At 37.3% G+C, this 144106-nt stretch overlaps 8 protein-coding genes and 2 non-coding genes across 11 annotated transcripts; 6 read left to right on the top strand and 4 right to left on the bottom strand.

The window, feature by feature from the left end:
- Window positions 1-11563: 11563 nt before the first annotated feature.
- Window positions 11564-16497, top strand: LOC146133509 (uncharacterized). Its single transcript, XM_083397370.1, has 8 exons — window positions 11564-11849; window positions 12566-12694; window positions 12970-13079; window positions 13486-13648; window positions 13857-14007; window positions 14135-14216; window positions 15084-15251; window positions 16091-16497. Exons 1-8 carry the CDS (start codon window positions 11616-11618, stop codon window positions 16224-16226), a joined length of 1173 nt encoding a protein of 390 aa, XP_083253496.1. The 5' UTR covers window positions 11564-11615; the 3' UTR covers window positions 16227-16497.
- Window positions 16498-26582: 10085 nt separating this feature from the next.
- Window positions 26583-27113, bottom strand: LOC146133508 (uncharacterized). The gene has a single exon (XM_083397771.1). It carries the CDS (start codon window positions 27111-27113, stop codon window positions 26583-26585), a length of 531 nt encoding a protein of 176 aa, XP_083253897.1.
- Window positions 27114-30892: 3779 nt separating this feature from the next.
- On the top strand, window positions 30893-31009 carry LOC146133507 (U5 spliceosomal RNA). The gene has a single exon (XR_014501715.1). It is a non-coding gene; the product is annotated as a U5 spliceosomal RNA (small nuclear RNA).
- A 2289-nt stretch (window positions 31010-33298) lies between these two features.
- LOC146133506 (uncharacterized) lies at window positions 33299-42050 on the top strand. Its single transcript, XM_083396756.1, has 9 exons — window positions 33299-33749; window positions 34386-34487; window positions 35827-35955; window positions 36268-36377; window positions 36912-37074; window positions 38593-38743; window positions 39078-39159; window positions 40035-40202; window positions 41649-42050. The coding sequence occupies exons 1-9, from the start codon at window positions 33462-33464 to the stop codon at window positions 41782-41784; spliced, it is 1329 nt and encodes a 442-aa protein (XP_083252882.1). The 5' UTR covers window positions 33299-33461; the 3' UTR covers window positions 41785-42050.
- A 2305-nt stretch (window positions 42051-44355) lies between these two features.
- On the top strand, window positions 44356-52222 carry LOC146133505 (uncharacterized). The gene is made up of 8 exons (XM_083397769.1): window positions 44356-44993; window positions 46027-46161; window positions 47049-47158; window positions 47682-47844; window positions 48728-48878; window positions 50975-51056; window positions 51263-51430; window positions 52081-52222. Exons 1-8 carry the CDS (start codon window positions 44445-44447, stop codon window positions 52220-52222), a joined length of 1500 nt encoding a protein of 499 aa, XP_083253895.1. The 5' UTR covers window positions 44356-44444.
- An 846-nt stretch (window positions 52223-53068) lies between these two features.
- On the top strand, window positions 53069-90112 carry LOC146133504 (phospholipid-transporting ATPase ABCA3-like). Its single transcript, XM_083397400.1, has 37 exons — window positions 53069-54124; window positions 54647-54816; window positions 54896-55000; window positions 55222-55356; window positions 55568-55763; window positions 56052-56155; window positions 56469-56597; window positions 56902-57005; window positions 57671-57787; window positions 58849-58966; window positions 61326-61499; window positions 62092-62159; window positions 62860-62973; window positions 64198-64389; window positions 67484-67613; window positions 69522-69676; window positions 71874-72029; window positions 72746-72926; window positions 73765-73847; window positions 74457-74653; window positions 75648-75790; window positions 76757-76863; window positions 77281-77377; window positions 77948-78052; window positions 79892-80020; window positions 80986-81172; window positions 81559-81763; window positions 82609-82822; window positions 84050-84202; window positions 84416-84609; window positions 84730-84861; window positions 85496-85696; window positions 86271-86458; window positions 87113-87283; window positions 88440-88624; window positions 88949-89037; window positions 89222-90112. Exons 1-37 carry the CDS (start codon window positions 53949-53951, stop codon window positions 89360-89362), a joined length of 5445 nt encoding a protein of 1814 aa, XP_083253526.1. The 5' UTR covers window positions 53069-53948; the 3' UTR covers window positions 89363-90112.
- A 4400-nt stretch (window positions 90113-94512) lies between these two features.
- Window positions 94513-111960, bottom strand: LOC146133502 (uncharacterized). Its single transcript, XM_083396921.1, has 22 exons — window positions 111794-111960; window positions 110712-110832; window positions 110515-110630; window positions 109668-109938; window positions 108714-108922; window positions 108256-108360; window positions 107846-107956; window positions 106703-106853; window positions 106104-106198; window positions 105637-105725; window positions 105487-105562; window positions 104731-104836; window positions 103259-103502; window positions 102237-102349; window positions 101035-101130; window positions 100103-100387; window positions 99854-99928; window positions 99336-99410; window positions 98788-98943; window positions 96384-97155; window positions 96171-96270; window positions 94513-94797 (listed from the first exon to the last, which is right to left on the bottom strand). Exons 1-22 carry the CDS (start codon window positions 111893-111895, stop codon window positions 94513-94515), a joined length of 3753 nt encoding a protein of 1250 aa, XP_083253047.1. The 5' UTR covers window positions 111896-111960.
- Trnap-agg (transfer RNA proline (anticodon AGG)) lies at window positions 95386-95460 on the bottom strand. The gene has a single exon. It is a non-coding gene; the product is annotated as a tRNA-Pro (tRNA).
- Window positions 111961-113920: 1960 nt separating the features above from the next.
- On the top strand, window positions 113921-114815 carry LOC146133501 (uncharacterized). Its single transcript, XM_083397362.1, has one exon. It carries the CDS (start codon window positions 113957-113959, stop codon window positions 114755-114757), a length of 801 nt encoding a protein of 266 aa, XP_083253488.1. The 5' UTR covers window positions 113921-113956; the 3' UTR covers window positions 114758-114815.
- Window positions 114816-115303: 488 nt separating this feature from the next.
- Window positions 115304-124957, bottom strand: LOC146133500 (uncharacterized). Of its 2 annotated transcripts, none has more exons than XM_083397086.1 (6): window positions 124532-124670; window positions 122230-122387; window positions 120124-120197; window positions 118744-118926; window positions 117251-117451; window positions 115304-116148 (listed from the first exon to the last, which is right to left on the bottom strand). In XM_083397086.1, exons 1-6 carry the CDS (start codon window positions 124628-124630, stop codon window positions 115946-115948), a joined length of 918 nt encoding a protein of 305 aa, XP_083253212.1. In that variant the 5' UTR covers window positions 124631-124670; the 3' UTR covers window positions 115304-115945. The 2 variants fall into 2 exon arrangements, with proteins under 2 accessions (XP_083253212.1, XP_083253211.1); XM_083397085.1 differs by lacking the exon at window positions 124532-124670 and adding an exon at window positions 124719-124957 and having other exon boundaries at window positions 115305-116148.
- Window positions 124958-144106: the final 19149 nt, after the last annotated feature.

The following is a 144106-nucleotide window of genomic DNA, read 5'->3' as shown; positions in this document are numbered from 1 at the left end:
TTAATTAAAAATAAAATCCGAATAACGTTTTAGATTATATACCTTTATTAATTATTAAACTAATTTTTGCATACTAACTTGGTGTGATGCTAAAATCCAATTTTTTTTGTTAAAAAATGGGTAATTTGTTTGCTCTACAGGAAAATTTATATCATATTTTCATACTAAAATATCGGCCAAAGTATCGGCTCACATTTACCGATACCGATATATCGGTAGAAGCCAAATATCGGCCATTATTATCGGTAAACCGATATATAGCGGTCAATCTCTAATTGAGAAACACTGATCTAGCCCTTCGAAAATTGCAATGAACAACAACGATACATCACACGTAAAATGGTACACCATATGCCTTCAAAAATACTTTTAGCAATATCAATTAGCCCAATAAGGATAGTGTGCAAATGAGGCAAGCAAAGATGGTTGAAAAACAACCATAGTAAAGATTTTTTGTCCTTACCAGGGTTTTCTTGCCCTGCTTGCCAGTAAATCCTAATTGTCCAAGTTATTTTAAACAATGTCAAAAAGTATCAGTTTAAAGGTGTATTGACATTTTTATTTTAGATAATTACTTTTTGTTTTTACTTCTGTGAATTTTTGGTAATAATACATTCACTTATCTTTGAAGTTTATATGCAAAACAAAGTAAAGTAACAAACATACAAGTCACTTTCGGTGTCAAGGACATATATCCAAGCATATCAGAGATTTGAGTTTCTGTCATTTCGCTATTTCCTCCCGTATTGGAATTATTGCTAGGTAAAATTGGTCCACCCATTGCAGCCATGAAACAACCTGAAAATAAACACATTACCTTTTATTAACTTGATACATGTATTAACTTACACCATAACACAGAAGGGTGAAAATAAAAGAACAAAGATAAATAAGAGTTGAACATACTGCCATGGCAACTAAATCATTCCGTGCATTTTTTCTTTCTATATAATTAAAATATTTAGTTTATGCACTATCATCATTTATAGCACAAAAGTAATTTTAATAAACAGGAGAATCATGTTGCACCAATAGTCAGTATTGTATGACTTGGGTCACTGTTTTTAAATGACTTGGCTTTTGATAATCATTGTGTCAAATAACTTGGTCTAAAATTAGGTATTTTTACTCAATACTTTCAATGAAATTTAAACAGTTTTACTTACAAACTGGATTATATTATTTTTTGGCAATAAATGGTTTATAACACTGTGAATAGTTAACACATTTGATGTTTACGTTTTGATAAAAAAAAACACTTACAACATACTTATTAGCTAACAAAGTGGCCTTACACTAAAACAAGCTTAGTGGTTATTTGATTCAGCAGTGGGGGCCTAAAGGCTGGCAGAATCTTATCAGCCTTATGGTGACATTTTGCGAATGATTTTAGTTTTTCTGCTGATTCTTCGACCGACATAGTCGCCAGCATTCTGCCCTACCAGGGACCTATCTAGTACTGGAGGCACATGAATTGCACTCAACCAAATAAAGAAACACAGGCTAATAAAACCCAGTTTTCTTAAGTTTCAGTTACAATTGTGATAGTTCTGGCTGCAAACTACACATTTAGGTTGCAGTGGTGTCGATTTTTGTGCCAATCTAAGTTAACATTGGGAAAAAGCTAACGCGCCAAAAAACGAACTATAAAAAAGGGTTGAGGCCACAATAATAAGGCAGAAAGGGTTACTTCTCCAACACTGATCTTGTTAGTCAGTGCCGTTATACATACCAATGGAGCTATTGGCGTAAACTTGAAACAGATTGGATGTAAAGCTTGCCATAGTGCCTGTTGCAAGTGCCACAGAAACTAGCTCCACTCCTGTTTTACCACTTTTTGCTGCCATTCCATCAAGAACTCTCCGAACCGGTGGAGGAAATGCTTGATATGCAGCTGGAGCTGGTGAAAATGGTATACACAGATTTAATTAAAAACATGTTTTTAAAATAAATGTTGCACGCAATAAAATTACAAATATAATATTTAACTGAAAGTTGCTTTAATTTATGGTAATGTTATGAAAAAAACACAAAGTTTAAGTGAGAAAGCAAACTTGGACCATGAATGTCTTACATCGAAGATTTTATTTTTGTGTAACTTAAGTTGTAACATGTACAGTCTGACCTTACTCCACTAGATTAAAATTCATGCTATCAAAAGAAAAAAAAATGCCCTATTGGATTTCATTTGATGAATTTGCAAAGTCAATTTTCCCAAGATACAGTGTTTAGAAGAAAACCAAGTTCATAAAAACCGCAAAATAATGTGTGAGTTTAACTCTTTAAAATTCAGCAACATTGTTGTAATTTAAAATGTTTTTTGAGAACATGGTGCTGCATTTGTAGGATTGATTCTATATTCCTGATATTTTCCAAAGGGAACACACAATAAGACCTAAAAAGCAACACAAACTAAAGCAGAAAAATCTATAAAGCCACAGTATTAACACCAACAACATAATACAGCCAAATACGCAGTAATATCCAGTACAGCATAAGATCAAAATCGTCTGAATAAGACCTAAATCTTTCAGAATAAGGTCGAAATTCATCGGAATAAGACCTAAGTATATAGGAATAAGGCCCAAATTCATCGGAATAAGTTCTAAATTCATCGGAATAAGGCCTAAACTCAATGGAATAAGGCCTAAATCCATCGGAATAAGTCCTAAATTCATCGGAAGAAGGCAAAAATGGCCAAAATAACGCCCCAACCGGTGGGTAGATGTTATGGGCCGATCGGGGGCCATCGGTCTGCCATCGGCCGTTTTGGTAACCAAGTTTGGATACCATTAGGTATTAGTCCTATTTTCACCTTATTCCGAATTGTGTTTTATTCTGACGTTGGTGTTGTTCTTATCTCGGTCTTATCCTATCCAAAACCAGGGGTTAGCAAACTTTTTCTATTCACGGGCCAAAACCAATTCAGAAAGTTCCGTGCGGGCCGTTAAATTTTAACTGTGTAGACTTTACGCATCCCGTTATAACAACCCCAGCGACTGTTAATCAAGGATAAAATTTTGGCAATTAAAAAGGGGTCCAACTACATTAAACTCGATTCAGGAACAAGATTTGCACAAAACGCAAACATATTTTGCTTTTACGTAATGTAAGGAATGGGCTCATGCCCAGTTTGTAAAATAGATCGCAAGACACATGATTTGCATTGACAGGCCGGACTGCCTTGCAGGAGGGGCAACCCCACCCCTGACGTAAATCAACATTTTGTCAAATAAATTTGCCTGAATTACCACGGTTGGAATGTGTATAAAATTAATTGGGTCATTGTCACCTTCACCGATATAACTTATAAACGAAACATCAATACCTGCAGTTGACAGAGAACCTGGTGGAACAGGGCTATTCCCAACACTTGACATTCCTACAAAAACAAATTTAGTTTAAAAAATATAGAGTTGAAAATTTGAGATAACCAGAGTTTTGGGCAATAATTATCACAAGCCAACAAACATGGCAGACAATCTGGTGAAAATTGGTTGTTTGGCACATTTAGTATCATTTTTAACATTTTTATTGGTTTGGTATCAATCACAAAGTTTAAATTTATTCGATAATGATGTATTATGTATTTAAGTTAAATTACGCCTATAGAATACCCAGCTAGGTTGTCATAATAAACTTTACTCAACATATAAAAATAATTTATCACCTTCCAGATCAAATGAACTTGCTATTATCTCGGCCGAGTTTTCTATTAACAAAAACACATCATTAGTGTACCCGTAGTATTTATATAACAATATGTGTTTTACTGCATACCTGGTTTGCGAATGATTTGAACCACTGTGCTAACAGCTGAAATGTAATAGAACAAATAGTTCGTACAAATAAATTTAAGCATTAAACAAGAATAGCAGGCAACATCTTGATTGTTTGAGGGTAAAATTAAGTTGATTTTAGTCATATATTTATCAAAAAGGCAGAAAAATACATACACATTTAATTATCATTGAAATATATATATTTATATATATATTTGCATTCCATGTAACTACAGATTAACCCATTAACAGTTTAAAACCTTACATATTCCACAACGTTTTTCCATAAATGAGGGTTGCAAGCGATTTAAATTTTCCTGTGCATTTTGCATAACCTTATCAACGATAGGTAAATTGTCGGGAGCATATGCAATGGTCCAATCAAGATCAGGAGGCAAAGTTGAAACTGAAAATGGTGGCAAGTTGTCAACAGGCAATTCCCTGCAATAGTAATAAAAAAATGCAAACTGTTTTATTGCAATTAGATTATTCAGCAGTCATCTAGAATCCCGTCACAGTATCGTCCAGGGTTTATATTGCTAACATTATGTGGGTTAGGGTGCAAGCTAGCATTTTGGTTAGGGTGGGTTAAGTAATATTATTGCATTTATTCTCCTATATTTATTTCTTCCTGGTTTCAGTTTCATTTTTGACAACTTGTTCCATTGCTGTAAAAAAAGAGGTGGGATTCTAGACCAGCGCCGTTTATTAGCATAAATATCGAACTATAACATCTAACTGTTACTTAACCAACCCTAAAAAATAAAGGTAATATGCCTATGGTAAACTATAATAAAGAAACGTAACCAACCTCCATGATGTTACATCTGAATACTCAGTTATGCTGATTTCATTTCGCAAAATAACAAGAATCGCAGAAAAAATAATCGGTAACAGCAGTTCGAAGATTGTTGCAATAGGTCTACGTTTTTGGAGTAGAAAATTTTTCCAGAGCAACAATTTTAGTTGATTTCTGGCCCCCATTTGGGGTGGAGTATGAACAAAACTGCTTCAAATGTATTTCTAATATTTCAATCTAAGGAATTAAAGTAAAGAAGAAATCCCTGTATATTAAAATTGGCAAATTAGTTTTAACTTTATTTAATTTAACCAAGATGTTATTCTAATTTTTTTTTTTTAAATTACTTTACATTGATACATAAACGTACATTACTTACTTAGATATATATACATATATGCATACACTACTAATGCGTTTTTGGAGAAATTAATAATTGGCGGTCGTTTACCAGAGTAGGGTTTTTATAATTTAAATCTCCCATTAGCATTACCTAAATCTATCAAAACAATTTAATAGTTTTGATAAAGGATGAACTTTCGGCTGTACTGTTTTTATTACAGGCCATTCTAATTCGGACAATAGTTACCAGAGTCAAAAACTGCTTCTTATAATAAAGTAAATAATCTCAGCCCACAGGCTACAATATAGCGCGTACATTCCTAAATTACGTAAAGACGAAAGTAGCACTAGGCATTCCTTCAAGGAAACTTTAGCAAATCGATTTCAAAATTACAAACGATTCTGCCTGGTAACAATCAACAAAGCCTATTTTAAATTCGTGAATCACCTCTCACCTACATTTTTTGGCATTGTTTTATGTTTGCATTGTTATCACCATTGTTGTAAATTGGATTCATTAAGGCGTGGAAAAAACAGAAGATTTCTAAAAATTTTTTTTCAAAAAGGTGATATGAATAACCTGCTTGGGCTATCCGGTAATCAACCCATTTTTATTCCTAAAAATGCCTCAAAATTAAGAACGGCTACATTTTTCGGCGCTGGTCCAGAATCCTACCGCGACGCATATTATTTGAGTTAGGGTGCGGGTTGGCGTTTGGGTTAGGTTGGGTCAAGTAATATTATTGAATACGGTACTGAATAGAATAATACTTGACCCACGCACACCCAAACGCTAACTCGCACCAAAACCCAAATATTGTGCGTTGATTTATTAATTGTGGTAGGATTCTAGACCAGCTCCCATTTTTCTTTAAAAAAAATAGAAGCCGAACCCGGGGAGAGCAGGCTATTAACAGTGGAAGGAGCAAGAGCAACTGACAATCTCACATCGGTATTTATAGAATTTACTTCAGTGAACTATATTGTATTAATCACGCCGTGACGCTTTCTTTTAATCAATGGCCGAATATTACGTCAAATAGTCTTTGTCTAACTTTTATAATTGTAAAATTGCCATCCAGCTCGTACAGGACATTTGATGCGGACATGTTTGCCATCGATAGCACCAATGCAATTCGGGAAATTCCAAAGCTCCAAATATCGACGGGCATTCTCCAACCAGATTCCTTCGGTCACTTCTGGCATTTATAATGGCTGCAAAACGTTCCAAATTGCGTTGCATACCTCCGGAATAATACGGGCAATTGTAGAATGTCCAATGTTGAATTGATAATGAAGACTTTTGCAGCTGTCTCCAGTTGCCAAATATCTATAGCAGAGACATATTTTTAAAAAATCTGCAATCATCATTTAACTACAGCCAAAAAAATTCTTACCTCAAAGTTAGCATAACTCTTTCAGTTGGTGATATCGCCGCCCGATAGTTCGTATCTTTTTTTTCTATGTCTGATTTTACCAGCTTAACCAGTTCAAAAAACAATTTTGAAGACATCCTTGCGTAGTTTTGAAATTTATCTTCATGTTTCAATAAAGTGCGAAAAAGTGTATGGAAAGAACCCTCTGTATACCTTTTTTCACAAATAGGGTGAACCCAGTACTTGTTTGTCGTATAAACTGCTGGTTACGTTTCCAAATCCATATTACTGCCAAAATTTCTATTTCATTTGCCTCCGCCATGATCACAACTGAATTATCTAGCCTATAGCTTTGACCAGTTCAAGTTTCGCGCGCTTTGTCGGTGGGGATTAGACATAGTCGCTTTCAGGCACGACGCGACAAGTCATTAGTCAGACATGTTTCGTCGCGTCGTGTCTGAAGCCCGGTAGGGATCCAGCCTAATAGGAACAGTGGCAATTTTAACCGCCAAAGACCAACATTTCTTACTAAAATAAGTTATAATAACAGCATAATATTAATACAGTACATAAATAATTTAGTTCTATAAAATAGCTTCTTTATCTATATAAAAACTGGCCGGATTAACACAGTAGCAGAAGTACCTTCCTAATTATTGTAAACTTTAAAAAAACAGTAATTTTCGCTGGAGGCAAATGCCTTGATCGAGTGCTGTCACAAACACAATAATGTGCCCGCTACTTGCTTCGACGCTTTTCAGCCTGTATAGTGTATACCCAGAAGTGTTAACTATTAGTTTCGCTTTTAGCTTGGTTTTCCAGTCGCACAAAAAACACTTGTGTTCACCTCGAAGGTTTTTCTATCACTCTGATTTAGTCATCATTATTCCGATTTATGCTGCAGTCAATTTTTTTATAACCTATAGTCTATACCAGTGGTTCTCAAAGTTTTTTTCATATTCCTTCCCTAAAGACTCAAACACTGTTAATTCCTCCCAAAAAAATTGCAAAAAGGAATATTGCCAAAATTTCATAGTATATGGATATGATGTGCAACTGCAAGGTTTGTTTTTATGATTTATCTCAGAGATAACAGCGAACATGACAAAAGTAGGGTACAATTAAAAAACAATTACAAAAATGCAAAGAACAATTTTACCGAGTAAAATAACGTATTTACAAAGCGTTATTCATTGCTAATGTGAACCATGAGCTTCATGTTTAAATAAAAACAATGAAATTGAGGAGAAAAAGTATGTCGGTTTTGCCCGAAAATCTCCGCGCTTGCTCATGTCAAGAGTCAAGAATCAAGTGTTCTTCTTTTTTGGTCAAAATATCTGTAATGGCACTAAATCCTCATTCAAATAAATATTTAGTCGGAAATGGAAGAAGTGTTTACTTTACAACCGTTAATTTGGAATACTCACAAACTTGTGGTTCTAACCACATTAGCTATTTTTTTAAATGAATGAACTGGTAAAAGTCGCTGCCCAGCATTGGCTTTGGCCTTTTGCAGAATTTAAAATATATACTGGACCAACACTGAACTTTAGCACTACTAAGACCAAGTCTACCAAATATTCAACTAAAACTTATCTGCAATAAATATTAGGTGATTAGAAGGATTAGCCTACCAAAATAAAACATTGTCCAGGTAACCAGGACATGATTATTGGCAGAAATATAAATCGGTACTGTCCAGTTTTGCCAAATTTTCTGTTTAACTTTGAAAGATTAGCTAGCAGTATTTTTCCTCAGTTTATACAAGTAGCTGCAGCTATAAGAAGTTGAAACTGGACAACCTTATGTTGCACCCTTTCTTTATTTTATTTTATTTTAACGTACTCATAACCATGCTAAAACAAACAAACAGTATAACAGATGGTGTGCTCACTGGAACAAACTTCCTCGCCTAAATTTTAAACTCCCCCCAAAGTGAGCCAAGTGGCTTCCTTTGAGAACCACTGGTCTATACCTATTGTTGTTTTATCGCTCAACTTGATTTGCCCAACACCATTTAAAACAATTACAACATCACGCCACTTTTAAGGCATTGTGATGTAATACGAAAGTGTAGCATCACAAACTTTATCGTATTGCGTAACTTGAGATATGTTGCTGTTTTTGCTTTGGCGCTGTTTAATATGACATAACGGAAAATTTCTAGAAAATTTTTAGCATCACAAACTTTATCGTATTGCGTAACTTCAGATGTGAGAAGCACAACAAATAACAAACATTTTGTCTACAGGGGTGTATAATATTTTACACCCACGGGCCATGGACGTATCCGGATTTAGACAATGTGTTTTTCAAATTTGCATTCCTTATCTACTATATATTGGTGTCCTGTACACGAAAAGAAAACAATTTAGTTTGCCGTGAAATAACATCCAAGCTTTTTTGCCCGAAAAAACTTTAAATGGCTTGTTTTTAAATTAAGATTTGATAACATAACATATGTCGTTCTCCAGGCTTTTATTATATCAGTATAGGACCTATAGTATCGACTATACTTGAACTGAGATTTCATGAACTATTTTTGGATAATTACACACCTAAGTTAAACCAATGCAAAAAACCTACTTATCATTTTTTGTGCAGTAGCGGTTGCAATATCATTAATTTACTGTTTAGGTTATCGAAACATCGGTTCATTTCATAAGAAATTATTGTCGGAAGAACAATTTGACAATTGATACAAACCCCGGCAGCAGCAGTATATTTATAATAAAACTTGCAAGAATCAAAGAAAAATACGGAAATAACCAAAATAATTCGCTTGCTTAGAGGTGAGACACCACGTTTTTATAGGTCTAGAGGTGCGACATAACATTAACAAGAAGAATATATACTTCCGTTGGGAAGGCATAGGGCCCGCAAAAGTCCATGAAGTCATTTTTTTAAGGTGCTCGTCTGTCCATGAATCAAAGTATAAAAGTGTTTTCAGCACCTAGGCGACAGTTTGTAAGAATAGGTTAAAATAAATTTAAAATTTACAATAAAGTCAAAATTTGTCAAGTTATGGCTTTTGACAAAGTTTTTGTTTCTTGAGAGTAGTTTTTGTAAAAATCGTCGTGGAAACATTGTAAATCAAGAACTGTGACACAATTAAACCATATTAACCAATAAAAGCAGGAAATATGTCACAATGCCCACTTGGATCAGCAGTAACTTTTATCGCAAATTGTCCATTTTTTTTTATTCATAGTTACGCATTTAAATAATTCTTCTAAGACACTTCCTCTTTATAAACGTGGTCTTTTCGAAGATCAACAGTTTGGATCTTAGGAATAGCCTACTGACATTCTGTAATACAAAAATGCCTAAGCAAGCTAAATCTAAATCCATAAAACACCTTGATTTTTCGACAAAATATTACATTTGGGTCTGAAATCGACAAAATATTATGTTTGGGTAACTGTCATCAATTCAAGGAAGAACTGTAGCCTCTACAAATAAGCAATTCCGTTAGGTTAAAATAAAGGTAAAATTTGATAAAAATAAAGTTTAAAAGATTTGTTTTAGGTTAAAATAAAAATGGCCCTATACTTATAACCAATTGGCCAACCCAGGCATACAAGTATTTTTGTTTTCATCGGCGGAAGCATACGGTAGCGAAAAACATTTGATAAATAAGACAAAGGGCGGCATTCATTTATATCCTGTGTACGAGATTGTTTGCATTTGCGTTTATCTGAAAACATCTAAGCAGTAAAGAGAGCAACTAAGGCATGCAGAGACCATGTGCCAAGTTAATGCAGACTTCGCGAAAGAAGAACGTACACCAAGCGATAGTTTTCAACAGGTTTGTTGACTGAACTTTAGTCACTGTATTAAATGACTTTGACTTAACATATGTCTTTTGGGCAAGTTAATTGACTTGACTTAAGTCTTTTGGGCAAATTAATTGACTTGACTTAAGTCTTTTGGACAAATGACTTGTATTGACTTAAGTCTTTTCGACAAATGACTTGACCTGACTTAAGTCTTTTATCCAAATGGCTCGGGTTTAAATACCGTGATTTCATTGAGCATTTTTCGTTCTAAAACTGAGTTATTTAGCTAAAGTTTTACACTTGCTTGCAGTATGTTAGGTTTTTGTTATTTTTAGTAGAGGGTTTGGTCATAATCGGACTAATATACCAATTTTAATAGATGAACATTTAATTTTTATGACTTTTTTAGGGGACGACTTAAAATTGACTTGCTATAATTATGACCTGCTGGGACTTATTTTTCTCAGGATAAAATTCCTGCTATAATTAAAAGTCTTGCGTATAAAAGCAACAGAAAAAAGTCCGTCTGTCACGATGTTGCAGTTTTTCTTTACTTCCTGAATGTGCAATTGTGCATGTTCGTCAAATGCTTTGGCACGCTTCGATATACTTTGTGAACCATATTAGCTGGTTTTTAAGCAGTCAAAAAATAATCAAGCCAAAAAACAATCGCTTTAGTCATGAGATAATGTGTACGAAAGGCGACAAATAATTGCATTATAGGAAAATAGTGAAGAAAAGCGACGGATGTTTTATTCGTAGTTATATGTTTAATATTATTTTGCTTAGGCCAGCATTTGTAAAGTGCTTCATAGTATAGCTTTTTTTACATGCAATTTTTGACATGTATGGAACTTTTTTGCGTTTTGTATTTATGTTACGTGTGTCTTTCTTGAAGAGCGAAAGCGAAACAGTTGGATATAGAATACCATGACAGCAAAGGCGATTTTTAACTGGTTTTGGTTCACGTGTCAACAAAACTGACGTTTTTTCACTCAAAGTTTATTGCCGACTGAATCGTAGGAATTTAGGCAATTACCTACAAACATCTTGCCTAAACCAGTGGTTCCCAATTGGTTTTTGGCGATCCTTTTCTTTCAGTTTGGTTTGGGTTTAACAATAAATTAAATTTGTTGCAGTAAACACTAAACTGTTGCTGTCTTCGTTTGCAGGCATCCTGTTAATTATTCGTCTTTTTTTTTCGGACATTCCATTTAAATATTTTACAGGAATACAATTAATATAGTATAACAGGTTGGTGAAAGCCGCATACTTTCGCCCTTTCAAACTCGTTGTTTACCCAAACAGTTTGGTATTGTTTTACACTGTTTTGTAAACATACGAGCGAGTTTTTTATTGTTGTACGTTACAAAGTCACTTGTAACACGATCGCTAGCAGGTTATCGACGACGACCTATATTGTACCTTGAATCATTTTCTGTCCAACACAGATCGTGTGCTTTAAAAATCGACAGGTAACGCGATGCTAAAGCGACGTATATTAGAACTAGGCGGCCCTGCTATCTTTTTTGGAATTATGCTGCTGAATTGCTTTCAACTGCTTTTTGCCGAGAGTGACGCCCATTTGAAGGCTGTTGACAGGGCACCGGTCAAAATACTAACGGACCCCAACTCCTCGCGCAATATGACTGGAATGGCTACAACAATGTCCGAGTACGATCGCAAAAAGGATGAAGCCAAAAAGTTTATTGAGTTTTACGCCAATCCGGCCGAGAAGAGTAAATATCCAGTGAAACTCACGCCTTTTCCGGTACGTTTAGTTTTCGGTGGCCGGCATTGACTAAAACAAAAGAGGTTATGTTGTTTGGTCCAACTTTTATTGGCGGGTTGTTCGGTTTGCTACCGGGGACGGATCCAGGATTTTTGTTTGGCGGGGGGCTTATATTATTTTTTCAAATATTACGTCGCAATTTACGCATACTGTGACGTCATAATTAAAGTAATATTAAGAAGGGTGTTGTTCTCCAGGTTATTTTGCGCGTTCGTGCAAATGAATTTAATATAATCGCAAAAATCAAAATAAAGCATACATTGCGTTATACAGATTTGCTTTTTGTAGAGAGTTTTTGTTGATATAGCGCTAGCTGGTAGTAGGGACACATATAGATAAGGTGTAAACATTACATGGCCCATATAAGTGAAAATAGTTTGTTGAAATGAAAAACAATACCACAACATCGAGTGTTTGTTCAAGTCATTTAGATAGTAAATTAATCAAAACAAATATTGTTTGGAGACATCACCCCATGACTGGAAATTTGAAGAGCATAATCAGCGAATAAAATTTTGCTAATGCCAAGCGCACACCATTATATCGGGTGACTTCAACAAGTGGAATTTGTGATCAAGTTGTGTATTTTCAGTATCACACTGAAAGCCAATATAGGCTGTATACTATACTTAACGTGTCGTCTATTTTAGTATGCCATTTGGCGTCGGCGTAATGTTTTTACTTATTTTTCTTAGACGAAAAAGCCAGACCCGCTGCGGCTGGTCCATGACACGTCGAAATCGGTCGACAGAGAAGCAGTTAAAAAGGAATGGATGAACGAGAAAGCACGCAGACTAGCGCTCGGAGATGACGACATTTTGCTGGTAGTTACTTCGTGACAATTACGACTGTTGCAACATTCATCGGTCTGCAAAGCCCCTGTAAAGGGTCACGTTTAAAAGTTATACAGAAGCTTTTATACAGTTTATGCATTTCTAAAGCAACACAAGCGTTTTCATTTTGTAATGTGCAAAGAGATATACCTTTTAGGCGGGAGACTCAAAAGATAATACCTTCAGACGTAGCTCAAATTGCCCTAATTGCGTTGTGTTAGGCCTAGAAATACTTTACCGAATATCAAATTCTATGTTCATTACAGATTCCCGAAGTTCAGCGCGCACTTTCAAACAGCAGGGGAAACCCCATACCGAATATAATCCACATTATTTGGTTTGGCTGTCGCGAATATATCATGCATCACTATGTCAGGTAAATTCTCGTTATTTTATACTTCGTTTACACCAGAAGAGCGATTTCTATCTATTGATATGTTGCCTGGTGGAGCTAACTCTATTTTTAAAGTCTCGTTATTGTGTAGCACTGCTGCGAAAAATTACTTATGACCCCAACGTATATAACAAAGCAAGAAAACCAACAAAGGAAAATAGTGCTTATTGAGCACATGTATTTTGCTTTCATTAGATATATATCAACCAGGTTATAGGCTTAAATCTTTGAAATAATCAAGAGTATACGTACAAGAAAAGTTCGAAAAACATACTTAACGTCGTTGTGTCGATATTTTCCCATCAATCTTGACATGTCGAAAGTATTCATTATTGGTTAGATTTCGACACCAAAGTTTAAGTTCATACTGTACGTTCATATTTTACAGCATGCTAAGCGCCGTTAAAATACAAAAGCCAGACTTGATTCTGTTTCACACCGATTGTGAGCCCGTCGGTTTCCTATGGGATTCATTGAAATACTACGCTGGAAACGTACTGAAAATTGTTAGAAGAAGCCCGACAAAAACTGTTTGGACAAAATCAGCTAACGTGAGTTCAAGTCACTAATGATATTCTTGAGCTCAAAAAGCCGGCATTTTTCAACGATGTGTGAATATTTACTTCGGGAAGATTTTTTAAACGCGTTTTCGACAGTTTTGTAAATATTTGGACACGTTGATGTTCTAAAATCTAGATAAATGGCAATTCTTGCAAAACTGCACCAATTTTGCTGAAACTATTCATACTTTTCTTTCAGGTAGTCGAGCATCAGGCGGACATTGCAAGAATGCATATTATGCTTGAGGTCGGTGGAATATACATCGATAACGATGTTATCATCCTAAAATCGTTGGACAAGTTGCGGGAAAATACGATGGTGTTGGGAGAGGAGAGTTATCATAAACTTGGTAAACGAAAATCTGGACAGAAAAATTTGTTCATCTTCAGTATAGAATTTTGTCCTATTTTTCATGCCTGAAGTTTTCATTTGTGCTTTTCATGCGCTTTGAAACTAAAACAAACATTTTTTGTCAGCTAACAGCATCATCATGGCAAACAAGGACTCCTGGTTTTTGAACAGATGGTACCAAGAATACAAGAACTTTAACAATTCAGAGTAAGTTTGCTTATACCACAGATAAATATATTGAGATTGGAAGTAAAGTGTATGAGAAGGTTGAAGGTATTTTTGCCTTTTTATTGGAAAGTATGGAAAGAAGTTTTTCGTGCTTAGTGGCAAAAATGGTTATGATTTAACGGAAATTTTGGAAAAAACCCAAGATGCAAAAATAAAACGAAAAATAAATATGGGCGTCAATATTCTAAATCCGTTTTCGTTGGTTTGAAATGAAAATGATAGCATAAACAGCGCAAACATTTTATATAACGATAGCGAGCTTTATAAGTACAATTATAAAAGTCAGTCTATTTTTGGTTTGTCTTGGTGTCATTTGCGCATTCATTTTGTATCGGATCGTATCGCGATACATTTTGTCCAAAATATCGGATATCGGAATCAATTGTTCAGTGTTGAACATCCCTTCGGTTTTAGTTCTTCTAAATACGAGTGCATCACTATATAAACAATAAAACACTTTCTTTATTTAAAAGAAACCCGTTTTTTTGTTTCTAGTATTGGAACATCATAGAACAATAAGGGTTTTAATAATGTCTTTAGGGTGCGGTTGACTCGATGTACCTTACCGCCTTTCGCTGCATCCTGGAACAAACAACTGTAATTTTCTTTTTAACTTTGTTCTGCGTTCTACTTGTTTCGGTACCAAAAAAAAAAAAACTATCTATTTTTAATTGTAACTCCCTTCATGAGAGTACATAACTATATGAACAAAAAACACTTTCTTTTTATAAAAGAACTCCGGGTTTAGTCTATAGTCAAAGAACTGAATAGGGTCATCGTTTACGGTTTTGTTTGTGAGGTGTCGACTGTCGTGCGGCCGTAATTTAATTTTTAGTCATCCGCTAGGTGGGCCGAGAGTTCCGGTGAAGTTCCTTGGTGCATGTGGCAGCTCTTTCCCGACACGATTCACGTTGTCATAGAGAAAATGCTGCGTCCAACTTGGGAAGAGAAAGACCTGATGTACTACGAACTGTGGAACTGGAGAGACAGTTACACTATGCATCTTTACGCAAGGTTTGGGCCGCAAATCTTCCTGAATTTAACGAAATGATGTGCATTTTTTTATTATACCTAGGATACGCAAGAAAAAATTAGTTAGGAATCCCTGTTGAATATTTTACTCTATTTACTTGACGAAGTGTTCTTCGCAATAATTTAATAGAGAGTGGAGTCCTAAACAAAACTGTGGCACGAATTAACATCTTAAATATTTTATTCAGTGTTGTAAACAAGTAATTTTGATTTCACTTAGGTCCCAGTGAAGTCATTCGTAAAATAACTTAAGTCCAAGTCAAGCCTTTTCGAATAAATAACAAGTCACGTCCCAGTTGAAGCCATCGGTTACTCAAGTCGAGTCATAATTAGAGCAATTGAACTCCAAATCAAGTCCTTGTAATAAAAATAAAACGTTAAACTATTAAAACTGATGAATTCGTCTGAATATTTATGAGCAATAACTACAGTAAAAACAATAAATACATCATATGGCAAGTAAATTGTTTTATGTGCGAAAATTATGATAAATACCCAATTTTACAACAAAACAAATTGCTTAATGAAAACACCTTTTTTCAACCCAAGTCGTTGATCCAAAAGACATAAGTCAAGTCAAATCATTTAAAAACAGAGATTATTTTACGCGAAGCTAAATGAATATTTAGCAAAACAACATTTGTTATCAATTATTTTCGATTTTCGTTTACAAATGTGATTAAAATAAGTCGTTTTAACCCCAATTTATCCATCATTATAGCAACAAGCCGTAAAACCCTAACATTTCGCTAAGCCTATGTAAAACTAAAACAAATAGATAATTACATGAGCGCAATAAACCAGTGAGAAAACTGTTTCAGACACATGCCGTTCATAAACGGCAGAATAGAACGGACATTCAAAGAGCTTGCCATTCTGAACACGACTTATGGCGAAGTGTCTCGCCACGTGATTTGGGACGACGATAAACCCCGCGATATAACTGGATGGAGTTAACCCGTGTTCATTTTTTGTTTAAAGTTTGAATAAAGTATATATTTGGATAAATGACTTTGTGTAATGTATATTAATATTTTGTATTATTTTTTTAATCAGTGATACTTGAAGTGTGTGTGTTTTGTTTTATTGCGCCCCCAAACAGTAGATATATACTTCCGCTATTCATTGACGGGCTTTAAAAGCAAATTTATGCAGATGTTTCATTCAATAGAATTTTTTTCGTTGTTCGTTGATATTTCGTGGCTTATAGTTGTTGAATAAATCACCCTAATCAAATTAAACGCTTTTACAGTAATGTTTTTATAGTTACACCATCAGAAGTCGTGTTTTAAAGTGATTGGAGCGTTCATTATATGGGCCGAAAACTTTTTTGAGACAAATCTTGTTTTTGCCCGAATTATATGGGCCGAAAATTTATTTTCGGGACATATCTTGTTTTTGCCCGAATTGTTTTATGTTTTTTTTTGGTTTGTTTCAGACCGTTTTTTGGCAGAGTTTTATAGTAAAAATATTATTCGTAGTGACTTCAAATATCCAGACACGATGAAGGCCTGTATGTAGATGACGTTTTAAGAATTTAGAAGTCTATTTACCTAGGGGCCTTCAGCTGGGGGTAGAAATTGCAAACAAAATATGACGTCATCGTAAAATTATTTTTTAGCTCTGTACTCCTACCTAGCGGTAGCAATATTTCCTGAAAAGGATATGATTAAAATGACCCCGATTATACAGACTGTCTCGCGTTAATGCACGACAAAGGGGCACTGTTAAAGCAGCGAAACAGATTCCACCAAAGGAGTACATTCTGCTTTGAAGCGCCGGACAAAAGTATTTCAATACTTACAGCCGAAACCTAAACATCTTTCCATCGGCTGTTATACAATTATGAAAACTGTCCATTACGTTTTTACACAAACTTGCACAAATCTATAAAATTTACAAAGTTCAACATTGTATCTCATGCGGCCCTTTGTAACAAACTTGTCCATTCTGGTTTACATGTTTAATTAAGACAATAAGTGGAAAATGATTTTCAAATGTAAAATCATTTTTTCATATGTAATATCAGCATATTATGTTGCATATTATGTGAAAATGTTTTGTGGAAAACGAATTTGTTTAAGTAAAAGATGTTTTCAAGTGGAAATGAATTTGCCTATTGAAATTCAAGTAAAAACATCTTTAAAGTAAAAACATAATTCATCAGCGTCATTCATCCATTATGTCACAGTCGGGCGCACAACCGCTCGACTTCAAAGCCGCAGCTGGAGTCTGGGGTAGTTTCTACTGCTCTGTTGCGGGCTAAAATGCTCTTTGGTTGGCTGCCTTTTGGTAAAACTGATGCCTGACCGAGTAGGGCGGCCAGAAAAACACCGCGTGACGTAATCTGATTTATGTTTGTAGTCGCGTACAAACTGCAGTTGATGCGATTCTATAGGGACCTCTAACGCAGACTGACAGGGGAACATGGCATCGCCAAAACAGAGCAAACCATTATTATTTATTGCCCCGTTTAAATGTCTTTTTCGCTCGCCCTTTAAAATATAATTGCCAAACAACAGGACCATGATGAGCCCAAACCAAAGGGGGGTTTAGCAAATTGCCAACCCCACCACCCTTTGAAAAAGATATGTAAAGAATAGTGTAACCATACTAAACGAAATGAAATACGCTTAATGGGAGCAGCAAGCTTCGACGTGCTTGCGATTACACAACAACACTTGTTTATTGCTACACTACCATGAAAACGTATTCGCAAGGATTAGGAACAATCAAAATTTTGAATTTTAACTGGAAAAAATCATTACACAAAAACTACAAAACGTTTCGCTTGCGATGGTAAAACAAGATGGACGATTATAAAGGAATTTAGTCTTTGAAAATATTGCCACAATATTTTGTAGTACCGGACATTTCGTTAAGCACCAACAGATTTAACGACAAAACCTGGTCGATGTCAGACCCTGTAATGAACAAGTCAAACGAAACAGAACCTACTAAACGGGTTGGGCCTGTCTTCTTGTTTTGAAAGAACTAAACCACTTTGCTGCTATCACACAAGTGGAGCTTGAAATGCAGCCAAGCACAGCCGAACCCCTGACAAAAAAGAACCTGATGTCTCGCTTGACGAATATGTTTGGCGCTTGGTCGACGATCAAATAGTTTGTTCGCTTCTGCAGAGAATGAAATGAGGAACTTTTCTGTTGAGGACAAACTTTATACTTGTAAGCCCTAACTCGCCTGTATGTTGATTCAATCTAGGTTATTTGGGTTTCGTACTTTTAACTATGACAGCATAACTATTTACGACGTGCTAAAAACTCAGTTTAAATATACCGAATGTAGTTTGCTGTAGAATACGTTTTGTTTCTCCTTATTATTTATATTCGAAGTTAGAACCAGTGGTTCCCAAATGGGTTGGGTCCGTACAGCAGTTTCAGAGGGTCCGCAAGGAGAATTAGTATTTAAGTTTTTCAACATTAGGCTGTATAGCGAATATTTTTAAACATTAGTCTACGTTTTAAACATTACCTGTAGGGCGATTATTTTTTGACCTAAAAAATAAGAAATTTTCACCTGAAAAATTAAAATTTTCGCCACGTTTTACCTAAATATAATTTATTTTGACAAAATTTTGACCAGGTTAGAAATAAGTTGATTTAAATGGCTTATTGTGATTTCCATAACAAAATCAGTTATTTTTTCGGGTTTATGCAAAACTTAAGAAAATACTTAGTTGATATTTTTGTCATTTCAAAACGACAATCAACTATAATAAGGCCAAAGAAAACAAGACGATGGTTATTTTGGAATAATCTGGTGTAAACAGTTGAAACTTAAAATTCAACGTAAAAATAATTGCAGAAAAAACAAAGGCCCAGTTATTGAAATAGGAAATAGAACAATTGCAAATTACAAGCGAAAAAAAACAACAAAACTTCAATACTTTTCTTCAAATCAGAGAGGCCTGGGTGGTTAATTTTTCCGGCTAGCGTATACCGTATATTGCTCTATTAAGGATATAATACAGTTAAAATGTCATTGAATATAAATAAAAACTAATTATTTTGATAAAATTGAACAACATATTAAAAAAAAAACTGAATGACAATTTCAAAAAGTCGACTATAGTTTTTTTTTAATTTTGTAAACGATTTATGTGCATTTTTACTCGATTTTGACAAAATTTTGACTTTTTTTGATTTTGTTTTTTCAAAAAATAATCGCCCTAATTATATGTCATCATTATTGTCTTTAGTTATGCTTTATTATTCGATCATATAGCGTGTTTCATGGTGTCTCTTGTGACATCATGAAGCATCTATTATGCTGTACTACCTGTTATCAGCGAATCGTTCAGTTGACGATATATTTAAATCGGCGAGGTTATGTGTAACCTTAAATCAGCTAGGCTAGACGTTGTTTGGATGAAGCTACGCTTGAATGAGGTTGTTGTGTAGCATAGTGCTTTTCATTCGGGTATTGTACACCCCCGGGTGTACCAGAATTATTAAAGATGTAGTACCACATTGATGGGGTGTACTGGGGTGTACAAAATACCACATAACAATAAGCCTATGGTTAGGTATCACAATAAATTACCAGGTTTATTACCACGATGACAGGTAACCAAAATATTTCTCTTGATATTCGTTATTGTGAGATACTTTACTACATTTCGTACTCTGGGGTGTACAAGTTCTGTAGTAAACGTAAAAGTGTGTACTGCTCCAAAAAAGGTTGCACTGGTGAAGCAGCTGAGCACAGTCGAACGTGAACTTTACTCTAACCACGAGGAATAGGATATTTTGTATGGGCTTGTCGAGGGATGTATTTTCCTCTCGCTCGACCTCGTGATGTTTTGTTTCGCTCCGGCAGAGAATGAAAAGCGGAAATGCTCTGTGGAAGACAAGCTTTATATTTGCCAGCCCTAACCCGCCTGTATGTTGGTATAGTTGTAGTTAAATTACGTCCCGTAATTTCAGCTCAGAAATGAATATATTTACGATTTGCTGTAAACTCGGTTTAAATATACCGAATGTGGGAGACGGGGATGCAAACGTTTTTTTGTGCAATGTGCGCAAAAAAGTGCACGCGAAAATCTACAAAAAAAAAGTGTGCACTTTTTTTACCACATTTTTGACGCATTTTTGAAAATAAATATGTGAACATGTGCGCACATTTTGAGATAGGTAATCCGGGCACAATTTGATGCATCTTCTTCTAATTGTTTCCCTCTTACTCTTCATCCTTAACTCTAACTCTTTCTCCACTAAAAAATGATTTCTGCATAATCTTTACAAAAAAACATAACAGAAAATGTATCTTTTGGCTAACTTCCCTCTTTGCATCACTATAGGAGAAGGCAGGAACTTTTCGGCCCCTATCTGTTTCTGCTTGCAGAAACAAGTCAAGAGAAAGTACAACTTAATACAAACCGTAAAACGAATAAACCAAAGTGCAATATATAATATTACAAAAAAAAACTGGTAAATAACCCTACATATAATGACCCAATTATTAAACCACCCATGAAAATAGGGCCCTGAAAAATAACCCCTGACAAAATGTACAACAACTGCATACCCGTCTGGTTCTTTTTTGCAATGGTTTACACAAAACATGTTCGACAATGACTATGTTGTAATATAACTCGTTATGACATTAATTAATAGTGCGACTATTTTAAGATGACAAATTGACAGAGCGTAATGTTCAATTTCACGTAATTATAATCTATCAGGCATACCGTCTTAGGCATCTCTTAGCATTGCCGGCTATACGGGTTGTACGGTGTGCTTGTTTGGAGTCCAGCCATAAGACAAAGATAAAAACAATATCAACGTCTGAAAAAAACACAGTTCGCAATAAGACCAAAGTAGGACTAATACCTAGTGGTCGTAGTACAGTCTAAATAGGAATAAGTCCAAAACCCGTCGTAATAAGACCTAAATTGTCAGAATTGTGCCTATACAACACTTTACCTAACCATAACCCCCACCCTAAGTAGGCCTACATCACTAACTCCTGCCTTAAGGGCGCCGGACAAACTAGGTTGTCCGAACGTCGGCACCAAAACGGCCCATGCCGGCCCCCAAACGTCTAATACCCTCTACCTATACAGTTTCAGGCGATCTTTTGGCCATATATGCCCTATATTCGGAATAAGTTAGGACGTATTCCGGCAGATTTAGATCTTATTCAGACTATGTCGATCTTATTCTCTACTGGATATTTACGTCGAGATGACTGTTCTGACCTTGTCGATAGACCAGGGCGACCTCTCTCGAAGCAAGGAGATACTAAGCACCCGATTCCTCGGCAAATTCGGCTCAGCCATGCCACAGTATAACGCATTTGCTTTCCATGGCAAAGCAAAATAAACGAGCTTTCCTGATTCCGCCACGCTTGTTCGCATAGAAAGAGAAATGTGTGATTCCCGCAAAATGATGGAGACTTCCTGTTACGTTTTTGCGAGTGAAACGAAAGGAAACTCGAATCCAGGCTGGAAAGTTTTTTTTAATAAGTTAAATTTTATTAACTAAGAACAAAGTAATAGCATGGTTAGGTAATTTTTTTAGAATAATACTGCATAAATTAAAGCCTACGTCGTTTAGGAAGCGAAGCAGCCATCAGTATAGAAACATCGCGTGGGTTAAATGCGGCAGCTTTCCTTCCGCGTTTTGTAGTTAAATTTTCAGTACGCGCACTAAGAAAGTCGAAAGAAAGTTTTGTATTAGAGCGCGGTGTAGACAAGTGTTAAATGGATGGCACTAAAATGGAGTTGAACTGTAACTTGAGGCAGGTTTTACAGCAAGCCAACGTAGAAATAGCGTGCTAATACTAGTTTAGGGTTGCCACGTCAGGATTCCCCCCTAAAAAAGATTATAAATATTGTACTCTTAATAATTTGTTTTGTAACATTCATGAGCAGTGCCACAACAGTCGATCACAGGCATGCCACACCTTCAATTGTGACAGAGTGTTACGTCACAACGATGTAGTTAACTAGTCATCATTACGTTTGCTATACTTAAATGCAGTTTTACTAGGTTTTAGTCATTTGTTTTTGCTCTATGAATGGTTTTTGAATGTTGCGTTAAAACTTAGTCAGTTGCTGTTGGAAACTGTTTGCTAGCATATTTATTTCTATTCCATACGGCAGTTAATACAATGGCAAAAGCTAAAACGAATCAAAGTTTAAACTTTTTGCCCCCCCCCAAAAAAAAAAATTTTTTTTGGTTGGCTACGCCACTGATGGCAAAATCTGCTTATATGTCCGGGATTTGACCATATTGTGTGAATTGAAGTATATCGCCATTACATTCACAATATCGAAAACGATAATTGTAACTACGAAAATTAGTTCAGATATTTGTTCTGCTACCTTACCTTTGTATTTACAATTGTGCGTGCAATGTTATTTATTGTTACGTCACACACGACCATGATCACTACCTTTTAATCATTTTGATTTTGCTTTAGAAAAGAGTTTTTGTGTATTGCCTTCTATTTTAGTCAGTTTTAGTTAGAAAGGTTTAGCCATAGAATACTAATTACATAATTAGTACTATGGTTTAACCAGTAGTAAGTTTATTTATCTTTATACTGTAAATCAAGTAATGACAAAACCTAAACAACCAAGATTATATCGTTTTTTTTTACCAATTATGGAACTGCATATAAACACGATACGGACGGCTACACGTACTGTTAAAAGTAAAACACACTTCCTTTCAATAAGATGTGTCCGAAACTAAGTCTTAGCCCGTTTTGCTTTCGGATTAGCCCGATTGCGCCGGTGTCTCATCGCCCCCTTGAAAATGCAATTTTGGCCAACTTAAACAGTGGTGTAGCCAGCCGAAAAAATTTGGAGGGGTCCAAAATGTTTTGAACGTATTTTGTTTAGCTTTTGCCATTGTATTGTAGGAGCCAGAGCAGTGCACACGTCAGCTTGTATTTTCGAATGACCGAGCGAGTGACCGCTCGGAAAGAGCACGATAGAAAGACGTGTCGCGTGTAGCATGTCGCGTAACACATATAATAAAAGGATACGCTACAAAACCCCCCACCAGTGCGTTAGTCACGTTCGGTAACGAGCAGGCACAGTAATAACACGACCACGTCGAGTTAACCTCGGTCGAATGGGAAAAGAGGGTTGCGGTGGTATGCATGGAATATCGGGACGTTGCGGTAAACATTGGGTAAAAGTGGGGCGAGTATTTTCCATGTTTAATAAATCATTATCAGTGTAAGCCGGTTTAAGTCGGTCAATCGAAACAGTATCTACACGGCCATTAGCATTAATTTTGAAAAATTTACTGTTTCTTTCTATAACGTTAAACGGGCCGTCGTAAGGACACTGTAAGGGCGATCTATGACAGTCACGACGCACGAAAACAAATTTACACGTTTGAAGTATACGCGGTACACTACTATGCGATTGTCTGTGTCGTGATGTCGCAATGGCGCGAACGTTCTCCATTGATTTCCGGAAGTTGGACAGGAATGTTGTTACCTCCGCTGTGGTTGTAGTGGTGCCGTGTGACGGTGGTGAGAAAAACTCCCCTGGTAACCGCAGTGTCGTGCCGTACACCAGCTCTGCGGCAGAACAACCAATGTCTTCCTTCGGGGCCGTGCGAATGCCGAGCATGACTGCAGGAAGTTGGTCCACCCAGTGGTTGTTGTCCAATCGGGCTTTGAGTGCTGCTTTCATTTGCCGGTGGAGTCTTTCCACTATTCCATTGGATTGCGGGTGGTAAGCGGTGGTTCTTTGGCGATGGGAACCTAAGAGGGAGTTTAGGTTTGCCCATAGGTTAGACTCGAATTGACGGCCTCTGTCGGAAGTTATGGACTGTGGTGTACCGAAACGAGATACCCACGACAGCAAAGCCCTGGCACACGACTCTGACGTAGCATCCACCATCGGGATCGCCTCCGGCCACCTAGTGAAACGATCTATAGAAGTAAATATGTAAGAGTAACCCTGCGACATCGGAAGCGGTCCGACGATGTCCACATGAATTTCTGCAAACCTTTTGTCGGGAAGCGTAAATGAACCAAGCTGTGACAATGTATGGCGGTGAATTTTCGCCCGCTGGCATTGTAAACACGTGCGAGCCCACAGCCCAACATCTTTGTTTAAGCTATGCCAAATGAAACGATCGGAAACTAGTTTACGAGACGCGCGAATACCTGGATGTGAAAGGTTGTGTAGTACATCAAAGACAATGCGCCGAAATGCTAGTGGCACAACGGGTCTGGGATAACCTTTGGAAACGTCGCATAAAATAGTATCGCTAGATCCAAGGAGCGGAAGGTCCTGAAATTTAAGTGACGTTACAGCTGTTCGGTATGCACGAATGTCACGATTACCTTTTTGTGCTGTAGCCAAAGCGGCAAAATCTATCGCAGGAGACATCGTTGAATTTATAGCAACGCGAGATAATGCATCTGCGGCAGAATTGTGAGTGCCCTTAATATGTCGAATATCCGTTGTAAACTCTGAAATGAAAGACAAGTGACGAACCTGGCGTGGAGAAAGTTCGTTGGAGTTTCTGTCGAACGCATGACTTAATGGCTTTTGGTCAGTGAGCACTGAAAATTGTCGTCCTTCTACAAAGTATCGAAAATGCCGAATGGCCAAATATACTGCGAGAAGTTCGCGGTCGAACGCACTGTACCTGGTTTCGGCGGGTTTTAGTTTTCTGGAAAAGAATGCAATCGGTTGCCACTTGCCATCGAGGTATTGTTCGAGAGATGCGCCCACAGCAACTGCAGAAGCATCTGTTGTTATTCGTGTTGCCGCATCAGGTTTGGGATGTACCAGCATCGTTGCTTTGGCAAGTGCGTGTTTTGATGCTAGAAAAGCAGTTGTACAGTCGTTGTTCCATACGAAATCGTTGGTTTGCCCACCCAGGGCAAGGTGGAGTGGGTGGAGAATTGTTGCTGCTCCTGGGATGAACCTATGGTAAAAGTTTAAGAGTCCCAAATACTCACGAAGGCCTTTCTTGGATGTCGGTTGCGGGAAATTCTTAACAGCTTCAACTCTTCCGGCAAGTGGCGCGATTCCTTCAGTTGAAATGCGGTGTCCTAGAAATTCAAGCTCTGAAGTACCGAACTCGCACTTGTCTGGATTCACGACAATGCCGAATTTTGCAAGCCTTTGAAACAATTGACGCAAGTGCCGCCGATGTGCACTTTTGGTCGGACTGAATACAAGAATGTCATCTAGATATACAAAGATAAAATCCAGCCCTCTACATACCTCATCCATGAAACGTTGAAATGTCTGGGCTGCATTGCACAACCCGAATGGCATACGTGTGTACTCAAAAAGGCCGAACGGCGTAATAATGGCGGTCTTTGGTACATCTTCTGCTGCTACTGGAATGTGGTGATAGGCACGGATGAGGTCTATTTTGCTAAAGATTTTCGCTTCGTTTAAGTTAGCAGATGAGTCCTGTATAAGAGGAATCGGATATCGATCAGGAATAGTTCGACTGTTTAGATTCCTATAATCGCCACATGGCCTCCATTTGCCGGACTTTTTGCAAACCATGTGCAAAGGCGAAGCCCATGTACTAGACGAACGGCGCACGATTCCTAAGTCTAGAAGGTTTTGGAATTCCGCTTTAGCGATTTTCATCTTTTCAGGAGAGAGTCGACGTGCCTTTGTATGTACTGGGGGACCATTAGTTACGATGTGATGCTTAATATTGTGTTTCAAAGAAACGTCATTGTAAACCGCGCTTTGAATAGAAGGAAACTCTTTAAACAGTGTTCCAAATTCATTTGTGGCATGGGTTAATGCTACCAAACCAAAAGAAGATGAGCGGGAAACACCAGCGGAAACACAGTTAAATGTTTTAGCATCGATAAGTCGATTTTTACCAAGGTCGATTAGTATTCCGTTATGTCGAAAAAAATCTGCGCCGAGAATCGGTTGCGTGACTTCGGCTATAATAAAAGACCATACATACTTTTTGCTGAGCCCGATGTCTAGGTTGATCGACCGCGTACCAAATGTTGCGATGGTGCTTCCGTTTGCTGCAACGAGTTCCAGCTTTCTTTTACAACTGTTGCGATCCATTCTTGTGGCAGGAACAACACTAATCGCAGCACCGGAGTCCACGAGGTACCTTTGTCCAGTGGTGCGGTCATTAACGTGAAGAAGGCGGCGAGAACAACCAGCGGCACTAGCCGCCATTAGTGGCTGGTTGAGGCGTTTCCCTTGTACTCGCAGGGAGAAACGCACTTTTGTGCTTTAGGACCGAATCGCCTGTGGTACCAGCACAGTCGAGCGTCGTGCAGGTTTCTTGTTTGCGGCGTATTGCGCTTCAGAATTGCAATTTATTTTTGCAGTTGATTGACTTGGGCCAAAATGGGTGACGTGTCCATCAGGTCAATCATGTTGTCAGCTTTCTGCGCCAAAGCTGATAATTCCAGATCAAGTGTGGCCAAAACTACTCGCAAATTGCCTGGTAATCGTTGAAAAAAAAGTTCGCGAAGCAAATTTTTCGAATCTTCTTCGCCCATAAGATGTTGCATTTCTCGCAACATTTCTGAAGGCTTGCGATCGCCCAGGTCTTCATGTCGAAGAAGTTTCTGTAAGCGTTGATGCTTGGTCATCGAAACCCTGCTGATGAGTGCACATTTTAACTGCGCGTAAGGATCCGCGTCATCTGGGTTTTTTATAATGTCCCGCACAACGGCGGCGATTTCGGGTGACACTGCGTCTACCACATGATGGTACTTTGTTTTCGATAGTGTCACGCCTTTCACACTGAATTGTGCTTCTACTTGTAAAAACCATAGTTCGGCGTCTTGTGGCCAGAATGGCGGAATTTTAACAGCAACGGCTGCGACATTTTCTTCGTCCATCGTAGAATTAAGTTAAGTGCGTTGAACATAAGCTAGCCTACAACCTAGCAATGTGTTGTGGTTTTACCTTGCACTTACTTTGCTTGCCGGGGTCACCATTTGTAGGAGCCAGAGCAGTGCACACGTCAGCTTGTATTTTCGAATGACCGAGCGAGTGACCGCTCGGAAAGAGCACGATAGAAAGACGTGTCGCGTGTAGCATGTCGCGTAACACATATAATAAAAGGATACGCTACAGTATGAACTGCCGTATCGAACAAAGATAAATATGCTAGCAAACCGTTTCCAGCAGCTGACTGAATTTTAACGCAATACTCAAAAACCATTCAAAGATGATTAGACAAACTTACTAACAGTAAAACCACTGCCAGATGCCTATTTCAGAGCATTTTATTGATATTCTGTTCATTTTAACGAAACAATTTGTATTCCTTGTACAGTTGTACTCGAAAATGTTTGACTTTAAATTGTTCGGTAATGAATGCCGCAGACGGTTATCTTGAAAGACTCCCGTTTGGCGTGATTTGCAATGAACTAGTAAATCCACTTGAAATAACAGACAAAAGTGTTGTTTGGAAAAGTAGATTTGGTGAAGTGTGTTACGGTAATTTTACTACAAGCTCAGTCAGGGGGCTTTACCAATGCTAAATGGGATTTGTTTAAGTCGAATGTTTACTTGGCATCATATAAATTGCAAAGTGGCGTTCTGGCACTGAATGCGCGTCTTTAAACCAGGTCTCCGTAGCCTTGTTTTACTTGCGGTGTATGATAACAAGGTTATAAAAGCACGGCGGCGCATCTACAAAAATAAACCCAAAACGACGCTGGACACATTGACTAGTATTTTAAGGCAGCCAGAGCGAAGCAATTTTCGTTTTTCTTTCCAAATTTAAATCTCTGAATTCACTTTTAGTCTTCGTACTTGGTTCGTGCGGGCGCTTCGATGGCGGAAAATGTTATTTTTTATATAGAACTTGTAGAAATCAAACTTTATAATACTTGATCTTAAGACTGTTTATTTATTAAAACAGATAAAACATAAAATCATTTCTTAAAATCTTACAGAAATATATATATTACGCCTATAAGGCATCATCAGTTTCTGTACAAAAAACAAACATGTAAAAATGCCAATATGGGTGGTTAAAAAGTAAAATATATAAAATTAAAAATAGTAGGGTAGCGTATAGGTCTAAAATCATAAAACACCTGCAGATGTCAGATGCAAAAGCAACAACTAGCGAATGGAATCAAACGACAACGTGACAAAACGGAAAGAAAGAGAAAAGCACGCAACTGATAAGCATGTTATCAAACGGTGTCCCAGAGCTATCATTAATGACAAGAAATAAAACGGGACAAAACAAGCCCTGGGCAAAAAATTACCTTACGCGTTTACCTTAGTTACCTTAGTTAAAACAGTAGTGTGTGGCACCATGCTTTGGTGTTTGCCAAAATTGCCACAAAGAGCACATTTACCACATGTTTTAACTACACCTATAGGAAGTGTGCAGCTACGTCAAAATTTGACGTGTAGCCATTACGGCATTTATGTGGCCACCTGCAAGAAGTGGGGCAAGCAGTATGTTGGTCAAACTAAAACCAAGTTTTCCACACGTTGGAATGCTCATCGAGCAACTTGGAAGACGTTTGATTATTCGGCCAACAACGACCGAGCTGCGCTCTTACGAAAGCCGCAGTTACACCAATGTTTTTCTGTTGTATTTGTACAAATGCCGCCAGTCAGTCTTTTGGATATTTTTCAAGATAAATGGCTTAATAAAACCAAAGCTGAAATAAATATCCAAAAAATGATACTACCACGCCTAAGGTAATTTTTTGCCCAGGGCTTGTTTTGTCCCGTTTTATTTCTTGTCATTAATGATAGCTCTGGGACACCGTTTGATAACATGCTTATCAGTTGCGTGCTTTTCTCTTTCTTTCCGTTTTGTCACGTTGTCGTTTGATTCCATTCGCTAGTTGTTGCTTTTGCATCTGACATCTGCAGGTGTTTTATGATTTTAGACCTATACGCTACCCTACTATTTTTAATTTTATATATTTTACTTTTTAACCACCCATATTGGCATTTTTACATGTTTGTTTTTTGTACAGAAACTGATGATGCCTTATAGGCGTATTATATATATTTCTGTAAGATTTTAAGAAATGATTTTATGTTTTATCTGTTTTAATAAATAAACTGTCTTAAGATCTTTGGATACGAAGACAAGAATCTTTCTTTTACATTTTATTGTCCGCGGGAGATCCTTACTTTCTAAAGTGTTTCAGCTTTATAATACTTGGCACTTCTTTCTATTATTGCTTACGTATTCAATGACGACAGCCGACGTACAATTTTCGCGCGGTACAAAGCAAAAAAAAGTACTTTAAAAACGGCGCAGGTTTTTTGTAAACGAAAATGGAGAGTTAGCGAATAATACTTCATTCACAAACAAAAGGTTGAGGAAAATAAAACATGCCAAATTTATTTTTATTTTTTTGTACAAAAGTTTAATGTCTGGCGTATTTTTTTTCTGTTTTTTAGGGCTCAGGTACCTCAGGGATATCCTTCGGTTCGGGCTCATCATTGCCCCGTTTGTTTTGTTTTATTTTATTTAAAGCTCTGGCATGTAAAACAGGGCGTAAATGGGAACAAAATGACGTCCTGAAAACTGGCGACTGGGCTACATTTCCCAGTATATATTTTAATAAGGTTACATGTAAGAATTAAAAGAGAAGGGAAACGAAAAAGTCAAAATTAAACAATAACAAACACGGAGATATGATAAATAAGGAGGTAGGAGGGATAACCAAGGTTTTGAATTGATATGGGGTAGGGACGACTTAACTGGGTAGTAGAGGAGAGAGTTCCAGGGACGTGCAGTCAGGGGAGGCAGTGCCTTTTTTTCTTATTTTTTTTCTATTTTGTTGCGTTGTTCATATCAAGAGTTCACGCGGTCAAAATCATTGAATACGCGAAGTGAGGCAGTGACAAGCCGTGCCTCTCTTCAGATCACAAAAGTGCCATACACTGCATTATGCGTGCCTTTTTCTTTCGCTAATTCTTTCGGAAAACGTAATGAACGATTTAGCTATGATTTGAGGCATGCCTCAATTATGACGTCCACGCAATGAAACCTTTCTTTGACCAGCTTAAATGCTGGTAGTGCGTGTACATTGACTTCTTGTAGTGTAAAGCTCTAACGTTGAAGTCATAAATAAAGGCAGACCTATTGCCAATTTAAAAGTTTTGCATCATACGACTGGTAAAAAAAAAATAAAACGCAACTTTCAAAGAGATTGGTAAAAAAAGGAGTGGATGTGTGGCTGTCACAGGCGTAGCCAGGTTAGCCATGGCCACCCAAAAATTTATAAATATTGTACTCTTAATAATAATTTGTTTTGTAGCCTACCACAAAAGTCCATCACAGGCTTGCCACGCTTTTAAATGTCATGCACTGTTACGTCATAAAATATGTTGTCATATTTATTGGTGTTCGGTACGCAGTTCATACAATGGCTCGAAAAAATTAGTGCCTCACCGTGACTCAAAAAAATTAGTGCCTCACCATCTAGGAACCTCACCGCACGTCACTGGAGAGTTTTAACTTACATTCTGCTATATATTAATCTTTTCTGTTTCTTATGGTAAAGTTTTTCTTACTAAATTTAGAGGTAGTAACAAAATTGTCTTCAATAGCATCCAAAGAGTTGCCTGGCATAGCAATTCTTAGTCGCAGTAACGTCTGTCATAAAAATGAAATGCCAAAACCTCGTTACTCTGGTTTCATTTCACAACGTGTAAATCTTTCGGCTTTTACTAAATATTTCCGTGAAGTTGTTTTTGGCGTCCTAAATGTTTTCCTATTGGTGCTGGTGCCGACTTCACCAAGAACCAAAAAACAAGAGCTTCATATAGCAACTGAACTGTCCCCAAATGCTAAAAGCTGATTACATTTTTTACGTGCATGGTGCGAACTAACGCGCCTAATTACAAGACCGAAAAATGGAGGTACAGCGAAGGGAAAAGCCTACAGAACCACTGCATCAGGTCGTGTTACATCGAAGCATAGGGCTATGAGGCCAGTAATGACGAATAAATGAACTTTTTTTTCTCGCGTACCATTTTAAGCTTTTGTATAGTGTTCATGTACCACCTAAGGTAGGCCATGGCCGGATTAACCTTAGGCTAATAAGGCTATAGCCAGGGTTGCCATACCGTGCTTATTTCTAAGAAACGTGCTTATTTTAGAGTTGTGTGCTTAGTTTGTCTTATTTTAGTTTCTAAAAGTGTTCTTTATCATGAGTGAGAAACTTCATTTATTTATATTTACCAAGTTATTTGACCCAGATTATAAAAAAATAATGCATTATAATTACATAATAAGAATAGATTATGAAAGTAATAAGCAGTAAGCAATTTTACGCGTTTATAAAGCGATCTTGTGCAGAGCTACAGTTTTCGATAACACTTATTTACGGAATGATGAATGGTCGGAATGGTCGGAACGCTCACAGTATTATTATTAAATATAATAACACTTGACCCACCTTCACCCAAACGCTAACCCCCACCCTAACTCAAATATTGTGCGTTGGTTTAATAATTGTTTTAACGGGGTAACACTTAAATTAGTGAGTGTTCCGACCATTCATCATTCCGTAAATTAGTATTGCCCTTCGATAACCATGGGTCATGAGTCACATGCTGCTTTTATGTAGGCCTATAGAGTATCGACTTTAGTGGTCACTGCACAGTACAACTTGCCTAAGTCGTTGTCAATTTGTTATGCGTGTCTCTTGACAGTTAACAGGGTACGTTAAGGAGGAGACAACGCACTTTTTTTAGTGTCTTTCTAGTTGGCTACCACGATATACAAGCTTAAACAGTAGCCTACATTTTATAATAGTATTGGTAGGCTAACGAGTTTTGTGAACTAAAAAGCTGTAGCTGTAGCGTGATTTATGTAGTGTATATTTAGTGATATGATAAAATTTTATGAACACCCCTAATGTGGGTTTGGCGCTTTTTAAATCAAGAAACTCACAACGCCCCCCTGTAACTCTTTAACGTTGAAAGGGGGCGATACTGCCCACGTTGGGAAACATTGTCCTATAGAGGCTATGTAAAACAGGAATTAGCGCTCACAATGTTACAAAAAGAAACAAAAAATTTGGAACTACAGCAAATCATTCAAGGAAATGGTCTCTTAAATAAAAGGTTTGACTAACTTTCGATCAAAAATTGTTTCGCGCTACGTGCCACTAAGCTACGTTTGACACATACCAAAATAGATGTTTTTATGAGTTTATTTTATGACGGTATTCCTAAAAGCTCGGAATCCTGGATCTTGCCCTGGTCATCAGTAGCGTGCTTATTTTTTGGTGTAGCGTGCTTATGCTGGTCTGACCAGTTGGTAACCCTATCTATAGGTTTATTGTGCAAAATCTTGTTTTTAATTCTAATCCATTGTAGTTCGCTGGCAAACCTGAGTGTAACCAATGAAACTCGTAACATTGGTGTGTCGTTTAAGTCACATTATAGTGTGTCGTTATGATTCGTCAAAATTCCAATGAATCCGACGGAGATAACAATAAGATTTACTGATTGAACGACTATTGACTGCTGTGCAGATTCTGGTCAGCGGGTTGTATATTGTATGCCTTTGGGTAACGTATACATTTTAAATGCACACGACGTGACTTTCAATTGTAAATGACACAGACTGCGACTTAACTTGTATTTCGTTGGACTTTACATGACTTGGACTTGAATTGTGAATAGTCTAACCTAGTGGTTCTCAACCGCCGGTCCGCGTAAACTTTTCTGCCGGTCCGCGAAATATATTACAATTTTATATTTCAATTGCAAAATGCAAGACGAAGGCTTTTTCATCAAATTTAGAATTTCGCCATTTCCGTAATTTGCAGCATTGTGACGTAACATTATGGTCGACTTTATGGTACGTCACAATGCTGCAAGTGTTGTGCCCAACTGGTTTAAAGTAGGCTACAAGACAACTCGTTTGGTCTTAAACTTTAAGACCAATTGTATGTAAAAAAAACTTAGAACCACGTATAACACATATGATATCAAAAAGACAGCAGCAAATATATTATTTACATTTTGGGTTGATTTTGATATTTTAACCGCAAAATTTGTTTTGAAATTTTACAGGTCCGTAAGCTAAAAAGGTTGATAACCACTGGTCTAACCATTAAAAGTTGTTTAAGTTAGGAACAAGCCTAGTTTGTTTTATTAGATACATTTTGGCGAAGATTGTCAACCACTTGCTTTTTACTCCCACACTAAGTTCCATCCAATAGGAAAACAGATTAAACGTGATGGTTAGGCGCCAAGCAATAGGACTTTGCAGCGTTGTTTTCTTTGTGGGACTAATTCTGCTGCTTGGTTATAACTACTATTTGGACGTAAGCAAATCTCAGCATTCCGCTATCAAGTCTTCTGTGAGCGAGCCCTTACGAAAGACATTTCAAATCATAAAGCCTGAAGCTAAAAATGCTGAAACAAATACCTTAAGCGGTAGAATGCAGGAGGCCAAGAACTTCAGTAATATGCACGCTAATTCCACAGAGAAGAGTCAACATCCGGTGACACTCAAACCTACAACGGTACGTATGTATAAAGCATAAGCTAACTGGTAGTTTAACTAGAATGGCCATTTTAAAACTAGCCTTCGTAGAAACAAATAAAATGTTACTAAGATAAGACTTTTATCAGTTTTTTGAAAACAGTGTGAAATTATAAAGATCTGTGAGTAAATTTGCGTATTAGTTTGTTAGTGGTGGAGTATATATATTTCTGTCACGTTAAAATCAGCGCATTGGCCATAGGGCCATAGGGCCCATACAGAAGTAACATGATGTTGGAAGTGAAACAAAGAGATATTACAAAACGTTTAAAATGATAGCTATACTTCTGTATGAGCTTTGCTACTTTAACTACGTCTTACTTCAACCAGTATGCTTCAGTCCGACTAGTATGCTTTAGTAACGCAGTGCAACTTTTTCAGGAGGCGATTTACGTTGGAGGCCGTTTGCGTTAGGGCTTGTTAAACCTCCTGCTGGAGGACCATTCGCTGGTCAGAATACGTATTACGCAAGTCGGACCATTACTGCTAACCCACGGACGATATTCTTTCCATCTACGCGAAACGCGAAAAACACATCACATTAATAACGCGGCCGCGCGCACTTGCGAGAGACGTTTAACTTACATCGCTTGACGCCGTAATTGTTTTAATCAAGGTGGTGAGCGATCAACAAAGAAAAGAAGCCGAAGAATTTATTAAGTTGCACGCCAATCCGATAAAGAAGAGTAATTCTCCGGTGACCCTCAAGCCGTTTCCGGTACGTATAATGTTCCGTATATCAGGGTTTCCAAAACTTTTTTGCTCTGCAACCCTATTTTAAAAAATAAATTTCTTTGTGACCCCTTGGTAGGTATATTCTATACACGTAAATGCTTTTTAAAAATTAAACGTTCTTAAAAAATACTCGTCCTGTTGCAAATATCAAGATTTCAGAAACAATTTGATTTAAAAAATTTATGAAGCACGTCTCAATCTCATGTCTCATGGCATGGATGCACGTACTGATTTTTACATAAGTCCATGTAGATTGTAGAACAAAGAGCACCCTCAAAATTAAAATGAAGAAAGGCATTTGGCCTTGATAGCGAATATATCGTTTTCTAAGGATGACAAAAAGCAAGTATTTTTCAATACTTTCTTCATAAACAATGTTGCACATTCAATAACAGCTGTGCCATTTTATATATGTTGTCGAAAACAGTATATATGTTGTCGAAAACGGCTGCTAAAGGGATCATTACTATAGCAATTCGTCTGCAGACGGTGTCATTGAGAGAATTTTAGGAATTTTATCACTATAGTTTTTTTTTACCTCTATGACTGTTTCCAAATTGCAATTTTTGCTTTACGCGAATCGATAACATCCTAGTAACGTGGCTTTTGTAGTGTAAGCATAGAAAACAATTTCTAGTGTAAGCATAGTAAACTAATTATGTAATTAGTATTCTATGGTGTAAGTCCGCGTGGTCCAACTGCAGGGCCGCGGGCCAAAGTTGGTCGGCGAGTTCAGCTTTTTGGCCCGCGAACTGATAGTCAGTTTTGGTTCAATCTGGCAATATCACTTCAATTTTTGTTTTTTTAATTTTTTGTTTTTGAAATTATTTCTACCGTAACTGAACAAAGGTATGCATTCCATAAAGTTAGTATATATGCCATAGACAATGTATAATTTGCCAGCAATAAGCCTAAGAATCGCAATTTAAAAACATTGGCCGGCAAGATAAAAACAACAACTTGTTTTTGGCCCGCGATGAAAATGAGTTGGACCAACCTGGTGTAAGTAATCAACTCCTTAACCTAAAAACTTTGGAATATCACATAAGACGTATAGGCCAACTTTGTAACATCATATAAGTTTTCATTGCCTTACGAAAAACAACCTGGATCAGCTCACTTTAATTGTGATAAAATTCACCTATAATTTGCAGTTTTTTGACAACCATGAACAGCAAACAAAACAAGGTTGTTCATCATAAAATTGGGTTCAGCTCATAAACTTCAGGAGCATATTGAAAGTTTGACCTGGATTAGAAATCGGTTGCTTGGCATCTGGTGTTTAAAGGATATTTTACCATATTTAACACATTTAAATTCAGGGTGAAAAGCCTAACCCTAAAGATCTGGTTCATGATACGACTAAATCAGTCGACAGAGAAGCAGTTAAGAAGGAATGGATGGACGAGAAAGCCAGAAGATTGGCGCTCGGAGATGATGACGTTTTGCTGGTAATTGGTCCTTCACGCAAAATATAGTTAGTGTGATAAACATCAGCACGGCAATGCTACAACAAAGTAAATGCGTGGCCTTAAATTTACAGAAAAGTGGTGCCACCATTTTGTATTTTCAGAGGATGAGAAAATAACTGATTAATAATAGGTTTTCAAACTGTGCGTCATTTTAGTTTTCCAAGGGCGCCGCACAACAAGTTTCTTCAAATATACTTTTATATATTCAAATAAAACCTTCCAAAATACTAATTCTACTCAGACCTTCCGAAGTTGATCAGACAAAAACTGAAACGTTTGACTTGTTTACAGGTTCCCGAAGTACAGAACGCACTTTTGAATAAAGGAGAGTTTTCCGTTCCAAATATCGTCCACTTTATTTGGTTCAGCTGCCACGAATTTAAAATGCATCACTACATCACGTAAGGCAAATTCAGCGTCGTAAAACAATGTGCAAAAACCCACAAGTTTTTTAAAATATAAATCCATGTTTGAGTACGATTCTACTTTGACCGTCCACACTTGACTTTAAAACAATGTTATTGTGTAATTTATTTCATTATGTTACGTCCACCTAAAGTGAACTGGAATACAAGTTTTAAACTTTAAGTAAGACAAAACCCTTTGATTGTATTGTAGTCATGTAACCCTGCCGTTTAACCTATATATTATTTGACTTCTGATGTTTAGGTAATTTTGCATAGCTTTTTGTTTACGGGAGCTATAGGTTTGATTCAAACTAACCAAACCTCTGCAAGGTGGTCTTAAGATGACCAGTTCGAGTTTTGGCAATATCCCATATTTACACCAAAGCAAATCACCTGGTCTTCACAGCGGTTGAAACTCACAAGGTTCAAACATCACCAAACTGTTTCACCTATATAAACTAAATTCCGGAGCAAAATTTTGAATATTGATTGATGACACTTGTTGGATTCAGGATTATTTATTCACAGCATGCTGAGTGCCGCGAAAATACAACAGCCAGACCTCATTTTGTTCCACACCAATTGTGAGCCTTCCGGTCCTAATTGGGACTCTCTCAAGAAATTTGCTGGAAACGTGCTGAAAATCGTGAAAAGAAGCCCAACGACAACTGTTTGGGGAAAAAAAGCAAATGTGAGTTGAAATCACCAACAAGAATTTATCACAAACGGCAGCTTGTTTACTAATGTTGGATGTTGATTACTACAAGGCCTTTTGAATGACTTGTGGTGGCAGTGGCCATTTTTACATGTTTAATTAATCGTTTTAAGTAATTAACGAATAACAAAAAACATGCGCCCCTTTATTATTTCTTGTCTAATTATCAAAATTGTCATAACGCATCCTTACCAAAAACATCCTGTTGTATATTTATCAAAATTGTAATAATATATCTATTTATCAAAGAGCTTTATGTGTCTAAACTCGAAAATGTAATGTTGACGAATTGCTACTGTGTGCGTTTTTAGTGAAAACTTCCGGTAAATTGCCAGTGCCTTGCGAAACAGTTCGGCCACTTGTTCACAGATGACGAATAGCAAAACTGACGCACATCCTTCCTTATATTGTCAGCGAATGTGCGACCTTAAATCGCCGCTTTGAGAATTGGCACATTAGCCGCATCTCAAAACAATGATTCGAAATTGTGTTTACAGTTAAAGAAGCCGTTTTTCGTTGACTAATATGGACAGATTCTAACTTCCTTGTAGGAGATATGTTGAGAAAGAAAGGCGATAAGCCAACACCCGTGTGACGAAATTACTATTAGATAATGTAACAATTTGCCGTGTCATTGCAGCGTCATAATCTTTTTCTCGCACAGAAAATTTCTCTTCTAAGTTTTGTGTATAAAAAGGATTGCTTACAAAATAAAAATGTCCAGTAATCAGGATCAATTTACAAGTTGTTCTGCTGTTGAACCAATCCAGTCTTGTCTAGTCAATACAGTGAGTGGTTGTGCTTGCCGGGATTAGTCGGTTTGCCCATAATAGCCAACACGTGGAATTGTAATCAGACAACAGCAATACTTATTGAAGCAATAGCGAGATTGATTGCCGAGGCAAATTAGTTTAATGAGACTTGCAATTAAACACCGCTTGCCTCAGACTATATCCTGTGTTATCTTGTAAGTCAGGTAAATAAGACTTTAAGTTTGTTTAAGTTAAGACGTGCTAAAAACATTGTTTGGGAGGGACCACAGTCTATTTCAGAATGCAATCGTTGATATATCTTTCAGTAGGCTGTATGATAATGCTTTAGACCAGTGGTCTAAAACCTTTTTATTACCTGACCCCAATTTTATTACACTGAAAGCATTTACATGCGACCCAAGTTTGTTTTCAGATAAGTAATACAACTAAATAACACACGCGATTGATTAGGATTAAATTATACACAATTCAAGATTTTTTTTGTATTAACATTTTTGATGTGCTCATTGACCCCGTTTAAACCACAAGCGCAATGGAATAACTAAAACTGATCAAACCCTAGTTAAGGACCACGGCTTTAGATAGTTTGCGGAATATCAATACATTGCCTTCTGTTAGGTAATTCGATTTAATAGTATTATCGTTTTGTTATCCTAAAAAGATTTTTTGTCTGGCTTTCGCTTTGCAAAAATAATAAGAATACGCTAACCTTGTTTCGCAGGTAATCGAGCATCAAGCGGACATAGCAAGGCTGCACGTCATGCTCGAGGTCGGTGGAATATACATGGATAACGATGTCGTCGTCATTAAATCGTTGGACAAGTTTCGGAACAATGAAATGGTTTTGGGAGAGGAGGGTTACAATGCCGTCGGTAAGCAAATCCTTAGTTTAAGTAAATTGTGAAGCATTTTGAGTTCATTTTAGTCCTCAAACTGTGGTTGCTGGTACAGTTGTATAGCTATTTCACACAGTTCTATATCCATTTAGTGTGTACTTTTCTTAATGGTTATATGAAAATGTGTTCACTAATGCAATACAGAATTTTCTATTGAGTTTCACATTTTTATAATAAATGCTTGCGGCGTATGTATAAAGTACCAAAAGTTAGGTCGCGTAGTGTGTATTGAAAGGGGTCGCAGACTCAAAATGATTTTCGGTTTATTTTTTTTTGGCAAACGTAGAATATAATCTTTTTTTCTTGTCAGCCAATAGCATCATTATCGCAAACAAGGACTCCTGGTTTTTAAGCAGATGGTACCAAGAATACAAGAACTTCAACGATGCTAAGTAAGTATGTCAAAAACCACAGATAACTAATAAACTGTTGTGCTGTAACCAAGCGTTCCAAACACTTCATTAAGACATAAAAAAACAGAGAACGTTCGTTTCGGCACCCATGCCCCCATGTACTTGTATTCGCAATAGAACATTAAAATGTATGTTTTAAAATAAAAAAAATTACAACATTACATGAAAAACGTAAAAAAGGTTTTAGGTTGTATTGAAAAAAAAAGTTCAAAGGCTAAATTAAAAAAAAATAGTTCAATTCTGTGTCACTTTTTCAAGGCACAAATGCATTCAACTATATAAGGTTAAGCCAAAATTACAGATTGATATTGGTTGGAGTTTGGTTTACTGGATAGTGAAGTTTATTACCTTGTGTTATATATTGAATTAACGTCTTGATTAAATGTTGCGAGAGTGTGTTTTTGTAATTAGAAAAAATTAAAAGGTTCACTGTTTTACATGATCAATTTTTTACATAGAAATTGTTCTTAGGCCTCATAAAACTCATATTTAGAAAGGTTTGCTATACTAAAATATAGAATTCCGAACAATTAGAGAACCAAATCGTCTTGAATTTGCTTTGTATTATTGGCAAAATAAGTAGATTTGGAAATCTGAATGTCTACAAAACCTTAATAAAGATTCGACTAAGTACAGGACGTATTAAACCGAAAATCGGTTTAGTTTAATTTTTACTATTGCATTTATGATCGTTTGTTTTGCAATATTCGGACTTAGGCACATTCTGTTATTCGATTCTACAGATATACGTTTGAAATAAGATATGTCATTTACTGTACTAAAAAGTGCAACTTAAGGTTTTCAATCACCTTCTAGAGATATGAACATGAACCTCACATTTTGTTATCCGCTAGATGGGGTGAGAGTTCAGTCCTGGTTCCCTGGTGTATGTGGCAGCTATTTCCCGACACAATCCACGTGGTTAAAGAGAAAATGCTGCGCCCCAGCTGGGATGAGTGGCGGTTGATCTACTATGAGTTGTGGGATTGGAGAGACAGCTACACAATGCACCTCTACGCAAGGTAACGTCATGAACCAATGACGGAAACTGGCAAGATAAGGGTGGTCGGGGCAGTTGGGAGTTGCGGTATTTTGCCTAAAAGTATCCGCTACCCAATGGCGGCGTCATTAGTATGCCATAACAATCTTTGAAACGGGTAGAGATATAAAGCTTAAGACTCACTGCTCCAAACCGCACGCAAATAGAGTAGCAGAGATGCCAGATAATGATTTGGCTGACAAGGTTAGCAAGACCAGGGTTTGGACCATCCTGAGAAAAATGGGGAGAATTTCCTTTCGAACATACATGTTGCCTTTGAATGATTTATATTAGATAGCCTGTCGGTTATAGGCCTTTAATAGTGCTTCTAAGCGTTTGTTTACAGGTCGTGAGTTGCTATAAGGCGTAAAACATCAAATTCAAACTGCAGCACCAATATATTTTTTGTTTACAATCTTTTAACCTCATATTTGCTGTTAAAAGACTATTGCGCCTTTCCCGTTGAAAGGCTATTACGTACATTTAAGCGTTTTGTATAAGTCGACATACAATTCTTTTGATATTTTTTTCGTAAGTTTGTCAAATAGTTGATATACATGATCTATAATAAACTACAACCAAGCTACAAATATCAATTTCACTTAGAGCTGTGGTTCCCAAACCTTTTTATTCCGTGGCCCAAATTTGGTAGTGCACTGCCGTGTTAATTATACGTAAGGAAAAACATAGGTAAGACTACTGTAACGGTCGTGGCTGCACCTAAGCGACCTATGTAGCCTGGCCTACATCAACCGTTGCATGGGTGTTTTTTGTTGGAACGCGTCCCCGCCAGCACTGCCTATAGTTGCCACACAGTCTTGAACGGTGACGGTTCTCTGTTAAACAGAACGAAAAATCAACACAACGAAATGCGATTATGACGTCATACACGGCTATGGCAGACGGGCATTTACAGCATAACATTAACAGAACTCAAGATATTGGTAACTTAGCACAAACAATATTAATCCTAATCAAATGGCTTTTTACTTTTATATTAACGACAAGGAAATATAGCCACAATAAATGTACGTACCAACTTGTTAGGGATCCAGGATTAACTTGGATATAATCAGTCACGGCTAGATTTCAGTTGCAATTTAAAGTTTGAAATCAATTACTAAACAAACAATAAACGTAATATTATTAACTTCTTACAAATTCTAAGCCTAATACGACTAGTCAATACAACTAACTAGTACAGAAAAACCCAATTTACAGTTGGCAACTAAAAGTTAAGAACTTGCGCCATGTGCTTTTTGCTAGCAACATTTGAGAAACTAGAAGAGAAAAACGGTAACATTGTGACGTCATCAACATAGAAATTAAACAACGTTTCTCGCTGTAACAACTACTACTACCTAATACCCACTGATCGAGGCGTCAACGTATTTATATGTGTGCAATAAAAATGCGACTATTGTTTTAGGTTTATGCCAAAAATAGACGGCAGGACGGAACGGACCTTCAAGGAGCTTGCCATCCTGAATACGACTTATGGCGAAGTAGCACGTCACGTTATCTGGGACGATGATAAACCCCGCGACATAACTGGATGGCTATGATCGAAATATTCGCAGTGGTCATGGCTCTTAATTGAGAAACCTGAAAAATATTACAAAGATTTACATATTACACTGTAATTTGTGGATGACTGTTTAGTTGCCTGCCTGTTTATTTAACGAGAAATGTGCCTTTTAAGTTGCGCTTAAACAGCTGTGTAAAGTTCCATTCTAATTGTTAGTATGTGTGCAGTGCGTTTCTTTTTTTAATTATCTTTAACTGACATTTACAAAATTTTTTGATGCGCAATAAAATTTTTTGCTTTGTTTATGGGAAACGAATACATTTTTGAAGGCCACGAGTTAAATTGATCTCAACGTCTTAGGTTTGAATGCTTTTCAACACGCTTCGTTTGAAACGACCTCCCTCCAGTTACATATTTACCACGAATTAAGTCATAACTATTAATAAATATTTTTACGTTCAATAATCCAGCTAGTGGTAATACGCTTCAAGTGTTGAGAAGTTCGGAGAAATGCACAATTCCTGTTAGTGGCAGACTCATTCGTTGTATAATACTTTAACAGACATTGAACAACACGTTTCCAAAACAACAAGGGCAGCCAACGCACTGAATATAATTGATGTAATTTTTTACTTTCGTTTTTTTTTTAATAAATTAGGACCACTTTAGATATTGGTGGTAAATTTAACATGTATTTTTGTTAAGAGGGTAATACATACAAAAAGGTTAAGAACCCCTGGTATAAAACATTCATTAGGCTTTATTTTTGCGCATAGTGAGTTGGAATAACACCAATGTGGCCTAAGTGTTAAATCATGTTTGCTATTCTTGCAATTTAGTACTTTATACTTTTTCGAATAAATTATAATTTCGTTGAGTTTAGTCATCCTCAATTTTAGTCTACTAAAATATTGTTAACGTTTCTGCTTAAAAACGAAATATCGCCAAATAGCCCTAGGATCTACTTTTAACCACTTTGGCGCGGTTCTGTTAACTTTTTCCATGTCAGAAAGTTTTTTGAAAATAGGCTATGATTTTGGCATGGCACTTTTTTGTTGGAAAGTTCAGCTGACAACCTTACAAATCTTACACCCGATCTGTCAAATATATTTTAGTATGGCCTACATACCTGTTTATCTCCGTGTCTGCATTTAATATTTCATACCACACTGTGATAATATGACAATGGCAGCCCTTTGGCTCTCGGAAAATCGTCACGTAGGCTATTGTACTGCAGTATTGCAAATTCGTAGGAGTCAAAATATGATCAATAACCCGCCAAGAGTTGGTTAGCCTATCACGAGCAGGATAATTGCGGAAACGCTGATGTTTCTTCTGCATTGTGTTCAAACAACGGGCATATTTGTTTCACATCAGCAGTCAGCACGTTATGAGAAGCTAGGGTTTCAGTATACAGTAAAATTCTAAACTACGTTATAATTACGCGTAAGAGCCTAATCACTAGCTGAGCAAAACACAATTGGGGACAATTATTGTCCAGCAATTTTGGATCGCATAAAACAGAAATGTTTCGGCTACAAAACGCCTTAGGCAATTACTGCTAGCGCTGGAAATTGTATAGGAAGCTTTGGTCAACAATATAGTAACTGCCAAAATTATTTACGTTACCAGTGTATAGGCAGGAAATGAAGTAGAGCCTGAGTAAGTTATTTTTGTAGTTACAGTTAGTTTAGGGTAGACGGCCTGCTTTACTAAAACTGGGCATAAACGAAAACAAAACAAACGTGGAAAACTAAACGATTCTAGTACTCTAGTTAGATCTATATGCTGCTTCTTCTAAGTATAATAAAATTGCAAGAGGTTTGTCCTCACTTCTAGTTTCATCTAATTTAGTTTTAACCCCAAATTGTCTTTTTCCAACGGCGATTTTCAGTTTCGCAGTCTGAAAAAAGTTAGTAATTAGGCATAAATAGTGCAAATTGGTGAACTAATAGTTGGCATTCATAGTATTTGATGATGATTGCGAACCGATTAAAGCTTATTCATATTATAGTCAAATTCTAGATTTCGCGAACTTGGTGATTCAGTTTTACAATACTCTTATATTTATTTCTAATCGAGCTCTAATTTTCTTTTATACTTCTAAATCTAAATCAACATGAAAAAAAATGAAAAAATATAGTTGTCCTACTCTGATACTGAAGGCTTTTGTTTGTTGAGTTTAAAAGACGGTTGTCATGTACGACATTGGATACAAGTGTGCAGTCGTTAAACGTGCAGCCTATGAATAGCTAATTTTAATTTTAGATCCTCGTGGGATTTTGAACAGCTATGTGCAAATGATTTTCTCTCGCCATATTTGAAAGCGAGTATACTGTAAACCAGAGGTTCTTATGTGTTGGTGAACATAGATACAACACAGAATTGACAAATGGTGTTAAACAGTATCTTTAACTGCTTAAAAGTAAAAAGTAGTGGTTTTAACCCGTACAAATGGCAACAGTATGTTTATTGATAATTTGAATGCAAGTCATACAGCCGTTTTAGTGTTGTTCATTCTTGGTTTTAACTTTGTACTTAAAAAAAAAGGATAGGTTCAGATCCATTAGGTTCGTCTTAAGGCGGTCTAAACATCTTACGCTGAAGGCAGTAAATCAATTAAAGCTTTCTAGCGAAGTCGGTTGCATGGTTAAGTAGTCCAGTCGAAGGTTCGACGCGAAACAGAGCCGGGAAAGCATGATAAAGCTTAGAGTGAAACCGCTGCTGCGCTGTGCTGCTGCTTTAGCTGGCTTCGTGCTGCTGCAGTCCGTTTACCGCTTTTTCAAAGATGGATCGGACTTTAAACGTCCCGAACTTACGCGAAATACAGCGCGACTGGCCACGATTAAGGTCGAGCGCGCTGCTGTCAACCTGAGAAGGGTGTTAAGGCCGCAAAGTACAGATAGCGAAGAGTCCACCACCAAACCTGGTGATTTCGAAGTCGGCGATGGATTTTTCTATGACGACGCGGGGGACAATAACTTTCCGGGCGATGAAAAAGGCAACGGTTCGCTGATTCTTTCGGAGCGCGAATTTTTGCGAATGATCAACGAAAGGAACGGAGGCGCAACGAAGTTAACCGGCCGGGAGGAACCCGAGTTTAAAAAACTACGAATTAAGATAAACGGCCCGAATCTGCTTTTGGACTTGGAGGAATACAAGCGCTACAAAGCCCAGGAATTTATCGCCTATAACGCCAATCCCGCAGAGAAAAGCCAACAACCGCCAACACTCAAGCCATACCCGGTAGGTGACTGCTATTATATACAAATGAAAGGTAAAGTCACATTATCTTGAAACTCCTATATATACGCATGTGCGCATTTTAACCTAGGGTCAGCCAGCTCGGTATTGATTATATAGTAACATCTAAGGGGGGTCAGAGGCGATACCCGATGTCAAGTAATTGTCGGTACTCGTCAGATATTACAGTAATATCGGTGCTGATCCGATATCGAATTAATTCAGGAATTCCAGCCTTGACTTGCGTTACAAAGCATCTATGTTTACCTTAATAGGTGAATTTATCAGAAAATAGTAGGTTAAAAACTGCAGCTAATCTGACTTCTTAACGCTAAACCAAATTTTGGATAAACAACCTAAATACACCTACGATTTACGTTCATGTACAATTCAATGTAATTCAATTTTTATTATTTTGGCACATAACGTTAATACAACAACAAAAGCTGTACAAGTAGCCTATCGGATATCCCTATTAGCATCGACAAATTGATCTGAGGAACCCTTAACATGTGTGTTTTTTTCAATTTATAGTGTTTTTTACAGCTGTCTACAGGAAATTTACACTTTGTAGGCGGAACGCTAACTTTAACGTAATTTCGAGTTTTTTAGAGGGCAAAAATACCACGAGTTCGTAAATTTAATAGAGACGATATTTTAATTAAAGTCATTGTGCAGTGTTTAATAAACAACGTGATTGGGTCCGCATGGGATTTGATATTAACTATAAGCAGGTGAAACAACGTTGTTAGGAAACAGTCTGTTGTACCTGCAAAGTTTTTTCTTCTTTATATTACAGAGGCATAGTTTCTCTAATCGCTTTTCATTTTGTTCGTTGTTTATTGAATTGTGGAACGTAGTAGTGGTACATTCCCTGAAAAAGGCAACCTCGAAACGTCGGATAAAATAAATAAATACCAGAGCTTCATTTGTTTAGCATAGGAGCTTCTTTTTTAGCATACTATGTATGATAGCAACATCATACTTATACAAAGGCTAAATTTAAACTAAACTTTGTAAATCAAATTTCGTTCAGGACGACATGGGAAGACCCCTTCCACAGCTACTGGTACACGATACCACGAGGTTTATCGATAAAAAAGCAGTCGAAAAAGAATGGTTGGACGAAAAAGCACGGAGGCTAGCGATGGGCGATGACGATCTTTTAAAGGTAATTACTGTTTTTGTTGTAGTCCTGATTGTTCTTCCTGCAGCTATTTGAAACCTAATCATGTTTTCCGTTTGTTAGCAATTACCACAGCTCTGTATTTTATTTGTTCGTGTTGTGTTTGGTTTTCAAGCGAGAGTTTAAAACCCTGGAGCGAAAATCCTTTGTTTCTGCCTTTTGTTTTCTTCGCAAACAGTGATTTGATCATCTTTGGGCATTGCGACATGCCCGCAGCAAAAACAAAGACTTAACTTTTACATTGTGCTGACCAGGACAAATAGCCTTTAGACAACACAAGGCAGTTACCCCTGGCCTGATAAACTTGCACTACACCCAAATTTAAGGCCGATTGTTTGTCGCAGTGGCCTGGTATTGTGTCTCAATCACGTCAATTCGTACATGTGTTTTTATTCGGCGTTTTGAATTACTTGGGTTAACGAAGGAGGCCTTTCGTATGCTGTAAACAAAAATTGGCCGGTCCAGGCTGGCATAACGAGAGATTCTGTCTTTGGACAGGTTTAGTTGAATATTGAACGTGCTTCATTAGACACCGGACGGCAGAAACTAGCAATTTACTCTTTAAATATGTTTGTTAAGCTTCACTGTTTTGTTTCCAATATCACACAAATCAAATTGCGAAAACATACTTGTTACACCAGCAACGTATAAAATGTATCATACAAGCAATTTGAATTACCGAAGGCAAATTACCCGTTTGGGTTGCACCAAGGCTATAGCGTCGACCTTGGTGTAAGTATTTCCTTTTTTATTCGGATGTGTCCAATGCGAAAATACAATACTGCTTACCAAAAGCTAAAAATAAAATCGCAGCAAAAAGGGGGACTGTAGACCGACCTATCGGCCAATAACAACCTTCAATTTAATTGCAGCTTCCTGAAGTGCAGCGCGCACTTTCGAAAAGCAGGGGAACCCCCATTCCGAATATAGTCCACTTCATTTGGTTCGGATGTCGCAGATACCGCGTGCACCACTACATCAGGTAAAATACACTCGCAAAAAAGCATTTTCTCGTTACATTTGACATCGCAGTCCAACTTTCGCCAAAACCTATAGTAATTTGCGTTTTTTTTTATTTCACGCTGTGACGATGTAAGCCTACAGTATACCAGTATAGTAAAAACGAAAGTGGCGCTGATATGTTTTGGCTTATTTCTTTATGGCTAAATTTATTACAAATTAACTTTAATTTATACTAAAAAATTAGAAAACATTTGCTTCTTATGAACTTGTAAAAATATCCAATCCTATAATGTCGTTTACTGAAAATAATTCTTCTGGTGTTTATTTGTTTTATCCGACGTTTCGGTTAACTACCCAGGATGTCTTCATTAGGAAATGTAACAACACCACGCAAACAAAACGGCATAAAAATAGATACAAATGCGCTACCGGGCGTTCAAAATAAAAGAGGAAAAGAGTAAAGACGCCTGGTAGCACAGCATATTTATAAGGTCTCTTGTTTATAAGGTAAAATTTACGACATTGATTGTTTCTTGTTTTAGCATGCTCAGTGCCCTTAAACTTCAAAATCCTGACTTGATTCTGCTTCACACTGATTGCGAGCCTACGGGTTCCTATTGGGACTCGTTCACAGACTTCGCCCAAAACGTGCTAAAAATAGTTAAAAGAAGTCCGACGAAAACTGTTTGGGGAAAGAATGCTAAGGTGATTTTAACGATAGTTTCTCTGTTTAAAACAACTGGTCACTTTATGGAAATGCAGTTTCGCGTTTATTGGCCAAAGAATAAATCGAAGTCATTTCAAATGAATCGGAATTTTATTTGTATAATTGACTTTCATTTGTGTAATGAGTCCAAACCATTTTTATGCTCTTCGCTTTATTGTACATTCAGCTTATCGATTTATGTAGCCTATACACTCATAAAAAAGAATGTCGGAAACTATCGGATCGTATACGATACCCTGTACTGAGTGGTACTATCGTTACTGTCGATACTCGTCGAATTTTTCCATTTGAGTATACCCGTAACGTAATTTGTATCGATTTGGACTGGCATATTCTGCCCTTGTTCCCGCCCCCCCCGAAATCAAAAGCAGAGTATCGGTAACGAAATAAGGTATTGGCCAGATAGACAGACTTGGACAACGAGATTTATTTTAGCTTTTGAATAGTAGATTAGAACTAAAATGATCGAATTTCAGATTTCTAAACTCGATTAAATTATAATTATTTTAGTATTCTCAATATAGATTCAAATTAAATATTGAATTGTTGAAAATCAAAATCAAAACTAGAATTACCTTTATTAGTCACAAATTTTATTTTAAATCGTAATTAATTGTCATAGTAATGTGTGTGGGGGAAATTGTATACGTCTTAGCACTGCCTATGCTTTTCAGGCATCAAGTCGTTTCGAAAAAAAAAATTATATTTTACTCCAATTCATTGAATTGGAATTCTAGAATTATCTAGTTGTTCAAGTCGGCATTCATACTCACACACAAGGCTACATGTAATACAGACGTTATCGAAAACCTTGGTCGTTTCAAACGCTCCCTTTAGTTTTCTACAAACATGTACTTTTAGCAAGTGGAGCATCAGTCGGACATAGCACGACTGCAAATCCTTCTCGAGGTTGGCGGCATTTATATGGACGATGACGTCGTCGTTTTAGGTTCATTGGACGAACTGCGAAAGAGCGAAATGGTTTTGGGCGAGGAGAATTACGACGCGCTAGGTAAGTTGAATTGAGTTGAGCATTCAAGCAGACCCAAATAGAATTGCTTTTTGTGGGTTTCGATTCGAATTGCAAATTAGAGTATTTTAGTTTTTTAAATTAGATTAAAATCAGAAATACGAGTTCGCAAATGCTAGAAATTTATCTAAAAAAAAAATAACACACTTCAGTCATTTTTAGGCTTTATATAGCAAAATATATACGGTTCTAGCATTCTTCTTTAAAGATTTCAATTCGAACTGAAAATACAAGTATTTCAGTTATTTAAATTAGATTAAAATCAGAAAAGTAAAAGCTAGAAATTAAACTAAAATCGCAAGTAGAATTACCTTTAATTATTTCACAATAATTTTTGACAAAATCGCATTTAAACATTAGTAAACCAAATTGACACTGTTTAGACCAGTGGTCCTCAACCTTTTTGTTCTTGCGACCCCTTTTAAGTTTTCGATAACTTGTGCGACCCCCTAATTAAAGTGTGTGATTCATAAACCTGAGTAAATAAAAAACACATTTTAAAATTGGCAAAATTCAAATAGAGATAAAAAACTTAGACTAGAATTGTATTAAGACTTGGCTAAAATGCGCCATATAACAAGCTAAAGTTACGGTTCGAGCCAGGGTTGCCAGATGCTTGGTTTAGGGTTAGGACATTGTTGGTGTGAAGTTCATACATTTTAGGTCAAATAATATGTACCTAGTGCGAGACTAAAGGGAATCAGTAGAGGTAAATGTTCTTGGTGGGCAGCCAAATTTCTCTCAAATTTACAAAACGGTTAGTTGTTAACAGCAGTGCAATAATAAAGTTTTTGTAAATTTTATTTCCTTTTGCCAAAACTGCAACACCAAAATTTTATTCTCGGAATTCTGTGGATGTTGTAGAAAAGGCTATGTAAAAAGTTATAATACCGCTAAAAAGTAGAAATAGTTTGCCTGTAACCTATTGTAAACCTAGCACGAGTTTTATTGTAAGTTGGCCTAAATTTCAATTTGAAACTAGAGCGCCCTACAGTACACCTGACGCTTTTGTGCTGCACAGGAATTATTCTAGAAATACGCATCAAAATCGCGCGAAGCACGAAAAATTTTTGTCCTTACGTTTGTAAAGTTGGTATAAACTATTTTGAAGGCCTCGTGAGCCCGTGGTTTTACTTCATCCAATGTTCCAAATAAATTCGGCAAAATTGGGACGGATAGCTTACTGTCCTAATGATTTACAAACCGTCGGACACAGCAGTTAAAATTAGAACAATTTGTCGTTTTTGGTTCGAATTTTAGGCCTTCTGGCAATCATGGTTTGAGCGTCCATTTATTTTTATTAGACATCGTTTGACTGAAGATCAGCCTAATTGTGACGTCATAAACGCGACAGGTTCACTGCAGCAAAGGCCAAACAAAGACAAGTTTACGTTAGTCTGGCGGTTGCCTTTGCTCCTTCTATATTGCTAAACTTTTAGTTCATATTGCCTAATTCTTATGATTATTTTTTTTTTGAAATTCTACACGGCGACCCCCCAGACAACCCCTTGCGACCCCCTTGGGGGTCGCGACCCCCAGGTTGAGAACCACTGGTTTAGACTTTATGTATAATTCACCTGCGTAGCGAAGAATCGCTTCAGAAACAAAGCAGAACTTTGGGTAAAATCAGAAATTAGATCATGCTTAGAATTGAGAACAACAAATAAATGACAAATTATAATACATTTGGTGTTAGCACATCACTTTATTTCATCAATGGCCACAATAATTTGATTCTCAAGTCTTCATGCAAGCAATGTCACTCCAACAGTAACAAACAGTAAAAAAGTTTCCTAATTGAAATTGGATGAATGTTTATATTACTTCTTATAAACCGGTACATTAAATTAACTTTTTGGATAAAACCAAAATAAAACACATTATACGCTATAATTTTTTGACGCACTTGTTTATATTTGTGATATAACTTAAAAAAGGTATGCTTATTATAGGCCCACTTTTATTAATCTAGCTTTATCGTTTTGCTGAGAATATAGTCTAATCAACGATTCGGCAAATTTTATGGTTTCACAAGCCTAGATCTGGACTGTTACCAACGTAACTGTATATTTATTCAGCAAACAGCATCATCTTGGCTGAAAAGAACTCTTGGTTTCTCAACAGGTGGTATCAAGAATATAAAGCCTTCAACGATTCCATGTAGGTCCACAATTTTTTTATTTATTTGTATCGAATTTTGTCGTTTCTTTGATTTTTAGCACAAGCGTGATATCTATTGAATCTTTTATAAAGATGTATAGGCGTACAAATTCTATAACTAGTGTCCATCCCGCTGGCTAACCTTAGTAACAACAGTTATCTTTAGACCTGTAGCGGTTGAAATAATTAATATGTTATGACGCTAGGTGGAGCGAGAGTTCGTGTTTTGTTCCCTGGTGTCTATGGCAGCTCTTTCCCGACACGATACGCGTCGTAAAAGAAAAGATGCTGCGTCCTAATTGGGAAGAGATCAATTTCCTCTACCACGAGTTGTGGGATTGGAAGAAAAGTTACACGATACATCTTTACTCGAGGTATGTTGATTAAAAATGAATCGCGTCCTTTTGTTCTTCAAGTTTGTTGGCAAGCATATCATGGAGCCGTCTGGAACTGTTATATGATGTGCATTGAGGTAAACATAACCTGGGTATGTCCACGTGCGGCCCCAACCCCCTTGTATCCACCCCTGTTCAGTAAATCGAGTGTAAAGTTAATTACGACCACTTTATTCGCGCAAGAAAATTCGCCTTTATTTCTTGTTTTTAGTGTAAATTTAAGATAACCGAGATACATGCTGTCTGTGTAAACAATGTTTTGCCGAAAAAAATATAATTAATAATGACTTTGACTTCTCAATTGTCGTAATCAACCGGAACATGCCTTATTTTTAATTGCACATTCACACGTATTTACCTGGCAAAAAAAGGGCCTCTTTAAGTTACATGTTTGGTGACGTCACTGTGACGTATTTTGTGACGTAATACTTAAATGACCACAAAAGTGTTATATATGGGACTTTTTGGATGCGTCCTGATTTTAACCCAAAAATATGGCAACCCTAAATATACAATGTCTTCAATTTTTTTTACAAGAACTTGATTTGGAATGCCTTGCTATCTTTAGAACACTGCCAGTTTATACACACTCCTTCCCAATTATCCTTGCTTCATTGTGAATTTTATAGGTTCATGCCTGCGGTCGACGGCAGAGTAGAACGGACATTGAAAGAGCTTGCCATCCTGAATACGACTTACGGCGAAATAGCTCGCTTCGTTATATGGGACGACGAGAAGCCGCGGGATTTAACGGAGTGGATTTTGCAGTGACTGTACTGATTGTGTTTGTCGTCTTTCGCGCGAAAAATAAATTTATTTATAATTTTTTACGAGCAAGGGGTTTTGTTATGATTAAAAAAGATAGCTACGAATGTAATTTTCAACATTTTTATCTCACGAGACAACCAAATCGAGATATAGTGGTAATCTTAAGTCAAGGTAGCAAAAAAGAAAAACACGTAGGCAATACCAGACTTTATATTGCTCAACTTTATAGTGCTATGAAACCTATATGTTAATGATTTTAAAGCAAATTAAAAAAAATGCCTTCTGTTTAAACTTTAAACAAACGCTTCAGCGAAAATCTGATGCATTTCTTTACCCAACAGTAGCCTAGAGTTGGTTTAATTCCTACGTATTCTAGCGAACTTTCGTCTTGATTTGTCGAAAACTATACAACTGAATGAACTGATAGACGAAATAAAAGCTGGTAAAAGCGGAACCTTGGTCTTGGATCAGCAAACCAGTATAATAACACCGCCCGATTGCTATTTTAATATGCAATTAAATTCGTGCCAACCTTTCCAGTTTAATGCTGACTCCCTTAACCGGAGATGGATAGATTTTAAGTTTATTTCTCGTTACGCAACACAGGAAGTAATTCCCCTTTATGGAAACTGCGCCGAAGGAGAAAAACAGCTCGTGACGTACGATCAGCTGATAGAAGTATAAACAAAATTACTGTATACAGGTTGTATACCGTAATCTTGTACTTTTTTGTCGATCAAGTTAAAGGAAAGCAAGCTGTTTTATATCACAAGCCTTCCGAATGTGAGGCTTGCCGGCTGCTGATTACTGCGACACATTAAGTCAATTCGTTCGCTTGACCTATTTCATGTCAATGTGCGTTGTGCAATTAACATAATCACATGACCATATGCGAGTGGACAGCAGTTAGCTAACACACTTCAGAAAGGAAATGTACACCGTTTGCTAATTGTCTAATTAGACTGAATTAATTTTACCCATACTTTGCAGTTATGGAGTTCAGTTTAATCAAGTAAAAAAGTTGTTGAGGTTAATTAGATAAGTGTAATCATTTTTGAGTAAAAGTACTATGAATTGTTAGTGTTGGTGGAAAATATGTGCCCTTGCCATCAAAAAACAACTGGGCATTTTTAAATGATTGTATAGTTTCAATATTGAATCATGTAGTCATTTTTTAGGCTTATAGCAAAAAGTATACTATTTTAGCATTCTATAATAAATTAAGCTTGGGAAGAGGCTATTCACCTGGACATCAAAGTAGTTAAAATAGACATATAATCACTAACGGGTGCAAGCGTAATAGAACAATCCGGTCAAAGAGCCTATAAGCACCTCCTGAAGCTACTTACCTGGCTAACAAAGTAATTTAAATCGATTTCCAAAAAAATAAGTGAAATTATGCCAAACTTGTAAGTTAACTGCAAAACAACCAGTCACCACCACCCAAATCAACAAACATTCATGTATTGGTGCAAGAGTAAAAGAGCGATCTGGTCAAATGGCCACTTCCTTAGGCATAGCAAGTGACCAACTTTGTTCTACATGTAAGTTTGCATGCATTCTTTAAAATACCCAGCACAAATGATGTTTTCTTATTTTTAGTATTTGTATAATTTCAAGATATTTATGAAGCGCTAAAACCTATGTACACTTTTTTATTTATTGGCTTTCTTGTTGTATTAGGTGCTTAGTTATAATTCTGTATAAGCAAAGATGTACTAAACATACGATGGGAACAGTTTTCAATCAATTCTCTTTGCTAGTTTGGAAAAACTTTGTATTGCAAAAGCGTCGCCCGGTAGCAACCTTATTTGAGCTTCTCTTGCCAATTCTGTTTTCTGTTCTGCTCGTCATAATCCGTGACAATGTTACGGTGATTGACCACAAGAATATGACAACATGGCGGTAATAATATGTTCTACTATTTATCTTTAGTTTAAGAGTGACAATCTTGTACATTTTGTTTGTGTTAAATTTTTGTTATTAAAAGTGTAGCATTTTTTTGGCCCACTACTGTATTATAGGACTGTGCTATTTTTTTTTTTTTTTTGTTAAGTTATATTAAAAATGTTAGTTTTAAATTTAAAAATTACATTTTGCATTAAATTTGAAGTGAAGTAATTTTTTTTAATGATTTTATGAAACAAATAAATATTCTGATTTTGCATTTAAGCTTAGTATGTGTTTTAAAAACAGAATCTTGCCCTCCAACAGAACACATAATGTCAACGATCAAAGTTTTAAATTTTTCTAATAATTTTGAGAACAACAATCTGTTTAAAACTATTAATATAAAAATGCATTTCACCATATAAATGAACGGCATTATCAGTTGATCTTAATTTTGAATGAATCGCAGTTACCAATTTAATTACCAATTTATTTGGTAAATGTAATATATATATATATATTTATTATTTATTTCAGTGAATATTCTGTGGATAGCTTGCCAGAGTTTTACAAAGCTCCTCCTGGTGATACATGGACCATTGCTTATGCACCTAATAACATCAAATGGATTGAGGGTGTCATGAACAGAACTGAAACTTCCCTTAATAAGGATACTGTTTCAGAAGTAGCGAATCTATGTGGTTTTGGTAAATGGCTGATTTTATGAAACATGTTTTGTTGTAGAAATATGTATATATACAGAATGAGCCTAATACTTTTTTGTAGATTATGCTGAAGATTATGAAGAAAACAATTTGGATGAGTTGTTGTTTACTTTCAAAGAAACTGTCATGAGCAAGCCTCAACAGGATTACGTGAATAAAACTCTGGGTAAGCGGAAATTTTAAGTGATCTGCCATTTTAAAGTTAACTGTAAAAAACTGTAAAGCTGTAAACATGAAATAGCTCCAGGCAAATATTCTTGAATGTTTACTAATTTGCACAGAACTAAAGTTTAGCATGCCTAAAGTTAATATTAAGTGGTTATAATTAGGTAGATGGCAGCAGTTGCCAGTCATTGTCTAATATTGATTTGCTTCCTTCTATTTCAGACTGTGTCCTGTCAACTTTGCCTAAAGCTCTGAGAGACAGAGTAGAACAATTGATTCAAAACAGCACAATATCAAACTTTGACAAGTTCTATTATATGGCTGAAGCCTTGTACAAGATTAGACCAAAAGTAAAATGTGAGCAAACCTAAATTTAACTTTCAAATTTTAATTAAAAGATGCTATGGTGTGATTTAAACGTTGATGTATATTTTTAGATATTGCTGTTGTGTTACTTAATTACAATACATTCATTTCAATTTTAAACCGCAAATAGGCTACAAGGGGATAAAATTTGATTTTTTGGATACTGCAAAATTGTAAATTGTCAAATTGATTTTTTTTACAGTGCAAGGCTTTGCAAGTGAGCAAGAATTTGTTGCCTTTGTTAAAAACGACACCAACTTGGAGAACGTATTGGCTGGTGTTATGTTTAGCGGCGACCTGAATGACACCACTATACCAGAACGTTTTAAGATGGCTTTACGATTTCACTCTGATCCTGTCAATTCTGACGGCAGCCAGTCAGCCTTTTTCACAGGAATGTGAGTGTTTGTCTTAAAAAAGCAGTTTGTTGATTTACTGTAAGTGAAAGTAAAAGTGTAAATGGTGGTGCTACCTTCACATCAATGTAACTTTAAGTAAAGAATACACAAAAATATATACAAAAGTCATATAAGGTAGTAAAAAGTAAAATATTTTTGTTAACCACCAAATAGTTTAAAGAATTTGCTAAATTTGCACTGCCTTCATCTAGGTATATATATATATGTTTGTCAAAACAGTTTTTTTTAGAAACCAAAAATTTCTAATATAGTGCGACTTTTTTGTAGAATGAACACTTGGAAGACCCACAACCTATTTCCACTGTTTCAAATGCCAGGGCCGAGAGAAAACACTTCAGTTCATGGGGGAGCTCCTGGTTACTACAAGGAAGGTAAACAACTGCAGTAAATATTTTAATAACCTAAAATTTTATTCCGCTGTTTCACACCTTTTTTGCAATTACTTCGGGAAACTGATTTGGGTTGATTAAGAAAGAAATCTACTCAATAATATAATCTAAATTTGTTTTCTTTACATTAATTATTAATTTTGTATGTGTTATTATCCGACTGTGACTTAATACAGTAATAATCCCATATAAAAATATGACCTTATATATTTTACAGGCCCTTTAGTGCTTATGTATGTTGTACCATTTTATGGTGAATCGAAGTGAAATATTGATTTTCATTGTTTAATTTCAGGCTTTCTTTCATTACAACATGCCCTCTATATGTCAGTGGCTGGAGTTTTAGCAAAAAATGAAAATCTGCAAACTTCAATTGCGCTCAAGCGATACCCATACCCACCTTACTTGGAAGACAATTTTATAAGTATGTATTTTGACAATTTTATAAGTATCTATTTTGAATGGTTATTTGTTCAAATACCTAATTCTCAGCACTTTGGAACACTATATACGGATCTGTTCATAAGTTTAATGTCGCTTTTTATGTCTATTTGGGCCGTTATTTTCACCATTAATCTCAGCTCTTTTTTCCATAAAAATTCCGCCACAAATTTAGGTCAAAAGACTAATAAGCAAAACACAGATAAACTTATTTGAGCCAAATTCATTATTTTGACATGAATGCAAAAATTTTATTTTTTAAATCGTGTTACTTTTTCAAATTTCAGTGGCTATTCAAAGGACTCTTCCACTTCTTATTATGCTCAGCTTTTTCTACACGGCCCTGCTTATTGTCAAAAGTGTTGTCCACGAAAAAGAACTAAAGATGAAGGTTAATACGTGATTATTAGAAAAGATTCTTTATTTTAAAACATATGCAGGTTGACCTAGAGCAGGGGTTCTTAAACTGGGGTCCATGGACCCCTTGGGGGTTCATGAACTAGTTTTAGGGGGTCCATGAAGGCCTAATGGAAACAGTAGTATACATTTAAAAACTAATAAATTTTTAAAATAACTTTAATTAAAATTAAAACGATTTGCACTGAATGTTGGCTCCAATACACTTTCACATTTTTTGTACTGAAATCGGCAGATTTCTGAGGTCTATTTGTATTGTAACGTCAATTTATGACGTCATTATGGAAATTTCTCGCCTATCGTGGTCCACGCCAGGTAAAATAAAATTTTAGGGGTGCGCGGTAAAAAAAGTTTAAGAATCCCTGACCTAGACCTTTAAGAAAAGTTAGTCACTCCAATTAATTTAATTCGACTTCCAAGTGTCTAACAAAATCTAAAACAAAAAATATTTTGCACCAAAAAATATTACAGGAAATTTGACATTTTTTTCACAGTTTTTATTTGTGAAAAGCTTAGTTTTGTTTAAATGTTAAACCAATTGTTTAGTAAGTCTGCTACCGCAAGGGTTATATAAATACTTTCTATACCCCTCAACTACCAATTTCAGCTAAAATTCTGTAATTTGGCTTCTTTGTGTAGGAATACATGATGATGATGGGTCTGTCCAACTGGCTGCACTGGCTCGCCTGGTTTCTCAAGTATCTCATCTTCGTCGCCATATCCTGCGTGTTTATGGCAGCCTTTTACAAAATACCGGTAGGCGGATCTAAAATATTTTTGCTGATATTTAAAAGGTTGTATTTTTATGGAATCCAAAACATTTGCAGCAGGTTTCTGCTTGTCGATCACTGTTCCGCTGACGCGTATACAAACTATAAAACTCAAAGTTTAAAAACCTGAGTAAAACCAGGATCAGGCATTTTTTAAAGGAGATATATTTCGCCTATACTGGCATCGTCATTTCCTTATTTAAGTATCTTTGCTGATATGTTTAAAAGGGCGTATCTTTATGGAATCCAAAATCATTGTGAGCCGGTTTCTGCTTGTCGATTACTGTTTCGCTGACGCGTATATTGACAATAAAACTCTCAAGTTTAAAAGCCCGCGCAGACTTTTTTTATAAAGGAATATATTTTTCGCTTTTACTGGCATCGTCAGTCCCTTATTGAAATAGAATTTTCTGATATGTGTTTTTGCCTAAATATTGTTTGGAAAGTTTCTTATTGTCAGTAAAATTACGGTATTCAGGATCTGAGAGTACATGATATTTAGAATATTTCGTATTAACATCTTTATTGTTGTTCGATCTGCCTGCACCGTACATTAACCTTCATTTTAATAGCCAGTTTGGCCCCTCAAATTATTCGCCGATTGATTTGGTTGGGTCGCAGACTGCTGAGTTTGATAGTTAAATTTATTGAGATTGATTCCGAGCAATTAGCGAAAAACAAAACGAAGATACAGCTCATATTAATTAAACTTACAATAAATGCTAATCACTTGTGTTGTATTTGCTTAAAATAATTCATTGAAAATAAATTGGATCGCCAAGGTTTCGCTGTTACACCTTGGCGAAATATATTTTCCTTTAAACAAAACGTCTGATCCTGTTTTTACTCCTGTTTTTAACTGTGACTTTTACTTGTTAATATACGCGTCAGCGGAGCAGTGATCGACTGGCTAAAACCTGCTGCCGATGGTTTTGGATTCTATAAAGATACACCCTACTGTTATACCTACGAACGCTCATAGTTTGGGTAGCCGCGAAAAAAGGTTGAGAAACACTGATCTATATATCATTGCCACTTTTTTTACAGACGCGCTACGGAAGTGTGTTGACCAACAGTGACGCGACCGTGATTTTCGTCTTCCTTATTCTCTTTGCCGCCGCCACAATCAACCTGGCCTTTCTTATCTCGGTATTCTTCTCCAAAGGTAACTTTTAATCCATAGGCGGCGAACTTTTAAAATTTCAGGGCGTCATTTTCTAGACTAGACAGTGCAAAATTGATTTTTAATTAGATAAAAAATGTGAGCTCTTAAATAACAATTGTTATCGGTTATCATTGAGCCAACCATTTCGCCTTTTAAAACTTTATGTTCACACTGTGCTACATAAATTAGCGTTTATTGATAACTTGGTTGAATTCCAGGGCGCTTTGACGCTCTAGGAGAAATCCAGGGCATCTAAAAACTCTCTACACACCCACGTTCGGCGCCTATGCCATTGGCCTTGTGTCTTGCATGTAAATATGAATCAGGAAGTCAGGTGGCACTCTGAACGTCAAATTGTATTGTAATGTCGACAAGCTTTCGTACAACCGTGCTTCATCAGGTCAAAGTAAGGGTCAACTGAAATGCACACAGCAGAAGCACAAACCCTGGTAAAGGCGATAGAAAGTTTTAAGTCCAGCAATATGTCCACATGCGTCTTGATACTAATTAGTGAAAGCGTTGATATCATATGATGGCCGACCCGCTGCTAGGTTAAGGCCAAATAGTGTTCAAGTATTTTACAAAGCACAATGTGAATTCGTTTTCTTAAGTTACCAGTTATTGCCGTTCCTATTTATAGAGATCCTATCACTTGATAGAGAATTTAGTGAATATAATCCATACATTTAGAATGACAAGGATACGTGGTACTGGTGTATTTTGCATAAGTATACTTCAAGCAACACAAAGGCACGCTTAGCTGTTGTGCTTCGCGCGGGGGTTTCTGTAATCCGGTTCGCCATTGTGTTAAAATCGATTGTGGTTCGTGGAAAAAAACTATTTAAATTGCCGGGTTTTGACATAAGGAAGCTTTTAGGCTTGGCACATGTCTTGTGTTTTTCTGGTAGCCGGTCAAATCAAAGAATTTGTGCGAATTTGTATAAAAATGCATTTTCTATTAAATTTTTTTTGTTTGTTTTGCAATTCGCAAAATGTGCGGCTGAAATTTGGGGGTTTAAAATAAGTTTGTCTTCGATTAATTTTCATTCTTTTTAATCTTGCCGTGACCTGGAACATTATTATGCAGTGTTTTGGGGCTCTGTTTGTGACATGGTGACTTTAATTCAATTTTTACAACTGTTATTAAATTTAACCTTAAATGGAATTATTAAGAATTTTCCAATTTATCAAGAATTTTTCTCACTTATTTGGCGATTTAAAACCATTTTTTTAAGTTAAAAGCATGATTTAAGCGGTCCATTATTATTAAGTCATGCCAAAAAGTAAGAAAAAAACAGTCAACGAGCATTCAGTATATCTCTCAAATGCTGATAGGTGATAAGGCGAAAATCAAATATTGTCAAACGCACGTCATTAGTTTCGGACTGTGTGCCATCTATGTCGTAAAGCAGTGACAGGCTTCTTGGTGACAGAAAAGTTCTTGGAACTTGTCAAACGTCGGGTGAATGGCACGACCGACTCGGAACGCACACACTTCGGGAGACGTCCGTTATTGATTATTGCTTCATGCTGTAACGCCTTATGGGAAGGGTGACATCTCAATTCTACATGTTCTTCTGTACTGGTCACCCTAGCCAAACTAATAAATAAAGTTTCGACCTGAATGCTGTAGTCAGGTAGTTGTACCAATTATAGCTACGTGTTAGCCTAGCTATACAAACTATTTAATTTTGGAGAAGTTGCATTGAATTTTAGAAGTTGACACTCGAAATTCCCCTACCGTCCTATCCAAACGCAATAGACAATATTTTTGTACCGAATTAATAAAAATATTAACCTTCAAATGTGGTAGTTTCGCCAAAATCAGCTTTAGCTTTAACAAAGTGAGTCTTAGCGTTAAACCATGGACGAAGAGGGTAAATAGACGTGGTTAAACAGTACCAATACCACCTTATTATTGGACTGGTACCGCTACTACCACTATAGTCTATATGCATTGCGTTTTAGCACTGGCTCAAAAAGATTTGACATATACCTAGCAGCTATAGACCAGACCTGGGTAAACTACGGCCCGCGGCATACTTTTTGTAAAACTTTTTGTACTTTTGGAATCTTTGTTGAATGAATAATACAAGCAAGATATCTTCACTTATTCCCATACTCTTACCAGCTTATCTAAACTAAAATATTTATAGATATCGTTACAAAGGAGCCACACTTTAGTTTATTTTATGTGTATTTCAAATCCCCTTTTCAATCCGGCCCGCCAAGACATTTTGTGTCTTTCATGCGGCGCCTTAATGTTAAAAATAATTGCCCACACCTGGGCTGGACTCTTCCATTGCGACAAAGCTACAGTGAACGACGTTTCGTTTATTTCCATCCAATTCTTTCGCAGCCAATGTAGGCGCAGCGGCCGGCGGTGTGCTGTACGGTCTGACCTACATGCCGTATCTCTTTATGGAGAACAGCTACGACCAGCTGAGCCTGGCCGTTAAGGTGGTGTCTTGCCTGCTTTCCAACGTAGCCATGGCCAACGGCTGTCAGTTGATCGGAATGTTCGAGGGAAAAGGTTTGCTTTCGCCGGCTTAGCATTATTTTTTGGAAGTAGATTGTCCTCAATTAACGGTTTATCGTATCGACCGACCCTTTAATTAGCGAGACTCGTTGTAACACATTTCCGGGTTAAGACGTGAAATTAATTAGACTTCGGAGAATTGGAAATGCCCGTAATTAGTCGACGGAATTTCGTTCCATCTTCTGCTGTTTCAGGTGTTTGGCCTAATATAATGGTTTTCTATAGCGCTAAAAAAATATTTCAGTTTTTTTGTTTGTTTGGTGATAAAAAGTGTTTTCAATAAGTCTGCATTCAATGACAATTTTATCTTTTCAAGGTTCTAAAAATACTTGATTTTTTCTTTTTGTCGGGTGATGAAAAGTGTTTTCAATTAGTCTGCATTCAATGACAATTTTATCTTTTCAAGGTTCTAAAAATACTTGATTTTTTCTTTTTGTCGGGTGATGAAAAGTGTTTTCAATAAGTCTGCATTCAATGACAATTTTATCTTTTCAAGGTTCTAAAAATACTTGATTTTTTCTTTTTGTCGGGTGATGAAAAGTGTTTTCAATTAGTCTGCATTCAATAAGAACTTCATATTTCCAAGGTTCTGGTCTTCAATGGAGCAATCTAAACAGCTCGGTAACGGTAGACGACAACTTTACCATGCTACAGGTAAATTATCACGCGCATATAACAATCTATGACATGGTGTATCTTTGTGGAATCCAAAACCATTGGCAGCGAGTGTTAGGCAAAATATATATTCCTTTAAAAATGTCTGATTCTGGTATTGCTCGGGTTTTTAAACTTTGAGTTTTTTTGTTATAATCTATAACAGTGCTTTTCAAAGGTATGTTTTGTAGAAAAAAATAAAAAAACGCCTTTTATCCTAGTTTTCTCAACTAGACAAAAAAGTGTTGGCTCCAAACCAATGTTTCAGAACAAATTGAAGTGTGGTAAATATTTTTTCGCCACTTGAAATATGTTTGTCACTCAGTCGAAATTTCGCAAACTTGCTGGACTCGGTGAACATTATAAATCGACATATTCTTACCCATTTTTTAAGACTGCTACAAAAAGTCACAACCATGTCATTACGGAAAAATAATAAACGCAGTATTTTACAGCTAAGTCAAGGGATCGTTAAAAAGATTCAATAGACCATTTCGCTCAAAACACCTAACCAAACACTGTTAATGTCTATTTTAGGAACTCTAACACTCGCATTGGCCCAGTCGTCTCCCCTACAATCGCACTAAAAATAATTTTATATTCCATTTTAAAGTTTTCGCGTCTTGTGCGCCACCCTTTAAAACCAGTCGCATTCAGAAAAATAACGGGGCGACTGATTTTGTTTTCTTGACGATGGCAGGTGTTTCTGATGCTGATATTGGACGCTGTGCTGTATATGATGCTCGCTGTTTATATCGAGGGAGTGTGGCCTGGAGAATATGGCATTCCGAAGCGCTGGTATTTCCCATTCACAGTAAGTCAAATTACCCACCTTGCCCAGTTCATGAACCTTCGCTTTGCTTTGGCGCGTATCACGAAATAGCCTTGCTATACCTTTTCAACTGGGGTTGTTTTGTTCAAGTGTGCAAGTGTTAACACTGTTTTATTTTGTATGTAAGAAAAAGGTGAAACTATAAAATGCTTAATCAGACAGATCCTTTAAATAATCTATTACGAAAATTACAAAACTTTTTTACCCACTTGTGTGGAATTCAATATTTTTTCTATTGTAGCGCTTCATTATAGTCTCGCTAAACCTACTTTTTCAAGTATTATGCTGTGAGTTATATAAAATTGCTCAAAATTTTTTTACAAACCTTAGTCAGGGTCTGTTGTCATACAGTGTTGCTTACAGCACGTGTTCTCTTGAACAGAACACCGACTGGAAAGTACTGACAAAATACCATATAGACTGTAAGGAACGTATCGCAAAACGAACCTTATTTTAACACTGAACTCGTTAGGAGCCACTGGCCAACAATAGCAACTTGGTCTGCATAATAATCCTTACACAAAATAAAAGATAGCTCTTAAAGCACATATCGTATTCTGCACTGTTTTAGGTTTGGTCCTTCGTTTCTGTAATATATATTGTGCCACCACACAATTCGCAGTGTAGGCAACACAAGTGGGTTTGTCAGTATTTATTCGGGATAACGACACACTTCCCCAGACAAGTATAAACGTTGCCGATTGCAATGTAACTTCTAAAAATTAAAACGCATGTATACTGTACAGCTAGGCTAACTGTACAGTGTACAATTACCGACTATACAGGTCAAAATATATTTCGTTTACTGGGCGCCTATAGGGTATAGATCGACATCGGATTTTTCTTGAACAAAGGCCCAAAGTTGACTTAGTACATGCAGAATAGAATAGCATGCTCGAGTTGGTATGTCCGATTATATAATGAAAAACACACACACATATGTGTTTTAATAACAACTGTGATCTAGGCCCTCGGAAGCTGCTTTTTGACCAACGATTACGGCTTTCGTATCTATATTGGGTCCCAGTATGGCCGGAGGTCGTGAGTTCGAACCTCACTGCAGGCTAGTTGTTTCTCTAGCCTGCCTTGCTTGGATCATTCGCCAAGTCTGCGATGGCTTTTCGGTGTACCATTCCATAAGGCGTTGGCACGAGGCAGACGTCTTCCCTATAGTTTTCTGAGCATTTCTGAACTTTTACAAAACAGAAGAGCTACTGGACCGGAGCGGTAAAGAAGCCTAGTCCGATCCTCTCCGTGATCGAGGATGTGGAGGGAGGATGCGACGGGGATACCGGCATCCAGAACGGAGGTTGCATCAACGGTAACGTAGCAAAGGAGTTCTTTGAGGAGGAGCCGAGCCAGCTGCGACGAGTTGTTGAGATCAAGGATCTGACTAAGGTAGGAGAAGGATGTTTTTTTTTCGCTCTGTTGGGAGATGTGGTAATCAGGTGGCGCGATATAAAGTAGAGATCGACCGATATCACTTTTTTGAACCGATACCCTATTTTTACAATTTTGCCAACCGATAACCGATACCCGATACCGATTTTTTTTATATACCTAAGAAATGTTCAAAACTTGAATTAATTGAAAATAAAATGCAAATAACGTTTTAGTTTATTAACCTTTATTGATTATTATTTAACTTTTTATTTGCATATTACCTTGGCGTGATGCTAAATCCAGAATTTTCTGGGGCAGGTAAAATCCTATCATATTTTCGTACTAAAATATCGGCCAAAGTAATACCGGCCGATATTGTCGGTAAACCGATATATCGGTCCATTCTCGACAAGCTTTCGCACAACCGTGCTTCATTAGGTCAAATTCTGACTTGTGCCACCTGATTACCATATTAAGAATTAGACAAATATGGCCATCTACAAAGATTGTTTGAAGATAGAGTGCTTTGCTTTATCAGAAAGAAAAAGTTATGAAAGAAGAAATAGAATCGATCTTCAATCTTGAGCAAAAACACGTTGTAGTTTGACAAATAGGTTTTTCTTTTCATTTTTGGCACGTCCATTGCCCAGTTAAAAAAATAAATTTGCATTCATTTGCTTATTTTCTGATACATTCGACGCTAACGTATAGCTATTGATTGTATTCTCCACTCAAATAATATCAAAAAGTATATACTAGCACAAAACTTAAAAAAGTACTTCAATCAGCCATTATTATTAGCATTCTAGTAAATTTGTCGTTTTGCGATCAATGTCAGCCAACTTTATATATTCTAGTAAATTACTCTTTAAAGCCGCACGAATTGTTCTCGTCAACTAAGAATCTGTTGTTTGTTTTTCATTGGCACAAGGCTGAAATATTTATTTTGTGTATTAGGATCAATGCCTGACACCGTGCCTATATTTTCTGTTTGGCGTTTACCACTCAAAAAAACAGAGCAGGACTCGTTAACCATACGCGTTTGAACCTGTAGGCCGGGAATGCATTTTCTCAAGTCCGCCTTTGCAAATGTGCGTTGCTCTTTCTCCCATATAGTGGTCGTGATACAAACACTTGGCGTGTCTTTTCGCGACGCCCTCTCTGCAAAATTTTGTGCATAAATAATTGAAAGCAAGGCGCATGTATAAGAAATACACAACCTGGAGAATGTCATTTTAATCACAAACCAAATTGTTATAAAGAAGACAATTTGTTATAAAGGAGATATCTTGGTCTTGCTTTTCTGTCAAGATCAAAGTTAGTCATTTGATGAGAATAACACCGAAATATATATCGACAAACTTTAAAACTGGCATTCATGTAAAACATACATTATACACAGTGTGTATTCTGTGATCAAGCCGTTCTAGAGTCGTATTGCCCAACGATAACGGCACCAGTATATTGTGTGGTTGGTAACTATGAATGAAAAAGTAAAACTACATTCAGTGGCTTGAGTTAACATGGGACATAAGTGAACGAAAAACGGGTTCTTCTCGAAACAGAATTTAATACTTAATTATTAAGATTTTAAATAAATAAGAGCTGCAGGTGATATTTAAGGAAAACTATTTCGCTTTTTCTTTGTTTACGCGACATAATTTAACGTGGTAACTGAGACATGACAAGATGTTGGTCGGTCAATTGTTTATATGGCCGTATTACTTCTATACATTTGATAAATGGCAAAGCGTGAAAAAGCTGAAGCCGCAGCTAGTAAAATTGGATTGCCAAAATATATATTTTATATTTGACCTGTACTGAAATAATTTGAATATTTCCTGTTGCAAAAATCAGTTGTAATGACTGAAGTAAGTCACTGTTTTCAAATGACTTAACTTGACTTAATCTTTTGGGCAAAATTACTTGCCTTAGTCTTTTCGGCAAATAACTGGACTTAAATTAAGTCTTTTAGACAAACGAATTCAGATAAAATGAAGTATTTTCAATAAGCATTTTAGTAAAACTAGGTTATTTATTTTAATTTGAGCACGTAAAACATTTTGCTTGCCATATATTGCGTTTTTGGTAGTTTTTAGTTAGGGTATTGCTGATAAATAATCGGACGAGTTCCGATTTTAATAGCTTAACGTGTAATTTGTATAAAAAGAACTTGACTTGAAATTTAATTGCTCTAATTATGACTTGACTGGGACTTCAAAAATCAAACCGCTTTCCCAGGGTCTCGTATTTATTTTACCAACAACGAGTACAGTGCCAACAGTCCTAACCTAAGAGCAATAACAAGGCAAAATCGGATGCCCGCCAAGGCTAAATAAAAATGTATTAAAGGATAGCCTATTATTCAGGAGAAAATATGTCCGCCTGGGAGGGAGAAGTACGTCATTAGTCTGGCGGAAATCTTTGGGGAGGCATTCGAAACCAGCAGGTGTCTTTAATAGTATTTTCGTGCAAAGTCAGGTTCCGTAAAAGATCTGCCATTAGATAAGATTCGAATTAATCGGTAGTAACTAGAAAGCAATCTTTATAAGAAAAATTGTATTGTCGCTATCAGAGGCCACCGTGCGAGACGCAAGGACAGACCTGGCGAAGCTGCCATCTAACAGGCACCAACTGTTTTCAATACAGGAAAAAATGTATTCTTTACTTATTGCTCATACACAAACAGAGGAATCAAGAAGCTTACTGGTAAAAAAATCTTCAAAAATCTAAAATATCTCTATACACCCTTAAGCATTAAGAACACTATAAGACAATCTTGTTTATTCGCCATCCTGCAAAATGCTTCATATTTGTAAAAAATTGTATAGTATGGCATGAATCAGTAAATCAACTGGACTAGAAGACTTGAATGTCTTTATTCGAATGAAAAATTTATAGTTCATTCGAATAAAGACATTCAAGTCTTCTAGTCCAGTTGAAACGGTTAACATTCCTAATGTTGCTATTTTTGCAAATCATTTGCCAAATCTACCATTCCAAAGACACCCCCTTAAAAATAGCCTCCTAGGTTGTGTAACCCTAAATGTTCGCTATGCCTTTAACCACGCGGCCAAGTATAACGCGTCTGTCTGTTTACGCGACGCAGGTTTTCAAGACCAACGGCAAAGAGAAAGTGGCTGTGGACCGCCTAAACTTTAACATGTACGAGGGACAGATCAACGTTCTGTTGGGCCACAACGGCGCCGGCAAGACCACAACCATGTCGATGCTGACCGGTAAGCTATATAGACCGATAAATTTTACGATGATGTCCTCGCAGTGCTGCCTTTTGAAGGGTGAAAATTTTTGGCGTGTTTTACGAAGTTTTAAATCATTTTACTGAAGTCCGAATGAAGTCATTTGTAAAATAACTTAAGTCCGAGTCAAGTCTTTTTGAATAAATAGCAAGTCAAGTCTTTGTCATAAAAGTCACACGTTCCTGACTGATTTATGCTTAAGCAATACCTTAACTTAAAACAACAAAAAGGCAATGTAGAGCCAGCAAATTGCTTTATGTGCAAAAAGGCATGCTTCATCGTCACGACACACAGCGGCTTTGAAAAGCCTTTAAAGCTCTCCGTGCCAATAAAATATAATTCGCTTCGAAATGTCTCTGTTTACAGGTTATTTTGCGTCTTGACACTAATTGAAAACCACTGGTCCAACCGCAGTAGACTAAATTAACGGAAGTGTGATGCATAATAGAAGTCAAAAATGCCAGAGCTCTATTCAAAACAGCATCACATGCTATAATGGTGAACTCAAGCACATACAACAATGGCTGTGTATAAAAAATAGATGCTTAGCGCGTAATTTAAAGGCCTCTTCTTTACAAGGATGCTGCGCATTACTCAAAACACGATTCCTGTATTCTTTGTTCCGCTGTGCTATTTGCATATGTAACAAACATTTCTTGTAACGCGCGTAGCACTGGCAATGGATCGATAGGTCACCGGGCGCCAATTGAGTTATGACGTGTTTACGTTGCGTCAATATTCCCCACCGCATATGGGGTGATGTCTGGAGACGCATGCGTTACAAGGTTCCAATGTCCGTTTGCCTCAACGCACAGGGCGCCATACCACTGCCTCACAACAATGTTCAAATTTTCGGACACCAGGTGGTAGGCTACTATAAAAAGACTAATTGTATTGAATCCTCGACAAACTTTCGTACGTCCGTGCTTCATCAGTAGAAAATAGTTAGTTTTCACTTTGACCTTATGAAAACTTACCCAATTTATAATTAGACAAATACGGTCACTTTTTGCCATCTTTTGTGGCATGTTTTGGTTCGGTTCGTTCAAAAATAGCACAGTATCAATTAACTAGGTAAAACAAAAACTTAGCGCTTTATATATATATGTTAACACAAATGCTTTGTAGATACACACGTAAACCGTTTAATGTTAATTACAACGATACCAACCCACATAGTCACCAAACAAAGATTAATGTATAGTATAAATTAAACAAGCTCCAAAATACTAAGCATAGCATTTGTATACGATTTTACGCGTCGGAATAAATCCTAAATAACAATAATCTTACACACGCAATAAGGTATTGCATTGTTGCACTAACAGCACTAATTATTTATTCCAATTTAAAAAATGAGCTTAATGTCTCTGAGTCACAGGAGCCAGAGCACAGATACGAAAGGTCCACAGGTTGCCGACTAATCTTATAGAAAAACTTTTGCCAACTTACCGACTTTAGTATCAATATCACTTAAATCGTACTTTAAGCGATAGAGTTAATCAACTGCACCAGTGGTTCACAATCGGGGTGTCGCGGCGCCCTGGTGTGCCATTTCTAATGCTCAATTTTCTAATACTCAAGGGTAATGCATTTATAAATGCCCATTAGGTATTTAAGAATTTTAAAGAATCTGATTTTTTGCTCCATTGGTAAGCTTTTTGATAAACCAATTTGTGTACGATTAGAGACCATGAAATCAAATTACATTTTCCTACATGTTTTAAGTTGATTGTATTGTATCAGTTCCATTATTTCAGTAAAATACTCAAAAAATTCCGGTCGGGGCGCCAAAAATCTATTTATTATTTTTGAGGGGTGCCGTTGGCCATAAAAGGTTGAGAATCACTGGAGTACACCTTTGCAGTAAAAAATCCACCTTTACAGGTTTTTTCCCACCCACCTCCGGAGAGGCCTCGGTGCTCGGTCATAGCATCACAAAGGACCTGCGCGGCGTCCGCCAGTCGCTTGGATATTGCCCGCAGCACAACATTCTCTTCGACAAACTCACAGTCGAAGAGCACCTTTACTTTTTCGCGCGGGTATGTAAAAAAACATACAATAGTTTTGTAGCGTTTTACATGCAATCTTAACAATGAGGTATTTTTTTCTGTTTTAACGGCCGTTTAGGCTTGTTTTGTTTTTGGGTATTAGATGCATGACAATAAATCTAAGGAAAACAATAAATACGAAATACGAACTCCAATAGACCTATATTTTCGAAAACTTGACAATTTGGGAGTTTTGTTTGCAAAAATGGACCAATAACAAAAGAGTAAACTACAACCTTCGTTGTTATTATTTATTTATTAAAGACCGAAGTAAGAGAAATTAAAACTATGTAAAATACCTATAAATGCGCATTTCAAAGTGAGCATCTGCCGGCGAAATTTACCCGACTACCTTACAATTATCTTCCGCCTAAAATGCCGGGTTATAACTGCCGTACGAATGAAGGCCATTCATCGCTTACGAGTGATTTAAAGACGTTTTTTATTGCGTGTTTTTATGTATAACGCAACAAAACTAATCACAAGTGCACCTTTGGCTATATTTTGGCAATTATCGTTTTAAGCGTTGTTTTTTTAATTTTGTTACATTTTTGCAAGGCTATTGAAGGGTTCATGTAGTAACAAAACACAAAATTAAAAATACTTAAGTCGAAGACGGCGTAACTTTCTCGGACCCTCTCCCATATCTATCGACTACGACGCAAATTTAACTAGATTTCAAACGTCAGTCTTCGCCGAGCCCATAAATCATTTATGCCGAGAATGTGTTCGATTTATTACGTAGTTATATGGTACGCCTATACACGCTTAAAACCATGCCACGAAGAAATTGCATTTAGCATATAGCTAAAATTTTGCAGATTTTTCTTATTTCTAATACTTTATGAAAAAAAGTATATGTTTAATAATAAATTTCGAAGCCAAAAAGGTCGAGTAGATCGACAGCATTTTGATTAAGACGTTTCGATACGAACTTGTATCATCTTCAGTTAGTGTGATTAGTATGTTAGTGTGTCTTAATAAAGATGGTGTCGATCTACTCGACCTTTTTGGCTTTGAAATTTATTATTAAGCTACATTACAGATCCGTGCATAGTGTACCCAAGTGTATGCTTAATTATTCAACTTTGAGTAAAAATCTAAATATATCAAAGTTCAACGGAGGTTGTGCTCTATTGTGGTGTTAGCGATTCGAGTAGAAAACAAATGACGAAAAACAAAAAAATGGAAAAATATAAAAAAGAGAAAAATGTCATAAGTCGCAGCAACTTAATTGTTTTTTTTCGTGGCTTTTTATGTCGAAAAGCTTAACAAGTTCTTTACACGCTAAGTCTGTTACTTTTGCCAGCAAGGCGAATCAAACAACTTCGGGATTGCTTGTGAAAAAGGTGGCTCTATAAAAAGTAACGGGTTTGCATAGAAAATAAAAATTAAAAAATTACGAAACAAGTCGTAAAGCTTCTCCTACATTTCCCCCCAAAACAAGTATGCTTTATATTCCGTTTAAATTTCTGTCCTTCCAAACCGGTACGAAAATAAACGAAATCGGTTTGCTTACGTAAGTGTGACGCATGTGCGTTTTTTTTTTTTAAATATTACTCAACTTTGCTCTTGAGTTTTAACCGGACTTCCCCTGTGATTCCAAGATTCAACTTTCTTTAGATTGCTTGCGAAAAACTGTTGGCTTTATATAATGTAACGGGTTTGGACAGAAATTGAAAAAAAAATGCGGAAAATGTCTTAAAACTTCTTGTACTATTTTCCCCCCGAAACAAGAATATTGTATATTCCGTTTAAATTTCCGGTCATCCGGAAAATAAATAATCGAAATCGGTTTGCTTACGTAAATGCGACACAGGTGCGCTTTTCATGAAAAAAATATTATTCAACTTTGCACTTGAGTTTTTACCGGACTTCCCCTGTAATTCAAAGATTTAAATTTCTTTCGAACATGTGACAATGACATATATATCAACACGCAGTCACACACAAGATAAATATCTACATAAGTAAAAGTTCAACTTAGGTTGGGCTGTAATGCGGTGCTGGAGATTCTTACGTAAGTGTGAATTACTTTTTTTCCCTGAAACAAGAAAATTGTATATTCCGTTCCATATTTCCGGCCTTCCGACGAAACCAAATCGGTTTACTTACGTAAGTGTGACGCAGGTGCTTATACGTCATTCTTACGTAAGTGTGACCCAGGTGCCTTTTTATCCTCCCGCAGCTGAAGGGCTACAACAAAAAGGAGGCGCAGAACTGCGGCGCCGATATGACGTCAACTCTAAAGCTGGACGACAAGCGTCACGTTCAGTCGCACAAGCTCTCTGGAGGAATGAAGAGAAAACTATCTGTAGGGATCGCCCTGGTCGCCTACCCTAAGGTACGTGCTATTATAACATACCAGCTGAGGAATTGCCTTTCTGATTTACAAACACTTGTTTTGTATTCAGCTTGACTAGTCTTAAAAACGATCACACGCTGTTGGAGACCTGAATAGTTGAGGTTTTTCTTGGCACGGAAAAGTGACCGGTTTCGACCAATCGTCTTTATTTAATCACTCAACAGCTAAAAATGGATTAGAGCAAGTCAATTCCAAGTCAAACCGTTGTCATAAAATAAAATTGTTAAACCCGTTCGATTGTAAGCATTAATTGAACTAAGAATATAACTGAAACGCAACATATAGCAAACAAATTGTTTTATGTACGAAAATTAATATAAATAACTCAATTTTATCAAAAATTCACTGACGAAAACATTTTATTTTAAAACAAGTCATTTGTTTAAAAGACTTAAATCAAGTCAAGTCATTTTGCTCAAAAGACTCAAGTAAAATCAATCTTTGTAAATGGCCGTATTTGTCTGATTCTAATTAGAGGAATCGGGTGACACTGTATAAAGACAAATTGTATTGAAGCAGTGCTGATGAAGCGCGTTTGTACGAAAGATTGTAAAGAATTCAATAAAATTTGTCTTTATACATGGTCACCTGGTTCTTCTTAAGTAAAATCAAGTCACTTGAATACAGTGACTTAAGTGCACTCAAGTCTAGTAACTGGTCATTGACTTATGGTAAGTTGCAAAACTGCTTTTTAGTATGTGATCCTGGACGAGCCGACCTCGGGGATGGACCCGGCCGCTCGACGAGCGATCTGGGAGGTTGTGCAGGAGTACAGGAGCAAGTGCTCCATGCTCCTCTCCACGCACTTCATGGATGAGGCCGACCTCCTCGGAGATCGGATCGCCATCATGGCCGACGGCAAGCTCAGATGCGCAGGTACATCTCTAGTCCCCATTCTGTACACCTTACGTCCTTATTTTTAGGGATTCAACTAATAAAAGCTCACTGCACGTGCTTTAAATTTGTGTGTGGTGACCCAAAATTGGTTCGCCGACTACAGTTGTTCACGCGGTAAGATTAATGAGATTGGTCTTGAGCAAGATTTCTTTAAAAAGTAACACGAAGTCGCAGAAGCAAGACGAAGACATGACTTATATGAGCTAAATTTGCGTTTATTAATGCCGATTTATTATGCTTTATGTTCACTTGTGAAAAAATTAGTAAAGATGGTGGTTTTGCTAAAGCTTTGCTATTATCCTTATGCAAAGAAAAACCAAGGTTGCAAAACACTGGTATAAATGATGGGATTTTTCAGTACAGATTGCATTTATTGAAATTGATAGCTGTTCCAAGTAAGGTATCATATGTACAAGTTAGGGGATTTTTCCAAGGTAAATTTATTCCCAGGGACTGGTATTTCAAAGATCATGTTTAGTAATTGCAAACATAAACAAAGAAAGCAGTTTGTGAACGATAAAGCCTGCGGTGCGTCAAAACTTATTTGCTATTTGCAAGCCGACTTGCAATGTACGATAAACCTTATTTTGTCGCTTCGATTCAAACAAATGTAGAATTAAACAGAGTTCCTATTAAAATTGGCTTTTGCTTGGCGTTTGTAGTAATTAGCCATAGAATGTTAAAAAATCGTTTTAGTTTGTGGTGATGGGATTTTTTCCTTGTGCAAAAACATTAAGTTGCAATATTGAGATGCTATTCGGGTAACAGTTGATTTGAATTTACTTGTATTTCTTTATTAGACGTCATGTTTTCGCAGGTTCTTCCGTGTTTCTTAAGAGCAAGTTCGGCGTCGGCTATCACGTGATCCTCACCAAATCACAGGATTGTGACGTCACAAAGGTAAGTTCCATCTCGAAAAAAAATCTTCCCTCGACATTGCGACCTGCACGTGGAACACACACACACACATATACCGTGTTTCGCGTTTGTTACCTATACTGGTGTTAGCCACAAGTTTATTGATGGTCATTTTGGCTTATGTGACTTACGGGATGACACTATCACAGTAGTTTGTTGAAACTTTTTGCATTACTAGAGGTTTAAACTATATTAGCCTTATGTTTTTAGAGCTCAACATCCTATAACAATCTTTGTAAATGGCCATTTTTGACTGACTCTAAATAGGGTAATCAGGTGGCACTATATAAAGACACATTGTATTAAAATCTTGACAAGATTTTACACAAGCGTGCTTCATCAGATCAAAGTAGATTTTTTTTTCTATTTTTATTACTTTTACCTAACGAAGAACGGTGGTGCGAAAGCTGGTCAAGATTTCAATCCAATATATCTTTATATAGTACCTAAATACCCCATCCTATATTAGAAATGTATATTATTCTTTTAAACGGCTAATGATCGTCCTGCATTTTTCACATAGTTCCATCAGTTTAAAAATAAGCATTACTCGAACTCGTTGGCTCTCAATGCTTCCTCCTTGCCTCACAGCTCAAGGAGTTCTTCCGCTCCTTTGTTCCGGAGGCTTACCTGGAGCGGACCGCCGGCTCCGAGGTTTCCTTCCTCTTGCCCTTCCACTGTTCCTCTCTCTTCCCCAAACTCTTCTCGGCTCTGGAGGACCGATCCAACCGGCTCGGAGTCGAGAACTTCGGCGCATCAGTCACCACTATGGAGGAGGTCTTCTTAAGGTGACCAGAGCAAAAAACAGCTTGTAATATGTAACATATATGTTGAAAACGAATAAAGAGTTATACGAAACGTTCAAAATGATACCTACTTCTGCATGAGCTTTGATATTTTTATTACGTCTTACTACAACCTCCAACCATTATGCTCCAAAGCTTTTAATATATTTGAAAATGATTTCAAAAAAGATTTCGGTAAAACGCCATAATGCATTTTCACCACCATTGAAGAGGTCTTCTTAAGGTGACCAGACCAAACAAGCATATTTACAAATGATAGCCGATTCAAAAAGTATTTCGCCCGATTTCAAAAAAAGTATTTCGGTAAAACGCGATAATACATTTGGCGTTTTTGCCCATCAGCGCATTTTAGCGCTCTTTTTTATCAGGAGCAACACATATTGTAAGGTAACATCTGCAAATGATTTCAAAGGATATTTCGGTAAAACGGCAAATTAAGTATTTTTATCAGCGCATTTCAGCGTTTTTCAGCGCTAGTTTATAGCAGCAACACATATTGTATGGTACTCTCGTGATACTATGCAACAGATGTAGTTGACAGAATAAAGGGTTACTACCCTGAAATGTAGCTGTCGCATCCTGATTCGAACTGCAATTTTGTTCATAAGTCGTAGCAGTACAAGCGAGCGTAATTCGGTTAAGCATGATTTGTTAAGAAACGGATGAAAAAACAGCTTAATCAGTTTTTTTTAAAACTGGGAATGGGAGGTGTTGTATGCGTTTTTAAAGCAAAAACGTCGAATAAATATTAAAAAACAGGAAAATGTCGAAAACACATTTAGCAAGCTTTATTTCGAAGCCTTATACTACCGCAAAATTTAATTTAATTGCTACCGTTTAGCACTTTCCTTTCGTGTAAGTGTAAAGTATGGTTAAAAGTTAAAAAAAAATGTGAAAACGTTTGGCACAAATCATAATCAAACAAAAAAAGTACGAATCCCTATTAATTACGCGAGTGGGTATTCCCCTTTTGCAGGGTCACTGAGGACGCCGACAGCGCCCTGGATTCAGTCAACCGTAAGATGTCCTCGTCAAGGTCACGGGAGATGTTCGACCCAAAAGGTGAAGGTCACGCCACGCCGGAGGACGACATCTCGTCTCCCCTCCAACCCCAACCAAGTAGGAAATAACTTTCACACAATTTCAACGATTTTAAACTGGTTTTAAAATACTTTATTCTACCTAAGACTAGAATTACCGCGTTGTGGACATACCTAGGATTACCGCGAACGGAAAAATGGCCGTTTGTCCAATAAATAAAATACAGAAATCGATTTAATATTCATATACAACGAAAAAATAGATTTCTTAAAACTATTTAGTAAAAAGTATAAAAAATCTGCTCAGAACCAACCAGCCACTATTCTGGGTCGGCGATAGGGTCAGGCATTTTCGAAATACCTTTCAAGTAAAAATACTCGCTTTGAAATCCCAGTTATTTAAATATTCGATCATACTTCCTGTCCAATAACAAGCCACTAGTTGTAAGTACATCAAAAGCCATCGCAGACTCACCGAATCTGTCAATCAATGATGCAAGCAAGGCAGGCTAGAAAAATAACTAGCGTGCAGTGAGGTTCGAACTTATGGCCTTAGGTCATACCGGAACTCTACCAACTGAGCTACACAGGCACAGAGAGAAGCGAGTCGAAAAACAACGATACGCCAATGCTTGCTACATTTTGTCAGTGCAATAAACTTCACATAAGGGGATCTATAGTACCATATTATCATTCAATGAAAGATACTCATTACACACATATGTGCTCAACAACGTTGATCTAGCCCTTATGAAGCTGCCTTTTGACCAACTATTACGGCATGTGTATCATTAGTAGACCGATTCACACACGTAGATGTATCTTACCTCTAACTAGTTGTAATTGCGAAAAATCTTTTTTGTGCATCCTCAAAAATGCCTTGGAAGTTGTGGGGTTACTTTTTTTCAGAGGCCTCGATAGGCCTCAATAAAGGGTGATTCAAAGTCTCGGTTAACAAATACCCATTGCCAATAAAAACATATTTTACGTCCTTGTGGTTGTCGTTTATTTCTTCTTCGAGATATTACCCGATATTTTTTCTCAGCACACCTTCACTCGTCCCTGGCCTACAACTCGGGCGCCACACTGTGGTTCCAGCAGTTCTACGGCCTGTTCGTGAAAAGATTCCTACACTCGAAAAGAAACTTCAAGGTGTGTTACTTTTTGTACTGTAGTTTTTTAAGTTGTGTATAAGTTTTAACGCCAAATAAAATCCGTTCTTAATTTGTTTATAAAATGGTGTAAATTTGTTTTTGTGCCGAAAGGTTTTGTAACAAGCTTTTACTTGTTTGTGGTTCCGCTAGGATTGTATAATCTCAAACGTTTTTTTAATGTAGCTTAACAATGCTTCCCCTTAACGTCTTTAAGAAAGATCGTAGCAGATTTTTATATTGATTGAAAATATAAACAGGGGCTATCGAAAATCGGTTCAGCTAATGAAAATTAAATGGTAGTCATGAAAACATCAATATCACGGTTCACGTAAGGACAAGGCCTACGCTTTGAATCCAAGTAACAGAAACGCGTTTTCGATGGATAAGCTTGTATTAATTTTAACTTGTTTCGCAGGTGGCCATTGCTCAACTCCTGGTTCCCGTTGCCTTTGCAATTATCGCAATTATCAACGCCAAGTTTCCGCCTTTCCAGCAACAGAACATTGCTTTGGGTCGGTTAAGTCGTACATGTTTAAAATTAATTGCAAAGCTAAATCTTTTTCTCATATAAAGTTAGGAAGAATGTTTACTGCTTGCCATTTTAAAAATGCTGTAATTAAACGTGGTTGCAATCTTTTTGGCTGGCTCTTTAAACATTATTATAAAGCCCAAATTTCTACTAATACTAATACATTGCTTTCCTTCAGTTTATTTAATTTTCAGTTAGTATTGTTTGCATGCCAAAGAATACATGTGAAAATTGAGCAAGGCATATTCCAATTGAATATATACCATTAATCTGTTCATCTCTTCTTCAAAATCAATTTACAAGAGTATTTTGTTTCGATTGTTCAAGCTGTAAACCTGATTATAAAGAGTATTTAGTGTTTACCATGTTTATAAACATGCTTTAAAATGTAAAGCATACAAATCCCTTACTTTATTGATTCTACTTTTATTTGGAATTGTTTATTGTTAAAATTGCGATTTTATCTAGTTTATGTCTGCAGCAAGATTTGCTGTGTGCTACTGTTGGTGTATCCATCATTTTTATTGTTTAACTCGTTGTTGTACTTTTTTAGACTTGACTCTGGACGCTTACGGTCCCAACGACGTGTACTACTTCCGAACACCTGGCTCCAATTTCACGGAAGCTTTTAGTGAAAGCTACCGGCGGCAATTTCAAGGTAAGAATCACCTTAACTGAAACAAGCATACAAATCCGACAAGAGTGATTCGTTTTTGACGAAAGGGTTTAACGCCAGCACGAAAAAACAACCTGTATTTCGCTTTACCAATAGCAGGTACAAAGGCACTTTTGGCAAATTTTTACGTTTGGTCACCTTTGCTAAAAACAAGCTTGCAAATCCGACAAAAGTGATTTTTTTTACTGAAAGGTTTAACGCCAGCACGACAAAAACAACCTTTGTTTCGCTTTACCGATAGCAGGTACAAAGGCACTTTTGGCAAATTTTTACGTTTGGTCACCTTTGCTAAAACAAGCTTGCAAATCCGACAAAAGTGATTTTTTTTACTGAAAGGTTTAACGCCAGCACGACAAAAACAACCTTTGTTTCGCTTTACCGATAGCAGGTACAAAGGCACTTTTGGCAAATTTTTACGTTTGGTCACCTTTGCTAAAACAAGCTTGCAAATCCGACAAAAGTGATTTTTTTTACTGAAAGGTTTAACGCCAGCACGACAAAAATAACCTTTATTTCGCTTTACCGATAGCAGGTACAAAGGCACTTTTGGCAAATTTTTACGTTTGGTCACCTTTGCTAAAACAAGCTTGCAAATCCGACAAAAGTGATTTTTTTTACTGAAAGGTTTAACGCCAGCACGACAAAAATAACCTTTATTTCGCTTTACCGATAGCACATTTAAAGGCACTTTCGTCGACTCTTTACGTTTGCCAAAGCATCAGCTTTTTGTCCTCATTTTTTTGGAAAAATGCGCGACGCCCACGTCATACTTTCACCGACTTTACCACAGTTTTGTATTTCAAAAAAAAAAAATTCAAAAAAAAAGCACTCGTTGGGCATGATAATGTTCACAACTGGCTAAACGTATTTTAGTGACGTTTTAAGATGTTGTCTTTTTTGTTCTCATGGTCAGAAAATATACAAAATCCGAAACGCTTACAAATTCCAACCAGAATCTCTAGTTTAAAATTGACCAATGCGAATAAATTCGCACACCTCTGATACATAGTAACTTGAGTAAGATTCAGAAGCCGACCCGTGAAAAGTTTAGCCACATTCTCTATTCAACCAAGTGTAATACAATTGTTATCGACCTTCATTAGCTGCAAGCCATATTTTGTTTTTTACTGTCGCTGCGCACCACAAAGTTTCAAAAGAAACCAATTCGTCCAATTTCACTTATGTTTACTAAAGCCAAAATAGGAGTTAGAAAATCTTTGTACTTTGATTTAATGTAGCAAAAGTCGAAATCCGTATAAGTAGATCTAATGTGGCAAAAGTCGAATATAACTTGCGGCATAGCTGCGATAATTGACATTAACCTTGAAAAAAATGCTCCCTTAAGTTCTTAGCGTGCCATACCAGCACAGTTTGAGAAACAAAGCTTTTAACTAGAGATCGACCGATATTACTTTTTCGGACCGATATCGATAACATATTTTTTTACGTTTTTGCCAACCGATACCCGATATCAATACCGATTTTTTTATAAACCTCTAATAGAGTCAAAATTTACATTAATTGAAAGGAAATCAAAATAATATTTTAGTTTATCTACCTATATGTATAAAAATATTTTGCAAAATAGCTTTGCATGATGCTAAAAAAATGTTTGCCCAAAAAATTGCCCCCCTAAGCATAGGCAACTTATTTGATTTTAAGTAAAAACTAAATCAATACTTCGTAGTAAAATATCGGCTGAAATATCGGCCAAAATGTACCGATGCCGATTTATCAGGAGAAGCAAAATTTTGGCGACACTATCGGTAAACCGACATATCGGTCTATCTCTACATTTAACTCTTCGACTCTACCACCCAGGTACACTTGAGACGGCCAAGGAAGTTCAAAGCAGCGATTTGGAGGCGTTTCTGTCCAACAAGTATAAAAACGAAGGCGGTGACTTTAACTCGGAAAATCTAGCGTCGGCCACATTTTCCTTCGACGACGGTTTGCGACTTTTTTGACAATTTTGATCTTTCAGTTTTTGTTTCGATGTTTTGTGAAAAGTGTTTTTCTTGCTAATTTAACTTATGTGATGTGTGAACATTTTTGCCTGTCATAGCCTGTAACCCCAAATAGATGTAAGATAATATGGAGACACACAGGGGTGAGGTGTATTTTCGTCTCTTTTTTGTTGCATTATACCAATGGCCTTTGGCACATTGGCTGCATTAGTGTCTTAGTGCAAATCACACCGAAGGTGATTTTACACTTGGTTTATAAACCCTGGCTCCCCGTTTAAAACAAAAAGTTTACCTCTTGCATTATTTATGGAACTTTGTTCTAGCTCTGTACCCAGATTAGGAGAAGCAATGCGGAACCTTAACGACTACCTATATGCTTTAAGAGGATTGGTTGGTGTGCAGTAGCATACCTTGACAAGATGAAACTGAAATGCCGTACACTTCCACCAACCTTAGCAACCATTGCGAAATGTATTAACAAATACAAATTACAAAATATACTCTTCAAATCGTTGTGACCTTCACGGCATATCCAGACTCTATTATTTTATCGCCTTGTTGAACTGAAAAACAAACAAATAACCTCGTTTTTTGGGAGATAGTGGTTGGAGGTTGTAGTAAAACGTATTAAGAATACCAAAGCCCATACAAAAGTAGGTTGCATTTCGAAGGTTTCGAATAATTGATGTTGAAAATGATTAAAGATATATTGGAAGCGTTCAAAATGATACCCATTGACTTTCACCACGTTTTTAGGATTACAGGGTGGAGATTTCCACGCTATGAATCTCATACTATTGGTGTTGGTGGAAAATTCCACGTTTAGGAGTTTTATTTCCACCTTTTTTCACATGATGGTGGAAATTAACCATTTTTTTTTTACAAATTTTCACCCTGAGGTGGATTATTACAACCCTCATATTTTAACAGTGTACCATTTTTGTTCAGTGACCAACAAAAGCCACAGCATCGCTTGGTTCAACGACCAGGCTTACCACACACCCGCAAGTTCCCTGGCCTACCTGGACCAGGCCTACGCGCGCATGGTTGGGGGAATCCCGGGCCTGAACATCACCCTGGTCAACGACCCCCTGCCCCGCAACTCAACCAACAGGGTCGAGGAACAGCTGATTGGGTGAGTTTTAGAGATTAATGTCAAGCGAGCAAAGGGATTAACATATACCTCAGTAAGGGCATATATAGTAATTACTTTTAAGTGTGAGTTGTCGCTTGTAATTCTATTTTTTCGCTTGTAATTCTATGCACCTTGACTAAAGCACTTATCAGTAAAACAAAAAAAAATAGTTATTACCAAATATATTTTTGCTGTGTGCACTACGGATCTGTAATATAGCTTGAAAATGAATTGCAAAGCCAAAAAGTTGAAGTAGTTCGATTTTTTCTTGAATAAGACCTTTCGATACAAACTTGTATCCTCTTTCATCAACAGTTATCCGTTGTATTCGTTCCGCATCTTCTTGAAAGACAAAAAAAAAAAAAAAGGGCCACTCTTTTCTACAGGTCGCTCTCCGGTTTCCTGATCGCGTTCAACGTGGTGCTGGGCTTCTCCTTTCTCGCCGCATCCTTCTGCCTCTTCCTGGTGCGCGAGAGAGTCGACCGCTCCTCGCTCCTCCAGACACTGGCCGGAGTCGATCCCTTCTGCTTCTGGTTCTCCGCCTTCCTCTGGGACTTTATCAACTTCATCACGCCCTGCCTCATCACCATGGTGAGAACGACTGTACCGTCAGTTTTTTTTTACTGTCTTCATATTTTGCTGAAATGACATGACGCTGTTGCAGGTTTGCCAGAAGTCCTTGAGTCTTTTAAAGTCTTTAAATGTCTTTGCTTTAATGTGCATATCTAAGAAGTCTGTGAAAATCCCCTAGGTTTTTTTTTAATTCTTCGAATGTCTTTGAAATAATTTAGGCATTCCAAAGTCTTTGAAAGATCGTTTGTTTTTTCAAAAGGTTTTAAAGAGTCTTTGAATTTATTTTGTGTCAAGCTTAAATGATGTGTTTTGAAAGTGCCGTATGTTTTTTTTTCAATAAAATGTTTTTTTAATTGTGTTGACCATGGCGTTCACGCTTTTTGTTTTGTTTTCGAACGACATTTTACGTCGAGCGATTAAATTTTCGGTCTTTAAAATATACAAATTTTTTTTGAAAAAGTCTTTGAGTATCTTTCATTTTTTTTTCACCAGCACTTGGTTTGGACTCCAGCCATAAGGTCAAAACAAGAACCACATTAACGTCGAAATAAACACAATTCCCTTGAGTTACGGCGTTATTTTGGCCATTTAGGCCTTATTCCGACGAATCGAGGAAGTGTTTTGAAAGATTTAGGTCTTATTAAAACGATTTCGATATTAATCTGTACTGGATATTACTGCGTTGGCCTATTTGGCTTTATTATGTCGTTGGTCTTACTACTATGATACTAAGTAGATTTTTTCTGTTACGTATTGGTGCTTTGTGGGTCTTACTGTGTGTAAACTTTTATTTTACCACTTTCAAACTGACAGACAACAACAAACCGTAATCTAACATTTCCAAAAAAAAAATCATTTTCCAGCTGATGTTTACGCTCCTCTCTGTGACCGAGTTCTCCGATCACTCCGGAATAGTCCTCCTGCTCTTCGCTCTCTACTGCTGGGCGTCGCTCCCCTTCATCTACTGCCTCTCCTTCCTCTTTCAAGTTCCCTCTACAGCTCTGGTGCGCATCACCATCCTGAACATCGTAACCGGACTCGCCTCAATCATCACAATCAACGTCCTTCGGTTGCTCAGTAAGTGTACTAGAATAACACGAACTCACGTCGGTCATACCGAGACCGTCGCTCTACCAATAAAACAGCGGTTGTTCATCTTGTGTTTTGCACACGCCCCTGTTTTATACTTATCCCTGTGCCTTTGCCCCAAAGATCATTCCAAAACCGCGTTTTTGTGAAAATTACTTTTCTATGGGATACTTGATATATGGTTGACAATGCTTCTGCTTTGCCACTAGATTTTTAAGTTTATTTTCTAAGAGAGAAATGTATATCTTTCCGTCTGTACCAGATTTCTGTAACTAAATGTGCCCAAATCGGTCGTCAAAACAGAAAATCACACTTCAAAAATAGCCCAAACAACACAAAACGTCAAAATATGCAGACCGAAAAAAACACGACCTTGAATATCGTGCACCACTTCCTTGAGATATAGTAAACTAATATAATTTGTTTAACAGTCGTGACAAAGGCACAGTACATATGTGTTACTCTTGAGTAACTCAACATACCACTTCATAATGTGGGGCATCAGAGAGCATAAAAGCAACCATAACAGCCAGCGAAAAGCATATAACATTAAATTTTCTATCCAAAATGTACTTTGAGCCTCCCTTCCTAAAAAGTGGGCGTTCACCTCGTCCTTTTTTTATTTGGTTAAAAAAATGTCCGATACTTGACATTTTAATCCGATACCGATATATAAAATAAAATGTATCGCGGTTCGAAGCCAATGACGACATAACTATGCTTAAACAAACAGAATAGTTTAAACTTAAACGTCCAGGGACAATTTTTCTCATGTTATTAGGTCAAAAGTTTCTGTAGTTTTAGGGAATTTAATTATCATCAGTTCTAACCTCTATGTTTGATATATATAACTTTTAAGATAGCAAATGCTGTATTGGGTGACAAATCATGGCGAAAATCCATATATTAATTTATAATCGGATCGGCACCGACGCCATCTCAGTGCCGATACTTCCACTTGGCATCGGCATTGGACAATCTCTGCTGCAGTTTATTGGTTGATAACAGAGCAACCGAATTCAACTTTTTGATTGGCGGTTGTATTTTACACTAACTGCTGGTAATTGAAGAACAATGTATTTATAAACTGACAAAGTAACAGTAACCACCTGACAATGTACTTGACTTCTATGTGAAATGCGCATTAAGTTGGATCACCGCCCGCTGCGATATTATCGTATATTCCTTATTAAAACTTTTCCCTCTCGCAAATAGGCCTAACCGACGCTGCCGACGCGCTGAACTGGGTTTTCCTGCTGATGCCGCAATACTGCTTGGGCCAGGGACTCGCCGATCTCTACGCCAACGACAAGATGGTGAACATCTGCACCGAAAGCACATTTTACGAGATCGTGTGTAAAGCCGAGAGTGAGTATCCTTCTTTTTTTTCGATGTTTTTTGGTGTAGATTTATTTTCAAAATTTTTGGTGCCGAAATTAAGTATTCTTACAACTTTTTTGATCCCTATTTTGTTTGTTTCTTTCAATTAAAAAATGTGGTGTAAGGTTAAACAGCGCACCTGGAGGTTTTTTCATGTTTGTAATTAGCCAAGTAGTGTTTAATCGCAATAATTCGTTCCAGACATCACCTACCAAACCAACTTCCTGGCCTGGGATCAGTATGGAGTCGGGAGGTTCGCCACCTTCATGGGCATCCAGGGAGTCCTCTTCTTTCTCATTCTCTTCCTCGTAGCCTATGACGTCATTCCGATGGCGTGGAATGACGTACGCGCCAAATTCCGACGGCTCTGGCGAAGTTGCCGACGAAATGACTCGGTAAGCGGTGGAACTGTTTTTTTGCTAACTTAACTATGTAAATGCAAAAATATTTTGCGCTTGGTAAGTCACATTAACTTAGTTAAAACCAAGTCACTTAAACAACAACTACTAACGCAGGGCCTAAGTACGCCGGTTTGCGAGCGGTCACGTGAGGACGATGACGTGGCAGCTGAACGTGACAGAATCAACCTTTCGCAGATGCCCGACCTCGTCGCTACAGATCGACTCATCGTGAAAAATCTCACCAAGGTATAAGTCGGCACACAAGTGAACTGAACATGACTCTTGCCCAATTTGATTCAAAACTCTGAAGGGTGACTTAGTTTCCTTTTTTAAATGGAATCGTAAATATTGCCTGCACAATTGCCTTAACCCCTACTTGTGTAAAAGAGGTTTACATTTCAAAACAATAGAATTAAATAAAATGTGACCCAATAATCGGTAATGGAATAATCGCACGATACTTGTTTTTGTCTTAAGTCAATTAACCCTGGCAAAACTAATATCTACTGTTGTCGATCTAATACTCATAACCAAATACTCGCACGAGTTTACCAATTTTAGTCCCAGTAAATTATAATCAAATACTTGCACGAGTTTACCAATTTTAGTCCCAGTAAATTATAATCAAATACTCGCACGAGTTTACCAATTTTACAAGTTTAACAGTTCACTTTTATGTCAATGACATGATTTGAAGTTGACTTGCTTTCATAATAATTTACTGGGACTTGACTTGGGCAAGCGATGACTTGGACTTGACGTGTTATTTTTGCAAAAGACTTGACTTAGACTTAAGTTATTTTTTAAATGACTTGACTGGGACATAAGTCATTTTAAAATAACTTGTTTACAACACTGCTATAACTCGTGACTCGCGCAGGTGTACAGCGCCAATCGGGGCAAGGGCCTGGTGGCGGTGGACAACCTCTGCGTGGGGATTCCCGAGGCCGAGTGCTTCGGTCTGCTGGGCATAAACGGCGCCGGCAAGACGACCACCTTCAAGATGCTGACGGGCGATTACCGGCCCACCAGCGGTACCGCCTTCCTAGACGGCTTCGACATCGGCACCAGCTTACATAAGGTGAGTGTTGTGGGCCCGGCGATTTTGTTCAAGTGTTTTTTTTTTACAGTTATCGGTATAAGGCCTTTTAAAGTTTCGAAAAATTTTCCTATAATAATTTCGTTGATTACTTTGACATTTTTTAGACAAATGACTTTGGCCAAAATGAACTGTTTTCATTAATTTTTTTTTATTAAGTATTCTACTTTTTGCGCATAAAATTAATTTAGTGCTATATTTTTGGTTTTTGATATTTGTTAATAACTAAATCAGGAGGTTATTAAGCAATCCACTCATAGCGGTGTCATATAACTCATCCACTTACAATACATGGTTGGGAAATATTTCAACATTTTATATTACCTGTTTTACAATTTACAGTTTGCTGCCTTATCAGTTTTGAAATTTCGTAATGCGCACGTCGGACTCGGGACTCGAGTAGTTTTACGTGGTCTTACTCGAGTCCCGAGTCCGACTCCAGCAAATAAAACCGACTCTGTCGAGTCCCAAATCCTAAACCGACGCCCTGCTCTAAACACTTGTACTGAAATGCGCAAGGTTCGCATGACAGTATTGACCCCTCGCGCAACCGCAGGTCCAGCAGCGCATGGGCTACTGTCCGCAATTTGACGGCCTTATCGAGCAAATGACCGGCGCCGAGACACTCTGGATGTTCGCTCGCCTGCGGGGCGTCCCCGAGCGGGACATTCCCTCCTGTGTGGCCAACCTGGGCAGAATTCTGCACTTCGAGCAGCATCTGGAGAAGACCTGCGGTACTTATAGGTAAGTGCCTTTTAAGTTTGTTTCCCAGCGTTGAGCCACACGACGTGAACACGGCTGTAAGTGATTGGAAGAATTTTTGCTCTATGCTGTAGTTACGTTCGTATTTTCTCTTCTTCTTGCGCAAATCTAACTGATTTAAGAAGCTTTTCTTCAAATTGAGGAGTATTTGTTTTTGAATTGAGGAACTTTTAGAATCACGTTTGGCTACCGATCCCGGCAAGTTTCTGATACTTCCGTTAAACGTTTCAAAATTCTACAATAGGTCAATTTTGAAAAACTGTTATTTTGAAAAAAAAATAGATTGTTTGGTTGAGAGAAGTTTACGGCCTTCGAGATTTTTCCCACATAAAAATATCGTGTTACACCGTTCCTTATTAGATTATAGTAAAGCCTGATTTTAACTAGATTAATTTATTTTTTGGATCTCCCAAGGTTCATCATATCTCCCAGTCCCAGGTAGACTAAATCTTTTATGTGGAGCTTTACAATTACATGTGGTCCTATTACAAGAACTTTTCCAAATTCAATAAAACTAATAGAAGCTGTAAATAAAGATTCATTGGTAACGTTTATCCAAATCCTGTACGGGCTTTGGTATTTCTCCAACGTTTCACTACAACCTCCAACCATTTGTTTTGCCACTTATTTCTCCAGCGGCGGCAACAAACGCAAGTTGAGTACCGCCATCGCGCTTGTGGGGAATCCCCCCGTGGTGCTGCTGGACGAGCCCAGCACCGGAATGGATCCCGGCGCCAAGAGAATGCTTTGGGACGCGCTGGCTGACGTCAGAGCGATGGGATGCTCCATCGTTATTACGTCACACAGGTAAGGGCATCGGGGCCGACTTGTTTTTATGTTTGTATAATGTATATCTTACAGTTTAGTGTTTTTAACTTGTTTAACGTCGGGTCGTAATAATTTTCTTAGGTTTACCTGACGTGGAGTCAATTGTTACGTCACACGGTGGTCGGGGGGTTGTTTATTTTTATATATTAATAAAAATTATAAGACATGAAAAAGAAGACTTCTGGATTACTAAGATAGACATTAGACAGCCATTATAAAAATCAAAGACAACCTACTTAGTTTCAAGAAACAAATGTTAAACGACAATTTCACATTCATTTGTTGCTAATCGTCCGATACTATGTCAGATAACATGTAAAACATTTGCAAAAACATCTCGTTTTAAATTTGACTATTTTTTTTTAAATAAAACGGCGAAAAAAGCAAACGCAACAAATTACAATAGGAAATTGTAATGCAGCTAACAGCTATTTACTTATAAAACTAATTTTCTGTTTAGTTGCCGTATTTTAACGTATAGTTGTTCTCATTTTTTTCTAAAAAGAAAGGTGAGCCTACGTGAAATGCGCTTTTGCTATCACCTTATTATACGTTTTTGTAATCATCGACCCCTTGCTGTCCCAAAAGATGAAATAAAGTAGTTATCGCTGTTTAAAAAAAGAAAAATAATAATCGCTCGGGAAAAAATTACTGTTTAGTATGCAAAGTTGCAAACACTTTAGTCAACAACGTAGGTATGTTTAAGTAAATCTTAACATGACCTAAAGATGACTTAGCAATGACTTAAGTGATAATATTTGGATTTTTATTCTTTGTTGAAGGGTTTGTTTTGCGAAATGTTGCACATAATCTAGTTAATAGCTAGTTATAATACTTGAACATCAACTTTGAAGGCAATGATTTTTTGCATAGACTGGAGTTGATCCTGAAATGTGTCTTAATTTACTGCAAGCGTCCTGACTTAATTATCATGTAAACTGAATCAACAGATTCGGTGAGACTTGGATGTGCTTCGGTGTACTAATGATACGTGATCCGTAATCGTTCGTCAAAAAGCAGCTTTAGAAGGACTAGATCACAGTTGTCAACACACATATGTGTGTTTGCATGTTTCATGTGAACTGAATTAATTAACACAGAGGGCGCAAAACTAAACAAATTGCTTGATCTTTAGCATGGAGGAATGCGAGGCGCTGTGCACTCGGCTTGGCATCATGGTCAACGGCCAACTGCGATGTCTGGGCGGTCCTCAGCACCTAAAGTCACGCTTCGGGCAGGGATACACAGTCGAAGTCAAGCTCAGCTCGGCCTTGGCCGATTTGACCACCGCCAAAAGCTTCATGGTCGATAGTTTTCCGGGTAAGCTTTGTAGTTTTGTGGTGTTTGTTTGCAAATTGCAGACTCGTGTTTTACTTTCTTTTTTGTGAAAACGAAATAAAATACGAAACTTGTAGCTTAGCGATGGCGAAAAACTCTTTATTTCCTATATTCATACCGCTTTTCGTAGTTTACCGAGAAAAAAATACCTAAACTTTATCATTTAAAACTATTCTGATATTTGTGTGGTTATTTAAAAAAAAGTGTTTGTCCAAAATACCCCTGAAAATACTTCTAATTGTCAAAAAATGTCGACCGGCCTGAATAACCCTGACCGCACATTAAAAAAACTTTCCGCTCGGCTAGGTTGTGATCTTAAAGACGAACACCCTGGACTGCTGACGTACCACATCCCGCAAACCACACCGGGAGGCCAACACCTGAAGCTATCCACGGTAAGAGTTGTAGACATCTAGATTTTTAAGCTGTTTTTACGCCTATTTGATTTGGTTGGTAAGTAGGAGACAAGTTATGTGTAGAAACTCGTTGCCTACACTATCTCAAAAGCCTCTTTGCTGGAAAACATTTAAAGCCAATTGAAGCAGTTTTCGGACCGAAATGTTTCTTGTATATATCCAGGTGTTCGAACGCATGGAATCGAAAAAGCTTGACATGGGCTTGAGCGACTACACAGTGTCGCAAACTACGCTGGAACAAGTCTTCCTCAATCTGGTACGCTGGCAACGCGAGGCCACAGAACATCACGAATCAAACGCCTAAAACGACACCATTATTCCAGTAGCCTACTGCTGTCCAGTGCTGTAACAGATGTAGGGCTAAATGCGGGGCGTGAAACGTTTTGTCGAAAGCAAGTTTGGCAATGTATACAGATTGGCTTTAAGACCTTCAGGTTATTTGCCTCAGGGTGAAACGTTTTTTGACGTCACAGCTTGTGGATTTACCCAGGTTCAATGTTTTTTTAATATACTCAGCGGACTCTAGTAATGTAAAGCAGTACAATTATAATGACATATTGACTAAATAACAGTTATATTATTAGAAAAAAAATAGGGTACATTTTACAGTTTTTCTGTAATCAAATTAGGTCGGTACAACTATAGCATTTAGAATTAAAATAGCATTTGAAGCCTTACGAATTATATTTAAGTAAATTTAAGCATTAATAAATATTATTTGTTTTGTATTTTAATTCCTAGTGTTGTTTTACGACTAATGTGCTGTCTGTATTATTGCGTTACTTCAACCTTATCTTACACGTGTAGGAAAAAATATGTAGGAAATTTTTAGACTCGTGTATTTATTCACAGCTCTTGATTTTACTTTTTGCCTTGTATTTTATTAACGAGATTAGTTATGCGAAGGCACTGTAACAACTGTTTAGAGAACCTTGCTCAAACCGCACATTATGTAATGTACATTTGGTAATATATTATTAAAACAGGATTTCCTGAGGTATTACAACAAAACTCGAAAAAATTAAAAAAAAAAAAAAAAAAAAAACTCTCATAATCTGAGTATCTAATTTCAAAGCCTATAATGCAGTAATTTAATGTGCTCGTTTGAACTTTTTTGCATTTGTTTTCCGTGGAATTGTTAGTTCTAAACGTCAGCCATTATTCTATATTGTTATGGATCACGATATATATTTTGCCCTGCTTTTTGCTGCAAATTTGGTTTGGTTTGCGTGATATATGGATTTCAATTTGTTAACAGAAAAAACAGCACTTTAGTAATTTTAATTGCTGCAGTTACCTAAAAAGAACTGTTTTATTTTTATTCTTGTTTGATATTTATTAGAAAAATCGTGCAATATATTGCTTTTTACTGTGGATGTGGCGAGCCAGCATTTGCTAATTGTAGCTATCTGGCGATAATAGAAACCAGCAAGAGAGTGTCGCCCGATTTTTTTACTTTTTCGCGTTTCTACGTGTAACGTTATTTGTGCATATCACATCAGCCTCAGTTCCGGATACGCTTGATTGCAATGCGATGTAAATAAAAGCTTAGTAATCAACAACTTGATCTTCTGATTTGTGTTCGTTTTACCAGCGCTTAACTCGGGCATATTTGGGCCACTTCAGGTTCTAAAGCGAGAAATCTTCACTGCTTTCAATGCACTATATCACGGTGGTCCAAGGCTGACAGCATTGCGGGCCAAAATATTTCTTGCATATTATCTGCGGGCCACATAAAGTGCTACATGCGTGCCATCGGCAATGATTTTCGTTTGGGCGGGGCATGAAATGTTAAAGACGACGCCACAAACAAAGCACCGTCAAAAAGTAACGTCGAGAGAATATTAAGCTCCATAAACTTGCTGCTCTCGTCGAAATTGTGCGCAAATGAAATCGAGTGATAATGATACTGGCGAATAGTCAACTGCTTTAATTAATGGTGTAACTGGGAAAATGTAATCAAATAATCATACCCAAACAATTAGAACATTCTTGCTGTTCGTTGGTCACGTATATTTCTTTGATTAAACTTATAAAGCTACGCATCACAATAATTCAACAGTGCTCGCGGGTTACGACAAATGATGTCGCCTAGGTTTGGACCACCCTGCACTATATGGTGGCTGACAACCCAATGTAGGCCTACACTTTTCAAGTGGTATGGGTCACGCAGCATCTTTAGAGTCATATATAATATAAGTGGATTATTTCGACTGCCTCATATTATTTTATTGATAACAAAAATGTCCGATAATTTTATGATCGGGAGCCGATACGTGATGTGAGTTGGCAATTCGTTTCACTCGGCCTTACAAATCAGCGTTGTAGTGAGTTTAGTTCATGACTTGACTGAAGTGCACTTGCCTTTTGATCAAATGACTTGGCTGAAATAAAGTATTACTATTTCTGTATAAATTGATCTATTATCTTAATTTTAGCACATAAAACAATTTTCTTGCTGGATATTGCGTTTTTGTTGTTTTTAGTTAAGTGATTGCTTATATGGAGCGAGTTTACTAATTTTTATGACAAGAACTTCACTTAATATTGATTTGCTCTAATAATGATTTTAGTTGTTATTTATAGAAAAAACTTGACTTGCACTAAAGTTATTTCACAATTGACTTTACTGGAACTTTAGTCATATCAAGTGACTTGTCTACAACACTGGTACAAACACATTTGTACATTCTTTGAGGCATTACTACATCTGACTAAACATGTTGCAATAAATTGTGAGGTTTCAGCTGTAAGCCGTAGCTTACGGAATCGATCTTTCATTGGACCTATAGACCGATGCTCGTACAAAAATAGTGCAATCAGATGATTTGTCTTGCCCGACAAGAGCACATAGCCCATAGAATTTACACACTTTCCAGTCAGGTTTAGACTTTAGATCAGGGGCCGGGAACCTTTTTAAAGTCAAATATTCTTGGTTGTATTTCCATGAGAGCCATATAATACTTTTTTACATACAGTTATAAATCGGAAAATAGCAATTTGAACAGGGCCCTTTATTTTTTAATACGGCACATACTAAGCACGACAAAATTAATTAGCTAAGTTTGTACAACTTTTATTACGGAGCTTCTTCGGAAGAGCAGGGCCTTTTGGATATCAAGAGATTCCATCAAACGGGATAACAGTGCCGAAAATAAATTTACTTCTGTTGCACCAATTTTATCGTTTGTGTGTGCGTTATTCAGCTTTATCGTTTGTACCCGTGTTTTCGTTTTCCTCTTTCTTTCTTACTCACATAAATTATACCGCTTTTCCACTTTTGTACCTCACCTTTCACGCTTTATTTCTTATCTTATCACCTTTTCCGTTGGCACCTAATAATTAGTTACGTTTGACGCGTTGGCCGCTTTTCGTCGTTTTAGTGTTATAGTATTTTACTGTCGCTTATTTTAATACAATTAAAAGACACGCGTTGTAGCGCTTGGCAGTCGACAGGCCGTTAAGTAGAGTTCTAGAATAGTTTGGCGTAACACTTCTATGTTTGATAAAAAGAGAAAAATAAAGTTAGGAAAGCGGCCGTAACCGCGTGGAGTTTTGTACAAATGATGCTGAGAAATGATAGCTTAGATTTATCTGCAAGAAAGATTCTTTTTATAAAAGAAAAAAAAAAAAGCCATATATGGCTGCGAGCCAAAGGTTCCCGACCCCTGCTTTAGATCATGAATTTTAGAACAATTTACCAATTAAAGGCCTATAAAAAAATTAACAAAGACCAAACAGAGCAGGACAAATCATAGGCAACACCGTTAATATATATTTCGTGCAAGGTGTTATATAATCTGTATTTCGATTGCAAAAAACCTATAGAATAGTATGAAAAAGAATTTAAAAAACAGTTTTTGACACAGCAAAATAAAAACAACCTAGAAATAGGCAACCGTCTCTGCGTGCAATCTAAAAACATGGACCAAAACAAGCAATTAGTCAACACAATATTTCACTTTTTTTACATTTGGTATAGGTCAGATTTGGCTTTATATTGTAAGTTTCGTTAAACTGAGATTAATTGATTTTGGCAACAAAAATCCCACAATGGATATTGGATTGTGTAGTTTAATTTAGAAGTGAACTAAGGAACTTCACCACGTCACAAATGCCAGGATACGGTACACTGCGTCATTAAAATAAGAGTTTGTTACTTGTGATATGCCGTTATGTAGACGGAGCATTTGATTCGAGCCGCTGTCTCTCGACTTTCAGACCATCACAGTAATTTATAAACAAAAATAAAGCGTAAAATAAAAGATTAGGAATTGACTACACAAGACAGATCTATTAAACGTTAAGCTGCTCAGTTTACATCTACTTTTAAAACGCTTCTCAATTATGATGCAAGGAACACAACAAGTACTTGCTCTTTTGTTGATGCACAAAGTAAGACTGTACCTGTTTTCAACATCTTTTTCCGCCATAAAATAACCGATAGTTGGCATCATATCAAACCAGCTAAACGGGATTTTATGGGCTGAGAAGAAAGCAAAGTAGCTTCTGATCATTCGACAACCGTAAAGACTAAAATTCCGTTTTAAAGTTAAAAAGGTATCTTGTTAAGACCATCAACCAAACAGTGCAAAATGCAGAACCTAAAATCGCAATTGCGCCGGATCCGATTTGTGTTTTACCAGAAGTCGTCGTCGTCTTTTTCGTTTGATTTCCTGTAAATAAAATAAAAAGACGAATCACTTTTTATGCAAAACAAAGTAACAAAACGCGGAGACATTACTGACACACGACCCACGTGGCATCTAACAAGTGGTACGACTTCAGAATGCAATGTCGCGTCTTGCTCACTTTGACTGCGATATTAGTCATGGTCGATTCGTCCAAAGAACTTCAATTGCCAAAGATATGGCGAAGTCAATATCGTTCAAGATAGAGATGTAAATTTGTTGTAGCGAACCTCGAAATACGTCAGGCATTTTTCACAAAGCCTCAGTCGCCTTTTATTTCCCACCTTTACGGAAACTATCTATAATAAAACCCGGACATCACGGAAACTATTTTTACCCCTGAGATCTTAAAGTGGCAAGAAAACAAAGTCTGAAACTGGATACTTGCGCGATTAAAGGCGTAATGCAAATATGTGCCTCGATCAAACAGGATTCTCGTAGTTAATATTATCATAACAAAAGAATAACAGTAACGACAATTTTCTGCATTGCCTTACTAAAAATACCTAAATACTAGGTTAACAATAAGTATAGTGGTTTGTCCCGTTTTCGAAAATTATGATTTTAAATGCCAAGAGTTGCAATACTTACACAAGACGACCGAAACAATATTAGTCTGCACAAGAATCCTACTAGTGGCGCTGCAAAGTATAACAGCACATGGTGCACGCACATTGTGTCGAACCCTAACAAGTTGTCGGAATGCAAGATGCGTGGTACTAAGTTTGGCCAAAATTAAAACAAACGCTTCACAGTCGCATAATTACCTGCTTGTTTCCGACTCGAAGGAGATCTGAGATGCAGAGGCTTCGAACACATCCACGTCCTCCTGAATCTCTTCTACATTCTGATCCTTCATCTTGCTCCCGTCCTCTCTCCAATCTTCTTCCTTGTTTCCAGGATCTGTTTTGGGAGGACTACTTTGAGGAGGTGGAGCGTAATCGTGGCTTTCGTCTTCCGACAGCTTCAGCTGGTTGTCTTCTCCCCACTTGAGCGCGGCGTTAATTGCGTCATCATCGAATGACGTCAGCTGGGGTATTTGCCGTTTCTGAAAATATTTCAGTGTGGACTTGTTTAGGCGATACAAGAATTCCGATATATTAGGAGTATCACAATTGGCTGGTAAAACAACTGAAACATACAGATACAGTTGTACACAATGTGTATTCTGTGAACAAGCACTTATGGAGTCGTACTGGACAACGATAACGGCGCCCATATATAGAACACAAGATCATAGGCGCTGAACTTTCGAAATTCCAGGGCGTTATTTTCTAGACAGTGCAAAGTTTTTATTGAAATGGGCAAGTCGTAACAACAATTTAAAAAAAAATTGCATAAAACTTAAAAAACATAGTTTCGAGGATTCTATGGCCTCGTGTCTGTTTGTGGTAATTCAGGAAAATTTTAAACACTTTTGGTTAACTAAGACTCTTCTAAAGAAATTAATTTGCACATTTATTGAAAAATTGAAAACTTTGAATTCTAGGGCATTTTGACGACATACGAGAAATCCAGGGCGTCTAAAAACGCTCTGGACACACACGTTCAGCGCCTATGCAAAAGATGCCTTCGGAGAGGCCTACCGAAGTCAGTCAGCCTGATCACGATTGTAGTGCAAGCAAGAAAAACAACTAGCCTGCGGCGAGGTTCGAACTCACGACCTCCGGTCCTAGCGGGACCTTCGCTCTACCAACTGAGCTACGCAGGCTCAGAAGGGAGCGAGTCGAGAAACAACCATAGCACCATTTCTTGCCTCATCCAGCAGTAAAGGGCAACTTTGTTAGATTCCCTTTACAAACCTAATACGGTAATTGATAAAAAGTAACATTTCGCTATAAGGTACTTTAAAAATGTGTAGGATCGCTGTTGTACATAAAACGTTACTTACACAACAAATAATATTTTCTTTTTCAAATTAGCCATCTGCCTGATGGCACGTTCCCTACACCAGGTAAAAATTTCCTTTAAATTAGGTTGTATGCACAAACAAGATGTAGCAGGAGACGGCGCTATGGCCGCCTCTCAAACATTTCAGTCGATAAAGCGACGTGCTCGGTTCGGCCGAGATCGTGGATTCAAACCTAACTACAGGCTTGCTTTTTTTAACCTTTGTTCACCGCGGCTGAATAAATTAACTGATTTCAGAAAGGCGTGCCGAAGGCATCCGGTTTACTATTATTAGTTAAAAAACATAGTTACTATTGCTCTCCAACACAATGTACAGTTTAAATCAGCAACGTAATTTGCCTATTTATTAGCCTGTCCTGACCAAATAAGGATAAGGTGTGAAAACACGAAACCTAAATAAAAAAACATCTCAATTGAACTTAGGAAATATTTTAAAGGTGTTTCACGTGTTAAATTTTGGCTGGTCATTTTAACTTAAATTAAATTATACAACAGGGCCTTGCTTATAACCTGTCGTATTGGTGGAATGGAGCGCTGTGAAGATTTTCCCGAGGGCAGATCAATGGACACCGATGAGAATTCAGAAAGTGATTCTTCAAGTTTCTTTGCACTGGTAAATAAAACACCGATTAGCATAAAACCTACATTAATCCAGAATTTCGCAATAAAACATCTTTTTGTTTAAACTGTAAATTAGATCGAAAGTTTAAATTCTATCCTCACCTTTCGTCCGCAGACGATTTTTCATCCTCCTCGAAACTGTCTTCGTATGAATTTTCTTTTTTGGGATCCATACCACCGCTCAAATCCGCCGGGACTTTTTGCAGCGAGAATACAGGATCCGAGGCGTCCCGGGACTCACTTTTGCTCGCATCCGATGCAGACTCGATCGCCTCCTCCACCTCCAAAGAATCGGAGGAGGAGCTTCCGACGCTTGCCGTGAAAACACTACGTCCACCGAATTCTGCATCTTTTGGAGGATTCGCTCTTCTAAATGGCGTCGGTTGAGAAAATGAGGAAGAGCCTGGAATCTGGGCGCCAGAGATCGGAGGCAGCGACGGTAACTTCCTCTGCGCTGCTATATGAGGAAGACTCGTCTTCTTCTTCTCCGGAGATCTTTCGGAGGTTTCCTTGTCTTGAAGAGGAGAGAGTCTCCTCACAGTGTCGATGTGCGGCTCCTCGGAAGACTTCGATTTCGGCGACGAACCTCCGGACTCGACTTCAAAGTCTTCCATCGAGAGTCGCAGCGAATCTTTATCGATGGTCTCTTCCTTTTCAGAGCTAGATTCTTCCACGTCTCTTGGGTCCTCCACAGGGACATCATTAGATACAATAGGCTTGAGATCAGCGGTGACTTCCCGCTGGGGCGATTGGGTCTGTAGGAAGGGGTAGTGCGATAGAGGGGTTCTTTGCTGGGGGACGCTCTCCACGTAATCGGCGTCGACTTTCTCGTCCGAAAGCATTTCCTTGTCGGCCGACAACTGGTCATCGGGGCCTGTGTTAATCCAAAGTGACGCGATTAGAGAAATGTTTTACACTTGGAAGTCGATGGCTATAGTTTGGGGAATTATGCGCTTTGGGTGTTGTACTGTTTTGAAAAAAATAACACTATACAGTTTAAATCAGGGCTGCCCAATCTGTGGGTCGTGCAAAAGTGTTTTAGTGGTGACGAGTATAGGCCTACATTAACTGCACTTCAACAAATGCGTGCAGAAAGACGGACAACTAAAAGCATTTTGTTTATCGCTGTTAAACAGTGATCGGCAAACCGTGGGTCGCAGATCCATTTTTCATGGGCCGCGAGTTACTTTTGAATAGCTTAGTTTTATCATGTAGTTGTGGGCCGCGTGATAGCCGTACATTCAATGCGCATATATTCTTTTTTTATATTATGTTTTACATTATGGCAATGTTTTGGGCATCAAGGCGCCGTGAAATATTTCACCTTAAAACCAAATATCCTAAACCCGCCACTGTTTTCGTAGTTTTTACGAGGTTGGCATTTAATAATTTTAAAAAGAGTACTTTGGGCCGCAACAAAAAAAAAAGTTTGTCGACTAATTCTGTAAAATGTGAAGGGTGGCGGGAAATTAAGAACCTGCAGACTAAAAATTGTGCATACCCCGTTATCATGCTGAAAACCTTTCTGCTGAACTCCTGTAATCCCATAAAAATGCTACAGCATTTGTTGACTATTTAGGTTCTTGATATTCGTGGGAATCCGAATTTGGAAATTGCCCAAAAACCTTTAATTACCAACCCAGACAATAACACTTAAAACGACGCATCAGCAAAATTTTCCCTAAAATTAGCATATAATTAAATATATGACCCACTTGTGTATTTTGTAAGGATTAAAGTCGTGTTTGTGACCCGCGCGATAAAAAGGTTCACCATCCCTGGTCTAAGCCAGTGGTTCTTGAGCTTTGTCAGCTTATGGCATACCAAGAAAATCAAAGAATCGTGCCACGCTTTTCTTTTAGTTATTCAATATGCAATGTGCAGACAAGTCTCACGTGCTCACCTACACTACTATTTGCAGTGTTGTAAAGAATTGAGAATTAAGTCAATGGTTGGATTTTACTACACTTAAGTCACTGTTTTTAAATAAACTTTCAAGTCGATTCGGTAAAATGCCTTGACTCGAGTTTTCTAAGCAAATGACTCGGACTTTCTTTATTAAGGCTTTGGTGGTTTGCGTGTACATGTATTAGTTTTGCAATACAGATAATACAAAACTTTATCCTCAGCTAAACAAATTTGTAGCCGTAACCAAGAAGCAACATGAAATATGTAACACTGCAAGTTGGCATTTTTTAATTGGCATGAAGTTTAATTTAGAGCTAGACTGTCAAATACACGGGGCGTTTTTGTGCTGATTTGGTTTCAAAAGCGGAATTAGCGTACTGAAAAAACAAAATTCACTCAAAGCTTGGTTTTAGACCCATTGCCTTTTTATGTACAGCGGTTTACAAAACACACTTTAAAAATTCAGACATTGCCCGCCATAATTTTAACCGTTTCGGTAATCTCTGTTTTCTTTAATTTTCGTGTTAGACTACAACCTAACCAAATCCTATCACAACAAAATCCGAAATCCACCTACACTTTAATCAAGTCGTCTCACCTAATCCATCGGAGAGAAGACTAAGCGGGTCGTCTGCAGTTGAAGTCGACAGACTGGACACAGTTACTTTCTCGTTGCGTGATTCCGCCTTCGCTTGTGGTGGAATCGTTTTGTCGGAGCTGGTTGCCGAAGGTGGGTCGTCTTTCGAAGTTGCGACTGAAAGCGATCGGGATATTACGTGAACAGGCATAGACCGGTATCCGGGCCGGATAGCGACTGTTAGAACGACGATTTAAAACAGCGACTGTATAAATGGCGACAGCATTAAAACAGTGACTTTTACGATAGCGACTTTACTGGCCGGTAAGAATAAGATATGCTCGCAAGGGTTAGGGTGAGGGGTGTTTTGTGTGCGTTCGCCTGGCCAGTTTTCGTAATGGGATAAAGGATTTTGTCTAAAATTGTTAGGTGAACAATAGGAAAAGTATAGTGATGTCGTTGTTGCGGTAGTCGCTGTTTTAAATGAATCGTTATTGCGAGGTCGATCTACTGACGGTCGTCTATTCTAAACCTTAATGTAACAATGAAAGCAGTCATAGAAAACATACCCTTGTTGGATTGCTCTTCCCACGAAACACTTGAAGCCTTACTTTCGGTTGGGCTTGTTTCGGATTTTTCCGATGCTACAACAAAACATAAAATAGGTTTAGTTGGGTAATAATCACATTAATAAAAAAGACATTTGGAAAATGTAAGCCAAAGCTAAGAAGGTTCAGAAACGAAATAATAAAATACGCTAAACAGAACTTTTGTAAGGGATTCGGCCACCCCGAAAACAGGAGGAATTTACCTCATTTCTACATAATAAAAAATACAAATGAGTATAATAACAATGAACCGTGTATTAGAAAAATCTTAAAAATAAACAGACTAAACATGTATTGTACACCAAGCAAGGAGACTATGACAACAGTATAGTTAATGTAACACTAACACTTAAAGACTAGTTTAATAAAATATGATTTACTTAAAAATATGATTTTGCAATCAAAAGGATCGATCAAGTGCAATCAGTACAATGCGGCGTCAGTCATGTAAAAAGAAAAAACAGAAAAAAATACCGCACCCTTGCCCGATCCCTCGTCCCAGGAAACACTGGAGTTTCGACTTTCGACTTCGCTGTTTTCAGATCTCGCCGAAGCTGTAAAAAAAACATAAAATATTGCGTAAATGCATAATTAATGTATATTTGCGCATTGACGCGCAAATTAGGACTTGATTTTTCTGATTTGGAACGCTTCGCAACCACGTTGTGAGAACCGCAGTTAAAAAACGCAAAAACTCTTGGTCCGATAGCAATGAAAATGTGTAGTACCTGAAAGTTCTTGCCGTTCCTGTGGTACGACCTCTTTCGAAACCACGAGAGCTGGCAACCTAGCAGGAAGTTCCGCTTTTTCACGCTCCAAAGTTTGACGGTCGATGTCTGGTTCCTTATACGAGCCTCTCTGGGCTTCCGTAGCAAGCGGTAAGCTGGGAGATTTTGTTCGCTTGCTTGGCTGCGAAGCTGTTTTTCGTTCTGGAGTTTGTTTGTGCATTGGCTCGTTTTTCGCGCCAGGTGTATCGCGTTTATTTGTCAACGTTGGTGAGTCCCTCAGAAAGGCTGTTGAAATAAAATAAAAGCATTGCTTCAGTTGATTATTGCAGCTCGGCCTATTTTTAGCACGAAGTGTAAAAAATAAAATAAAACGGAGAAAATAACGGTGCCCTTTTAAGCTAAAAGAGAAATTTCAATAATCCAAAAAAAAACACTGTAAAAACTCACTTGTATAAAATAAAGCCATAATTTAGTGCGGTGCTAATATCGTTTTTAATTGACTTACTGTTCGAGGAAAGGCTAGATTTACACATACAGTATTTAAACGTTATTCGAAGCACCTAATTTGACAAACAAAGTTGATTTCGTTTATGTCGGGGCCGTAAACAGAAATTCAAAAAGGGCGGACTATGGAATTTTCAACTAACGGATTTGCCCTATTTTCCGTCTGACGTTAGTGATTAGTGACGTTAAAACATTAAAATCAAAAACGACAATAGCACTTTCAAAAATAGGTGCCGGACCACCGAAATCCCCCCACTGGAAACGCCACTCAAATGTGTTAAAGATTCGAATTAACAATGTCTTTAAAATGCAACATGGCTTCACCGTTTTTCGAATTGGGTGGATTTGATTTGTCGGCAAAATATCGACTTAATCGATTCTCAAAGTTTCCTTTACAACGCAGCCATTTTGAGCCTTACTATACAGACCTGGAGCCATGTCTGAAAAGTAGGTTTTCTTAACCGGAAACAAATCGCGCTCCGGAGACTTGGATAGGAACTCGGGTGGCTCAGGGTCAATCACTTCTGAAAACAAAAACGCAAAAATACACAAATTAATAAAAGTTTTGAATGCAATTCGATGGTTGGCAAACGTTTTGGATTACGGCAACCTACAGAAAAGATAGAAGAAAAGTTAAAATCCCAACCAATCGGAAAATGTCAATTAACACCCTAGTAAGCCGTGGCACATGGGTTCAAAACAACTGATATAAAGAAAAAATATATGGTACAATCAACCTAAAAAAAACGTGGCCTCTGTCGTGCAATGCCCACTTGGTTAGGCACCCGTTGAGTCCTGATAAGTGCTGCGAAAACTTGTAAATCCGGCTATTGAAATACATCGGATGTGAAAATTTTTTTCCTGATTTCGTTTTCGCATGTTATATTACAGATTACTATCAAGGTTGTCAGGACCAGGGCTGCGGATCCTGTATTTAACCCATTTACGTATCTAAAATAAGATTTTTAGCGAACGGCACGTACACGGGATTGTTGGTGTCTTATATTTCATCCACCCGCATTACATGGTTGGAAAACATTGCACCATTTGCTATCACACTTTTACAATTTACAGTTTGGGTCTTGACAGTTTTGAAATTTGGTAATGCGCATGCGCACGTCGGACTCGGGACTCGGGTAGTTTTACGTCGTCTTACTTAAGCAGGGTTTCTTAAACTTTTTTTACCGCGGACTCCTAAAAAAATGTTTGCTTCGCATGGAACAGGGTAGGCAGGACATGCTTAGAGATTACGTCATAAGTTTACGCCATAATACAAACAGACTTCACAAATTTGCTGTTTCCTGTCCAAAAAATGTAAAATGAAATGAAGTCTACAAAAATGCAGTGCCAAAATGCTTTATTTTTAACTATAGCCTAATTTTTTCTTTGAAAAATTGATTGCTTAAATATACACTAATAGTTTAATTAGGCCTTCATGGATCCCTTAAAACTAGTTCACGTACCCCAAGGGGAACATGGACCCCAGTTTAAGAACCCCTGTACAATAGTCTCCAATCCCGAGTACGACTCCAGAAAAACAAACTGACTACGTCGAGATTCGAGTCCCCAGTCCGATTCCGCAGACCTGGTCAGAACGGTGGACGATATCGCGAAATCTACGATCGATTACCTTTCGAAGTTTGTGGTTGGTTTCTGGGCGACACCGCTTCGCGATAATTTTTCCGCAAGTATTTGTCGTATTCTTGCGAGACCATTTCAGATTCTTCGTCGAGGCGTTTCAGCCTGAAAAAAGAATGGCCGCGTTAAAACCATCGTTAGACATTGCACGAATAACGTAGCTACAAATGAATTACATATAAATCGTCACATGTGGGTAGCTGAAAGTCAAAATTTAGCGCATGTGAATTTGGTCTGTTGTTTACCGTGAATTTGTTTTATTGTACCATATCGCAAACACGATGCTACAGCGTTCATATGTAAGTCTTGCCTTAAACTTCGATATATTTTCTACTTGTTATTTTTTTAATTGCCTACAAAGGTTTTATTGTTGTTGCACGTCAAGTTTAGTTATAAGGTAGTGCTAAACATTTTTCAAAATAAAAATCATTTTGACGGTTAAAGTCAAGACCTACGTTCACTAAAAAAAATTCGTGGAATTCCTGAAACATTTTTTTCGGACACAAACCGCTTACTTCAATTAATTTTGGTCTGTTATTTCAATAACTTAGATTTACTAAAAAAAGGCGTAACTGGGACTTGCTCTATTTAAAACAGGGGTCCCCAAACTTTTTTTACACCGTGGCCCCCTTTGGAAATTTTGAGAAATCAATGGCCCCCCTACTATTTTTTTCAATCTTTTGAAAAAATAAGAAACGTCATTTTAATTAAAAAACTAGTTTATACAGTAACCAATAGTTACAACACACAATAAACATGATAGTATGTTTTTGCTTGTTTTTACTTTGACAATGTTTTGATTGCTGGTTTAGTTGTGGAAAGAGTCATATTGAATATACAAGACACTGCACTGCTTTGTCTTCAGAAGTAACATAGGGGGTTGGAAAGCCCTGATTTAAAACGTTCTTTTATGTAACTCCAGTTGTTTCGAAAATTACTTGAGTTAAAGTGACTTGTTCATACACAGCTATAGACGATGGCACATCTAGCTGTCAAACATACAAAAAGGCTCACCTTTCAGAGATGTCGAATCGGAGAGAAGTGGAGGAAGAATCTCCGAGCGCCGTTTTAGGAGGAAGAAGTGGAGTTGGATCGAGAGGCTCGTATTCACGGATGTCACGATCCGAGAGGAGGGGCTCCTTGAAGTGAACATCCGGAGCGAAGTAGCTCTTCCTGAGAGACTTCACGTCCAGAGTCGGGTAGGACACGGCAGGTGGAAGATCTCGTTGGGAGGAAGAAGCAGTTGCTTTCAGCAGGGCTTAAAAGCGTGTTGGAATCGGATTAGGATTATAAAAAGGAAGTTTACGCAATGTTACAGTTTTGTAAACAAGTCATTTGGAAATTACTTAAGTCTCGGTCAAGTCAAAAATAACAAGTCAAGTCCCAGTGCAAGTCATCGGTTGTCCAAGTCAAGTCCCAGTCCAGTCATTACGAGAACAAGGCAATTTCAAGTCATGTCATTGACATAAAAGTAAACTGTTTAACTATTACAATTGGTAAACTCGCCCGAGTATGAGCAACAATTCAACTAAAAAAAGTAACACAAACGCAAATCAGAGCAATCACAAATGGTTTAATGCAGGGGTTCTTAAACTTTTTTCACCGCGGACCCCTAAAATTATATTTTGCTTCACGTGAACCCTGTAGGCAAGAAATTATTGAAAATGACGTCATAAATTGACGTCACAATCAAATAGCCTGTCAGAAATATGCTGATGGTTTAAGTAAAATGGAGTCTAACATTCAGTGGTAAAACGTTTCATTTTTAATTAAACTCTTTTTTAATTTGATTACTTTTTAAACGTACAATAACATTTCAATTTGGCCTTCATGGACCCCCAAGGGGTTCATGGACCCCAGTTTAAGAACCCCTGCTTTAATGTGAGAAACTTAAAAAAAAATGCACTTCCAAGATATCTGACCAAATCCTTTAAGTCCAAGTAAAGTCATTTGTCCGAAAGTCTATTTTCTGATTTTTTTGTCTTTTTGTGTATTGGGGTTTTGGACCTTCATGACGTCGTACTACGAAACCGAGCTAAATAAATTATTTAATAACATTTTTAGTAATGTTTTATATATCTGTTTAGGTCAGGTCACGAGTTAGAATTTGTTCAAAGTCGTAAAAAAAATTACCAAACTAGAATTGCGTTTGAGTGGAATATTGTTTTTTTTGTAGGCTACTTTTTATTTGTTTTACAGTCTTCCTACAATAAGAAACCAACATTGAGTAAACAAACAATATTATATTTAGGAACTTTCAAAGAAATGTTATCAATATATGCAAGAGTTTAATAGCTTTTCTAAATTTTCAAAAACATTAAATATTCAAGTATAGATAAACAAAAACATAGTGTTTTAAATACTATGGCCGATGTTGGGCCTTTGGGTTAAAAAAATATTGAAATAAGTTTTGATTATACGCCTAAATCCTAAAAACCCCGGGACTGGTATAAAAAAAACATGAATCAACGAGAGAATGAGCCCACCTTGATTACTTTCCCGTAAGGCCACATGCATTTCCTGCACCATCTTTTCCAACTCGAATTGACGCTGACTTTGTTGCCGGCGATAAGAGCCGTTCGTCTGACCCTGCTAAAAGCACAACAAAAAATATTGCCACTATACCATTGTATGAGGGCTTTGTTTGTTTTTCGAGAATAACTTGCTTTCTTATTCTTCAATTTTACGTCGCATTTTGCAAAGATTCGTGGTTTGATTGCGAATCTAATCCTGGGTGATCTTGGGTCAGGGCCCATGGGTTGTTAAACTTGGTTTAGCTGGGTAGTTTTGGTAATGCATTCCAGTTTACAGAGCTGTTTTAAATGGCCGTTGTTTGGAACGGTTTTGCAATAAATTGCTGTTACTGTAGGCCCTGTCAGAAGTTAATGAATAATAACAACAAAACAGAAGTTAATGATTATTAAAAGAATACTAAAAACACAACCAAAGCGAAATATATTTTTCCTCGTCCAAAAATCGGCCACCTGCTCCGGCCTTGTGAGTCGTGACAAAACTATTGCGTTTAGCAGCGATTAGACAACAAAACGGGCGATAATAAAGCGAAAAAAGTATGTGGTCTGGTCGGTAATTCATTTTCGGGATTACCAATTAATTGTCGTTTTTGGTTTTCTAGTGAAGAAATCTCGTATATTGTGCACTGTTATCAACTAAAACTGTGCAAATGGTAGTGCCTTTTTTGCAAAAGTAATAAACAAAGTCGATTAAAAATATTGTTGACTTACATAATCCTTTGCTTCTGCACCTGCTTGGGTATCACTTGCAGCTGACTTCTGCGACAGTTTCACATCTTGAATTTCCCTAAACAACGCATTCTATTGAAAAGGGGACGAGTATTTTAGGCACACTTAACACTATTGTGGAAAGAAACTTACTTTTCAAGTTGTGACAGATGGTTCCTCAAAGATTTATTCTCGGCCGTTAGCGAGGCTTCATCTTGTGCGCGTTTAGTCGACAGTTCCTTCTGTGCACAGAAAACGGAAAACTTAGAAAATTTAACAAAACAAAAACTTAAGATTTAGAGAAGATGCGGGAAGCCTTTTTTCTAGTCGCGGGCCAAAACCAAACTCAGAGAGGTTTTGACGGGTCGTTAAATTTTAACTTGTAGACTTTACGGATCTTATTATAACAACTGCAACGACTGTTAATCAGGGATAAAACTAGAAAATATCGCAATTTAAAGGGGGTTAACTACATGTTACACTTGGTGCGGGAACAAAACGCGCGCAAAAAAATGCTTTTACGTAGTTGAAATGGCCACAAAATATAAGGAATGGCCTTGTGCCCGGTTTGCAAAATAGGGGGCGGAGGGTAGGTTGTCCACCACTGATTTAAAGCGTACTTGTAAGCTTGCCAGTTGTGCTTTGAGCTGTTCCGCCTCGATCGCTTTGCTTTGCACTTCTTGGACAATCTCTGTCATCTCCTTGCTCGTGATAACTGCAATAAGCAACAACGTAAATTAATCCATTGTTTAAGTAATATTGTAAATTTGTTTGGTAAATGTGTCACATGAAAAAGTATATTAAATACGAAAGAGCTACAATTTACAAACTCCGCATAAGGTGGAGAAAAATTAAATAGGGACGTCATATACACGATTTTAAGCCCATAACGAAACCAAAAAATTCCAAGGTTTATTAAAGGTAATTTTTTCCAGGGAATCTTTTGGCCAACTTATGCTTCTGTTAAAAAGTTTAGCTATAGCTTCCGGTGCTAACACATTTTTCATATAAATTCACCTTTTAAAGTAGATTGACTACATGTGATCACAATTTGTGACTGAAATGTTTCCTAAAATGGTATCCTATTGGGACAGATAGCACTAAAATCGTACCGATACTACAGGTTTGCATCGCGTATCAGCTTTTTATCAAGATATATTAGATCACTATATAGAAAAACTTATTTTGCTAAGAAGGATTCCCAACGGTTCTTCCAAACCTTGCTTTCCGTCTTGCGAATGGCGAAGGGAATCTGCAAGTGTCGATACAGCGGACGGCTTTCGCTCCAAAACCGGGTGCCTTTCGACCTTTGAACTTGCAAACTCGTGTTGGATTTTCATCATTTCGATTTCCCTCATTTTGACGTTTTCCTGGTAATAAAATAAAAAGTAGTGAAAAGGTCAGAGTACGCCTCGATCGAGTGTTTATTGAGAGCCACTAGCCCAGTGTTTCCACATTTTTTGACCCAAATAGTACAAGTTAAACAGCAATGCTTTGGGCTTTGGCGATCTAATTTTATCTTCGAACCTTTTTTACACACTTAAGAGTGAATTAAGCGCAAATAACGCAGGAGATTAATAAATTCGAACTTAAATATTAAAAGTCCAATTTGTGGTCGCGGCTCATATGTTGAGAAACACCGCATTAGCCCGTTTGGCGAGTAACCTTTTAAAAGCCAAAGTGAGTTGGTGTTATCAAACCTACTGGCACACGGTTAAAAAAATCCTAAGCCTTCAGTATTGCGATAAGCAATCGAGGTCGGCCATACGAGAACTTTGCAAACACACTGACATAAAAAAGCAAGTTAAATTTGTGGCGAAAGAAACTATGTAAGACGAAACTTCACAAACAAAGTGCTGATATTTTTCGGCTGTATTATTTCGTCCTGCCGGATACAGTAAATTTTAATTCAGTTCCAACCATGTGGTTATATTCACATTATCGCCGTCTCATCTTTTCAACGTTTATAAAATTTCATCGTAATTGAAGACGTATACACGCCACTTAGTGCATCTTTGTTGAAACTGTGGTCAATAAACCCCTGGATGGGTTTTCCGCCCTTTAAAGTTAAGAAAATAAAACATAATATTATCCCGTGTCTTATAATGTGCTACCTTTATAATTAAATTATGTTTTCCTGTTAAATTCATCGCTATGAAAGTCAGTGTTTGGAATAAAGGGCCATATTTGTCACGTTTCATCACAAAGTATGTTTGCTATGAAATTATAGCATTCAGGATTGTTGTTACTGTTATACTGTATGAAAGGGTGGCATTTATTTACCTATGTTAAACCTACATTCACCAAACAAATGTCTCTAAAAAAAGGAAAATCAAACGTTGATTAAAATTTCATTGTTCACCATTTCATCTAGAAATCTTTCCTTTTGTTGCAGTGAATCTTCCCTCAGTCTTATCTGTTCCAGTTCGCGAAGTAAGGACTGTCTTTGCTCATGCAGTTCTTTTTCCAATTGCTACAAGTGGTAAACAAAACAAATATAAAGAATCCAGATTAAAATACTTGTTTTATTTATCAATCAATTAGCGTTTTACAATGAGGACTACATGTGTTAAAAATAGATTCGTTTTTCACCGGCAGTGTTTTGTAGTGTACTACATAAAGTTTTAGATATAGTTAGTCATAATATCATAACTAGTCATACACTTTAATCAAAATGGTTCAGCAGCATTAACTTGCTATGTTAGGTTAGTCTTTTGTAACAGTCGATGCCTAAATTCAAGTTTAGCTAAAACATTTAGTGAATGTAAGTACCTGACGATGTGTGCTCAATCTGTCCACAGCAGACTTCTCCCGATTTGCAAGTTCCATTTTTCTACTATCATATTCTTTTTCCAATGCCCGGATTCGTGTCTCAACCTAAGCAAAAGAGTTGTGTTATAAAAACTGATTTTAAAATGACGAATTGAATAATCTACCCATTAGACAGTCTAAATAAACAGTTAGTAAATAAAAACATTCAGTGTTTACCGCGCATTGTAAGTCTATCCTGGTGTCAAATATGGTGAAATCCCCAAAATAGTCAATACTTTTGCTATTTTCAGCTGTGTGTTTTTCATCCCAAATAAAAACACAATCCTTTGTAACACACTTTCAAGTGTTTAATCTTTATGTGTTTAAACCCAAAACAACTCCATGAAGTAACGTTCACTTGTAGCGTACCACCTATTATTATTAGCCCCCTTCTAACATTGGAACAAAACAAAGCTTACTTTTTGCTTGGAGCTTCTTGTTTCCTCTATTCGGAGCTTGGCCAGCTCGGTTGCTTTCCACTCTTCAAAAGCAATCCTTGTCCGACGGTCTGCGTCCTCTTCTGCCCGGCGTATCGCAGACGCAAGCGTGCTCACAGTGATGTTGGGGTCTCGATACTTTCTCCTGTAGCTTGACTTCATATCGTCGTCAATCGCTTTCAGTTTCTCCGCTTTGCAAAAACACGACAAAAAAAGGTAGTGGAAATTTATTTTAGAGAAGGTATGATTGACAAAAATTTATTTAGAAAATAAGTTACAATACTATTTAAAGTAGAGATAGACCGATATAACGCTTTGCTGATAATGTTGGCCAATATTTGGCTTCCACCGATATATCAGTATCGTTAAATGTAGGCTGATACTTTTGTTGATAGTTTAGTACGAAAATATGATTTAATTTTGCTTTACAACAAACAACTTGACCATTTTTTAATCAAAAAATTTTGTTTTTAGCATCATGTCAAGGCACTATGCAAAATAATAGTTTAATAAAATTAATATAGGTATATAAGCCAAAACGTTATTTGGATTTTATTTTGAATTACTTTAAATTTTTAACATTTCCCAGGTATATAAAAAAATCGGTATCGGGTATCGTTGACAAAATTGTAAAAAATCAGGTATCAAAAAAAAAGTGATAGCGGTCTATCTCTAATTTAAAGTACAATCCATAGAGTTGTTTCATTGGCTATTCAACAAAAGGAGGTTGGTTGCATTTAACTTAAAAGGATTGCTTTGCAAGTAAATTAATTCTGAATGAATAAGTATAAAAAAGTCAATGAGATAGTCATGTTTAAAACGGTTTATTTAAATGTACTGGATACAAAAAAAACATTAGGTCAGAAAAACATTGATCAATCATAAAGAAAAAAGAAAAATAACATTAATATAGAAAAACGCAAATAAAACACTTACACAGTGTCAAAGGTTTAGTGGACTGCTTATCTTCGACGCCATCACAAGCGCTGATGTTTTCCTTGTCCTCTAAGTCCAGCATTTGCTTTGAGGAGAAGTTAGCTAGCTTTTCCAGGAGTCTCCAAAGGGTAAGTGCATTCCGATTAACAGCCTGCTTCGGGGTTGACGAATGAGGTGCACTGGAATCATTTGAACTAAGAGAGATGTCTTCGATTTCCAAATCATTAGGGTGAAGTCCAAGGTGGGAAAGCAGCTCATTCATTATAGCTGGCTACAAATGTTGTTAAGAGTTTAAATACTTCAATGAACAAAAAATATGGTTAAGTTTGATTCAATTTTATTTTTGGATATTTAAAAAATAATCTGTAAATCTACAATGGGTGAAATTTTTCCCAAAAAAAGTTTAATAGTAATGCTGTAGTGCAGGTGATTATTTTAATGCAAACTAAATCCAACTTTTATTTGCTGATTTTTTAAAGTTATACTATAGGTTTTTTTTGTTCGCTTTATTTATTTATATATAAATCTTATGAAGAGTATAAAACATTAAATATACTATCCATTTACAGGATATCCTAAGAAATAGCAATTATGTCAATCATCCAAAAAGTGACAAATAAAATACCAATTATTTGGTTGTGTCAATATAATTCATGGTTTAAAATCTAACATACTATGTTCTTAACTTTAAAGTTCTGTAAACAAATGGGTAGAACTATTCCTGTTCAGAAGAATACAAAGATATGTTAAAACTGCAATGAGGTTTAAGCATGAAAATATTCGCATGCCTATTTTGCAACACAGCTATATCATGTATGAAACTGCAATTACAAGAAAAAATGCTGACCGAATAATTAGTAAGGCCAGATTCCTGTTGAAATAATGAAAGTGTGTAATGATATCTGCTCTGCTTAATGTAATGAAGAACCAGATTGTCCAACACTTCTTGTATCCACGGTTTGGCTGCGATAGAAAGCAAAGCAATTAGACAAATTGTCAATCTTCATTAAAAGAGGGTGTCAGATGTCTTAATGATTTACTTACAGTTTCTGTTTCGAATTGTAGCCGCAAACAAATCAGATCCTAAAGGTTTGTCTTGTAGTTGCGACTGTCTTTTGCTTTGCTTTCCCCTGAGTTCATTGATCATGTTTTGCCTTAGTTGACCCTGAACAGTAAAATGTGTTATTTAAATTAGGGAGGAACTGAGTCAATTAATTGCATTTTAACAGTCTGTTTTAATCAGTATAATGCCATGATAGACAGCATTTCAAGAGCATTTCAATTTGGATATTTGTTTCTAAAAAATATCTTAAAGACTTTTAAAAGATTGCGTCATTCAGTTACAATGTGGTTTGATGGCATATTTTTTTATTATTTCTATATAATATGGCTGAGGTTGTGAGGTCAGGAGTTCAAACCTCACCACAGGTTTTTCTAGACTAGCCTTGTCCGCACTACAATCCTGATTAAGTCAACTGATTTTGGTATAAAGTTTCCAAAGGTACAATATGTTTCTAAATAATTTACTTTCTTGTATTTTGCTTTATCAACATTCTGACATATTATTAACGTTAGTCTTGTTTTACATAGTGGTACAAGAAAGGAAAAGCATACTTCACCGGCTTAACATGTGGGCAATTCAGGCCCTTTTCGATTTCTAAGAAGTGCATGTTTGTTTGCGAAAAACTAGCGACTGTAATTGGCACATTTTTTACAGTTGCCCTTACAACGGATAGAAATTCAGGAACCAAAACACTCATTGTTTCAGATTCAAGGTTAATAACACCTTAAAGTAAGTAAAAAACTTTTGTCGCTGGTCTGGGATCTACCACATTTTATTTTGCAATAATGAAACAAGTTGTCAAAATTGAAATTGCAAGAAGTAAATAAATAAAGGAGAATAAATATAATATTAATACTTCACCCACCCCAACGCTAACTAACTCGACACCTTAACCCAAATAATGTTAGCATTATAAACCACTGCACAAAAATGTGGTAGGATCCCAGATCATGGCCAGACATTTAGTAAAACTACTGAAAAACTTAAGCACACAAAATACATATTATTTTTGCGGGGACAGTAACAAAAGAATTAACATGCAAACCAAGAAACGAAAAGTTACCTTAAGTTTATGCAAAACTCCAGTGGATTGCATTGTCTGGTACATTTGACTTTTTAACTCTTCGGCGGTCAAGCCGCCTTGACTTCTTGCCGACGTGTCCATTTTGTTTTAAATCGCAATAACTCCTCCGCAAGCTTGAATTTTTAAGTGCAAAAAATCATTTCAACTTTGAAATACCGCTAGAAATTTGTAAACAAATCCAAAACCGTTATTTTCACAGCTTTTGATGTGACCGGAATGACAGTTTTACAATAATGGTATACTTTTGCTACAGTATTTTTTAAGTATTTGGGTTTTAAAATTGTTACGTTTTTAAAATTAAACTTTATATATTTATTGCAATTAATTTGCAAAAGCTGGATTTAAGCGTTGCTAGGTAAAATCTTTAACAAAAAAAACGTTCATGCGTGACAAACTGAAATTTGTGTTGTTTAGTTATGGTTTGTTCGTTTCATAAAATCAAGGATTTAAAGTAAACACGTTTAAAAAGAGCGACGAGCGTTAGTCCTGCATTTTAGTTTGTTGTCAAAATAATCTGACACAGTTTGGTAATCACTGTTCTAGACGCTTATACCACAGGTTCAAACAATTATTAAATCAACACACAATATTTGGGTTTGGATGTGAGTGGGTCAAGTATTATAATATTTATTATTTAATAATATTGCTTATCCTAGACAAAACCAACGCTAACCCCTACCCTAAGTCTTTTGCGAAAACATGACGGACTTGACTTGAGTCTTTTAGACTTGGGTTAAAATAAATGTTTTCAATAAGCATTTTTTTTGTAAAATTGGGTTATTTATCCTAATTTTTACACATAAAACAATTTGCGGCGCTGGTCTAGAATCCTACCACAGTTCTAAAATCAACGCACAAAATTTGAGTTAACATGCGGGTTAGCGTTTGGGTGTGGGTGGGTCAAGTATTATTATATTCCAAATTTAATAATAATACTTGACCTACCTTAACCCAAACGCTAACCTGTACCCTAACCCAAATGGTGTTTCGTTGTGGTAGGATTCTAGACCAGCGCCCAATTTGCTTCTCTATATTGCAGTTTTTAGTTGCTCATTATCGGATGAGTTTACCCAATTTTAGTAGCTTACCATCTTATTTTTATGAAAGGGATTTGACTTGGAATCTTGCTCTAATTATGACTTGACTGGGACTGAAGTCATTTCAAAATGACCTGTTTACAACACTGCCTTTTTTAAATACTGTGTTATGATTTATAAACTAATTTAATTCCTAATACCAATAACAAATAAAACTCAGAAAGCAAGCTGCATTATTTGACAAGTTGCCCATGTTCTTTGGGTTATAGCATTTATAAAGTTAGGGACAATATTTGGGTTATGGTGCGAGTTAGTGTTTCGGTTTGTGTGTGTCAAGTATTATTATTATTTTTATTCTCCTTTATTTGTTTGTTCTTTGCAATTTCAATTTTGATAACTCGTTTCATTACTATAAAAAAAGTGGTAGAATTTTAGACCAGCACCTATTTTTTGCTAACCCATATGTTTTCTTATGGAGTAATTTTAACTACTAGTTTAAACTCACTTTGTTGAGAAAGAATCTTGGTTCACGCAAGATTGACTAGGAATAAACTGGATGATAGTTGTAGTAAAGTAATATTTGAAAAATAAGTAAAAATAAATTAAGTAGACAATTTGACAAGGGGTTTTAAGCTGGGTTTCCAGATATTTGGGGGTACATGGTAGTTTTTTTCAAAACAACATTATTTATGCTGACATTCCCAAAAAAATTTATTATAAGCTGGTGTGTGTGTAAAATAGGGTTCCTTTAACTTTTTTTAACATGTAACCCTAAAAAAACCCTCTAAAACTAGCATATGTACACCCCAAAGGTCTTGGAACCCCAGCTGAAGAACCCCTGTAGTAAAATTATCTTGTAAAGTGTTTTTTTAGATTTATTTAAGGAAGATCTTATCTGATGTGTGAGCTGTATGATATCATTTTATTAACATTTGATTTAAGAACTAAATAGCACTAGTATATCTTAAAATTTCAAAAAAAATATAGAACTAGTCAAATTGTTTTAAAAAATGGTGTTGCACTGTGTACTATTTTTAATCTAACTTAAATTACAGATTTCCCACATTGTTTTGCTACAGTAACACTCAACTGTGTATTGAACATAATGGCAGATGATGACATGCCTCCGCTGGAAGACATGGAAAAAATGGTTAGTAAGATCAAAGCGGTGCAATTGGAAAAATCCAGTGGGAGTTATTTCCCAGAAGATAAGGAGGAAGAGATTCCTGTGGAAGTTAAACCGGTCCAAGTCAAGAAAAACAAAGAATCGTTCGGCGGAATGAAAAAGGGCTTTCTCTTTGGCGGAAGTGCATCAAAGAGTAAAAAGGTAACCATGAAGAAGGAAGATGGAATAGACTATGTGGTCAAGGCGAAAGAGAAAAAGGAAAGCCAGCTGGTACTTGAAGATGTGCAGAGAGAAATTCGGGCTAAAGAGAAGAAAATTGAAGACGAGAAAGCAAAATGGTTGAAGCCTGAAATCCTCAACAAAGTGTTCAGCAATGAGAAGTTGAGAAAATACATGGCTGACCCGAGATGCATGGAGGCCATCGAATATATGAAAATAAATCCCAAAGAGGCAATGGTGCGTTACCAAAACGATACTGAAATCCGGGACTTTCTGTCCGAGTTTACACAACTAATGGGCGACCAGTACTCTTCTCTGTCAAATGATACGAAGGGCGCTATGCCAGAGCCCGGCGAAGAATTAAAGTACGAACACCTGTCAGACGACGAATTAAACGAAATTACGGCGCAGCCCGATGTGCAGCGTTTTTTAAAGGCGGCGGGCACCGACCCCAAGTTAGCACAACGTATGTATAACGGGGCCAGCGCCCGTACGAGAGCCTCTTTGCAGAAACTAATAAGGCACGGTTATCTCACGCCACGGCTTAATCCCGGTCAGTAGCATATCCCATTGCCAGCTTCTACTTTTCAGCAACTGGTCGTACAAAAGCCGGTGTACGATACAAAACATGTCTCTGACGACTAAATTCCGAAGCACCCATTTTGAAGGTTGCTGCATACCACTATTGACGTACTGATTTGCGGTTCATTGCTATTCAAAAGGATCTAAAATTTTTGTTTTAAATGCATTTTTATATTTAATTTTATTTCCTTAATTTCTATAACATTTTTATATTTGATTTCTTTAATTTATAGCAATGTTACCGTTTTTAACGCGCAAAACTTGTTGTGAAACGAAAATCAATTATTACTTTGAGTTTTCTGTTTATCTTTTGCAAGCTTTGTCGAGCTGAATCAGAATTAAATGGCGTATACTACAAGCTTTAGGTTTCTTTCCCTAGCACTTTTTCCATTACGATCAACAAAAGTTATTTGTAACTATACCTAATTATGAAGCGCCATATACTGTAACAACAAATATGTAATCTGCTTAAGTTATTAACTGAAAGCTCGTATCAAAACGTCTTAGTTAAGATGACGTCGATATACTCGACCTTTTTGGTTGTGCAATTTATTATCAAACTACATTCGGATCCGTGCATAGTATATCCATGATTAAGTTATGTTCATTGATTTGTAATAATTTCATCCACAAAAGTGCGGTTACTTTAAGGTGATGGGGTTATATTTATTTTAAACCAGACAAGATATTACAGTTTTTTTGGATTCCAATATTTTCTAACTTCACCGGGAAAGGACAAAACAAAACCCGGTATGTCACGATATCGGCTACAGCAGTGGTTCTTAATCTGGAGTTTGTCCACTCCCAGGGTCCAAAAAGTCTTAAAAAATATGATGACATTTCAAAATAAAAGGAAAAATTAAAAGCATGCTTTGGTCTATTCTTAAATGGATTTAGACCCAACAGTTTCTTCGAACCTTGCATAGGATCGACCGAAAACAGCAATTTTGTACTTTTTATATTATGTCATCTCCAGGCGAACCAAAATAATTTTTAGGGTTCCCCGCTAAACAAAGTTCAAGAACCCCTGGGCTACAATAATACACATATTTTTTTTTCTTTACTTAAATTTAGGACAGACAATAACAACACAGGGACGATTCCGCAGACCGACAACATCTCTCTATAACTGTACAAGTGGTCGGCGATCTATGTAGTTTAGGCAACCTAAGCGTTGACAACGCCGTTGTACTTCTTGTGCCAGGGCTGGTGCCACTCTGGGTGGATTTGAAAGTCGTAGAAGGGCACGCGCGGCGCGATGCCAAACATGGGCGAGTAGTCGGTTATGTGGAAATGGGGTCCCTCAAGAGGCGGCGGCAATGGCGGGGCTTTTCGCATCGCCTCGAGCAGCTTGTGAACAGCCGACGTCTCTGTAATAGGACCGAAGAATAAGTGAGTTTTTTAGGGCATCGAAATTGGTAAAGGTGTGTTAGACGTGTGCTGGTACTTAGTGTTGTAATACGGTAACAAAAAAATTCAATGGCCGACTTTTGTGAATTTATCGAAATACTTAACGCCACTAGGCTACTATAGTTGATAAAGCAGAAAAAAAATAATATACTAGTGGTTTTTATTGGACTAAAGTCACTATACAGTATACCTACCGCAGTAAGCAACAAATGTTATCTTACTTTTTGGGAATAAAACAAAATTTCTGCTGGTTGTTTGTAATGTGCTTCAAAAAACACTGCTTGCAAATTTTATAATATTAGTTAAAAGGTATTAGTTACGAAGCAAATGAGTTGTACTGCTTTTGCTTTCATAACCAGGTTTTGTGCAAAAGTGTTTTTTTCGTACACTAAGGAGCAACACCTTTTTTAACTTTATAACAAAAAGAGATTTTTTTACAATAAAAGCAATTTGCTACCGCTATGTTGAGGATTTAACAAATGCTGCAGAATATATTTCTTTAAATCTGTCAATGTTAGGATGCAAGATTGTTAGGTAAAATATATTTTCTAACACAAATTGCCCGACTTGATGCACTAATGACTCGAAAGAATTGAGTTTCTTAGTTTTTAGATACTGTATTGTACGGCTACTGAAGCCCAAAGTAGCAAGCATTACTCCACTACTTAGCCCAACTTGACGTCACAATGCACGTGACCGTTTTCTACTGATGTGCGACCAACACCCAAACGGGCTTTATGTTCTTTTTACTGGATACAGCTTTATCTAGCTGCTCTAGTGGCCTGAATTACCGTGTTACGTTATCGTGTGTACTGAGATGAATTGGCCTATACTAAACGAGCAATATCAACAGAGTGAAGTAACTCTGTCTAGAGTTCGAGATTAAGTTATAAAGACAGGTTTTCAGCGGCCTGCTCCTTGGAGTCAGATAAAGCTACAAGAAACATGTAAGAGACTTCGGCAGCCGTCGGCCCTCGCCTTAAGGGCCAGCGCCTTACTTACCCGTATATAGCAACCTTCGACATTAAATCTAGCTAACAGTTATTTCAGTTGACTACTCACCAGTGTGGCCTGCCTTCTTTAGCCACCTCGTAGTCGAGTAGATTTCCTCCTGTGGTTTTGTGGGATGTTGCTGCTGTTGTTGCCTCAGAGAAGGAGGCAGTTTTCTGTACTGACGTTTCTCCTGTGGCACCCTGGTTGATTCAAGACGAGCTTTGATGTCTGTTTCGGCGTCGAGGAACGCTTTGCGGATTGACGCCTTATCTGAAGAAGGTGGTTTTAACAAGAGTTTAGCTTGAATTTGTAAACTCTAAATCAGCTAACTAAACTGAAATCAGCTAATAAAACCTTTTTTGATTTGCGGCACCCTATATAAAGTAGAAATAGTTCGCGACACCCTTGCTCGTATTTTTTTATGAGAGGTTAACTGTAACGTTACAATAAACGAGTTTGAAACAGCACATTAACTGCTCAACAGTTCGCGACACCCTTGCTCGTATTTTTTTATGAGAGGTTAACTGTAACGTTACAATAAACGAGTTTGAAACAGCACATTAACTGCTCAACAGTTCGCGACACCCTTGCTCGTATTTTTTTATGAGAGGTTTACTGTAACGTTACAGTAAACGAGATTGAAACAGCACATTAACTGCGCAACAAGGTTGACAAAACCTTTTTAATTTTTGGCACTTTCATCGTACTTAAATAATGGTACCAAGAAGCTTACTGATAGAGTAAAAATTGAAATCCCATAAATAATTAATTTAAAATATCTCTCGGTACCTTTAAGTGTTAAAAATGGCACCCTGCCGCGGTACCCCGGCTGAGAACCACTGCTATAATGCCTAACATACTGTAAGGGCGCTCTTCTGAATAAAGCTAACTTAAATAGTGACATAATACGACTTGTGAATATATTGGATATAAATATTAATGCGAACGTGTACAATTCATTGAATGTTTAACTGTTCGCGATATATTTTTATTCTGACTATATAATTGGGCAACAGTACCCTTGGCCTGGCCAAAGTACGCCCAGTCATAATACCATCAGATAAGTAATGTGTAGCAACTATGTATAATACCGATTTACTACTTTTTACTGCAGGAAAACACGTTTCGAAGGTAGACAAATCGTCCTGCATGCCAAAGGTATGCGGTAACAAACTAAAAGTTTATAGAATCACAAAAGAGAAAATACGTACATCTCGTATTATAGTTCAAATAAATATATGAGTTTTTTGAAAACCCAAACGTTCACTGCTTGCTGTTAATAATCCACAAAGTCAGACAAAAGGAAAACGCATTTCCAACAGACACAGTCGATACATCCAAATGGAATTTAACAGACCCCTTCAATATTTAAATAATACACTAGTGTCATACTGTTAAATGTGTTTTTAACGTCGAAACTCGTGACTTATTTAGATAGATTGTATAGGTATTTTTTAAAATACGAACTGACTTGCCTTGCCTTGTAGCCTACTACACCGTACTTCAACAAGCAAAACAAAATACCAAAAGTTACTCTCACGTCACGAGATTGTGACACTAACCTCTGTCATTGCTGAGCTTAATCCAGGCCTCGGCCGCCTGGGCCGGCACCTGGCCAACGATGGTCTGCATGCGTGCCCGGTCGTCAGTGGTGTGGGGCCGTGGGGGCGGCGGGGACCGGTTCAGGGCGCGCCGAACCTTGCTCTCATTTTTGGCCACGTACTTTTCCAGTCGCTCCTTTGCCCCTGGCGGAACCGTACAAGTTTTCGTTTTATTCTGGACTTGTGCCGCTGGCACTAATACTTCCGCCGCTGGGCATTGCTTTTGTTGCTGTGCCGACATTTAAACCCTTTAATTTACTGCGTGTTTACCCATTAAACGCAACGACAACGTTTAACAAGTGGGGTTAGCTTTTTAAAGTACTGTAAAGGCTTTGCTTTCCCTGGACATTTTCCACTATGTATGTAATTGGGCAGAAACTTTCTATGACGTATAAAACAATCAAAGATTGTGACAAACAATACCTCATTTGATTAAAGGTTTCATATTATTAGGTGTAAACACTTGCTTCTTATTATGACCTCGTTAGTCTGTTACTAGTGCATTTGGTAATATTTTGCAGTTTAGTGATTAGCGAAGTTTCATTAATTTCTTGAATTTGTAAAGGTGACTTAAAACCTTAATTGATTTATTATAAACCTTGAAGTATTAAAATAATATAACCGTGTATTTAAACAAAGGGATTTACTTTACCTGTTTACATTAGTAGGTAAGAATAGCTATTTAGTTTCCATAGGTCAAGTTAGCAGTAAACTTTATATGGCTTAAAATGAGGGTGCCTGGCATAGGAGTAACAATCGATAAACCACGTTTGTTTTTCATTGTTATGGGCTGCAAAAAAGTAGTGTATAGTTAGTTACCCTTGAGAAATACTTAATATATATTTCTACTGTTCCTTTCAAAAAAAGAGTGTAAAGTTGTGACTTGCATTCCATAAAAATGAATAAACAACAATAATCTTAAAATTTGCATTTAACAGCAATAAATAACAGCAATATTTGCTTTTGGATAAACATTTAAATTTGTAACATTTAACTGCCAATAGCCACTACTTTTCGCCTACAAAGTATCGTCTAATTTTGTCAAAATTGTGCCAATCTAAATACCTACGAAACTGTTATATTAGGAGTAAATAACCACAGGTTAATAAACATTACATGTATGAACCCGCTATTTATCGTAGCTCAACTCCGAGGTTAAAGGTTAGAAATAAAGAACAAAACCAGACGAGCATCAGCGCCGTATCAATTGCCAGAAAAGCTTTACCTATACACATACGACTGTATCGAATTTCATAACAGCCCATATGCGCAAGGGTTGGCATATCTGGTGGCGGGTCGTTAAGGTTGCCATTTAAGCATAAGGTCGTTGTGTCGTCTTACCGCTGTACTGCTGCACAGTCTTGTTCGGATCGTGACAGCCCTCCACGTGACGCAGTCTGGTCACCAGAAAAACGCTGCAAAAAAGTAACCATACGATAGGAATTGATTTGCAAAGCATTAAAGCTGTTGATAAACCCTTCCCGCAATGGTAAAAGTAAGATGGCTATGATTGGTAAAATAATTTTTAAAATCCAGCTTTACGGGTAAGAAGAAGAGCATTTTTTATCGTTCTGGCAAGAAAATGGTTTTACTTATACACCTGCCTTCTAGAAATTCCTGAATCTTTGTTCATTTTTGTTCACCATAAGCATTATAAGAACAATGAGAGTTAGTTACTCTTCAACCAGCCACAAACATAGTCCCGTTATCAGATGGTAGTGGTTATGTATTGATATCAGTACAGGTCTCATGATACATTTTGGTATAGGTGCCAATCCGATTCCTACTGATTAACAGGCATTTAGAAAACGATCCAACGCTGCGTTACTTAGGTTTTGCCAGTAAACAATTCACAACTTGATAAAATTCGATTCAATAATATTAAAGCAAAAAAAAGATTAATTTACTATGCTTCCATAGTATTTGCGGCCATAATAGTATCGGTGAAACTGTCGGCAAGTTTTTCCACATAGGCGGTAGGCCTTAAGCTAATTTATTTATTAAACAACATAGCCTATTCATGAAAGAACAGAAAGTTGTTGTGGTGCCTATATCGAAGTATCCAAGGAACTAAAGCAGGGTTTCTTAAACTTTTTTTACCGCGGCCCCTCTAAAAGTTTTTTTGCTTCGCGTGGACCACGGTAGGCTATTGCAAAAAAAAATTAAAAAAAAGGCGTCATAAATCTACATCACAATACAAATAGACTTTATAAATCTGCAGATTTCGTTCCCAAAATTGGGAAAGCGAAATGGATTCTAATTACGTTCAGTAGAAAACCGTTTTATTTTTTCAATTGAATTGTTTTTATTTTTTGAAAAAAATATTACTTCCTAAAAATACGGCAATATTTCAATTAGGACCTCAGAACCCCCGTAACACTAGCTCACAGACCTTCACGGGGTCCATGGACACCAGTTTAAGAATCCTTGATCTAAAGCAGGGATGTCCAACCTTTTAGCCAAATGGGCCGCATTGCCACTTTAAAAATTTCGATGGGCCGCAAAATCTCTCAAATTAAAGGGGTGACGTCATAAGTTGCGTCATATCGTGACGTCATAAAACAACCTAACTTATAAACACCCGTTCTTCGAGAGTGAACTTATGCGCAAATATGCAAAAATTTAAGTTTTCACATGTTTGGGCTGACATATTTCCTTAAAACGGTCCGGAAAAACACACATTCAGAAAAACAAACATCTTACTTAGCAATGATGGGTGCACAAAGTGCTCGATGGATGTTGAAATGCGACATTAGACTCGATTATAAAAAACACAAGATTATGCCTACATCAAATACTGCGCGATCTTCACGTTTTGATGATATTCGAAACAACTGTTTTTAATAAAGGTTACTGAAAGTGAGAATTAGTGGTGGGCCGCACGTAAATATCAGGGGGGCCGCAGGTTGGACATCCCTGATCTAAAGTAATCAAAAAATAGATATTTTTCAGATTTACCTGAACATAGACAAACTGTTTCCATTAGAGATGCAGATGTATAGGCGTAGCCAGGGCGGGTGGGGAAATCGCGCGAAAAATTATGGGATCCGTAGTTGTGTTTTTTTCAGGGAGTCGAACCGTTTGACTTTTCCGGTTTAGGTTCGGTTCGGGTTCAAGTATTTTTTCGGAATCCGGTTCAGTTCCCGTTACGGTTCGGAGTAATTTAAAAGTTCAGGTTCAGCTCCGGTTCGAACATCGTTATTTCAAAATCGGTTCATAAAGTTCCGGTTCGGTTCCGGCTCGACTCCCTGTTTTTTTTTTATACGCTATTGCTAAAACTAGGGAAGAAGGTGGCACTATATCAATCCCAACAAAATCTTTTGAACCTAGAAAACTTTAGACATAACAAAAAAATTAGGTTTTAGCGAAATCAGCGTAAAGTATAGGCAGCTCTACGGCTCTATAAACGAAGGCACCGTCAAATCAAAACATGGCTGAACAGCTTACTTGGGCGGGTGTGGCTTGTTCTGTCGACTGGGCGAAGTTGGTCTCACCCTGCCTTGCGTAGGTTCGTCCAGGACTTTTCTGGCGTGTAGTCCACCGTAAGTCGTCACGCTGTCTGCCCCACGCGCCAGCTCATTAGACCAAGACTCCCGGGCGCTTTTCTGCAATGCAGTAATCATACGAACTTTTTAGCGGTTATTTAGGTGATTAACGAATATACTGTAGCTGCCAGGCATTGTCTCACTTGTAAATTGTTATTCTGGCAAAAATTTATGTAAGTACCAACGATTCGACATCCTATTCGGGCAATCTAGGTTATTAACGTGTACATGTGTTGTGTAGGCAATGTTTGTTTCAAGTTGTCTTATTCTGAAGGAAAGCAAAGTGATGGCCAGTTCTGTAATAGCTAATTAAGCTTTCTTTTGGCCAGAGACTTGAGTCGTTTTAACCAGTTGGCCAGCTTGGGAAAATCCTTTCAAACTATCTGTTAGCCAACCAGCCAATTTGTACAGCCAACGAGAGTTTGCATGTAGCCAGATTACGTTTTTTTAAGAAAAGCGCAAGGCTGTTATTTTTTAATTTTCAACGGCTTAAAAAAAATGTACTACTATACTTGGCCTCAGGGGCGTATCCAGAAATCCAAAAAAGAGGGGGGTCCCGAATTTTCAACTTAGGAAATTCCCCTTTTTTGTCTTACGTAAATGACGTCATAAAATAGTAACAGGTATGACGTCATAAAATACCGATTATAATGACGTCATAAGTAATATCAGAAACAACCGATTAACGTCCAGCAAAAGCAAACTTTTAGACGCAAAACGCAAACGTGCGTCGACACTCCTACCAGGCGCCAGCTGCGAAACCGCTTAGTGTGCAATTGTTAACTTCAGGAGAAAAACGAAAACAAGACCGTGAAATATGTGTGATTGATTTTGGTAGATCCATGTACGGGACTACGCTAAATAACAAGCAAGTGTTTCGCCACACGCAATACTGAACGAAGACCGTTTTTCCCCGGTGTTATTTGGTTAGCGCAACATCTGGAAAAACGCCACTTTAATAGTCAATCTAGTTGAGTGTTTATGACCTTTTGAACGATGTGCACACCTGGCGAGCGAGGCGAGCGCGTTTTTTTGGGGGTAATAACGGCATATTTTTAAATTTCTTGCAAGTTTTTATTACATTGCCGTAAATAAAAAAAATGTTAAAAAATATATGTCCAATATTTTGAAATACGTTTTCCGTTTGTCCGCGACGCACTTGGCACCCTTCCACTGCGCAACGGTAAAGAAGCGTTGATCGAGTTCAAAAGACAGCATCAAAACGGGAAAAAACGAACGGTTGTCGAAGAGGAAGCGGGCCCTTGTTATTAATTGTCCAACACACACTTGCTAATCAGCCAACCCGAACGAAAGGCGAAAGAGAAAAAATATATCCTGCGTTTACGGTCGACCAAACAAGAAACGAAAAAGGCATTTTGCGTTTAATTTTGGGTTCGCATTAGCAAGACGCGTGACCCAATTACACTGAAGAAACACACAGCTTCGGACGGTGAGTTAAAACCTGATAAGAACGAACAAAAAACGATAATGTCACTTACGAAAAGGGGGGGTCCGAACCGATGGTCTAAATCAGAGGTCATCAACAGGCGCGGATCTAGTATTTGTGTTTGGATGGGGCACGGATATTTTTTTTAAGATTAGGTTGAAGAGGTGTTTCTTTCAATAAAAAGCAACATTACACAGATGTTAAAAACACGTTTATACTGTTAAGTTGCCATAACGTTGATTTCCGAGGATACAATGGGACGTACTTAACACGAGCAAAAATAGAGTTTGGGTGGACGTCATGCCTAGGACTACTAAATTTTAAACTGCTAAACAAGAAACAACTCGAAAACTAGGTAAGCATTATTAGGAAGTGGTGGAAAGGCTAAAATAAACCTTGGACTCTCTCACGCGAACTTGCTCACGAAAGTCTCGCAATAATCACGGTGGCAACGCGAACTTTAAAGAGCGTCAATATTGAAACAAACTATAGGCCTACATATCGTTAAGTGTCGTTCATGTAAATAAGGGCTCTCGTTCGGTAGCTATGGCAACAACTTTGTAGGTTGTTCAGGCTGTATTTTCGCTGCATAAATCGAGAAGCAAATCGCGTAACTTCAGTTATAGCCATATCTATGCGCAATTAAAATATGTATTCTGTGACAGTCTCACAACGTTTTGTGTTTAAGGATACCACTGAGATGTTACAATAAATAGTTGGCACCGTCTAAAGAAGCTCTTTTCCAGGAAATACAGACCTCGACCGACTTTATTAGATCTTTAAAAACAGCCTTTTTCGCTTTAGTGGCTGTGTCGATTTTCGGAAAGAGCAGCTTTCGCCTTCGCAACAAGCCCATCTTAACTGCACAGCTTCCACGCTAGTCGTTGTATGGACAGCGATTTGCCAGCACAAAAGCTACAACATACAGTCGACTAAGCACTCACCCTTATGGACGCCGTCTTTTGGGGATCCAAGGGCCTCAGCATTTGACGTAAGCGGATAATATCGGGCGGAGCCGACGCCACTTGTCGATGCTTGAGGTATTTTCGCTTGCCCAAGCCCGGCACAGGGTGGGCCATTGCCATTATGACCCGTCGATCTTTTCTACCTTAAGAAAAAGCGGCCAGCCCACTGTTTCTGGTGTACACTCTACGCGCGTTGCTATTGCTGACAACGCTATACCTTGTCCTGCGAAGAGGTGATACAAGATAAGACGTTTCGCTGAAGACGGGCAACAAAGACGGTGGCGGGCTGCTTTACTGTCACTCCCTGCTTGCAAAACAACATGCCCGACACACTTTTTTCCATTTCTGAAACCTCATGAAGCCGTAATATGTAATAACCCGACGCGCCATATACACCAGTGTGTATATGTCAACACGCCAGCTTAGCCTCTGTCGCTTCTCTTCGGCGATTGTTCGGTCGACAATGATGCCCGATTGTTACTGTGCCGTTGTGTTGGCTGCGCATTGTTACGACACGAATACAACAATGGCGTTCTTTTCAAGTGATGCTGCTGGTCGCCTCGATGGCATTTAACAACTACACAACGCTTACAACCCTCACGTACTAGCGCCATGGGGAGTACTTCTTTCTTTTATCTTTGAAGGTAATATTTTCGATTGAACCTTGTAAAAATCTTGAAATACCAGTTTAATTACCTCTTTTAAAACGATCTTCCATTTTTTTCTTTAATATCCCATTCTGTTCCCTTGCCGATGCTTGCATTTATGTTGCCCAACGTTGAAACTAACTGTGTGCACTCAGGGTATACTTACATTAAACTCAGTTGCTAAATCAGCAAATCAACAAAAAAATAAAATAACGAAACATACACCTTGTAGTCTTAGCACGAGCGCGTGTATCCCCGTTGCGCTTTTGTTTGTTTTTTCTTGCAGGTACAATTTTGGTAAACGTTTGGGAAAAATGTGTACGATAAAGGTAGGTCCATTAAACCCTCACTTCGAGTTTATCAAAAACTTTGATTGATATTATTGCACAAAATTTTTGAACATTTGATCACTCTATTCTAACGCTTTTTGAAGTAACAAAACAACTAAATGGCTTTTAGCGATCGTTCATGAGTCAAAAGTATTTGTACAAACCATTTTCTGTTTGTACAAAGTCCACTTCGATTTTCAACATTAGGCTTTTTATCAACAACACCCACTCTACCATCTTGAACTAACGCCTTAAACTAGTGATTCACAAACATAGTTGCCATTTTTTTCTCACAGTAATCATCTAGATTTACCAAAAAAATAATCTAAAAACATCTAGATTTTTAAGGAGAAATCTAAAAAATAATCTAAAAATGATTTTTGAAAATATTCAATACTTTTGGACAAAAAAATCAACACTAAAAGCTTAATGCCCTATAAAGTTGCATAAAGGGACTTGCTTGATGCTTTAGATTTAAGATTTTCTGCTTTATAAAACATTTTACTGAACATGACGAGTTACTGAAATTTCGATTTTATATCTCATCATTTTTTTTTTTCAATTTGCAAAAAAAAACTTTTGAAATTACTGAAATATTTATCGTCAATAGCGAATCTGTCACTAATTTAGATTATACAATATTTTTTTATAATAATCTAAAGAAACATCTAACATCTAGATTGCGTAATCCTACATCTAGATTCAAACCAAAACATCTAAATCTAGATTAAAATAATCTAGAATGGCAACTATGTTCACAAACTGTGTGCCGCGGTACACCAGTTTGCCTCGAGAGATTGTCAAGTGAGCAGGGACGTGCAGTCAGGGGAGGTAGTGAGACAAACGTCCTGCAAAGCAAATGTTGTATTAGTTAATCTCTACCGCAAATTTTACGTTTCTATACCTGAAGCGTGCTTTATTTTTTTCTTATTTTTTTTCTATTTTGTTGCGTTATTCATATCAAGAGTTCGCGCGGTCAAAATCATTGAATATGCGAAGAGGGCAGTGACAAGCCGTGCCTCTCTTCAGATCACAAAAGTGCCATACATTGCATTATGCGTGCCTTTTTCTTTCGCTAATTCTCTCGGAAAACATAATGAACGATTTAGCTATGGCATGCCTCAGCCCTCAATTATTACGTCCACGCAATGAAACCTTTCTTTGACCAGCTTAAATGTCGATAGTGCGTGTACATTGACTTCTTGTAGTAGTGTAAAGCTCTAAAGTTGAAGTCATAAATAAAGGCAGACCTATTGCCAATTTAAAAGTTTTGCATCAGACGACTGGACAAAAAAAATAACACGCAACTTTCAAAGAGATTGGTAAAAAAAGGAGTGGATGTGTGGCTGTCACAGGCGTAGCCAGGTTAGCCATGGCCACCCTAAAATTTATAAATATTGTACTCTTAATAATAATTTGTTTTGTAGCCTACCACAACAGTCCATCACAGGCTTGCCACGCTATCAAATGTCATGCACTGTTACGTCTTAAAGATGCTGTCATTATTACGTTTGCTATATTAATGTGGTTTTACTACTGTACTTTTTGGTGATTTTGTTTTTGCTCTCTGAATAATTTTTGAGTATTGCGCTAAAACTTAGTCAGTTGCTGCTCGAAACGGTTTGCTACCATATTTATTTGTGTTAGATAACCAGTTCATACAATGGCAAAAGCTAAACAAAAATAGTTCAAACTTTTATTTTTATTATTACGATACCGTTTTTGTGGTTGTTAAAGAAAATCGTGACTCGAAAAATTAGTGCCTCATCATCTAGGAACCTCACCGCACGTCACTGCAAGTGAGCCGCGAAAGTTTTTGTAATGTTAGAAAACAAGTTTATTAGTATTACCAATAGGCATACACGCAAGCATTTTAGACTTTTAATGGTATAGGAAGTATTGGGACATTTACATACAGTTTGTCGTGTGTTAAGGGCGATTGTAAAATTAGTCTATTTCTGTTCTGTTAAAAGTGCGACGCGCATTATTTAAGATATTTTTAGTGTGCCGCAAGCTAAAAAAGTTTGAGAATCACTACCTTAAACTATAGTCATGTCCTATAATTTTATTCCGATATCCAATAGTGGCAACAGACGCGAGATATAAGCGCTGAAAATTATTTGGAGAGTTAAAAGCGCTGAAAAAATATTTTGGAGAGAACAAAAATATATTTTCCCCTTAAATTTTTTTTTTTGGAAACATAGAACAAAATTATTTTCCACCAGACGCTGAAACGATCAGTCATAGTGGACGCCTATAGGGCGCGCTAGTCAAAAAATGCTTTTACAGATAATTTGTTATCGGTAAATTGTGTTTTGACTGTTGTTTAAACATTGACGACTGCTAAATTTAGTTCATTTTGCAGTAATACTTTGCTTGATCGACAAACGCCAAGCTGTTTACACTGTGATCTTTTAACTGTAAATAGGCTACTGGTTTACCTTTTGTGAATGAACAAAGCAGGCCATACATTTCCGTGTCAGCATTTGTGATATACATGGACGAAAAATAAAACAATGGTAGACGTTAAACGTTACGTTAAACACGTTTATAAACACATAAAAAAAAGTGAACATCAAGTGTTTTAGGTGAATATAAAATATCATTATGTTTCTGTATCTTGGTAGTAGCCTATATTCATATACAGATACTTTTTGGAACAATGATCCCGAAAGTCAGGTAATGCCAGTACCAAGGCCAGAAAGATTCGGCCGCATTACAATTTTTGTTTTTTTCGCTGGCGTTTTAAATTTCAGTAACGGTTGTTTGTTCGAAGTTTTTTCCTGGGTTTTGATTACGTGACTTTTCTTTAAAGAAGATTTTTAATTACATATGCAGGCTATGTGAAAGAAAATATATACATATTGTAATAGAACTTGTTCGTCAATTTCATAACAAATGTATTTTTTGCGATTCGCGCGAATTTTTTAAATGATTTCTATGCAACAGCTGTTTGGAAAAAGGCCCTTACGAATAGTTTGCCAAAATAATAGTAATTTTATCAAGAAATATATTTCGCGACTCTTCTCAATTGAAAGTATATTGAAACTTTAAACCAAAATACTTGCATTTTTTGCGTTTCGCGCGAATGCATTCATGCCAGCTTCTATGTAGGATGACACAGTTCTTTGCACACAGTTTAATTTAGAACAACAGTATATTTTGAATACTTGTTTTGTAGGGTCACGTTTTTTTAAATTTCACGTCCCGCCCCAACAAAAATCCTGGATTCGCTCGTGCGTTTGTGCATTCGAATGAAATAACCTGTCATAATGCAAATGCGGAACTAAATAAGATCACCCTTGGCCATTGGCGACGTAAAAGAGAGTCTTAAATCCTATCAATAAAGTGGAACATTCCTGGAAAATTCGCTCGTATTGAAACATGTGCATATGGACTTTTTTTAGGACGTTCACTCGGCAGTTTTGGTGTCGAAGTCCCGTGTAACGACAGGAAGCTGTTTTTCTGAAACTGGGCTCAGGGGCGGGGAGATTTCTTGGACTTTTTCAGCCTCTTTTGTTTCGTTTGCTTCTTTTATTTCGCCATGTTCCTCCACTTCTTCAAATTGTCCTGCTTCTTCCGATTTGCCTATTTCGTCGCATTTTTTCACCTCTTCAGATTTTTCGGCTTGCTCAGTCTCCCCCGCTTCTTCGAATTCTTTGGTTTCCTTCGAATTGTCATCTTTTTTTTCCACTTCAACCTTCTCTATTTTCTTAGCTTCTTTTGCTTTCTCTTCGACGGCTTCGCTTTCCGAATTCTTCCGGTCTTTGGCGATCGCAGCGCGTTTCTTGACGAAGGCGTTCTGCTTCATCTTGAGGTACGAGGCGATGCTTGACCTTCGATGTTGCAGCCTTGACCCATCATTAGCGTTCTGTGACACAAGAAGCCTTAATGACAGACAGACCGTTAATATATAATGTTTTCCGAATATACTTCCGCAATGCTGACAAAAAATCGAAACTAAAGGAAAATAATCGACAAAATTAAAAAAAAAATATATATATATATATATATATATTTCAAACTAAAATAAACACATCTGCGCCAAAAGCCAAAACTTGTTACAAAATTTGGATGCGCTAATCGTCTGAAACTTGTTTGAACGTATGGCGGGAAGTAAAATGCCCATATTGGTGTGTATTTGTTAAATGGCTGTAACTGTGAAGAAACAATAGACTTATATTATGGGCCTAATAGACTCTTTACTATACTAGTCATTATAACTAAATAATGTTTTCTTTCCATTACGGATTAAATATTTTTTTTATCCATCCTTTTTCCCCAATTCCCCCCTGGAACAAATTTCCTCCCCGAATTTAAAAATTCCTCCCTTAGAAAGCCAAGTGGATTCCTTTGAACCACTGGTCCTTAACAGTTACGTGTTTGGTAGCACAGGTATAATGAACAGAATGTTCAATGTTCACGCATGGTGAATTGATCGCAATGTATCGTTCGTAGGCTACAGGCATAACAATTCAACTGCATGACGGGTAACTATGCTGACCAGTTCTTTGCTGGACACCGTCGATTCTTCTCGTTCTTCGTTGATCCGATACAGTTGCGTCTTGATTGGATCTAGAAAATACCAAGCGTTTAGGTCAGTGGTTCCTAACCTTTTTGTTGTCACGGACCCCTTTAGACAAATTATTAATTCTGCGGACCCCTACCTAAATTTTCCTGAAACTCAATTAAGATACTATTAAATTTTGTAATAATTAAGCTATTCAACTACTGTGCTGTGTCAAATTATTGTTGTTGTTGTTGTTGTTGAAGAAAGAAAGAACGAGCAAAAGTTGAATACACCATTGGCATCAATTGACATAATTATTAACAATCTTTTGCTGCCAGGTGCTGCTTGTCTACGAGCGTAAACCCATTAGTGCAGTGGTTCTTAACCTTTTTTCAGCTACGTCCCCTTTGGTAATTTTCCTATGCATTGTGTCCCTCTACGAAAAGTAATTCGGCATTTTCAAGGAAATATCACTGAAACAACTTGAAAGTAGTGAAGTCGGTTATGGGTCGCGCGAAGCGCGAAAAAAATTGAGTTTCATTGGTTGAATTGGTTGAATTGGCGCTAAACTGCAATTTAAGAAGGCTTATCGCATTGGGCACACAACAAATTGCTCGTGCTATACACATTGATTTCGAGCTGGTATTGACAAACGTGTTGTGTGGGCAATTACTCCACAGTTGTAAGGCTGTGAAATAAAAATGCCAAGCACAAAAACTAATCCTTGCGTTATCGTGATTCAAAAGGTGTCACGACACACAATACAAACGGTATTATTGCAAAAACATTATGGATTCGCGCAACAAAGTTCGCCCCCCCTGTTGCTATAAAAAATGTCAACAAAAGTGTGATGCGCGAAATTTTTTTGCAGGTTTAATGTTAAAGTTGGCAAAAAAACAAAGATGGTACAGCTGTAGGAGTGGTGCCCAACCCAAACAAAACGAATAAAATCACTGCAAAAAAAAATAAATATTGAAGTAGAGCTTGCGTCCCCCTAAAAATTTCTTGGCGCCCCCTAGGTGGGCTCGCTTGACTATGACTATGCATACCATTTACCTATATGCTTATCGGTACATATCTACTGGCCTACCAGTATAGCGCGGTCTCCAACTACAAGCAGTGGTGTCGTTCCCGCCACTATGAGGCAAAGTTTGGTTGCACCGCATGCTTTTGTACTACGTATTAGACGAGCCAATCCTGATTTGACTGTAATCGACATGCGTTGTGGTTGATGTAGTATTGTAGTGTAAGGTCAATGTACAGTATACACACTGTAGGCACACACTGCAGGCAGCAGCATAGATTTATCTTAATGCATACCGATTACCGGTACAGTTTATTCTTATGGGCTTGAGCTTAACACATGTGCATCTAAAGTAAAAAATATCGCTTTTCGTTTTTTTTCCTAAAATTCATCACGGACCCCAGGTTGGGAACCACTGCTTTAGGTTCATCCAATATACACGCGAAATGATAATGTAAATAGCAGTACCATTCATGTACAGCCTTTTAACCTATAAGCCAGTCACATTTTCGCTCCGCACACTTGGATGAAAAATACAAGTCTTAGCAGTATCATTCATATATAGTTGATACTAGTAACCCACCGAATCCTAAAGTATTGGCACTATTGTATAATGAGGGTGCACACCAAAGAAGCTGTATGTATTTTATAGATATAGGTACTAAATATAACCTTCGTATTAAAAATCGAGGCCTCTGCAGAACGACTACAAGGGCCCTATGTAAAACCGAACAAACAATGGTCAAATAAAGCTACTCAGTTTAACAACAATTACAGTTGGACAGGCTGTTCAAACGTTTTAGGCGATCGGGTGCATTTCCAATTTGAGTGGTCTGATGCTCTGAAGACTTTGTGCATGATCGATCGCCGTTCGACAACCATTTTCTGCCCTCGCATGTTATCTCGTCCAATTCCATAGAGCGGAACGGTTTAACCTAGAAAAAGAAGCAGATTTTGCGCTTTAAATGAAACAGCGCCTTTGCTACAGGTTTGGCCACAGCGTGGCGCTGGGGAGCGAAAATGCCAAATGTACGGTATGTCCGAAGCAGGGTTGCGGAGTCGGTTTGTTTTGCTGGAGTCTGACTCAGGACTCGAGTAAGACTGCGTAAAACTATAGCCCAGTCCCGAGTCCGACGTGCGCATGTGCATTACCAAATTTCGACACTGATAAGGCAGTAAATTGTAAATTGTAAAAGTGTAGGCCTAATTGAAAATGGCGGAACATTTTCCAACCATTGTAGGTGATGAATTATATGACACCCCTGTGAGTGGATTGCTTACTATCCACCTTATTTTAGTTACGTAAATGGATGAAACACAGGAGAAAGAGTCGGAGCTGGACTCGGAATTAGACGAATTCGGACTTGGGAGTAGGATTCGGGATATTTTTAACCGACTCCGCCGCCCTGTTATCCGAAGAAATCCAGCGGTTTAGGCAGTGACTAAATTTTATGTAACTTGGCCAACATTTGACGACCTAGAGTCCTAAACTGTTACGTTTTTGATGCCCTGAACAAGCTCTGGGTTAGGACTATTTTATTTAATTCCAACGATACAAAACAAGCGTGGGGCTTTTAGCGTGCTTGAGGAACCTGCTTGAAAAATAGAGGTGACCATTTTTTGTAATCTTTATCGTCTCGTTGCGTATTTTTTTTTGATTTTGTGCATAACTCGGTGTGCATTGCGCAACGTGCGTTAAATGTCGTTCGCCCTCATAAATATTTGAGGTCAAAACGTTCGAACACACTTATAATTTTTAGTCAACCTGTTGTTTAAAATTATCCACGTCAGCAACAGTTCGTATGACAAATCCTTGCAAGAAGTATAGTTATATAAAAACAGGCACGTGAGCTTATGCATAGAAAAACATCAAATTGACATAATGTATACGAGAACAACAACTGTTTCAAGACAATTTCCATTATGATTTCACGTTAAGACGAAACATTTTTTTATGGGATCCGCTCCTGCATAACGCTGGTGCGACAAAAACAGTCCATTTACCTGTCTGCTTTGCAGGCTCCTCAAATGGATCTTTCGGGCGCTTTTAAGCTGGAGACTCATTCTATAGCGCTTTCGGTGCCTCTCGGACGGTGGGAGTGGGTTATGCGCCTCCCAGGCGATCTTCATCAGGTTGAGGGTGCCTGGAGTAGACTGGCAGACCTCCAGGATGCCCTCGCGCGCTGACGAGTTGTAGCTGTCGTCATTTTCCTCAACGTCGTTAGAATCTCCTGGGCGCAAGGATTTCAAACAGTACATAGTCAAGTCACTTTTGAACTCGCACTTATTAGACTTAGCGCTTGGACGATGCAAACTTACACCCACGATGCAAACTTAAGCCTTAGAGATATTGGCAGCATTGGATTGAAGCCGACACCAGAAGCCGAGTGGAAATATGCTTTAGTGCTTTAAAACTTTGTTACATTTAACTCTTGATATGCTATTTCCTTAAAAAGATCTTAATAATAACAAACGTACACAGAAGGCCATCACAGACTAACCAATTCTGTCGGTCAAGATACAAGCAATTTCATTGATTAATAACAAACGGTAAGAATTGTCAAAATGTTTTCCGGAACTATGTTTTATTAAATGTACTGACGTTCTGATAACCTATCGGAAAACTTTTATTCAGGGTAATAATATTGTAGCTGGGGCATATATATAGCAGTCAAACAATTAAGGAAAAATCACACTGGAAGACGGTTTGCAGGACCCAGGCGACAAAAATAAATTAACTCGATAGCAACACAATGCGATAACGAAGCTGCAACCGCAAACCACGACTAAAATGTACAAGTAAATAGGCAACGGATCGATACCGATACTGTCTTGGATCGGACAAAAACCGTCACCACTTGGCACTGGAAAACCAACGTAAACTAAACACAATGCGGATAAAAGACTAGAAGCCAGCATAAGGCCTTGCAATACCGCTGAGATCTTTACAAGGCGAAATAAAACGATACTTTGTGTCTCACCCTCTGGGACCGGTCGGTTGGGCATCGGCGTCACGTTTGCTTTCATGTGTCGAAACACGGCGGCGCGGTTATGCAGCACCATGTTGATTCCAGTGCGAAGGTCGCGCTTGGCCATGCTGTAGATGAACGGGTTCACTGCGCTGTTGCAATAGGCGAACCTGCAACGGAAAAATATAGAACGGCACATGACAAACGTGACCAAGATAAATATGAATAGAAAAGTGGGCAAGGTTTTCAACCCAGACCCCCCTTTATTGGAACTTTAATGAGCAGGGTTCAATTGGTTTTAAAGGGCCTTTGTAAGGGTTCGGCTGAACAAGAAACATGGAGTAGGAATCAAATAGGATAAATTAAAGATGCACACACATAGGCCTATATGTTAACGACTATGATCTAACCCTTCTGAAGCTGCTTTTTGACCAACGATTACGATTAATGACCGGAAGTTTTATTTCCAGTCTGTCTTGCTTGCATCATTGATCAGCAGATTCAGTCAGTCTGCGATGGTTTTCGGTGTGCCAAAATAGGATAATATATAAAATAGCTTTCTGGAAAAAGATACCAGGCTAAGACGCAGTGCCTATACAGGGTTATACAGTATATGTATAACAATATAGGCGGAATAACGTTTTTATTTTACCGCGAGAAAATAGTGAGATCAAAATAATAATTTTTTAGCTACGTCACTTTTAGCAAAATATATTATCCCTCTTTATAGGACCGGACAGATTTTATTTGGCGAAAAATTGTCGCGCGATTCTGTATGCAATAGATGATAAAATTGAATAAAGCAAATGAGATATGTAGACTAAACATTAATGCAAACTTTCGATAATGTCAGTTTGGTATAAGTTTGAAAAAATGACTGCAGCTGAACGAACTTTTTAAAACAAATTTTCAAATTTGCTACCTCAAAACATGAGAACAACAGTAATAAGTTTAACATGACGACTTCATTAACAAGTGTTTTAACCTTATTTTTCGAATTTGTTTTATCTTTGCGACTTAAAAATGTGGATGTTTGAACATAGGTCGGCCTATCTAAGTTCCAGTCCAGTTTTTTGTAAAATATAAGTTCCAGTCCAATAATTTGCAAAATAACTCAAGTCCAAGTCATTTGCGAAAAAGAGTAAGTCAAGTCTACGCCATGGGAAGTCAGTTCCAAGACAAGTATAAGTTGCATTGAAATAACAGTGACTTAGCGCACTTAAGTCAAGTCATTTAGTCTTTACACCAGTGCTCTTCACCTTTTTTTGGTTTGAAGAACCCTTAAATTTGTTGTGACAAACTCAAGCGCAATGCTTACTTAAAAAGTAAACTGAGGTAAAAAACGATATGAAAAATCATTATGCATATCAATTTCATCATGTCAATTAAACCGAGCGGAGCTGCCGAAGTTTAACACACTGTCGATGAGAGTTAGATTATGGCTGCAGGCTGCTTGCGAGTATTATTGCATGTCATAAAACAGCACTCAAATTTAACACAAAAAACAGGAATACAACTTGTACCACGACAGTCAGGCCAAAAAGAAAGACCACATGTCCCAGAAGGCTAGTTCACAACGATTACAGCACCTTTGTCTCATAGAAATCGCTCGTTACTGGAAAATACGATGTAACATTGATGGTCCTATAAAAGTTTGTGAAGCACCGTTGTATACTATTTCGTACTGAGGCACCCCCATCCCCCATGCATTTTTGGGGCACCCTAGGGTGTACCGTGCACACCGGTTGAAGAGCACTGCTTTACAATACTGTTTCTCACCATTCGAGAATCTTAAGGAGCCAAGGCGGCACACAGCATTTTGGACAGAGCGTCTGCACCACGTAGGTCTGGAAGAAAGGAAACCAGCAAATGATGAAGGCCCCCAGCACCAGGCCAGTCATCCAGTGTAGTCGCTTTTGACGTCGAAGGCACATCTCACGAACCTGAAACAATACGCGAGGTTGCGGATTATTATCGAATCTACGCCCAGGTCCGCGGGTTTGATCCCTTTTTATTGCAAATACGCCGTGTAAGATACAACGGATTACGAATAATTATTATGCTAACGTCAGTCCCTGTGCGTGAAGCGTCAGCGAAACTGTAGATAATGATGGCGTGAGCCTTTTGCGGTGCAAATTATAGATTTTGACTTTGTTCGCTGGACAGAGATTATTGCTAACACTATTGTTCGTTTTTAATTACCATCGTCATAAAACCTTATTCTCTTTGGCTTTGGTGACTGCTGAGGAATTTAATGAGTCCGCAGCTGTTTCATCACGTATATACGTAAAGCAAATTTAATTGCTAAAACTCCGTAATGCCAGAAGTAGGGAACATTTTAAAATATCGTTATTGAATTTTGGAAAATAGTTTCGGTCCGTCAAGCAATGTTGTAAACATGTCAATAACTCAAGTCACAGTCAAGTCTTTAAAAAAAAATACCAAATCAAGTCCTATAGTCCAAGTCATCAGTTTCCCAAGTCAAGTCCCAGTCAAATCGTTATTAGAGCAAGTCATCTCCAAGTCAAACCACTACTATAATAATAAAACGATAAGCCATTAAAATTAGTAAACTCGCCGATTATGTAAGAGCAATAATTTAACTAAAAAAAACCCAAAAAACAACATGTTGCAATCTAATGGTTTTACGTGCAAAACTTGAATAGCTCAATTGTATAATAAAATGTTAAATGAAAACATTTAATTCCAACCCAAGTCATTTGACTCGATGAGCTGAGTTAAGCCAACTGTGTAAAAGATCCAAGTCAAGTCAAGTCATTTTACCAAAACGGATTAAGTGAAGTCGAATCATTTAAAAACAGTGGCTTAAAGTGTACTTTTCATTAGAAAACGGCGCAACAGAAAACCACGCGAGTTAGTTAGTGTCACCTTTGTAGGTTTTATGTAAACTTTTTTTTTAAATTTGAGTCTTATAACTTATTAATTGATAAATGTTAGCGGCAGCACATTTTTATTGAGTTACCACTGCTTTAGCCAGCGGTCCTACGTGTTTTCATAAAGGACCGATTAAGTGTATGGATTGCTGATTGGAAATGAATGTAAACTTTTCTATTGACCTCAATTGACTGAATTAATATTAAACGAAGGTAACATAAAAATGTTGACCAAAATTTATAGGCTTTATGAAATTGTCGTTTAGTTTGAAACATCATTAAAATTCTGCTGAGTATTGCATTGTACCAACGTTCCGTTTGATAAAATATTAATAATGACCTTGTTTTAGGAAATATCCCGCAATGCCGGGAGAATTTAAACGGCAGACCGGATTTGGCCGCGGGCCTAGTTTGGTGACCCCTGCATTGCAGATGCAATGCCCACCAAAAAATCTCGAAGTGTGCCGTGGCAATTATTAGAGCACAAACGACAAGTAAAATAAATTAGGAGTATAAAAAATCCCACAGCAGGTTGACATTTGACAAGAACAGCTGGCAATACAATGGACTTAGGCAGGTTCCGGCGACACTAATGCCATTCTGATTGGCTTCTAATCTCAAACAAAAGAACTTGATGATTTCGTTTGGTGTGAAACAGCTGAGCATGACAGTCGTTGTATAGCAGGTTCGTTATTTTAAACCTGCCAGTCTGCATCTTGGACACTGAAGGTCTTAACTAACGAGGACCCTTTCAAAGACGACAAACCCCCGATATTTTAAACCTGTCAGCAGTGTTGTCATGACTTAAGTCAATGACTAGACTTATGTACACTTAAGTCACTGTTTTCAAATGACTTGACTTGACTTAAGTCGTTTTGGTAAAATGATTTGACTTGACCTACAAATGCCTTGACTACTACTTAAGTCATTTAGTCAAATAACTTGGGTTGAAAAGGGTTTTCATTCACCATTTTATTATAAAATTGAGCTATTTATCGCAAGTTTTGCACATAAAACGCTTAGATTGCTACATGTTGTTTTTTTGTTAGTTTTAGTTGAATTATGTCCTATATAATCGGACGAGTTTGCTTGTTGCAATGGTTTATCGTTTTATAATTATATTAGTGATTCGACTTGGAGATGGCTTGCTGTAGAAATGACTTGACTTGGACAACTGATGACTTGGACTGGGGCTTGACTAGAAAGACTTGGTTTGGAGTTATTTCCCTAATGACTTGACTAGGTTACAACACTGCATGTCAGACTGCGTGTTAAACACTGAAGGTCTCAACTAACGAGGATCATTTTAAAGACAACAACCCCCCCTTTTTAAAATCGATCGATTTCCTTCGCTTTGTTCAGTTATTTGATGCATTTTATTAACGGGCATTTTACCAAAGCAAAATATCCGAAAAGAGACCAGCTTGATGCAGTAGCGTTGTGAGGTAACGAGATGCTTGTAAATAAATTTAGGTATTCAGTTTGTTATTTTCGTCACTGCGGTCGACTCGTGCCAGGTTTATTCGAGAATTTTACGTAAATAAAAGAAGTAATTATTAACTGGTTAACTCAGTGGTTTTCAACCGGGGTGCCATTTCTAATGCGAAAGGGTGCCGACAGATATTTGAGAATCTTTCAAAAATCTGATTCTCGCTCATCTCTTACACTTTTTGTGTAAGATTAGAGTGGAATAAATTTAATTAAAACTTCCTACGTTGTGCAGAGTCAATGTGTGTTGTTTCAGATTCGTTTATTGTGACATTCTATAGTGATTTACTTAGCGAAAAATCTTGTAGGGGTGCCTCAAGCCACAAAAGGTCGAGGACCACTGGGTTAAGTAATAAATCAAGTCGTAACTAATAAATAAAACAAGTAACTATTAACTATAACTATCAAGTCGTTACTCGTTAACTAGAGTTACAAATCAGTTAGGCACTCGGCACATAGTTGCTGGTCAACCCGTATAGTATTCTCTCTTAACTCAACCCAATAATCCAACAAAAAGTTATGGGATACCTTTTTGGCGAGCCATATTTTTGTGGTTCTTTCAACAATTGCGTTTGCAAAACGCTGGTCCCATGTGAGTTTGTTTAGCTTGCATTCTGTGTTGAAACAGTTCGCCCTGATTAAGTTACAGATGCGTGCCAAGTTAGGACGTAGTCTTGCGCAATGGCCTTATAGGTCGAATTATTTCCATTTTCTGGCGTCAAATTTTCCCGAATGGATACTTTGATACCTGGGATACTTTGGCCATCTGGTTAAGAAGCCAGGAAATTCTTCCGTAGGTAACCAGCATGATGAACAGCGGGATGTAGAAGGAGCCCGAAACGCTGAAGAGGATGTACCACCTCTCCGTGGAGTGCGCGCACTCCCAGGGATTCTGCAAGAGAAATAGTCCTAATAATCCTACTAAGGAGGGATGCAAACACTTTGATACATATATGCGCGCACTTTCAAAGGGGAAATGTAAGCACATTTTAGGACAGAAAAGAAAGAGAAAATAACAAACACCGCCTACCTCGTCAACTGCATTGGACTGGGAGAAGATATATCCTGGAAGACAGACAAGTGCCGACCAAACCCAACCCGACATCACAATCAGCATAATGTTGCGCCTCTTGCAAAATTGCCTGAAAAAATATTGGCTTTCTTAGTGAGTTTCGCAAGAGTAAAAGCAACATTTTCTACAGAGGATGTATTCATAAAACTCCACTATTAGATGAACGATGTGGCAAAAATAAACGCGCAATGAAATATCCGACAGTTTTATACCAAAATTCGCCAAAATAACCCCTTACCCAAAGGAAAAATATCTAAACACTTCGGAACAACACCTTAAAAGACAAATAACAACTAAAACCGTAGGGATATGGTATGTAACAATTGAGCGCTGCAGTTTTGACACACACTGTTTTATGTTTAGTACTGCATGTGGTTTGAAAGCTTTCACTGTAACTATATAAACACATGCGGTATAGGTATTATTCCGACGTATAGTTGCTGGTCTGTATTTGGGTGTGATTCCACATTCGTTTTTACGTTGATGTTATTCTCAATTCGGGCGCGTCCGTCATAAGTAATCAATTATACCTGTTGTAAACCCTGTATACAGCTGTTATGGCCTTCTTAAAAACCATCCCGGACCTTAGTTGATTACAGCGTCGTTGTTGTATCCTATAGATTTTACACTAATTTTGTTTTGAGAAGGTCGATTAACAATTGAATATATAACCCTGGTTCTGTTGGTCACCAGAGAAGAACAATAGTATTTCTTACCAACGTGATTGCTTTATGGCGTCGGGTAAGAGTCTATATACGGTACCCAATATTGGCCCACCTGTCAAATTCACTGCCAATCTGGGCAGGGGCTCAATTAAGTTATTCAAGTCATTTCAATTTGGGCAGCGCTATTGTTTGATAAGACACACGAAAAAGCGATGTTGAATCAAAATGCGAAACGGCGGTCTAACTAACCCCCTGATGTTCAGAACAATAATAATGAGCTTTACAGACCTGTAGCGTGTCCGTCGAGTAACCGCCACATAGCGGTTAATGCTGATGAGGCAAAGGTTCCAAATGCTGGCCGTACACAGAAAAACGTCCACGGCAATATAGATCTACACAGAGTTAAAAATAAATGGGTCGTTGCGGTCGAAAGTAACCGAGAAGGGTAGATAAGAAACTAAAATTTTCAATCTTTGTAAATGGCCGTTTTTGTTTAATTCCTAATAGGGAAATCAGGTGGCACTAAGTAAAGACAAATTTTATCACGTCAAAATATAATATGGTGATTTTCTATATAATCATATTTTTTAACAATGCTTGTTGTGAGGCAATGACTTGACATTATTAAACTTTTATGACAAAAACTTGACTTGAAATTACCTTGCTCTAATTATCACTTGCTGGGACTTGACTTGTCATTTATTCGACTAAAGACTTGAACTTAAGTTCTTTTAAAACAGACTTAACTAGAACCTAATTTTCTCACATATGACTTAACTGGGAATTAAGTGGCACTTAGCTGGGACTTGAGTCATTTCAAAATAACTTGTTTACAACATTGCTACAGCCAAAACCTAGCGAGCTACAACGTGTAGTAACACATATAATGTCAAGCTAGCAACCCAAATCGACAAGGAGTGTTACCCTGCAAACGAAGAGACCGAGTGGCCAGTATCCGAGGACCTCGTACATCAGACGGCAAGGAAGCACGATAGCGGCCAGAGTGAAGTCGGACACCGACAACGAGCAAAAGAAGATGTTCTGCGGCGTGCGCAGCCTGGGGATTTCGACGACCGCCATTATCGTGACGCCGTTGCCGATTAGAGTAGCCAGGATCAGCATTATGACGATCGCCACCACCGAGCTCTGCGGTGAAATGAAATAAAAATAAATAAGTGGAAGAGAAAATAGTTGTCACTTTGATTCGGTGCCGTTGGTTGCAATCATTCAAGTCAATGACTTTCACTGAGTTCGCTGTTTTTCAAATGTCTTGACTTGATTCAAGTGATTTGGACAAATGCCTTTGGTTAAAATAAAGTTTTTTAATGAAGTATTTTTTTATAAATCCATTTAATCCTAACTTTTGTACACAAAATATTTACTTGCTATATGTTTTATTTGGTTATTATTTACTTAAAAAAGTCAGACGAGTTTATCAATTTTAATAGTTCAAAGTTTTATTTTTGTAACAGTGATTTGACTTAATGTTGAATTTCTCTAATTATGATTTAAATGGGACTTGACTTGTTATTTATTCGTAAAATAACTTGACTGGGACTTTTTTATAGTGAATTGTTTAAAACAAAGTTTTCATGTCTAATATTCAGCGCGGACTTGCACATCAGTTGATTATTTCAGCAAATGGCTAAGATGGCGAACCTTTGTTTAACATGGTAACATTGACAGATTTAAAACAACATTTTGGTGTTTTTAAGACGACTGTTAAAATTAAGAATCCTGAAAACTAATAAATGTTTTTCGTCGATATTAGTCAAAAGGTTCATTTAGAAATTATGCTGAAAATGTAACCTTGAACGCCATGCCAAATTCGATCAATACCTTATAACGCGTGTTGGTAGGTTTAAAATCGCTGTTTAGTTTTTCCTATTTACCCAACAACAAAAAATAGGTGGTGCTCCTTGTAGGTGGACATCCACTGCAATTTCCCCAAAGGCTGAGATGGAGAGTGTGCGATCCACAAAGGGACCCATCACACATTTCCAGAGACCCATTTTTTAGGTTTAAAAAAAATATACTAATCGAATAAATAAAAAAGAATACTTCTCGTAAATAGGCCTTAATGTTGCTGATTTAATCGTTAAAAACATATAATTTTTTCAGAGTGAAACTCCGTGACAAATTCAGTGAAAACCATGAAAATATTTACTGCATGCTTTGCTATAATCTTGGGTAATTAATAATTAATTTGTATTTTCGCACATAAATTTCGTACACTCAATCACACGTAATTTAACTTAACACAGACAAAAGTGTAGCTAAAACTTACGGAATATCAACGAATAAAACTTGCGAAGACGACGCAGCACTAAGTCCTGCTTTTATATTTACACATTATGTAATACATACATCACAAATTTTAAAGTCGAAAATCGTTTATTGAATTGGTTGGTTTAAATATCTTGGCGAGGAAGGTTTTTAAATCACTGGAGCCAAGCGCATTTTCTTTGTCCAGTTTTAAAATAAAGGTCACTGACAAATTTATAAATCTCGACCCTCCAAACAGAGATTTTGCCTATTTTAACTTTGTAAATGCAAAAAAACGTTTTTCGGGTATGCAAGAATCCGAGTTATGTTTCTGGTATGCCAGTCTAATTTGCTAAAATTTTTTCGGCCAAAATTGAAAATATAGGTTTTGTCAACCTAAACGAAATGAAAGGTTTTAATCTTTGTAATGTGGCTTTTGTATAGAAAGTGACACCTCTCCAAACTAAAAAAGTAAATGAAAGAACCGTGTGGCTTCCTCAGGGGCAGTTCTTTGTAAAGTATATACTTCCTGTATCGGAGCCTGTCACTTTGTTAAATATTTTAATTTAGTTGTCGTTTGGGCAAATGTCGAAAGTGGATCTAGAATTCTTTGAATCAAGCTTGTCTAAACCCTATAGTTTGGTTTTAATAAAAAAAGTTTAAAGCCAAGTGTAGTTTAATTATATAGATTACTTTAAATAAGTGACTCGGGACCTTACCATATTTAAAAACAATGTTGCATATTTTTATAATATCGTTCTGAGATATATGATGCAGTCAAAGTATAATACTTAGTTCCGCAAAAACACAGTTAAAAAGCTGTACTGACCGTGATTATGAATGCGCGGATAGTCAAAACCAACAAATTTTGCGAATAGGATGTTCCAATCTAACAAACAGACTTCCAATGTTGCAATAACCAAAGCCAACTAAGATAAAACTGAAGTCACCCCAAAAATATCAAACTGCAACATTTTAATAATGAACAATGTAGATTTTTAACCCCCAAACTATGGAGAAAGTATAAAATGGAGAAAGTATAAAACTATGGAGAAAGTATAAAATCCACTTACGTTTCCCGCTGATGTGTAGCCGTCGTATTCTTCATATCCACAGTAGGAAGATGTTACATTGGGCAGGTCCGTCATGCCTCTTCGTCAACAAGTCCACAATGGTAACCGTTGGAAAATCCTGCGCAAATGTTTCACACGCTGGACAAGTATCTACAGTATATTTTTATGTTCTTAAGAGAATTTTAAGTAAATTTTGATGTTCTTAAGACACCTAGAAACCGAGTGAAGTAGTAAAGTGAGCAACCGAACATCATTGCAATCAAAATCAATCGGCGTTTATGGTTAACTTTGGCTCCGATGAAAGCCAAACTCTTCCGACAGTTTCTGGAAGCCAAACTCTATCGACAGTGCGTCTTTCTTTGAATGCGGTTAATCAACTGCCTCGGCCGAAGCAAGCAAAATGCAGTTATGTTTCCACAAAAAAATCCTCT

Source organism: Ascidiella aspersa, chromosome 9 (assembly GCF_963924565.1).
Source record: "Ascidiella aspersa chromosome 9, kaAscAspe10.2, whole genome shotgun sequence".
In the NCBI taxonomy this organism is placed as follows: Eukaryota; Metazoa; Chordata; class Ascidiacea; order Phlebobranchia; family Ascidiidae; genus Ascidiella; species Ascidiella aspersa.
Note: the sequence above shows the minus strand (reverse complement) of the source record. Positions and strands in the feature narration are given on the sequence as shown.

Coding starts and splice junctions, on each gene's coding strand:
- LOC146133509 (XM_083397370.1), top strand. CDS start 11,616: ATGCTGCTGAATTGCTTTCAACTGCTTTTTGCCGAGAGTGACGCCCAT. Junction 12,695..12,969: donor GAGATGACGACATTTTGCTG/GTAGTTACTTCG, acceptor TGTTCATTACAG/ATTCCCGAAGTTCAGCGCGC. Junction 14,217..15,083: donor AAGAACTTTAACAATTCAGA/GTAAGTTTGCTT, acceptor GTCATCCGCTAG/GTGGGCCGAGAGTTCCGGTG.
- LOC146133508 (XM_083397771.1), bottom strand. CDS start 27,113: ATGGACGAAGAAAATGTCGCAGCCGTTGCTGTTAAAATTCCGCCATTC.
- LOC146133506 (XM_083396756.1), top strand. CDS start 33,462: ATGGTTAGGCGCCAAGCAATAGGACTTTGCAGCGTTGTTTTCTTTGTG. Junction 34,488..35,826: donor TGACCCTCAAGCCGTTTCCG/GTACGTATAATG, acceptor ATTTAAATTCAG/GGTGAAAAGCCTAACCCTAA. Junction 35,956..36,267: donor GAGATGATGACGTTTTGCTG/GTAATTGGTCCT, acceptor ACTTGTTTACAG/GTTCCCGAAGTACAGAACGC.
- LOC146133505 (XM_083397769.1), top strand. CDS start 44,445: ATGATAAAGCTTAGAGTGAAACCGCTGCTGCGCTGTGCTGCTGCTTTA. Junction 44,994..46,026: donor CAACACTCAAGCCATACCCG/GTAGGTGACTGC, acceptor AATTTCGTTCAG/GACGACATGGGAAGACCCCT. Junction 47,845..48,727: donor TTTGGGGAAAGAATGCTAAG/GTGATTTTAACG, acceptor ATGTACTTTTAG/CAAGTGGAGCATCAGTCGGA.
- LOC146133504 (XM_083397400.1), top strand. CDS start 53,949: ATGGGAACAGTTTTCAATCAATTCTCTTTGCTAGTTTGGAAAAACTTT. Junction 77,378..77,947: donor GCAACAGAACATTGCTTTGG/GTCGGTTAAGTC, acceptor GTACTTTTTTAG/ACTTGACTCTGGACGCTTAC. Junction 81,173..81,558: donor GTCGAGGAACAGCTGATTGG/GTGAGTTTTAGA, acceptor TCTTTTCTACAG/GTCGCTCTCCGGTTTCCTGA.
- LOC146133502 (XM_083396921.1), bottom strand. CDS start 111,895: ATGGACACGTCGGCAAGAAGTCAAGGCGGCTTGACCGCCGAAGAGTTA. Junction 107,957..108,255: donor GATTGAGCACACATCGTCAG/GTACTTACATTC, acceptor TACCACTTGTAG/CAATTGGAAAAAGAACTGCA. Junction 106,854..107,845: donor AAAGATTTCTAGATGAAATG/GTGAACAATGAA, acceptor TTTTATTACCAG/GAAAACGTCAAAATGAGGGA.
- LOC146133501 (XM_083397362.1), top strand. CDS start 113,957: ATGGCAGATGATGACATGCCTCCGCTGGAAGACATGGAAAAAATGGTT.
- LOC146133500 (XM_083397085.1), bottom strand. CDS start 124,859: ATGGCAATGGCCCACCCTGTGCCGGGCTTGGGCAAGCGAAAATACCTC. Junction 120,198..122,229: donor AACAAGCCACACCCGCCCAA/GTAAGCTGTTCA, acceptor ACTTTTTTGCAG/CGTTTTTCTGGTGACCAGAC. Junction 118,927..120,123: donor GACTGTGCAGCAGTACAGCG/GTAAGACGACAC, acceptor CGGTTCCGCCAG/GGGCAAAGGAGCGACTGGAA.